We start from the raw sequence: 144,179 nt of genomic DNA on the forward strand, positions 1-144,179 counted from the left end.
AACACATGATAACAGGATGGAATATGTACGAAAAACAGGACAGCATGGCATGTTCACAACTGTTTGTGTAAACTAAGCAGAAACCATTCCAGCAAATAAGAAGCAATGCAAGCTAGACACCACATGAAAGATGCAACCAATATGACTCTACCAAGTTAAAAGCATCCCATCATAAATGGAATTTCAACAAATTAGAAGCAGCGCATGCTATAAATCATATGAAAGATGCAACTAATATCGCACTGCATATACTAAAGGTGTCTCGTCATGTTGATTGATGCGGGATACAAAAAAACAATAGTTTTATGTAAGGACATGCTTAATAGACAGATGTACTATGAACTAAATACAGGAAGGCATGTCACATTAACAGGTATAATGTATAAGCTAAGCAGACTAGCACATGCAGTTTAACCAGATTGGAAGAATTACAATCTAGACACCATATTCAACATGCAACCACATATCACGCTGCCAAGTTAGAGCAAGCACCTCGATGCTAGTGTAGGGGAAATGTTGTAATCAACTACAGAGCTACGTTCACTATCTTCATCTAGCATTTATGTTTCTTGAGAATCATGTCAGGAGGCTGACGCTGCATTCTTTAAATGAGGAGTAGTCCCCTTGCCTGCCTGCCTCGTCATAAGTGATTGATGAGGGATACACAAGAACATTAGTTTGATGTAAGAACATGGTTAATACACAGATGTACTAGTATGTACCAAAAACAGAAAGGCATGTCATATTCAAAGGTATAATGTGTAAGCTAAGAAGATGCAATTTAACCAAATTGGAAGCAATACAAGCTAGACATCCGGCTAGAGTGGTGAGCATGATCATCTAGGACCTGAGAGCCTGGTGGGAGGCGGGCTGCTTCGCCACCATCGCAGCTTTTTAGTTGGCTTCTAGGTGATGCCTATCTTTGCTGGGCTTGTCACTGGCTCGGCCAGTGCCCTGACTAGCTATTTGTCTTCTGGTGCTCACGGGATGGTGGTTCATGTAAAAATATATATTTCCTTATCTTACCGACTTCGGCCTTTCGAATACAAGCTAGACACCATATGGAACATGCAACCACATATGACACCACGAAGTTAAATCAAGCACCTGGGATGGTGGTTCATTGCGAGTGAGGTCATCAACTCCAGAGCTATGTTTACCGTCTCCATCTGTTGACACTGCACCCTTTATAGCGATGTAATGTGTCTTGCCTACCCGCATACGAAGCTGGAGCGACTTCTCTCTTTTCTTTTTGGCTTCTCTCATGGCAGTAGAGTCTAAAATACCCTTGCATAAAAACACAATAGTGAGAGTAAGGGTGAAGTGTGTGTAGAACTAGTGCACTGTAAAAGTAGCAGATAGCAGGTGGCTGAAAAATAAATGACAGGAGACATATGATAGCTCTACGACATTGCATGGCAAACAAAATTAGATTCTACTCCGTATGATTTTGTAATATATGAGCACAGGAAATGCAGGTACTCCTCTAGCACACCACCACATGTGGTCATATCTAAGATAACAGTCGACTGAAAATAAATAGGTCAGTCGATTTTTTTAATGAACCGTCCGATCTATAAGGAACGGGCAGATGGCCTTCGTCTACCTCCCGCCAGTCACTGTTGACGATCTTTCTCGAACCGCCAGCGACCACCGGCCCAGACCCCTACCTCCGCCACCCCGCCCTCCCATCGACCTCACACCACCGCCGTGCTTGGCAGCGCCCCCAGGCCATCCCTTTAATCCCGGCCGACCTCCAGATCGGGCGCCAATAGCTCTAGGCCGCACACGCCCCTAAGATAAACACCAAGGCGCTGCTTCCCCAGCGTAATAGGTGCACTAGCGCCTGTTACGCTGGGGAATGCTTCCGTCAATTGGGAATCAACTGGCCCGAAATTGAAATTCAGGGGGGCGACGGACCTCTAGCTAAGGTGAAATGGTATATGAGGAGAAACCTTGTGCATCGCGAGTACTAGGAACATCTAGTATCAAGAAGAAGTGGTCAACTAGTGTCTTCTGTGGGATGAATACCGTGCAAGCAGAGACATAAGATTTGCACAAATAAGGGAAGAGGAGTACCTTTTTAGGTTGCCGGTGTGGTCACCTCCACATGTCGCACCGATCTTCTTCTTTTTACTGGGGAAACCGATGTTCTGGAGGGTGCAGGCTTGGACAAACCCATGGCCAAATTGTTGACTGTGTTGCCGTGGTCGTATGTCGGTGGAGGGGAAGCAAATCCGAGGCGGCGAAGGACGGCGTAGGAGGAACAGCTCCGGTGCAGTGGAGGGTGGCGAAGTTAGAGCGGCAGCGGTGAGGCGCAGGACGGCGTGGTTGAACTGGCTCGGGTACGGATGGCTCGGCCTCGGCTTCAACTACTAGCCGTGGAGGGCGTTGCGGTTGAGGTTGCGGTGGACGACGACGTCGGGGTATCGGCTCTGGCGTGATGGAGGAGGGCGGCGGTTGATGGGTGGGATGGGGTGGCGGACGGAGGATGCCGGGGTTTCGTGGCTGGTGGAGAGGTAGTTTTGGCGCCCACGGAGTACGAATGGGGAATCAGACGGGTGGGGGGAACCATGTTTCGGTCTGGGACGCGCTTGTTTATGTCTTTTTTGAACAGAAGATGGACACGCTTGTTTGAAATTTGGGGAAAGTACAAACTTTGCCCCCTCTTAAATTTTGGACCTACTACGGATCGGGGGTAGGATGGTAATCCCAGGTGTCCCAAATAGTGGGCGGGAGTGATTTCGGCCGCGCGCATGTGTGCTTAGGCGGCCATTGTGTATGAATGTTTTTTGGATGCGGTTCCGTGGCGTCTAGATGAAGCTACAAACCTACCCCGGTTTAGACCTTTGGACGTCAGGCCGGTAGGTTTCACGGGTCGGAGTTATTAGAAAAGTAATTTCCTTGTACTACCAAACATTGGTCTCACGCGGTTTCGGGTGAGTAGAGGCTCTTTTGGCACTTCGTTCGAAATTTTGAAACACAAGCATTCACGTTTAGAGTACTCTTGAACTATTAGGATTGACCTAAATAGACAACGTTATATTTGACCTTGTATGTTTGAAAACCTCATTAAATTATCCGCTTCTTTTTGAAATTTTGACACTTGAAAATCCTATAACTACGATTATTTCGGAATGGAGGAGCTAAATTTGAATCTATTTTGTACACGACTACATATGCTATTATGTACAAAATCAGAGCAAAGATTGGTTCCCCCATAATTTAGGTATGGTTTACAAATGCCATGATATCAAATTCAAATAATTGAATGGACTTCATGTTGAATTCGATTCTTTTAAACCACCTTAAGTTGAATTCAAATGTATGTTAGTTCATAGGTAGCTATTTATAATGTCCATTGTGTAACTTTCGTATGTATAATGTGCTTTACACACACAACATGAACTATACTCACGTTTATATTCGATTGCTAAAGCGATACATTGTCTGGACTTCAAAATACTAACTATGTGGATCAATTGTGTCGAATAATAAGATAGACATGCTCAAATTCGATAAAATCTAGATGTCTGATGGATCAATGACCGCTCCTTACGCGAATTGCAAATATCATGATCCCATCCTAATATTTGGATACAATTTATATATTTAATCAATGTGTAGAGCAGTCTTTTACGTGTAGTTTCACTCCATCGGTAGTCTCTCACACATGCTCACACACTCTCTCCCGAGGTGTCTTTCTCGCACACATGCTCTAGATATAACCCTCCCTCCCTCTCGTAACCATTTACAACTGTTTACACTAACGTTTATCACAAGCACTCTTCCTCTCTCAAGCATACACACGCACAATCCTCATCGACCCTTTCTATATACATGGACCTGCCTACGTGTCTCATGTACGCACATTATCTTTACGCCTGTCTCTCACGCATTGTCTCACACCTCTCTTCCTAATCGACGAGTATGATTCTAGCAGAGCATTCTGTAGGATGCCCCTTAAAGTTAGGTTGGATGAATAGTAATATTAGAGATAAAGGGGTTACCTTAGTCCGAGAACCTAGGGTTACAAATCCTAGCCGGCTTTGTCAGTGGACACAGAGTCCTTCACAATTCTGCTATCTTTGTCTTGTACGACTAGTCATCCATGGGTCTTCCTAAATACGTCACGGGCCGACCAATGTGGTGCAGGACGGAACCGAACGAAGGGCCTCACCTCGACCCACCGGACCTCACGCGGTGACACACCCTCTGCCCACACGTCCCATTATCTTCTCACACCCATACATACCAATACAAACACCACACACACAGAAAATTTCTCCTGGTGCCTCTATTCACTCCCCCCTTGCATATACACACTCAAGGGAATGGAATCTCTTGTCGTGACATCATATTTGTCTCTCTCTCTCTAGACCACTCTCATTTCTCGTGCTATCTCTCCCACGCCCCCCCGTCGGCCCCTCTATCCATGCCTCTCTCGAATACGTAATACACACACATACCTCTCTAGGCCCCGCCAAATGCATCAACTACACATTCACACATGTTACATCACGTACCCCATTGATCTAAAAAGCCCTCTCTTCACGTTTATTTCGCATACAACATTCCTTTTGAATAAAGTGTGGCCAAAAAATTATTTTAGAGTTTCTACATATTTACAACATTACAAAGTTATATGGAGGAGTACGAACGCTAATTTGCATTGCATGGTGCCCACAATGATATTTATTTTGCACTGTGAATTTGTATATTTTTATACTATATACAAAGTTAGTCATAATAAAGATAAACAAAGAGCATATCTCTCTCCATCGCATACCCCCCTGTATGCCCCTTTCACGTATGCACACAAAACTATCTCCGGGTCCTCTAAAAGTAAGCCCCCAGAAAATTCACGCATGTTTCATCTTTCTCTCGCGATATATGCAATGACGATCATTGTATTTGAAGCGAAAGCACGATACGTACATTGGACTTCAAAATCCACTCATTACAGTCACCATTTACGTTTAGTGGTTATTATACAGTCACGGGATCACCGTACAACTCTGTATTTGCTCATGACATGACTAGTTGACTAGTTAAACGCTCCACGTGGCACCTCTAGTGTTGCATCACATTATATCACTACCATCGTGCCCACATGTCGACTTGTATCTACTCTACATCTACACTCTTATAAAATACATAAAATACATAAAATACACTCTTATAAAAAAACAGAGTTGGTGATGATGGTGTGCCTGCCATCCTGCAATATAGGTCGTCCGATTTATATCTGACGGATAGGAAATAAACTATGGCAATTTTGCAAAAAGGTACCCACACACCTCTCCACATTTGCAAATAAGGCCTTCCCTCGTTCATCCTTTTCTCTCACAAGATAAACAAGTCATACAAATGCATCTTGATGTTACATGCAACGCACAGGCATCTTGCTAGTAAGAATGAAAACAAACGACAAAAAAATATTTGGACGGTGGTTCGAAGTCATGACCGCGGGCACAACGGACAAGGTGGCCTTGTATTGGTATGCTGAGCCGTCTGTTTTAACACACATGAGCTGGTGTGGTGATTATACACACACGCACGCATGCACACGAACTGTATCCACGCAACACATGCACCCACACACGCACGCAACACTCACACATACACACGCAGCCACGCAGGCATGCACGCACGCATGCATGCACACACCAGTACACCACACGACCAACACACACTCTCACGCTCAAGTGCTCAACCTACACATGCATGCGCACACATCAGGCCCTAACAGACACATACACAACCAGGTGATTCCCGCGCACGGGTTGGAGTCCTTGTCGCGCTTGCGTAAATTTGTGTTTATCTGACCTTTTGCCTATGCGAACAGACATGTGGGACCCACAAGGAACATGGTCAATTTAACTAGTCAACATGGCGCCACGCAGACTATTTGGCCGGTCAACAGAGTGCAATCCGATGCTGAACTGTGAGCAAGTGACTGTATAATCACTGCAAAACGTATATAGTGACCATAATCAGCTTATTCTAAAGTTCGGTGACCGTATTACGCTTTTCACTCTGTAGGCCCTCCAAAACTACATCTCCACATGTTCTCGCATGTTACATCTAACAACTATGCAATACAACACTACTACTACTACACTCTAACACAATAAATCATATGTGTTTTTAGTTTTACTAGATATCATATTGTTACTTATAATTATTCAGTTTGCATACATTAAAATTGCCTTTGAAATGTATGGCCAGTATCATCTACCGCGAGGGAAAAATCCCGCCCTTTCCTATTTAATCGGGTTTGTATCGATGGATCATGCGAAACAGCAAAACTATAGTACTATACAATACAAGTGACAGTTCACTGGGCCATCGTGTCGTCTACTCCTCCGTCGTAAGAGTGGGGCGCCCGCTTTCATAAATCTTCTAGTCCCTTTCGCCGATATGTGGGACATCAAGCTACTGGTTCCACGTGCCATACCGGAATACAGTGCAGAGCAGCCGGGGTGAAGCACCCTAGTCATGGCGCCGGCGTAGTAATGAGCAATGAGGCATCAAATCACAAAGTTGCACCTTTCCCGCAGTTAAGTTGGAGGGACGAAGCAACCATCATTTCACTTGTTGTTGAATCCGCTTCTCCCTCATCTTCTTCAACTTAACCATGTGTTGCTTTTGTCGTTGTTCTGCCTCATGTGGGATGCAGATCGGCTTGGTAAAGCACTGACACGTGGGACCGCATGTTAGCAAACCGCGAGGACAACGTCCTCCGAAAATAAGAAGCCTAATCCTAGACTTACAGAGGGCTACGTAGCTGCTACGTATACTTTCCATCTAATCTATATATGCCCCCCTAATTTTCAGGTGGGGTGGGCCTAATCCTCTCCTTTAATCCAATCAAATAGTCCCACATCACATCAGTTCATAACTTTACGTAAACCATTACGTGGATGCAGCATTGCTCAAATAAGAAACCTCCCCCGCCATCCGCGCGGCAAAATCACCTCCTTTTTACTAATCTTGATTCTATAATTTTTTAGATCAATATAATTGAGATATGTATAGATAGCACACGGGAGCAAAACCAAGTGGTACGGTTAAGGGCATCCACAATGTGTAGCCAAATGTGAAAATAGCTTTTGGCATCGTGGGAACCATTGTGGACGGTGTTGCCAAAGCCAAAAATATGGAACCGAAGCTCCCTGATTGATTGATTGAAGGAATAGAAAAATGCAACGTCTCTCCTCTTTCTCCCATGCTTGTACGCATGTAGTACAGTATAGAGCACATAGTCTACTCCCCTGTCCCTTCTATCACAAATCACAAAGCAGTGAGGCGTCAAATCACAAAAGCACGGATGAAGCAACCATCATTTCACTCTTCGCTGACTCCGCTTCTCCATCGTCTTCTTCGAGAAACCATCTCACCGCACTAGTACTCCTAGTAGTACCCCCTCCGGTCCTTTTTTGTCTGCGTCTAAGAAAATTTCATTTTCCCCGCAATGCTCTGCGCATTTGCATTTTTTTCGCTGCTCTTTCCAACCGGGCCCTCCATCCCTTTCCACCGCATGCGTGCCTGCAGTAATCTCATCTCTCTTTCCCATGTGCTTCGCATCTTCCCAAGGCAGAGAGAGCTGCTTGCATGCAGAAACAGGACAGAGAGCGAGAGGCGCATGCGTACAGAGAGATGGACAGGGGAGAGAGAGAGAGACAACAAGCATGCATGCGGAACTGAGAAGGTTGGTTTGCATGGCGCTGCATTAATCAAGCGATGAGGAGTGATATGGTTAGCTCTTGGGTCTTTAGAGAAAAAATACGCATTAATTGACACGTGAAACGAGGATTTGTATCGATTAAATCCCGCGAAGGAAAACCCCGCCTTTCTTTTTTAACACAAGTACTACTAGTACGTACGTACTTATCCTGTTTGGGTCTAGGCCTTGCATTGCCAAACTTCGCCACACATTTTTGCCAAGCTTGCCTAAAGTTTTCAAAATGAGGAGGTACACTTGCCCACGGCTGTCGTAGTCACACCGCACCCTCACACAGTCGCTCCTACACGTCGTGGTTGCACCGCACCCTCACACAGTCGCTCCTGCACGCCGCAAACCCAACCAAGGGAACGCACCCTCACTGACACGTGTTGTCACATGCGAACAAACCAAACTCAGCCATCCTATCGCTGACACATAGTTTTCGTTAATAGAGTATGTTTGTCCAACCGCATGTTGGGGAGTATCCGTACGGCCCGTGCGTGGTCTGTTGGGGAAGAAGAAGAGGTGAGGAAGAAGGAAAGAAGGGTTAGGAGACGTAGGATATTCATCCAACCGCCTGAAATGGTAGACTGACCCAAGTCAGGCGACTTGCAAAACAAATATATGTTTTTACACAGCAAAAGATCCATAAAATCAACAACATAAAGAAAAACTATCACTGCTCGCGGAAAGAGACGGCCTCGTCGTCTTTGGCTGCCAGCGCGAACCATCCGTCGCTACCGATGTATGTCTCCGCACCATGGTTGTCCTCGGCCTCCAGCTACTCTTTCAAGAAGAGCGTGCGGGCGCTCTGCACGGACGAGGGCACAGCCCGGTTCAAGTCGACGATGTCCGGTTCCGCCTGCAGGAGGGCCTCGATGGCAGTGGCATCCGAGCGCTCTGCGTCGAGTCGAGCCTTCGCCGCCCAGTTCAAGTCCAGGACGTCCGGTTCTGCCTACAGGAGGGTGTCGATGAGAGCGGCATCCGCGCGCTCTGCGTCGAGTCAAGCCTCTGACGCCCGGTTCAAGTCCAGGATGTCCTGTTCCGCCTGCAGGAGGGCCTTGATGGCAGCGGCATCCGCGCGCTCCGCCTCAAGTTGAGCCTCCGCCACCCAGTTCACATCCACGACATCCGGTTCCGCCTGCAGGAGAGCCTCGATGGCAGAGGCATGCGCGTGCTCCGTGTCGAGTTGAGCCTCTGCCTCCCAGTCCTCCTTTAGTATCGCCATGTTGAACCGTTGGTCCGCTTGCACCATGGGGGACTCGGACGCCGGCACGAAGTCGACGTCCATCGTCTCATACCCATCGGGGGCCTTCTGCGCCGCGACCTCCGCCATGAACATTGTATTGGCTTCCTCCTCCTTGTAGCTTGGCTCCAGAGAACTCGGGGATTGGCCCGCCGCAAAGCGAGCTTGGGAATGGAGGTCTGTGGCACCGACCGCCGCCGTGATTTCTGCACGGCGCTCCAGCGTCAGCATCTTGTAGTAAGTGATCTTGCAGCGCACCATGGCTTTCCGGCGAACTAGGGGACACTTGATGCGGTCTAGGGGATCGAAAGGTAGGGGAATGGGCTGGAGATTTGGTGTGGTTTTAGGGCAGTGGCTGGTGTAGGCCAAGCAGCGAAGGTTCTGGTGTGAATAGTGGTTCCGGTGACGACCGGTCAATCGGTTTTGACTGTACATCGCTCTTGTCGCGTCCGCGTTGCAGCCCGGCACGCTGGACCCTCCACGTCGCTCACCGAATGGAACGTGCTTCGTCTTGCATTTTCGCTCGCTTGTGGGACCGCAGTTGAGAGCAAACCGACGTCCCTCCCCCTCCCCCGCCCGCGTCATTTATTATACCACCACTCCCTCCGTTTTATGCGGAGTAAATAAAAATAGAGGGAGTATACTACGGATGAGGATCCCCTGACGTGGCCGAACCCATTGAGTAACTGACATGCGGGGCCTAGCAAGCATGGGGTCCGCCAGTAAGTGACCGAAAGGGAGGGTAAGGCAGGGATACCTACATCAGAGGATCCACTTCCAGTATACTACTTTGACCAAATGTTAGAGTAATAATATATGACATGCAACTTACACAAATGTTAGAGTAATAATATATGACATGCAACTTACACAAAGCATACAGGGTCTAATGCGTTTTTCGAGGCTAACTTTGACCAAATGTTAGAGTAATAATATATGACATGCAACTTACACAAAGCATAGGGTCAAATTCGTATGTGAAAGGAGTTTCCAATGATATAATTTTCACATTACACATCTCATGTACTATTAATCTTGTCAATAGTCAAATTGGAAACCATCTCGAGTACAAATCTAGGAGTACGTATGAATATAACAATATTGATTGGGCGTTGTTGAATGTTGATACATTTTATCAAAGTAGAGATACTTTGACTACACATAAAACCTGTATGTAAACTAGAAAGGATAGGAGGGAGTATATTGTACGTTCAAAAACGAAACGAACATTGAATACCCTTTACATATGATTTGCAGATGCTATGATCACCGGTTCAAAATTTTGAATCCGCCTTAGGTATCACGTGTCCCCACTCGTTCCCTCTCAATTTCATCTCGGGGTCCGAAGATCTATTGAAAGAGGACTAGGGTGGGTACATGCGAATGATACTCGGCGAAATGTTCAAATGAGGCATGCGGGAGGATGGACTCGACTGGAGGGCGACATGATCGATGGAGAAGAGGGTTGGAGAGGAATGAGAAATAAGCAAACGCCACATGATTATACTTGAACGACTCAAATAAACAATAAGTTGTCTCGCTTGGCCTACATAGTGAAAGGCCTAATGCGCAACGCGGAGCACTGACGCTCGAATATGGCCGGGAAAACAGGGAACCCGACATGTGGGGCAGACTAGTCCAATGGAGGAGCTGGCCCACGACCTCCTCACCACCGACAACCGTTCATGTGGGTCATTGGGGCCAACAACGGGGCGCAGCCCCAGCACCGCCTCTGGACACGGCGACCGCGGTGAGCGACACGCTCATATCGTAGCTAGACACGGTCGGTTTCAGTGTGCCAAGGGTGGCGTTAGTGTTGTGGCACGACCAACGGTATGTTTGGTTGTGCCCAAGGTTGCCCCATCAAAGCATTGGGTAGCCAAAATTTTGGTCGAGGTATTGGTTGCCCATGATTTGGCCGACATTGGCAAGAAAAATGAACTAGAGTTGGCTAGAGTTCATTGGCATGCCAAAGAAATGGCAACCATCCAAACAGAGTTCATTGGCATGCCAAAGAAATGGCAACCATCCAAACAAAGACCAATCTTTGGGTCATGACCAAAATTTTGGTTGAGGTATTGGTTGCCCATGATTTGGCCGACATTTGCAAGAAAAATGAACTAGAGTTGGCTAGAGTTCATTAGCATGCCAAAAAAATGGCAACCATCCAAACAAAGACCAATCTTTGGGTCATGACCAAAATTTTGGTAAGGTGCACTTTGGCCACAATACAAACACACCCCAACACTCGACTCGTCGAGGATGCATGGGGCACCGCGACGCGTCTGCGGAGTGGTGTAGCACGGCCAACTGCATCCTCTAGACCTGAGACCATGCCGGGTCGTCTTGCTTTTTCAATGACATGAGGGGGTCGCATGTGAGCAAAGGGCATCTCCAACGTTGGCACGACCGCAGCTGACTACCCTGGCACACCAAAACCCTCGTCCCTCGCGCCGTCGCGCGGTGCATTCCTAGCCGGCGCCAGCTGCCCGCATTCATGCCATTCGTTCGTATGTCGTCGTTAAGAGGCTAGGTGCCCGAGGAACCAACTCCGGCGACTTAATGACGCACCCGGACGCTTGGCCTCACCGGAATGCGCTACTTAAAGCGGCAACGCCCAGCTAACCTCCACACCATAGCGCATCGTCCTCCTACCTGGCACCACATCCACCATGACCGCAAGTGCGAACGCTCTGCGGGAGATCTTGTCTTCGGGGATGAAGCTCGAGGTCGCCGCCCTCGCTCAAGTTGCCTCTCGCGATGCAATAGCGGCGTAGCCGGACGCGGACGCGACCGCACAAGCGGTGGCCACGCTGGCGGCCGACGACAGGAGCACCGTCAGCCACGCGTCCTACTTGTCGCCGTCCAACGTTCGGCACCGCCGAGGTCGGGAACTCCTCCGAGGATGAGTAGGGCATGGGAGGCGGCAGGGCATGGTGTGCCAACTGGCGGGTCCATATCCCGTGTTCTACTCTTCCTCACCGGAGACCGCACCTTCACTTCACGGGTCTTGAACCCCGCCCCCGTACATAGAGATCGCAGATGGAGGACGTTGGTCGCCGCCGTAGAATAGGTTTAGGATCGGGTTTCTTTTATTTTTCTGTCCTATAAAAGTTCGAAATGTAATGAAAATCTGCCGTGTTTGCATTAATCTCGGCTGGTGTATATGAACTTTCACAATAATATACGTATTGTAGGAGTGCTAGCAAGATGCCCGTGCATTGCACGGAAGATCAAGATCTTGTGGGAGAAAAGGATGAACGAGGGAAAGCCTTATCTGCAAATGTGGAGAGGAGTGCGGGTAAATTGTCATAGTTTCCTTCCTATCTGTTAGATATAGATCGGACGGCCTATATTGCAGGATGACAGGCACACCATCATCACCAACTCTGCTTTTTATTGAACCGAGACAAATCTAACATACGAAGTAAAATAAACACATATGGTCTATACATACACAAATTATCTTAGGCACTCCAATAGTACGTCCACTACACATTCACGCATTTCACATCTTTCTACATCTACGGGAACCTACGAAAGGGTTAACGTAAATTGCCTCTCTCTCTCCTCCCCTGATTTTCATGGTGGTGGGCCCCTCCCTCCCCCCAATCTACAATCAACAGCTCACATGTTTCACATTACGTTAATTACGTAACTGGGATTACGTATGTGTAGCATTACTCGTCCTAAAAAACCCAACTAAGCCAACCTCCCAGCATATCGCGTGGGAAAAGACCCGGCCGCGCCGTTTTAGTCGGGATTACCGGATTACTAGTAGTAGTATCGATGGATTGCGCGAAGCAACAAAATTTTTTTTGAGGGGGTGAAGCACCTAGTTTAAAAGGAAAAAAGGCGGTACACTCACATCACTCCTGTCGCGGTCGCATTGCATCCCACACACGTTCGGTCCTGCACACAGCTCACGCAAACGGAATGCGCTTCGGCTTGCCTCTTCACTGACACGTGGGACTGCACTTGGAGAAACCGACCACCCCTCCCCCTGTCCCCCTCCACTCCATTCGCTTCGCCAAAGCCGCCCTCCCCGCCGCGCCGATACGTCGGTGCCGCGGTTCGGCGATCCTCTCGCTCCCACAGTACACTCTCGTAGACTGCCGTCCTCTAGCTGCGCTGCCACCTCTGGCTACGTTCTTGTGGAGGTGCACGGCGGTCAGTGCCTCCACCGCTGGCGACGTTCGTGTGGAGACGCACGGTGGTCAGCTTCTCCCACGGTACGCGGATTCTAGACTGAGGCCCCGTTCATGTCGGTGTAGCGCTGAATGTTAGCTGATAGACGCTGTTAATCTCACTGTTTGCCGAAGTACTTTACTGTCAATATGCTCTGCTTAAGAAGGTTCCTTGCCCTGTTCTACACTCAATCTTCTTAGCTAAGATGGCATGCCAAGGCCGATTAGTTGCTAAAATATCCTGCCATATATTTATTGTGACGTATATTGCCATGGTCTAGTATCCAATCTGTTAGGTGAAATAGCTCTACACCGTTTTATACTCGATCTTCGTTGCTGTGATGGCCTTCGATAGTTCGATGGCTGTGTGCTCGGCCTAATTGACTGCTGAAACAGCCTGCCATAATTTGGCACTCAAATCTGTTTGCTGGATTAGCTTTACATATATTTCGTTACTTAGATCTGCTCATCCAAATATCTTGCCATAGCTTTAGATATCGACCTAGGTATTTTTTTTCTGGACTTCATAAAAAGCATATATGTTTTTCCTGTAATATCTAGTAGAAGAACTAATTTGTATGTCTAACAGATGGACAGGACTTGGATAACTTCTGCTCGATGATTCTCCGCTGCATATGTCAAGGGGGTTGAAAACTTCATGAACTTTATCAGAGCTGAGTACGGTGGTCCGAAATCAGATGTGCTCTTCCCGTGTAGCAGTTGTATGAATTCAGTTACAAGACCACAGTCAACTGTGCAAAATCATCTACACTTGTATGGGATGTCAGTCACATATACTAGGTGGGTTCATCATGGTGAAGCTGTGAACGTCAATGTTATTGACTACGTTGAAGCAACAGATCACCATCTTGATCTACCTGATGCTCAGGTGGAAGAGGAGGAGGAGGTGGTGGCAGCGGAGCCAGTGAGTTTGACCAACATTGAAACAATGCTACGAAATGCTCGTGCATTCCGTGAACTTTCACCTGCAGAAGAAAAACGATGGGCCTGCATGTTGGAACAATGCAACATTGCTGTCACCCCAGGAAATAAGCTGTTAGTATTCTCAGCTATGGTCACCTTTCTTCAGGTGAAGACATCTGAGCGGATGACCAACAAATCATTCGATGCGATGTTGGCTGCTTTCCGCAAATCTTTCCCAGATGCGTCTGAGCTACCACACACCTACAGTAAAATGAATAATTTCCTTCATGAAGTTGGAATTGGATATGATATGATCCATGTTTGTAAGAATAATTGTGTTCTGTTTCGGAAGGATTATGCCAACTTAAGTGAATGCTTGACATGCAAATCATCAAGATGGAAAGATGGCGATGCTGTGAAGAGGATTCCGCATAATGTTCTGAGACATTTTCCAATTACACCAAGATTGCAGAGGTTGTTTCATGATGCTGAAACAAGAGAGGATGTACTGTGGCATTCTAGGAACCAGGAGTACAGAGATTAGAATGTAATGAGCCATCCATCTCATGGTAGTGAGTGGAAAAGCTTCAATGATAAACACAAAGAGTTTGCTGCTGACCCGAGAAACATTAGACTTGGCTTAGCTTCAGATGGATTTAACCCATTTGGACACCAGAGCGCTACATATAGCATGTGGCCAGTGCTTGTTATCCCTTGCAACATGCCTCCAAATGTCTGCACCAAAGAATCAAACTACATGATGTACTTGCTCATCCCAGGTCCAAAAAGTCTTGGAAAGGATTTTGATTTGTTCATGGAGCCTCTTGTGGAGGAACTTCAACAGCTATGGAAGGGTATTCTCGCTCGAGACCTATATAGCAGCCCACCAGCTAATTTCTTTCTGTGTGCTGTTATAACTTGGTGCATCCATGATTATCCGGCTTTGGGCACTATGTCAGGGCGAACGACACATGGTTACAATGCATGTGTTCGTTGTGACAGGAATCCGCTGTCATACGCAATACTTAGCAAGATCTGTTACATTGGACACCGTTGTTTCCTTGCCAAGGACAAGCCGCATCCTAGAAAATACCGAAGACATGTGTTCAATGAGCATGAAAACCGTGATGCGCCAAAGAGGCTCACCATCGATGAGTTGCAAGTGGAATTAGAGAAGGTCAGACATATTACACCAGGAAACCATCCTGGTAATGGTAGCGGGAAAAGGAAGTGTGGCAGGGTACAAGAGAGATTATTGTTTACCCGCAGGTCCACTTTGTGGGACTTGGAGTATTGGAAAGATTTGGATCTGCGGCATAATTTTGATGTGATGCACATCGAGAAAAATATATGTGACAGCATTATCGGCACACTTCTTAATATTGAAGGCAAGATGAAAGATACCTTAAAATCTAGGATTGCTTTGACACACCTGGGTATCAAAAAGGATTTGCAAGTGCAAGATGAAGGTAAACCACGGGATATGGCACCAGCTGTGTATGTCTTGGACAAGGTAAAAAGAAAAGAATTCTGCGAGGTCCTGTCACGTGTGAGATTCCCACATGGATTTGCTTCCAACCCTGAAAGGAGAGTCAGTGCAGATGGAAACAAGGTACAAGGGTTGAAACTCATGACTGCAACATCCTACTTCAAAGGGCTATTATCCTTAGAGGATTGGGCCGCCCTAACTTATACAGAGCAGTTGCAGAGTTGGGACAATTCTTCAGGGAACTCTGTAGTAGGAATATCAGGATAGATGCTTTGGAGCATCTTAGAGACAAGATACCAACTATCCTATGCGACCTTGAGAAGATATATCCTCCGGCCTTCTTTGATGTGATGGTGCATTCGGCTGTTCATCTACCTGATGAGGCACTACTTAGAGGTCCAGTACAGTATGGCTGGATGTACCCTATTGAAACACGGCTAGGCACTTTCAAGGGCTATGTTAGTAATAGAGCTAGACCCGACGGTTCCATTGCAGAGGCCTGCATTGCTACAGAAGCGTTGACATTCTGCTCAAAATACATTGAAATAGCTGATCAGCTTAGCAAAGAGGTGGGTGAAGACAATCCCGGGCTTAATGTTTTCGATTATTCTGTTCGAGTTACAGGGAAGAGTCAACAAGAGGACAAACCTAAATATTTGGACAAAATGGTATGGTATGTGTTGAATAACTGTCCTGAGATACTACCTTATATCAAGTAAGTGCGGTACTGCAGCTTATACATCGTAATCTACTAAACTTGCAACACATTCTTATATATTTATATGTTTGATGCGATCACTATGTTGTGCAGCATCTACAAAGAGGAGTTACTGCCGCAAAATCCTAGAAACATTGACAAACTGGTTATGGCAGGATTTGCGAAATGGTTCAAGAACCATGTAAGCTTTTGAAGTGCACTATCAGTTTTTTTAATATATTGAGTACATAAGATGATCAGCTTGTCTATTTTCTAACCATAGGTTAAGAAGATGTGGGAGGATGGGCAGGCAGTTGATGATGGCCTTTACTCACTAGCAATGGGTCCTGATACTCGGGTAAGACATTATGAATCTTGCGTTGTTGGAGATGTGCGCTACAACACCCTTGCACGAGACGAAGGCAGGAAGACACAAAACAGTGCCATCATGAGCACAGATACGTATGACAAAGAGACAACTGAAATGTATGCTAACATAACAGACATTGTTCAGTTGCAGTATATCTCCAGTTTCGAGGATCATCGATGTGTGGTTCTGTTGTGCTGTCGTTGGTATAACCTGTTTTCCAGGATCGCAAAACCTAGAGCTGATGATTATTTCAAATCCATCAATGTCAAGGCGGCGTACCAGACCAACGAGCCTTTTATTTTGGCAAATCAAGCAACACAGATATTTCTCTTGGAAGACACATTTGCACGTAGCGATGAATGGAGAGTATTGCAAAGGTTTGAGCAGAGGAATTCGTTTAATGAAGTTGCACAACAAGATGATGCTTACACTGCTCCTGATGTAAAAGACAACACAGATGTTCCTAATATCTTTGAGAACCATCACGTCAATGACGCCGGCGAAAAGATTGTCTGTCGTGTTGTGGACATGCAAGAGTTGGTCAAGAAGAATCCAACGTTTGAGGACGTTGAGGACGAAGAAGAAGATGACACCGTGGGGAATTACGATTCAGACTGATACAGATGGCGAAGATGTTGACGCTGCTGCTGCGGATGATGATTACATTGCTTTTGTCGTATTTGCCTGTCAGAAGATGTTTTTTATCTACTATGTGAAATTGTGTTTGCTATGACAACTGAAACCTGATGAACATGTTGTTTAGTATTTTGCTGTGAGAACATCACTTGTTATGTATGCTGATTTGTGTTTGGTGATTGTATGACAACTAAAACATGATGACATTGTTGTTTAGTTGTACTCATATTTGGCTGTGAAACTTGAATTTGATGACATAGTTTGCTGTTGGACTGCAATTTGCTCGACGTCTTCGAATGAGAACAAAGCTGACCCGACAGGGCCTCTGCTATTTATTTATTTATATGAGCAAAAGGGGATACCCCCTGATTTTCGTTAATAGAAATCATTTGATGTTCACAACACTACACCCAGCCTGCTACACAGGTTTCATTCATTACTAGTTTCAGCAAAGTGCTCATGTCGTAGCCACTGAATACATCACGAGTGCTACATACACTGCAAATGAAGAGACAATCATCCTACAGAGCACATCGATTTTGCCCATTATCTTCACAAGCTCTTTCATCTCCTCATTGCTGTCAAGGCCGTTCAGCAGCTGTTGCTTGGCCATGATCAGAGGAACTGCATCTTTAACCTTCTGCTCTGCATCTTCCTCTTCTATCATTCCTTCAGTTACTTGTCCAACACCCCAACATGCTGGTATTGGGATTCCTCGGCTAACCAAATAATTAGCATTGTTGCATTCCCCCACATCAGCAACTTCCATCACACGAATCTTCCCTTTTCTGCACGAATTAAATTGGAAGATATCGACCAAACTATTAAATAAATCAGCAACTGAAAGCAGCAGAACAACACTTAAACATATTATTACCCCATGATTCGGGCATTTGTAGAAGACTCGGCCAGGGTTGCGGATTGTGGTTGAGACGCGACGGATGACTCTGCGTGATTTGCAGCAGTGGCACCACACCAACGGCAGTGGGTTGTGATGAGCAATCGGCTACGGTGCGCGTGCCGGCGGGGGTGTGATGAGACCCATAGGCGATGGTACGGGTGGCGACTTGGCGCATATCTAGTTGTTGCCTGCTGAAGAGCAGGTGGACGAGCAGCCAGCGGACATGGTTGCTGCGGCCAGAGCTTCTGATGCTAGGCAGAGTAAGTAGAGAAGAGGAGAAGCGAACGTTGGATATGTCAGTTTCATTACTTGCAAGTAGCATAGATAGTCATAGTCTAGGTTTGGATTCGAACCAGCTATAGGAGCACGTCTTTCTTTTTTCTAAAACTCGGCAACATCTCTTTACTGGTACACTAGCTTGTTCTGTACGCCTTCCCAAGTCTTTGATTTTCTTTCTATATATAAAAAAGTATGCTACTTGGTGTCTGCTTAGTCAACAAACGATTGTGCCAACCTTGACCATTGACATTCAACGTATGTTGCGTTTCTTCAGTCTCTTCTTCCTCGAGCCGCCAAAGCCAAACTAGCGCCGGCGGGACCGCCTGCTCCCGCCTGCCACGGCTGGCTGTGATCTTCCCCGGCTCCTGTTCGTTCTGGTCCGAGGCCTCACCATCATCCTCCGCCTTGGTTCGCTCACCACGGCGCCGCCCTCTGGTGTTGTCAACATGGTCAACAACCGAGAGGAATAAGGAGATGACTGTACATGGTGAGGATGATAGTAGGGGCCCAGTAGCGCGAGCAGTAATTTTGTTTTTTTGGGACAGAGAAGGGTATCAACTGGGTTGTGCGGGACCCGTGGCCCGTCTAGCCCAGGCTTTTATTTCATATGTTTAGCACGTGACCAGCCCAGTTTGATTTTTTCCTTTCTAAAAATGGCTAGCTAGCTATTTTGTTTTTTGCAGAATAACCAACGTAGGCCTACTTGCTTTTCTACGGCCTGTTGGGCCGGAAATCTTTCAAGACGAGGAGGGATGCATTTTGCCCAGAAAATGGGCTATATGTAATAAGAAATGGGCTATAAGTAATAATAAATGGGCTGTAAAATGAAAAAATACAGCAAACAGGCAATTAGTTCCAAAATAATGTTTTCTTTCGGATTTTGATATTTTAAATTTCATTGTTTTTGTGCGGGTAAAATTTCATTGAATGTAAATTAAGGTATATTTAGATTTAAAATTAATTTGAATCTGGCTAGAAATTTCGGGCTGTATACTGTTTGGGACAGATTTGGAGGCTGACTTGTGGGTCTACTAGGTTGACGTGTACTTTGGCTTTGTCAACTTAGTCCACAAACGATTCTAGCAGCAGTGACCGTTGGATGTTAATCCAACGGCCGTGCTGCTTCTTCAATATCTGATCTTCTTGCTCCAGCCGCCCAAACCAGCTCCGGTGGGACTGCCTGCTCTCGCCTCCCGTGGCTGGCTGTGCTGCCGCACAGGCCGCACCGCCCCACCCTACTTCATTGCTGGTCTGGCCATTCCTCTACTCACCCACACCTCATGTTATTTTCCGGCGACGGCAGCCGGACCAGTAAACCCTCGTACTCCCCACCGCGTGGGCAACCATTGTCGAGTCTTCCCCGGCTCTGTGTCTTTCCCTTCCTAGGCCTCGCCATCGTCCACCGCCATGGTGCTCTTGGCACGGCCTGGTCAACGTGGTCAACGAACGACATCCGTCGGCCGTGGACTGTACGCGCAAAATAATGATTCCTCCACCTGGCAGCTGGGACCCACCGGAAGTGCCTCTGTATTTCGTGAAAAAAATGTTCCCCCCCGCTGACATGTCGGACCCACCAGCTATATCTTCGCACGCAAGGAAGTGCCTCCTTATTACGCACAAAAAAATGAATACCCCCTGCTAGCTGGGACCCACCATTGTGGGACGCTAACTTGTGGGCCTACTAAGTTGACGGGGACGGAGGGATTTGTCAACTTAGTCAATATGAACGATTCTAGCTCCAGTGACCGTACGATGTCGATCCAACGGCCGTAGTGCTTCTTCAACCTCTGGTCTTTTTGCTCCAGCCGCCCAAAGCAGCACCGGTCGTGCCGCATGCTCCTGCCTCTCGTGGCCGGCTGTGCTGCCGTGTAGGCCTCACCACCCCTACTATTCCCACCGCTGGCCAGGCCCTGCGGCGACGACAGCCTCACACCGCAGCCGAACCAGTGAACCCTCGTACTCCTCTCCGCGTGGGCTTCCACTGCCGCGTCTTCCCCGGCTCCGCGTCGTCCCTTTCCTAGGCCTCGCCGTCGTCCACCGCCGTGGTGCTCTCTGCGCAGCGTGGTCAACGTGGTCAAGGAACGACTTCCATCGGAAGAGTACTGTACATGGAGAGGCTGATAGCTGGGTCCACGGCCACAGCCCAGTTTTTTTGTGATTTGCCAAGTAAGTCGCTTTGTGAGGCCTATTGGGCTGCAAATCTTTCAAGACGAGGAGAGCTTTATTCGGCTGGCCGAGAAAATGGCCCATCAGTAATGAGAAATGGGATGTACATTTTTAAAACACATCAAACCGGCAATTAGTTTCAAATATCTTTTTTTTCATTTCGAGATTTTAAATTAGATTAATTTTTATGCGTGGAGAATTTTTTGGATTTTATATTGATATACATTTATTTTTAAAATCAGTTTTAATGTGAGTCGAAATTTCAGGATTAAAAACAGTTTGGACCGCGCCGAAATATGCAAAATTTCGTATAATTTTTTAACCCTGGCCACAATATGGGCTGTAATGCTAACAAAAAGAATATGGGCTCCAAAAAAACCTTAAAAAATAGCAAATGCGTTGTATGCTGTTTTCCAAAGATTTGAGGCTTTCCTAAAAAAAAGGTTGACGCACAAGTAGTGACTCTTTGATATCCATCGAACAGCCGCCGTGCTTCTTCAATCTCTGCTCTTCCTGCTCCAGCCGCTCAAACAAGCGCCAGCGGGAGGACTGCCTGCTCTCTCCTCCCTGCGACCGGCTGTGCTACCGCGCAGGCCTCACCGCCCCACCGTACTCCCATCGCTGGCCTAGCCATCCCTCTGCTCACCCACACCTATTGTTATTCTCCGGTGACGGCAGACGAACCAGTAAACCCTCGTACAGTCGTACTCCCCTTTGCGTGGGAAACAACTGTCGAGTCTTCCCTGCCTCCGTGTTGTTCCCTTCCTAGGCCTCGCCGTCGTCCACCTCCCTGGTGCTCTCGGCGCGGCCTGGTCAACGTGGTCAACCACCGACATGCATCTGAAGTGGACTGTACGTGGAGAGGCCGACAGCTGGGTCCACGGCTGCACATAAGGAAATGCCTCGTTATTACGCGCAAAATAATGATTCCTCCACCTGACATCAGGGACCCACCGAAAGGGCCTCTCTATTTCGCGAAAAGAATGTTACCGCTGCTGACAGCTCGGGCCCACCATGTGACGCCCCAAGACCGGAGCTTCAGATGTCTTCCAGGGTTTCCGAGATTTCGTTGTGTGATTTGTTTCGTCTGTTGCATTCATATTTGCATCATGTGCATTGAATCATGTCATCATGCCATCATGTCATTTCTTTTCTTAACTCAACTAAATAAACCGTATGGATCTTCGATCCATCTAAACCGAGGGAATTCACATGGTGACTTCTCTTTATAACATACCCTCCCAATATTAGGGAGCTATATTAAATATTCCTTTATTTTGGAATTCACTTCAACACACTTGCAGAATAATTCCCCATGCCTTTGTCCCATGCATCATCTCCTTCTCCTTCCCTCCACTTCCTTCTTTTGGCAAGTGTCACGTTCCCTTCTCTTTTAATGTTCATCTTTGCCTCAATATTCTAACACCATGCACCTAGCCTCTCTGTCAAATTTCATCTCTTTTGAAATTGTTTTGGTTAGGGTTTAAAATGGTTCAAGTTTGAATTTAATTCAAACTTGAATTATTTTTACTTCCTTTAAAATCTCCAAACCAATTTTGTTAAATAGAGCACATTTTCACAATCATGAATATATTTTTATATTTCTCTAGCTCCTCTCCTTTTCCCCCTGCTTTTTCCTTTTTGTATTTCTATCTGAAGAAATAGAAAAGCAGCGGCATCAGCTACCTGGGCCTCGGCCAACTGGCCGGCCCATTAGCTCAGCCAGCACCGGCCCATCCCTCTCTTAAGGCCCAGCCGCCCCATTCCCACCTAAACCTAGCCCAAGTCCCTCACGCAACCCCCTCCTCTCGGTCTCCCTCGCGCCGCCAGGAGACAGCGAGCGCGCTGCCCGATCTATCTACCTCTCGATCCCTCCCTCTCTCGCTGTCTTCCCTTCCCCCTTCATCCTCCTCGTGCGCTGCACCTCCTACCCCGAGCGCCGCCCCATGGAGCCGCCTTCTCCACTCCGGTGAGGCTACCGCCGCGCCATCTCGCCTCCTCCCCGTCTCCAGAAAGGCCGCTGCGCCAAGTCCTTGAAGCCACGCCTGTCGCCCTTCTCCCCTCGTGCCGGTGACCCGGAGCGCCGCGTCTCCGACCGCTCTCCTACAGCTAGCGCCTCCACCATCGCTGCCTCGCCGTCACCATGCCAGGAGCCTTGCATGCCCGGAAGCCGCCGTCCGCACCTCGCCTGCGACTTCTCCGCGCCGGCGACCTCCATCGAGTCCCCCTGCTTCATCCGGCTGCCGCGCCACCATGCTCCAGTGCCGCCTCAAGCTCATCTTCCTCGACCTCCATGCCGTCCCGCAGCTCCCTCACCCCGCTCGATCTGGACGCGAGATTCCGAGCGCCTCGACCCGCTGCCTGCTTGCCGGAGCAGCAACAGCAGCCCCATGCACTGCCCGGGCCTCCCCTGCATCCTCCTCACCGCTGAACCGGCCTCCTCTCCATCTCCTCTGCGCCCATGGGCCTCGATGCCCTTGTTGCTGTGGCTGCTAGACCACCACGGCGCCATCAGGAAGACTCTGGCCACCACCGAGAACCTCCGGACCTGTCAAGACGTGTACACAAAGACCCAAGTCAGGAGACTACCGATGGCCCTCCAAGTTCAACAAATCGTCGACATCGGAGTACCACTACTTCAACAGGTGTACAACTACGCGGTTTCGCTGAGTACCCCTTCGGATTCGTCGAGTTCGACTACCCCGCAAGAACCGGAGCGCCAAGTACCTCTACCGCCATTTTTGGAACCGCTAAGAACGACAAGTACCTCAGCAAGTACCTTGACACCCGATGCATAGAACAACTACCGTCGCCTTCGGAAACATCGGACCCGTCAAGTACCTCTTCGAAAACGAATGTGTACCCCTACTTCCAGTACCGTCACGAGAACAACTACTTCCTCTACGAACTCGAACCGCTCGAGAATGCTCTCTTGGAAGGTATAACCACCGAGACGACGCCCGTGAACGAGTGTTGTGTGATGTATGAGATGCTTGTGTTTGCACCGTGTCCGAATTGTCACTCGTTTCCATGCCACTAACCCATGGGAACCCGGTAGTCGGGAGCACCCCACCATCTCTAGCATGTTTCGCACATCCGCACGCTTCCTTTTGCACCGGTATCTCCATGAGCTACCGGAACCGATATGTTGTCGTGGCATCATTTTCGGATTCGTTGCCGTGGCACCCCTTTCTTCCACCACGGTGACAAATTCTTCATAACATGCTCATGTCAACATTTTCATAAAATTGCTTATAACTTGCATATGATTTTCGCATCATAATAACAACATTTAAAATGTTTATAATTGTTGTTGCATTAAATTGCTAATGCATATGGGGATTTACCGGGTTTGTTGTTTGTTATATCCAGCCCCATTTAAATTGCTTAGTTAGATAGTTTCTTTTATGCTTCACCTCTTGCCATGCTTAATAACATTTAATATTGTTGGGTCCCTAAACGAGAGAGAACCAAATAATTGATGTGGTGTTCCGTCAATATGCAACCCGTTGCATATTGAGCTCCACTTAACTTGTAGTTTTGTTTATGCACTTTGCCATGCCATGCATATTTAAACCGGACATGCATCATACTTGTTTGCGCATCATGCCATGTTATGTGATGATTGTTCACTATGGTGTTTGCTTCTTTCCGGTGTTGCTTCTTTGGGTTGGTTCCGATAATGTCGTGTTTGTGAGGAACCGTTTGTCTTCGTCCGTTTGTCTTCTTCATGGACTCGTTCTTCTTCCTTGCGGGATCTCAGGCAAGATGACCATACCCTCGAAATCACTTCTATCTTTGCTTGCTTAGTTGCTCGCTCTTTTGCTATGCCCATGCTGCGATACCTACCACTTGCTTATCATGCCTCCCATATTGTTGAACCAAGCCTCTAACCCACCTTGCCCTAGCAAACCGTTGTTTGGCTATGTTACCGCTTTGCTCAGCCCCTCTTATAGCGTTGTTAGTTGCAGGTGAAGATTGAAGTTTGTTCCTTGTTGGAACATGGAGATGTTGTTCCTTGTTGGAACATGTTTACTTGTTGGGATATCACAATATATCATATTTAATTAATGCATCTATATACTTGGTAAAGGGTGGAAGGCTCGGCCTTATGCCTGGTGTTTTGTTCCACTCTTGCCGCCCTAGTTTCCGTCATATCGGTGTTATGTTCCCGGATTTTGCGTTCCTTACGCGGTTGGGTTATAATGGGAACCCCTTGACAGTTCGCTTTGAGTAAAACTCCTCCAGCAAGGCCCAACATTGGTTTTACCATTTTCCACCTAGCCTCTTTTTCCCTTGGGTTAGGCCAGCCCAAGGGTCATCTTTACTTTAACCCCCCCCCCCCCCGGGCCAGTGCTCCTCTGAGTGTTGGTCCAACTGAGCGATGTCCAGAGCTACCAGGGGCAACTCTGGGCTGGCCCACCCGACGTCTGGCTCATCCAGTGTGCCCTGAGAATGAGATATGTGCAGCTCCTCTCGAGATTTGTCGGCACATCTGGGTGGCTTTGCTGGTCTTGTTTTACCATTGCCGAAATGTCTTGTAACCGGGATTCCGAGTCTGATCGGGTCTTCCCGCTAGAAGGTCTATTCCTTCGTTGACCGTGAGAGCTTGTCATGGGCTAAGTTGGGACACCCCTGCAGGGTTTTGAACTTTCGAAAGCCGTGCCCGCGGTTATGGGCAGATGGGAATTTGTTAATGTCCGGTTGTAGAAAACCTGAACTTGACCTTAATTAAAATGCATCAACCACGTGTGTAACCATGATGGTCTCTTTCCGGCGGAGTCCGGGAAGTGAACACGGTGTTGGAGTTATGTTTGACGTAGGTTGTTCTAGGATCACTTCTTGATCATAGATTCTTGACTGTGCTTTGCCTTCTCTTCTCGCTCTCATTTGCGTATGTTAGCCACCATATATGCTAGTCGCTTGCTGCAGCTCCATCTCATATCTTTTACCTTACCCATAAGCTTAAATAGTCTTGATCGCGAGGGTGTGAGATTGCTGAGTCCCCGTGGCTCACAGATACTTCCAAAACCAGCTTGCAGGTGCCGATGAGTCCGTGCAGTCGACGCAACCAAGCTCAAGGAGGAGCTCGATGAAGATCTTGTCCTTTGTGTTGTTTCATTCTAGTTGATCTGTAGTGGAGCCCAGTTGGGGTCGATCGGGGACCGTGTCACATTTGGGGTTCTTCTTTTATTTTGGTTCTGTAGTCGGACCTTGTTTGTATCTGGTGGATGTAATGTTTTATTCATGTATTGTGTGAAGTGGCGATTGTAAGCCAACTATGTATCTCTTTTCCCTTATGTATTACATGGGTTTGTGTGAAGATTACCTCACTTGCAACATTGCTTTCAATGCGATTATGCCTCTAAGTCGTGCTTCGACACGTGGGAGATATAGCCGCATCGAGGGCGTGACAAGTTGGTATCAGAGCTTTCCCCGACCTTAGGAGCCCCGTTGCTTGATCGTTCTTAGCGGCCAAGTTGTGTCTAGGAAAAATGTTTTGAGTCATTTAGGAATTATATATCGGAGAGTTTAGGAATTCTTTTTTTCTTCCCAGTCTCCTCATCGCTCTGGTAAGGCATCCTGACGTAGAGTTTTGACTCTTCTCTTCTCAAATTTCACTAAAAAAATTTAGGATCACGCGGGTATCTTGGAATCGTTCCGACGGTTTTGTGACGAGAACATTGTCTTGGTGCCTCCTGTCAGGGGTTTTGTGGAAGTGTCCCGGGGAGTTGAGCTCCGAGGTGTTGTCATCATAATTTTATCATTGCAGTTCTGGAATACCTGAGTTTAGTACGCCGACATCGAAAATCTCTTTTATGCAGTTCGTTGGTGAGATAACCTCGACGCCACCCAGTACTGGGGCGGGAGTTCGGGAGTATCGCCATAACTTGTATAACGGATGCTTTTTGAAGGTTGAGGTAGACGATTTCATAAGGTTTCTTGGTTATGTGTTAAAGGATGGATACAGTTGGATGTAGGATTTGCTAGTTTTGGGTGAGATATTATGCTTCCCCTGTATCCCCAACACCTGATTGCATAACCGAAAATTTTCGGGAGTTCCATAAGTGGGAATTCAAGTAGCTCTTAGGATATCTTTCCGACAGAGGTATGATATGAAATTGGGGTTCGACGTCTAGTGGTCCGCCTATTCACGGTCAGTTTTACAGTGGTCTCGTTGTGTCTTAAAGAGTCCTTGGCTATGCCGACTCGGGGACGCTTCGTATGTCATGTGCACTGCCTTGTACATGATGGTGCTGTACGATCGAGCCCGTGTAGGCCCCACCACGAAAACTTCGGACGAAATCTCTATCATATGTTTGTTCCGGCTTATTCTGCAAGCCAACCTTTTGTTTTTGTTTTGAGTTGTGGTATTCAAGTTGCTTCAATGTCAAGTGTTGATTCCATACCTTCCCCAAATGGTGTTCTCATACTCCGATGTGAATACTAATCCTTCTCGATCATCGAGTTTGTCATTTCTATTTCTTTTCAACCGGCGTGTTTCTCTTCAAGTGGATCCGATCATTTCTACAACCGTAAGATCAATTATCAGTTCTTCTCAACGGTGTTTGCTTCATCCGATCCAAGTTGTCTTTGTTTTCCCACCCGCCCACCCTTGTTTTTCTTCAAGGACTCAGATTTCTTTATCAAGTATCCTTTTGTGAAGTCTCTCCATTCTTTTCCGTCAGTGTTCTTACCCGGTGGTTTCCATGAAGATGTTCTACTAGTTCGTCATTCTTCATTCTTTTCTTCTCCGGTGGATTCAATTCAAGCTTTCGGTGTTGATCATATTCTTTTCTGTATTTCAAATGCTTTTCTCGTGTCGGTGCACCTCATAATCATTCATTTCTCGCTATTCAATTGTTCCGGAGTGCTCAAGAAATCCCGAAGATTCGTGCTTACACTCTGCTTTCGTTCAAGCTCTTTCAAGGATGTTATCTCATTCAAGCCATTTAAATTCAACCGGTGCAATCTCTCTTTGAAATCGTTCCACGGTGTATCTTTTCAGTGGGCCCTAACCCACAGGTCTTTTCCCAGGATCTTACCCGACTCTTCTTACTCTCCCGGAGTTACTCTCAAAATTCTTTTCAAAGTTTGACTTAAGAATGAGTTATCATCAGTCAAATGTATTTCTCCAAGATCTTTCAAATTCTTTTCATCGTTGGCTCAACCTCTTCGTTTTTGATTCTTCCGGAGTGTCTAAATAATTCTTGATGGTGTTTCTCGTCGTAATTCTCAGATTTTGAAGACCGAAGAAGATTTTTCTCCCAATCTTGTTCTTGTCTCTTCAAGACTCATCATTCTAGCTTGTTGCCATCCTCTCATAGTTGTTTTTGGATTGTGAGAATTTTTTTTCACCTATCCAGAGCAATTCAAGATTCTTTTCAGTTTGATTCTCTGGAGCCCATCATCTCAGAATTTATTCATTCTCAGCTTTCAGCTATGGTTCTCCAAATCTTACTGGTGCTTCGTTCAAGTGATCTCTAATCAGTTCGTGATCCCTTCGTTCTCATGTATCTAGTTTCTCTCGAGCATCTTCGTTCATTTGCAAATTCTTCCCGGTGTTTCTTTATCTTTTCTTCATCCATTTTAAATTCTTACGGTGGTTCTTCCAAGATACTTCTTCCTTCGTTTATCATATCAATGCATTCGTGCTTTCCAAATTGTACCGGTGGATCGTTGAAGACCTTCTCAAGTTGAGCTATATCTATCTTCATCCTTGCTACGAGAATAAGTAGTATGCCAAATCCGTGGATTGTCATCAATTTAAATTGGTGAAGGATAAGCATAATATAATTCTTATTCTTGTTCATCCAAATGATTGATTCCTTATTCCGAAGGTTCATTGAAAAATTCTCGGTTTCTTTGTTTCATCTTCTATTTTTCCCGGAGTTCCAACCTTTTTCAATTACTTCACCACGGAGATTCATTTAAATCGGTACAAGGATTCACCTTGTGTTTTCAACTTCTCTTTCCTTCTGTTTGTTCATTCTTTCGTTTACCGGAGTTCTTCATGGAGGTTCTACATGATGGTTCATAAAGGATTTAATTCCTTCTCGAAGTGTTCATCAAGATTCTTTTCTTAGAAGCTCAAGTTTTCTTTATCTTGCTATCCGGAGTGCATTTCTATCTACCGTATCATTGGAGGTGGTATTATGTCATTCTTGATAATTTGAGTTCATGTTTTCATGATTCACATGTTATCAAGATTGGGATATTTTAAATCCATCAATCTCGTCATTGGAGCTATCTAGGGTTATATTTCACCTAAAACCGCCCCTAAGGATTGTTGCTATTTATGGTGCTCATATAAGACCCAAGTTCTTCATTTATCCTCCCGGTGAAATAAGCTTCTCGTCTCCTTGTTGATATCAATCCAATTCTGCTTCCCGTGAGTGGCAGGTTGTCACCTCATAATTTGAGATGTATTCCATAAGACCATATCAAGCTTACTCTTTTCGTTGTTGGTTTTCCAACAATTCCGTTCGAACCTTCTCCTAAGGATGCCTTTTCAAGCTCTTTTGTGACAGAAGTTGGCTTTTTCTTCCCCTTTCTCCTATTTCAATTATCTATCTTCTATTCTTTTGTTCCGGAGGCATTGTGATGTTGCTTTCTTCAACCATCATCTCGCTTCATCAAAGATTATGTTCTTTTCATGATTGTCTATTTAACCGGAGTGTTGTGCCCTTTTGCTCAAGTTCCTTTCGCCTTATCAAGTCTTGCATACCTTCTAAACCGGAGTGCTTCCCAAATTTGTTCTTACTTGTTCCTCTTTCTTAACGGGGTGCTTTCAACTTTATTCATCTTCGTTATATTCTTTCTTTCAAATTTGCTCAACCTCTCGAGGTTCTTTGGTTTCACTCGTTTGAAAGAAGCAACTTAGTTTTACCTCTTCTCTTCCTCTTCTTTTCCCTCCGGTGCCATCCTAGATCTCGGGACGAGATCCTCTCGTAGTGATGGAGTGTTGTGACGCCCCAAGACCGGAGCTTCAGATGTCTTCCAGGGTTTCCGAGATTTCGTTGTGTGATTTGTTTCGTCTGTTGCATTCATCTTTGCATCATGTGCATTGCATCATGTCATCATGCCATCATGTCATTTCTTTTCTTAACTCAACTAAATAAACCGTATGGATATTCGATCCATCTAAACCGAGGGAATTCACATGGTGACTTCTCTTTATAACATACCCTCCCAATATTAGGGAGCTATATTAAATATTCCTTTATTTTGGAATTCACCTCAACACACTTGCAAAATAATTCCCCATGCCTTTGTCCCATGCATCATCTCCTTCTCCTTCCCTCCAATTCCTTCTTTTGGCAAGTGTCACGTTCCCTTCTCTTTTAATGTTCATCTTTGCCTCAATATTCTAACACCATGCACCTAGCCTCTCTGTCAAATTTCATCTCTTTTGAAATTGTTTTGGTTAGGGTTTAAAATGGTTCAAGTTTGAATTTAATTCAAACTTGAATTATTTTTACTTCCTTTAAAATCTCCAAACCAATTTTGTTAAATAGAGCACATTTTCAGGATCATGGATATATTTTTATATTTCTCTAGCTCCTCTCCTTTTCCCCCTGCTTTTTCCTTTTTGTATTTATGTCTGAAGAAATAGAAAAGCAGCGGCATCAACTACCTAGGCCTCGGCCACCCGGCCGGCCCATTAGCTCAGCCAGCGCCGGCCCATCCCTCTCCTAAGGCCTGGCCGCCCCATTCCCACCTAAACCTAGCCCGAGTCCCTCGCGCAACCCCCTCCTCTCGGTCTCCCTCGCGCCGCCAGGAGACAGCGAGCGCGCTGCCCGATCCATCTACCTCTCGATCCCTCCCTCTCTCGCTGTCTTCCCTTCCCCCTTCGTCCTCCTCATGCGCCGCACCTCCTACCCCGAGTGCCGCCCCATGGAGCCGCCTTCTCCACTCCGTGAGGCCGCCGCTGCGCCATCTCGCCTCCTCCCCGTCTCCAGCAAGGCCGCCGCGCCAAGTCCTTGAAGCCACGCCTGTCGCCCTTTTCCCCTCGCGCCGGCGACCCGGAGCGCCGCATCTCCGACCGCTCTCCTGAAGCCAGCGGCTCCACCGTCGCTGCCTCGTCATCGCCATGCCAGGAGCCTTGCGCGCCCGGAAGCCACCGTCCGCACCTCGCCTGCGACTTCTCTACGCCGGCGACCTCCATCGAGTCCCCCTGCTTCGTCTAGCCGCCGCGCCACCATGCTCCAGCGCCGCCTCGAGCTCATCTTCCTCGACCTCCATGTCGTCCCGCAGCTCCCTCGCCCCGCTCGATCTGGACGCGGGATCCCGAGCGCCTCGACCTGCTGCCTGCTTGCCGGAGCAGCAACAGCAGCCCCATGCACTGCCCAGGCCTCCCCTGCATCCTCCTCACCGCTGAACCGGCCTCCTCTCCAACTCCTCTGCGCCCATGGGCCTCGACGCCCTTGTTGCTGCGGCTGCTAGACCACCACGGCGCCATCAGGAAGACTCTGGCCACCATCGACAACCCCCGGACCTGTCAAGATGTGTACACGGAGACCCAAGTCAGGAGACTACCGATGGCCCTCCAAGTTCAACAAATCGTCGACATCGGAGTACCACTACTTCAAAAGGTGTACAACTACGCGGTTTCGCTGAGTACCCCTTCGGATTCGTTGAGTTCGACTACCCCACAAGAACCGGAGCGCCAAGTACCTCTACCGCCGTTTTCGGAACCGCTAAGAACAGCAAGTACCTCAGCAAGTACCTTGACACCCGATGCATAGAACAACTACCGTCGCCTTCGGAAACTTCGGACCCGTCAAGTACCTCTTCGAAAACGAACGTGTACCCCTACTTCCAGTACCATCACGAGAACAACTACTTCCTCTACGAACTCGAACCGCTCGAGAATGCTCCCTTGGAAGGTATAACCACCGAGACGACGCCCGTGAACGAGTGTTGTGTGATGTATGAGATGCTTGTGTTTGCACCGTGTCCGAATTGTCACTTGTTTCCATGCCACTAACCCGTGGGAACCCGGTAGTCGGGAGCACCCCACCATCTCTAGCATGTTTCGCACATCCGCACGCTTCCTTTTGCACCGGTATCTCCATGAGCTACCGGAACCGATATGTTGCCGTGGCATCATTTTCGGATTCGTTTCCGTGGCACCCCTTTCTTCCACCACGGTGACAAATGCTTCATAACATGCTCATGTCAACATTTTCATAAAATTGCTTAAAAGTTGCATATGTTTTTCGCATCATAATAACAACATTTAAAATGTTTATAATTGTTGTTGCATTAAATTGCTAATGCATATGGGGGTTTACCGGATTTGTTGTTTGTTATATCCGGCCCCATTTAAATTGCTTAGTTAGATAGTTTCTTTTATGCTTCACCTCTTGCCATGCTTAATAACATTTAATATTGTTGGGTCCCTAAACGAGAGAGAACCAAATAATTGATGTGGTGTTCCGTCAATATGCAACCCGTTGCATATTGAGCTCCACTTAACTTGTAGTTTTGTTTGTGCACTTTGCCATGCCATGCATATTTAAACCGGACATGCATCATACTTGTTTGCGCATCATGCCATGTTATGTGATGATTGTTCACTATGTTGTTTGCTTCTTTCCGGTGTTGCTTCTTCGGGTTGGTTCCGATAACGTCGTGTTTGTGAGGAACTGTTCGTCTTCGTCCGTTTGTCTTCTTCATGGACTCGTTCTTCTTCCTTGCGGGATCTCAGGCAAGATGACCATACCCTCGAAATCACTTCTATCTTTGCTTCTTAGTTGCTCGCTCTTTTGCTATGCCCATGCTGCGATACCTACCACTTGCTTATCATGCCTCCCATATTGTTGAACCAAGCCTCTAACCCACCTTGCCCTAGCAAACCGTTGTTTGGCTATGTTACCGCTTTGCTCAGCCCCTCTGACAGCGTTGTTAGTTGCAGGTGAAGATTGAAGTTTGTTCCTTGTTGGAACATGGAGATGTTGTTCCTTGTTGGAACATGTTTACTTGTTGGGATATCACAATATATCATATTTAATTAATGCATCTATATACTTGGTAAAGGGTGGAAGGCTCGGCCTTATGCCTGGTGTTTTGTTCCACTCTTGCCGCCCTAGTTTCCATCATATCGGTGTTATGTTCCCGGATTTTGCGTTCCTTATGCGGTTGGGTTATAATGGGAACCCCTTGACAGTTTGCTTTGAATAAAACTCCTCCAGCAAGGCCCAACATTGGTTTTACCATTTGCCACCTAGCCTCTTTTTCCCTTGGGTTAGGCCAGCCCAAGGGTCATCTTTACTTTAAACCCCCCCCCCCCCGGGCCAGTGCTCCTCTGAGTGTAGGTCCAACTGAGCGATGTCCGGAGCTACCAGGGGTAACTCTGGGCTGGCCCACCCGACGTCTGGCTCATCCGGTGTGCCCTGAGAACGAGATATGTGCAGCTCCTCTCGGGATTTGTCGGCACATCTGGGTGGCTTTGCTGGTCTTGTTTTACCATTGCCGAAATGTCTTGTAACCGGGATTCCGAGTCTGATCGGGTCTTCGCGCTAGAAGGTCTATTCCTTCGTTGACCGTGAGAGCTTGTCATGGTCTAAGTTGGGACATCCCTGCAGGGTTATGAACTTTCGAAAGCCGTGCCCGCGGTTATGGGCAGATGGGAATTTGTTAATGTCCGGTTGTAGAAAACCTGAACTTGACCTTAATTAAAATGCATCAACCACGTGTGTAACCGTGATGGTCTCTTTCCGGCGGAGTCCGGGAAGTGAACACGGTGTTGGAGTTATGTTTGACGTAGGTTGTTCTAGGATCACTTCTTGATCATAGATTCTCGACTGTGCTTTGCCTTCTCTTCTCGCTCTCATTTGCGTATGTTAGCCACCATATATGCTAGTCGCTTGCTGCAGCTCCATCTCATATCTTTTACCTTACCCATAAGCTTAAATAGTCTTGATCGCGAGGGTTCGAGATTGCTGAGTCCCCGTGGCTCACAGATACTTCCAAAACCAGCTTGCAGGTGCCGATGAGTCTGTGTAGTCGACGCAACCAAGCTCAAGGAGGAGCTCGATGAAGATCTTGTCCTTTGTGTTGTTTCATTCTAGTTGATCAGTAGTGGAGCCCAGTTGGGGTCGATCGGGGACCGTGTCGCATTTGGGGTTCTTCTTTTATTTTGGTTCCGTAGTCGGACCTTGTTTGTATCTGGTTGATGTAATGTTTATTCATGTATTGTGTGAAGTGGCGATTGTAAGCCAACTATGTATCTCTTTTCCCTTATGTATTACATGGGTTTGTGTGAAGATTACCTCACTTGCGACATTGCTTTCAATGTGGTTATGCCTCTAAGTCGTGCTTCGACACGTGGGAGATATAGCCGCATCGAGGGCGTGACACACCAGCTATATCTTCGCACGCAAGGAAGTGCCTCCTTATTACTCACAAAAAAAATTAATACTCCCCCTGTTAGCTGGGACCCAGTATAGTGGCAGGCTGACTTGTGGTCCTACTAAGTTGACGGGGATGGAGGGCTTTGTCAACTTAGTCAATATATGCACGATTCTAGCTCCAGTGACCGTACGATGTCCATCCAACGGTCGTAGTGCTTCTTCAACCTCTGGTCTTCTTGCTCCAGCCGCCCAAACCAGCGCCGGTCGTGCCTCGTGCTCCTGCCTCCCATGGCCGGCTGCGATGCGGCGGAGGCCTCACAACCCCTACTACTCCCACCGCTGGCCAGGCCATCCCTTTACTCACCCACACCCCCTGTTATTCTGCAGCGACGACAGCCTCACACCGCAGCGAACCAGTGAACCCTCGTACTCCTCTACGCGTGGGCATCCACTGCCGCGTCTTCCCCGGCTCCGCGTCGTCCCCTTCCTAGGCCTCGCCGTTGTCCACCGCCCTGGTGCTCTCGGCACAGCATGGTCAACGTGGTCAAGGAACGGCTTCCATCAGACGTGGACTGTACATGGAGAGGCTGACAGCTGGGTCCACGGCCGCAGTAAGGAAGTGCCTCCTTATTACGTGCAAAATAATTATTCCTCCACCTGACAGTGGGGACCCACCGGTCGGGCCACCGTATTTTGCAAAAAAAATGTTTCCCCCCTGACTGCTGGGATCCACCAGCTACACCTTCGCATGCAAGGAAGTGCGTCCGGGAAAAAAAACAAAACGATTCGCCCCCTGACTGCTGGGACCCACCAGCTACATCTTCGCACGCAAGGAAGTGCCTGACAGTCGGGACCCACCTGGTCGAAGCGTACGTAGCATTGTCATTCTGGCCGTGAACATGTACGTACATATATACTGGTCGATGTAGAGGCGCGCACGTGTCGTAGTAGAGGTGCGCATGTGTCATAGTAGAGGCACGCACGTAGCATGTACACGTACGTACAGCGGCCAGGGTGCAAGAAAGAAAATACAGCCACGTATGTGTACATACGGCCAGGGCTCGTGTACATGGCTGGGTCGGAACGGAGAAACAGCGTCGTCGTCGTGTTCATGGGGAGGCAACGGAATGCGTCGTGTTCATCGGGAGGCAACGGAACGCGTGGGAGCCAACCAGCTGGGTCAGAACGGAATGCATGGTCGTGTTAATCGGGAGGGCTTGGACGGAACAAGCGATGGAAACGAGGCTTGGGGTACCGCACAACAGAAGAAACGGACCTCCTACGTTCAGAACGGGGTCCTGTTGATCGGGAGGGGTCTGGCGTACCGCAAAACGGAGGAAACGGGCCTCCTATGGTCAAAACGGGGGTCATGTTGATCGGGAGGGGTGTGGCGTACCGCAAAACGGACGAAACGGACCTCCTACGGTCGAAACGGGGGTCCTGTTCATCGGGAGGGGTCTGGCATACCGCAAAACGGGACTCCATGGGATACTGTTCATCTACACCGTCGACCTCCTCCAGCCTCCACGGGCTACCATCGACCTCCTCCATCCTCCATGGGCTCCTGTTCATCCAGCCCCCACCGCGCGCTACTCCACCGGCTACTATTCAACCACCCCTCCACTGTCTACTGTTCATCCAGCCCTCCATACCACGGGGTCCTGTTCAACCACCCCTCCACGGGCACCCATCCACCGTCTACTGTTCATCCAGCCCTCCACCACACCACGGGGTCCTGCTCATCCAGAGGCAACGCCACCGCTCACTGTTTATCCACCCCCCCCCCCGCAACACTCACTGTTCATCCCAGAGGCAGCATCGAGCGGCTTCAGTTAGCAGCAGTAGCGAAGGAATCGCTCGATCGGGTTCAGTTAACATCCATCGATCGATCGGGTTCAGTAACACGTAGCCTGCAGTGCAATCGCTCGGGTTCAGTTAGAGCCCAACGCCTCGCTCGGGTTCAGTTAGAGCCAATGCCTCGCACACACGCGCGTACGTGTACAAGAGAAACGCGCATCGCTCGGCCCCTGACCTCCCACCGTAACCGGGAACTCCCCGAAATTTTTCTCCCCCTCGCTTCTACCATGGTTTTTTCCGTCATGGACGGCCCAAAGAATGTCATGCAGCTGCGTCTCCGGCCCGCCCAGGACGAAAAGCCCATTTTTTGTCATGATTTTTTGTCATGGAAGTAGGAGCCCACCACATCTATGGTGATACCAGGTTTTATCACAATTATCGTCATAGAAGTGTCATATGTATGACAGAAAAAAAATTCGTTCGGCCCAAAATGTCACGGATGTGTCTTTTTTGTAGTGAAGAATCATGGTGATCTTCACCCTTCCTTTTTACATTTTATCCTTTGGCAAGCACGGTATGTTGGAAAGATCCTGGTATATATGGCTAATTGGATGTGAGTTTTCATGAACTATTATTGTTGGCATTACCCTTGAGGTAAAACGTTGGGAGGCAAAACTATAAGCCCCTATCTTTCTCTGTGTCCGATTAAAACTCCATACCCATAAGTATTGCGTGAGTGTCAGCAATTGTGAAAGACTATATGATAGTTGAGTATGTGGACTTGCTGAAAAGCTCTTATATATTGGCTCTTTCCTATGTTATGATAGATTGCAATTGCTCCTGTAACACCCACGATGCGGCTATATCTCCCACGTGTCGGAGCACGACTTAGAGGCATAACCGCATAGTAGGCATGTCGCAAGAGGGGTAATCTTTACACATCCCTTGTACTGAATAAGAAAGAGGTACAGAGTTGGCTTACAATCGCCACTTCACACAATACATGAATATAGCATTACATCATCCAGAGTACAAACAAGGTCCGACTATGGAACCAAAATAAAAGAAGACTACCCCTAATGCTACAGATCCCCAATCGCCCTGACTGGGCACCACTACTGATCAACTGGAACGAAACAACACAATGAATGAGATCTTCATCGAGATCCTCCTTGAGCTCGGTTGCATCACCTGCACGGTTTCATCGGCACCTGCAAACTGGTTTTGGAAGTAATCTGTGAGTCACGGGGACTCAGCAATCTCACATCCTCGCGATCAAGACTATTTAAGCTTATAGGTAGGGGAAAAGGTATGAGGTGAAGCTGCAGCAAGCACTAGCATATATTGTTGGGGAACGTAGTAATTTCAAAAAAAATCCTACGCACACGCAAGATCATGGTGATGCATAGCAACGAGAGGGGAGAGTGTTGTCTACGTACCCTCGTAAACCGGAAGCGGAAGCGTTAGCACAACGCGGTTGATGTAGTCATACGTCTTCACGGCCCGACCGATCAAGCACTGAAACTACGGCACCTCCGAGTTCTAGCACACGTTCAGCTCGATGACGATCCCCGGACTCCGATCCAGTAAAGTGTTGGGGAAGAGTTTCGTCAGCACGACGACATGGTGACGATCTTGATGTTCTACCGTCGCAGGGCTTCGCCTAAGCACCGCTACAATATTATCGAGGATTATGGTGGAGGGGGGCACCGCACACGGCTAAGAGAACGATCACGAAGATCAACTTGTGTGTCTAGAGGTGCCCCCCTGCCCCCGTATATAAAGGAGCAAGGGGGAGAGGCCGGCCGGCCCTTGGGGCGCGCCAAGGAGGGGGGAGTCCTCCTCCTAGTAGGAGTAGGACTCCCCTTTCCTAGTCCAACTAGGAAGAGAGAAGGGGAAAGGAAAGAGAGGGAGAGGGAGAGGGAAAGAGGGGCCGCGCCACCTCCCCTAGTCCAATTCGGACTCCCCATGGGAGGGGGCGCGCCACCTCCTGGGCTGCTGCCCTCTCTCTCCCCTCAGGCCCACTAAGGCCCAATACTTCCCCGGGGGGTTCCGGTAACCCTTCCGGCACTCCGGTTTTCTCAGAAATCACCAGAAACACTTCCGGTGTTCGAGTATAGCCGCCCAATATATCGATCTTTATGTCTCGACCATTTCGAGACTCCTCGTCATGTCCGTGATCATATCCGGGACTACGAAGAACCTTCGGTACATCAAAATATATAAACTCATAATGAAACTGTCATCGTAACGTTAAGCGTGCGGACCCTACGGGTTCGAGAACAATGTAGACATGACCGAGACCCGTCTCCGGTCAATAACCAATAGCGGAACCTGGATGCTCATATTGGCTCCCACATATTCTACGAAGATCTTTTATCGGTCAGACCGCATAACAACATACGCTGTTCCCTTTGTCATCGGTATATTACTTGCCCGAGATTTGATCGTCGGTATCTCAATACCTAGTTCAATCTCGTTATCGGCAAGTCTCTTTACTCATTCCGTAATACATCATCCTGCAACTAACTCATTAGTTGCAATGCTTGCAAGGCTTAAGTGATGTGCATTACCGAGAGGGCCCAGAGATACCTCTCCGACAATCGGAGTGACAAATCCTAATCTTGAAATACGCCAACCCAACAAGTACCTTCGGAGACACCTGTAGAGCACCTTTATAATCACCCAGTTACATTGTGAAGTTTGGTGGCACACAAAGTGTTCCTCCGATAAACGGGAGTTGCATAATCTCATAGTCATAGGAACATGTATAAGTCATGAAGAAAGCAATAGCAACAAACTAAACGATCAAGTACTATGCTAACGGAATGGGTCAAGTCAATCACATCATTCTCCTAATGATGTGATCCCGTTAATCAAATAACAACGCATGTCTATGGTTAGGAAACATAACCATCTTTGATCAACGAGCTAGTCAAGTAGAGGCATACTAGTGACACTCTGTTTGTCTATGTATTCACACATGTATTATGTTTCCGGTTAATACAATTCTAGCATGAATAATAAACATTTATCATGATATAAGGAAATAAATAATAGCTTTATTATTGCCTCTAGGGCATATTTACTTCAGTCTCCCACTTGCACTAGAGTCAATAATCTAGTTCACATCACCATGTGATTTAACATCAATAGTTCACATCACCATGTGATTAACACCCATAGTTATCATCGACATGTGACCAACACCCAAAGGGTTTACTAGAGTCAATAATCTAGTTCACATCTCTATGTGATTAACACCCAAAGAGTACTGAGGTGTGATCATGTTTTGCTTGTGAGAGAAGTTTAGTCAACGGGTCTGCCACATTCAGATCCGTAAGTATTTTGCAAATTTCTATGTCAACAATGCTCTGCACGGAGCTACTCTAGCTAATTGCTCCCACTTTCAATATGTATCCAGATTGAGACTTAGAGTCATCTGGATCAGTGTCAAAACTTGCATCGACGTAACCCTTTACGACGAACCTTTTTTCACCTCCATAATCGAGAAACATATCCTTATTCCACTAAGGATAATTTTGACTAATGTCCAGTGATCTACTCCTAGATCACTATTGTACTCCCTTGCCAAACTCAGGGCAAGGTATACAATAGGTCTGGTACATAGCATGGCATACTTTATAGAACCTATGGCTGAGGCATAGGGAATGACTTTCATTCTCTCTCTATCTTCTGTCGTGGTCGGGTTTTGAGTCTTACTCAACTTCACACCTTTGTAACACAGGCAAGAACTCCTTCTTTGACTGTTCCATTTTGAACTACTTCAAAATCTTGTCAAGGTATGTACTCATTGAAAAACTTATCAAGCGTCTTGATCTATCTCTATAGATCTTGATGCTCAATATGTAAGCAGCTTCACCGAGGTCTTTCTTTGAAAAACTCCTTTCAAATATTCATTTATGATTTGCAGAATAATTCTACATTATCTCCGATCAACAATATGTCTTTCACATATACTTATCAGAAATGTTGTAGTGCTCCCACTCACTTTCTTGTAAATACAGGCTTCACCGCAAGTCTGTATAAAACTATATGCTTTGATCAACTTATCAAATCGTATATTCCAACTCCGAGATGCTTGCACGAGTCCATAGATGGATCGCTGGAGCTTGCATATTTTGTTAGTACCTTTAGGATTGACAAAACCTTCTGGTTGCATCATATACAACTCTTCTTTAATAAATCAATTAAGGAATGCAGTTTTGTTTATCCATTTGCCAGATTACATAAAATTCGGCCATTGCTAACATGATTCGGACAGACTTAAGCATAGATACGAGTGAGAAACTCTCATCATAGTCAACACCTTGAACTTGTCGAAAACCTTTTTGCAACAATTCTAGCTTTGTAGATAGTAACAGTACTATCAGCGTCCGTCTTCCTCTTGAAGATCCATTTAATCTCAATGGCTCGCCGATCATTGGGCAAGTCAATCAAAGTCCATACTTTATTCTCATACATGGATCTCATCTCAGATTTCATGGCCTCAAGCCATTTCGCGGAATCTGGGCTCATCATCGCTTCCTCATAGTTTGTAGGCTCGTCATGGTCAAGTAACATGACCTCCAAAACAGGATTACCGTACCACTCTGGTGCGGATCTCACTCTGGTTTACCTACGAGGTTTGGTAGTAACTTGATCTGAAGTTACATGATCATCATCATTAGCTTCCTCACTAATCGGTGTAGTAGTCATAGGAACAGATTTCTGTGATGAACTACTTTCCAATAAGGGAGCAGGTACAGTTACCTCATCAAGTTCTACTTTCCTCCCACTCACTTCTTTTGAGGGACACTCCTTTTCTAGAAAGGATCCATTCAAAGCAACGAATATATTGCCTTCGGATCTGTGATAGAAGGTGTACCCAACATTTTCTTTTGGGTATCCTATGAAAACGCACTTCTCCGATTTGGGTTAGAGCTTATCAGGTTGAAACTTTTTCACATAAGCATTGCAACCTCAAACTTTAAGAAACGACAGCTTAGGTTTCTTGCCAAACCATAGTTCATACGGTGTCATCTCAACGGATTTAGATGGTGCCCTATTTAACGTGAATGCAGCTGTCTCTAATGCATAACCCCAAAACGATAGTGGTAGATCGGTAAGAGACATCATAGATCACACCATATCTAATAAAGTACGGTTATGATGTTCGTACACACCATTATGCTGTGGTGTTCCAGGTGGCGTGAGTAGTGAAACTATTTCACATTGTTTTTAACTGAAGGCCAAACTCGTAACTCAAATATTTTACTTCTGCGATCATATCGTAGAAACTTTCATTTTTGTTACGATGATTCTCTACTTCACTCTGAAATTCTTTGAACTTTTCAAATGTTTCAGACTTGTGTTTCATCAAGTAGATATACTCATATCTGCTCAAATCATCTGTGAAGATCAGAAAATAATGATACCTGCCACGAGCCTCAATATTCATCGGACCACATACATCATTATGTATGATTTCCAACAAATCTGTTGCTCGCTCCATTGTTCTAGAGAACGGAGTCTTAGTCATCTTGGCCATGAGGCATGGTTCGCAAGCATCAACTAATTCATAATCAAGTGATTCCAAAAGCCCATCAGCATGGATTTTCTTCATGCGCTTTACACCAATATGACCTAAATGGCAGTGCCACAAGTAAATTGCACCATCATTATTAACTTTGCATCTTTTGGTTTCAATATTATGAATATGTGTATCACTATGATCGAGATCCAACGAACCATTTTCATTGGGTGTGTAACCATATAAGGTTTTATTCATGTAAACAGAATAACAATTTATTCTCTTACTTAAATGAATAACCGTATTGCAATAAACATGATCAAATCATATTCATGCTCAACGCAAACACCAAATAACACTTATTTAGGTTCACATTAATCCCAAAAGTATAGGGAGTGTGCGATGATGATCATATCAATCTTGGAACCACTTCCAACACACATCGTCACTTCACCCTTAACTAGTCTATGTTCATTCTGCAACTCCCATTTCGAGTTACTACTCTCAGCAACTGAACCAGTATCAAATACCGAGGGGTTGCTACGAACACTAGTAAAATACACATCAATAATCTGTATATCAAATATACCTTTGTTCACTTTGCCATCCTTCTTATCCGCCAAATATTTGGGGCAGTTCCGCTTCCAGTGACCAGTCCCTTTGCAGTAGAAGCACTTAGTCTCAAGATTAGGACCAGACTTGGGCTTCTTCACTTGAGCAGCAACTTGCTTGCCGTTCTCCTTGAAGTTCCCCTTCTTCCCTTTTCCCTTTTCTTGAAACTAGTGGTCTTGTCTACCATCAACACTTGATATTTTTCTTGATTTCTACCTTCATCGATTTCAGCATTACGAAGAGCTTGGGAATCGTTTCCGTTATCCCTTGCATATCATAGTTCATCACGAAGTTCTACTAACTTGGTGATGGTGACTAGAGAATTCTGTCAATCACTATTTTATCTGGAAGATTAACTCCCACTTGATTCAAGCGATTGTAGTACCCAGACAATCTGAGCACATGCTCACTGCTTGAGCTATTCTCCTCCATCTTTTAGCTATAGTACTTGTTGGAGACTTCATATCTCTCAACTCGGGTATTTGCTTGAAATATTAGCTTCAACTCCTGGAACATCTCATATGGTCCATGACGTTCAAAACGTCTTTGAAGTCCCGATTCTAAGCCGTTTAAGCATGGTGCACTAAACTATCAAGTAGTCATCATATTGAGCTAGCCAAATGTTCATAACATCTGCATCTGCTCCTGCAATAGGTTTGTCACCTAGCGGTGCATCAAAGACATAATTATTCTGTGCAGCAATGAGGATAAACCTCAGATCACGGATCCAATCCGCATCATTGCTACTAACATCTTTCAACTTAGTTTTCTCTAGGAACATATCAAAAATAAAACAGTGGAGCTAAACGCGAGCTATTGATCTACAATATAGATATGCTAATACTACTAGGACTAAGTTCATGATAAATTAAAGTTCAATTAATCATATTACTTAAGAACTCCCACTTAGATAGACATCCCTCTAATCTTCTAAGTGATCACGTGATCCATATCAACTAAACCATGTCCGATCATCACGTGAGATGGAGTAGTTTCAATGGTGAACATCACTATGTTGATCATATCTACTATATGATTCACGCTCGACCTTTCGGTGTCCGTGTTCCGAGGCCATATCTATTATATGCTAGGCTCGTCAAGTTTAACCTGAGTATTCCGCATGTGCAACTGTTTTGCACCCGTTGTATTTGAACGTAGAGCCTATCACACCCGATCATCACGTGGTGTCTCAGCACGAAGAACTTTCGCAACGGTGCATACTCAGGGAGAACACTTATACCTTGATTATTTAGTGAGAGATTATCTTATAAAGCTACCGCCGAACTAAGAAAAATAAGATGTATGAAAGATAAAAATCACATGCAATCATAATATGTGACATGATATGACCGTCATCATCTTGAGACTTTGATCTCCATCTCCAAAGCATCGTCATGATCTCCATCGACACCGGCATGACACCATGATCTCCATCATCTTGATCTATATCAATGTGTCGTCACATGGTTGTCTCGCCAACAATTTCTCTTGCAACTATTGCTATCACATAGCGATAAAGTAAAGCAATTATTTGGTGCTTGCATCTTATGCAATAGAGAGATAACCATAAGGCTTTTGCCTGTTGCCGATAACTTCAACAAAACATGATCATCTCATACAACAACTTATATCTCACCACGTCTTGACCATATCACATCACAACATGCCCTGCAAAAACAAGTTAGACGTCCTCTACTTTGTTGTTGCAAGTTTTACGTGGCTGCTACGGGCTGAGCAAGAACCGTTCTAACCTACGCATCAAAACCACAATGATAGTTTGTTAAGTTGGTGTTGTTTTAACCTTCGCAAGGACTGGGCGTAGCCACACTTGGTTCAACTAAAGTTGGAGAAACTGACACCCGCCAGCCACCTGTGTGCAAAGCACGTCGGTAGAACCAGTCTCGCGTAAGCGTACGCGTAATGTCGGTCCGGGCAGCTTCATCCAACAATACCGCTGAACCAAAGTATGACATGCTGGTAAGCAGTATGACTTATATCGCCCACAACTCACTTGTGTTCTACTCGTGCATATGACATCTACGCATAAAACCTGGCTCGGATGCCACTGTTGGGGAACGTAGTAATTTCAAAAAAAATCCTACGCACACGCAAGATCATGGTGATGCATAGCAACGAGAGGGGAGAGTGTTGTCTACGTACCCTCGTAGACCAGAAGCGGAAGCGTTAGCACAACGCGGTTGATGTAGTCGTACGTCTTCACGGCCCGACCGATCAAGCATCGAAACTAAGACACCTCCGAGTTCTAGCACACGTTCAGCTCGATGACGATCCCCGGACTCTGATCCAGCAAAGTGTTGGGGAAGAGTTTCGTCAGCACGACGACATGGTGACGATCTTGATGTTCTACCGTCGTAGGGCTTCGCCTAAGCACCGCTACAATATTATCGAGGATTATGGTGGAGGGGGGCACCGCACACGGCTAAGAGAACGATCACGAAGATCAACTTGTGTGTCTAGAGGTGCCCCCCTGCCCCCGTATATAAAGGAGCAAGGGGGAGAGGCCGGCCGGCCCTTGGGGCGCGCCAAGGAGGGGGGAGTCCTCCTCCTAGTAGGAGTAGGACTCCCCTTTCCTAGTCCAACTAGGAAGAGAGAAGGGGAAAGGAAAGAGAGGGAGAGGGAGAGGGGAAGAGGGGCCGCGCCCGCCTCCCCTAGTCCAATTCGGACTCCCCATGGGAGGGGGCGCGCCACCTCCTGGGCTGCTTCCCTCTCTCTCCCCTCAGGCCCACTAAGGCCCAATACTTCCCCGGGGGGTTCCGGTAACCCTTCCGGCAATCCGGTTTTCTCCAAAATCACCCGAAACACTTCCGGTGTCCGAATATAGCCGTCCAACATATCGATCTTTACGTCTCGACCATTTCGAGACTCCTCGTCATGTCCGTGATCATATCCGGGACTCCGAAGAACCTTCGGTACATCAAAATATATAAACTCATAATGAAACTGTCATCGTAACGTTAAGCGTGCGGACCCTACGGGTTCGAGAACAATGTAGACATGACCGAGACACGTCTCCGGTCAATAACCAATAGAGGAACCTAGATGCTCATATTGGCTCCCACATATTCTATGAAGATCTTTTATTGGTCAGACCGCATAACAACATACGTTGTTTCCTTTGTCATTGGTATGTTACTTGCCCGAGATTTGATCGTCGGTATCTCAATACCTAGTTCAATCTCGTTACCGGCAAGTCCCTTTACTCGTTCTGTAATACATCATCCTGCAACTTACTCATTAGTTGCAATGCTTGCAAGGCTTAAGTGATGTGCATTACCGAGAGGGCCCAGAGATACCTCTCCGACAATCGGAGTGACAAATCCTAATCTCGAAATACGCCAACCCAACAAGTACCTTCGGAGACACCTGTAGAGCACCTTTATAATCACCCAGTTACGTTGTGACGTTTGGTGGCACACAAAGTGTTCCTTCGATAAACGGGAGTTGCATAATCTCATAGTCATAGGAACATGTATAAGTCATGAAGAAAGCAATAGCAACAAACTAAAAGATCAAGTGCTATGCTAACGGAATGGGTCAAGTCAATCACATCATTCTCCTAATGATGTGATCCCGTTAATCAAATGACAACTAATGTCTATGGTTAGGAAACATAACCATCTTTGATCAACGAGCTAGTCAAGTAGAGGCATACTAGTGACACTCTGTTTGTCTATGTATTCACACATGTATTATGTTTCCGGTTAATACAATTCTAGCATGAATAATAAACATTTATTCATGATATAAGGAAATAAATAATAGTTTTATTATTGCCTCTAGGGCATATTTCCTTCATATATGGTGGCTAACTTACGCAAAAGAGAGCGAGAAGAGAAGGCAAGGCACGTTCGAGAATCTATGATCAAGAAGTGATCCAAGACTACTTACGTTCAAGCATAACTCCAACACCGTGTTCACTTCCCGGACTCCGCCGGAAAGAGACCATCACGGCTACACACGCGGTTGATGCATTTTAATTAAGTTAAGTGTCAAGTTCTCTACAACCAAACATTAACAAATTCCCATATGCCCGTAACCGCGGGCACGGCTTTCGAAAGTTCAAAACCCTGCAGGGGTGTCCCAACTTAGCCCATCACAAGCTCTCACGGTCAACGAAGGATATTCCTTCTCCCAGGAAGACCCGATAAGGCTCGGAATCCCGGTTACAAGACATTTCGACAATGGTAAAACAAGACCAGCAAAGCCGCACGGATGTGCCGACAAATCCCGATAGGAGCTGCACATATCTCGTTCTCAGGGCACACCGGATGAGCGCTCCGTACAGCTAAAACCAAACCTCGAGTTTCCCCGAGGGGGCGCTGCAAAGGACTCTAGTTTGGACCAACACTCAAAGGAGCACTGGCCCGGGGGGGTTAAATAAAGATGACCCTCGGGCTTCGGAAACCCAAGGGAAAAAGGCTAGGTTGTTAGTGCAAATGTAAAACCAAGGTTGGGCCTTGCTGGAGGAGTTTTATTCAAGGCGAACTGTCAAGGGGTTCCCATTATAACCCAACCGTGTAAGGAACGCAAAATCAAGGAACATAACACCGGTATGACGGAAACTAGGGCGGCAAGAGTGGAACAAAACACCAGGCATAAGGCCGAGCCTTCCACCCTTTACCTAGTATATAGATGCATTAATTAAATAAGAGATATTGTGATATCCCAACATAACCATATTCCAACAATAACCATGTTCCAACAAGGAACAAACTCCAAACTTCTCCTACAACTAGCAACGCTATAAGAGGGGCTGAGCAAAGCGGTATCATAGCCAAACAACGGTTTGCTAGGACAAGGTGGGTTGAAGGTTTGACATGGAAATATGGGAGGCATGATAGAGCATGTGGTAGGTATCGAGGCATAGCAATAGAACGAACAACTAGCAAGCAAAGATAGAAGTGATTTTGAGGGTATGGTCATCTTGCCTGAGATCCCGCAAGGAAGAAGAACGGGTCCATGAAGAAGACAAACGGACGTAGTCGAACGAATCCTCACAAACGCGACGTTATCGGAACCAACCCGAAGAAGCAACACCGGAAAGAAGAAAACCACATAGTAAACAATCAACACATCAACATGGCATGATGCACAATCAAGTATGATGCATGTCCGGTTTAATGAAGCATGGCATGGCAAAGTGCACAAACAATACTACAAATTAAGTGGAGCTCAATATGCAACGAGTTGCATATTGACGGAACACCACATGACTTATTTAGTTCTCTCCCATTTATGTACCCAACAATATTAAATGTTGTTAAACATGGCAAGAGATGAAGCATATGAAAACTACCTATCTAGGCAAGTTTAAATGAGGCCGGAACAACAAACAACCATTCCGGTAAAACCCCATATGCATATTTTAGGTTTGGTACTGTTCTTCCCTAAATCATATTTTAGAGTTGTTAAACATGCAAAGTAAAGGTCACCATGTTAATCTAGGCATTTTTCTACCACATTTACATATAAAGTTTATTAAAAACCGAGCTACGGTTATTAAGTTAAGAATTAAAGCATTTTAGCATGACAATAGGCAAATTATATGCAAACAGCAATTTAAACATTTTAAACATGAATGAAAGTTGCAAATTATTAATCTACACAAAATTCTAAGCAAGTTTCATATATTAAGTTTTTACATGTGATGCATGGTTGGTGAGTTATTAAATGCAAGAAGAACAGGGGTTTTTCTGTAAAACAGTCGTCTCTGGAATAATAGACAAATCGCCAGTCAATAAAAAAAACACTACGGGGCCAAAACTGGGGCGGACTGGGCCTCACCAAAGGGGCTGAGCTCACGCGATGGAGAGGAAGGCCGACAGGGGGCGCTGGGCCGAAACCAGGCTGAGCCGGAGGCGTGGCTGCGGTCCACGTAGGCGAAGGAAGGGCGGTCAACGCAGGGAGGCAGGGGCGTCCTCCACCCTGTTCGAAAGAAGCATAGGCAGGGTAGGGACTTGGCGCGGATCCAGCACAGAGGTAGCCGGAGGCGGTCAACGCGGAGCATGGGATCGAGGGGATCCACCTCCTCGAGCTACTATGGGCGCGGAGGACGAGAAGAGGCGCGCATGGGAGGGGCGCCATGGGTCTTGGGAGCGTGCCCGAGCTCGAGCAGCGACGAAGCAGGGAAGGTTCGTGGTGCCGGGGAACCACGGCGCTGGGGCGGATCCTGCCGGAAAAGAGCTCGGGGACGGCGAGCCTGGACGAGGCCCACGCTCGAGGTGGTTGACGGGGAAGACGACGCGGGTCAAGGTGGTTGCAGCTAGGGCTCGGGACTGCTGCTGCTTGGGTGGCCAGCGACCACCAGCGCGAGGACGACGAGGAACGCCGGTGAGCTTGCTCCGGGACGAGGCGGATCAGCGAGAGGAGACAGACGCGCGAGGAAGGGGCTCGGCTGCAGGAGAGGCCCGGCTGGGCAGCTCGTGGAGGAGGGCACAGGCACGGCTGAAGTCCCGGTGGGCTTGGGCAGCAACGGGGCCGGTCTCCGGTGAAGCACAGGCGCGGCAGCTGTTTCCTGCTGTGGCAAGTCAGAGAGAGGCGTGTGAGGGAAGGAGGAACCGGAGCAGAGGAAGAAGGAAGACAGTGGCGCGGGGTCGTCCTCGTTAGCCGGCGGCTTCGGCGAGGTCCAGCTAGGGCGCCGGGGACGGTGAGGTCGAACAGGAGGAGCTCGGGGCGCAAGGATCCAAGAGACGGGGATGGTGGGCGAGGAGGTGGAGTTCAGGCTCCTGTGGGATTTGAGCGCCGGTGGTCGTTGACTCGAGATGGATCGATGGGATGGATGGATTGGATCTGGGTGTGGCTGATGGTTGGTGCAGGGGGAATGAGAGGATCCCGAGGTGGGAAATGAGTGCGGCGGTGGCGGCTGGGAGGATCCCTAAAAATTAGGGATTTGGTCTCGGGTTAGGCTAAAATATATAGAGAGTGGTAAGGTTAGGGGCTACTTGAGCCCTCCGATCGCAATCGGACGGACGAGAAATGAATAGGTAGGGGGTTCAAATAAGAAAACGGTGATGTTTTGTAGACGTTTGGGGATGATCCGGACACAACGGTGACAACTGCTCGGGCCAGGTTCGGGGAAGTTTCGGACACACACGCGAGGGGGTTTGTGCTTTGAGCAAAGAGGGGTTTTCGGACCGTGCGAACGCATCGGACGGCTCCGGCGTGAAGAGGGGTTGGCATGGGCCTAGGTGGACTGTGGAGAGAGGGTTGGTCTGAGAGAAGAGGGGAGAGAAGCAGCCCGACATGGTTTCTGGAGACCAAAAACGTCCGACGAAAAGACTGGCTAATATTGCCGCTATAGTTTAACGGTTGGGCTATCGAACGAACTCCGAATGTGATGAAACTTGGCAGGAGGCCTACCTACACTAAAACAACACCGCATGGCAACTTTCAACCCATTCCGAGAACAGTTCCCGGCCACTTATAAAATACTATTTCGGACGTGTCGCGGGCGCGTGCGAGTGTGTCTGGGATCAGAACGGACAACGGACGGAACTGGGGGAACCCAGACGGATGCAAGTTTTGAAAACATGATGATGCAATGCGGATGATGACATGGCAAGATGCGACACGCAAACAAATGACATGGCAACGACGGCGAATAACTGGAAGACACCTGGTGCATCGGTCTCGGGGCATCACAACACTCCACCACTACGAGAGGATCTCGTCACGAGATCTAGGATGGCACCAGAGGGAAAAGGAAGAGGAAAAGGAAGGGGTAAAACTAATTTGCTTCTTTGACAAACGAGTGAAACCAAAGAACCTTGAGAGGTTGAACAACTTTGAGAAAAGAATACAACGGAGATGAACAAAGTTGAAAACACTCCGTTAGAAAAGAGGAACAAGGAACATTACTAGAACCTTGTAGGTTGAAAGGCATAAGAAAAGTGTTTCCAAGGACAAGAAGTACATGCAAGCACTCCAGTAGAAACGAGATGCAGAAGGAATGATAAAGATCAATTACGACAACACTCCAGTTAAAACAAGATAGAGGAGGAAAAAGAATGATATAATTTGTACAGCACTCCGACTGCAAATGGAAGGAATTAACAAGAACTTGACAAGATGAGAGGATACCTGATGAAATCAACAACACGCTGCCTCTGAAACTATTGGAAGAATGGCACAAGGGGTAAGAAAGATTTCAGACAGCACTCCGGTTGAGAAAGGAAGTAAAACATGATAAGATGAGAGAATTGGAATGAAAACACGACACTCCGGTTGAATGGATAAGCAAAGGAAAGAGCATGATCTTCCCAATACGAGATGATGAGTGAAGAGAGCATCATCACATTGCCTCCGCAAGAAATGAAAGAATGCAATGAAAAGAACGGAGAAGAAAACAACATGTTCTACCTCAAATGAATTTGAGAGAGCACCCTTAAAAAGAAGGATTTAACAGAGTTGTTGGGAAATCAACAAAGAAAAGAACAGGCTTGTTGAGGGCTTATGGAAAACATCTCAAGAACTTGAGGTGAAAACCTGCCATAAATGGAAACAAGATTGGATTGATATGAACAAGGAGACAAGAAACTTATTTCACCAGGAGGATAAATGAAGAACTTGGGTCATTTATAAGCACCATAAATAGCAACAATCCTTAGGGAAAGCTTTAGGTGAAATATAACCCAAGATAACTCCAACAAAGCGATTGATGGATTGAGAAGAGCTCATGCTCGAAGAAATTGGTGGGTTTAGCTATCTCATTCTTGACAATTGTTGTATCATGAAACACGAACTCAAATTGTCACGAATGGCATAACACCACCTCAAATGATAAGGTTGAAAGAATTGCACTTTGAAATGCAAGATAAAGAATACTTGAGCTCCTCTGAAAAGAATCTCGATGAACACTTCGAGAAGGAATTAAATCCTTGATGAACCACCATGTTGAGCCTCCATGAAGAACTCTGGAAATAAAAGAATGATCAAAAGAAAGAGAAGTTGAGAACATAAGGTGAAGCCTTGTAATGATTTAGATGGATCTCCATGGTGATATAATTGCGAGAGCTTGGAACTCCGGGAAAGAAAAGATGAAACAATTGAAAACCAAGAACTTGATGAGCCTCCGGAATAAGGAATTGAATTTACTCGATGAAACAAGAATAAGAATTATATTATGCTTATCCTTCACCAATTAAATTGATGACAAGCAACGGATTTGGCATACTACTTATTCTTCTTGAAAAAGGATTGAGGAGAGATATAGCGCAAACTTGCGGAAGGTCTTCAACGAACCACTGGTAGAATTGAAACAACGAATGAATAAATAGAATAGCAACGGAAGAGAATTCTTGAACGAACCACCATAAGAATTGAACAAGAAAAGTAGCAAAAGCACAATTCACCGGGAAGAATTGGAAAATGAATGAAGATACTTAAGAGAATTTTTAGATACAAGCAAAACGAAGAGATCCCAAGCTGATTAGAGAATACTTGGATGATGCACCGGTAAGATTTGGAGAAACGAGAGCTAGAAGCTGAAATGATTAATTCTTCTAAAATGATGGGCTCCGTAGGAAAGAAAATAGAAAACAACTCATGGAATGCTCCGGATGGATGAAAATAATTCCCACAATCAAAACAATTATGAGAGGATGGCCTCAAACTAGAACCACGAATCTCTGAGAGAACGGATAAGATATGGAGGAAAAACTCTTCTATGGTCTTCAAGTGTTGAGAATGACAAAGAGAAACACCACCATTAACAGTTGAGATACTCCGGGATGACGAATAGAAAGGTTGAGCCAATGGTGAAAAGAATTTGACAGGTCTTGGAGAAAATACATAAGACTGATGATAATTCATTCTTACGTCAAACTTCGTAAAGAATTTGAGAAGCTCCGGGAAAATTAGAAGAGTCGGGTAAGATCCTGGGAAAAGACCTGTGGGTTAGGTCCCACTCAAGAGAAACACCGTTGATGATCTAAAATATGGATTACGCCGGTTGATTTAAATGGCTTGAATAAGATAACATCCTCGAAAGAGCTGGAACGAAAGCAGAGTGGAAACACGAATCTCCGAGATATCTTGAGCACTCCGGAATAATTGAATAGCGAGAAGTGGATGATTAAGAGGTGCACCGGCATGAGAAAACATTTTAAACAAGGAAAAGAATGTGATCAAACACCGAAAGCTTGAATTGAAACCACCGGAGAAGAAAGAGAACGAAGAATGATGAGCTAGTATAGCATCTTCATGAGAACCACCGGGTAAGAGCATTGACAGAAAAGAATGGAGAGACTTCCCATCAATAAAAGGATACTTGAATAAGAAATCTGAGTCCTTGAAGAAAAAGGGTGGGAGGGTGGGAAAACAAAGACAACTTGGGACGGATGAAACAAACACCGTTGAGAAAAACTTGATTTGATCCTGCGGATGTAGAAATGATCGGATCCACTTGAAGAGAAACACGCCGGTTGAAAAGGATTGACATGACAATCTCTATTATCATGAAGGATTAGTATTCACATAGGAGCATGAGAACACCGCTTAGGAAGGTATGGAATCAACATTTGACTTTGAAGCAACTCGAATACCACAATCAAAACAAAACAAGGATTGGCTTGCAGAATAAGCCGGAATAAACATATGATAGAGATTTCGTCCGAAGTTTTCGTGGTGGGTCCCACACGGGCTCGATCGTACAGCACCATCATGTACAAGGCAGTGCACATGACATATGAAGCATCCCCAAGTCAGCATAGCCAAGGACTCTTTAAGACACAACGAGACCACTGTAAAACCAATCGTGGATAGGCGGACCACTAGACGTCGAACCCCAATCTCATATCATGCACCTGTAGGAAAGATATCCTAAGAGCTACTTGAATTCCCACTTATAAACTCCCGAAACTTTCTGGTTATGCAATCAGGTGTTGGGGATACAGGGGAAGCATAATATCTCACCCAAATCTAGCAAATCCTACATCCAGTTGTATCCATCCTTCAACACATAACCAAGAAACCTTCGGAAATCATTTACCTCAACCTTCGAAAAGCATCCGTTATAGAAGTTATGGCAATACTCCCGAACTCCCGCCCTAGTACTGGGTGGCATCGAGGTTATCTCACCAACAACTACATAAAAGAGATTTTTGATGTCGGCGAAACTCAGGTATTCCAGAACTGCAACGATAAAATTGTGACGACAACACCACGGAGCTCAACTCCCCGGGACACTGCCACAACCCCTAAATGGCAGGAGGCACCAAGAACAATGTTCTCGTCACAAAACCATCGGAACGATTCCAAGATACCCGCATGATCCTAAAAAAAATTCGTGAAATTTGAGAAGAGAAGAGTCAAAATTCTATGTCAGGAGGCCTCACCAGAGCGACGAAGGGACTGGGGAGTAAAAAGAATCCTACTCTCCAATATATATAATCCTATAAGACTCAAAACATTTTTCTAGACTCAACAATGCCAACGATTCGATCAAGCAGGGGGGCTCCTAACTCGGGGAAGGCTCTGATAACAACTTGTAACACCCACGGTGCGGCTATATCTCCAACGTGTCGGAGCATGACTTAGAGGCATAACCGCATCGTAGGCATGTCGCAAGAGGGGTAATCTTTACACATCCCATGTACTAAATAAGAAAGAGGTACAGAGTTGGCTTACAATCGCCACTTCACACAATACATGAATATAGCATTACATCATCCAGAGTACAAACAAGGTCCGACTACGGAACCAAAATAAAAGAAGACTACCCCTAATGCTACAGATCCCCGATCGCCCCGACTGGCGCCACTACTGATCAAATGGAACGAAATAACACAATGAACGAGATCTTCATCGAGCTCCTCCTTGAGCTCGGTTGCGTCACCTGCATGGTTTCATCGGCACCTGCAAACTGGTTTTGGAAGTAATCTGTGAGTCACCAGGACTCAGCAATCTCACACCCTCGCAATCAAGACTATTTAAGCTTATAGGTAGGGGAAAAGGTATGATGTGGAGCTACAGCAAGCACTAGCATATATGGTGGCTAACTTACGCAAAAGAGAGCGAGAAGAGAAGGCAAGGCACGTTCGAGAATATATGATCAAGAAGTGATCCAAGACTACTTACGTTCAAGCATAACTCCAATAGCGTGTTCACTTCCCGGACTCCGCCGTAAAGAGACCATCACGGCTACACACGCGGTTGATGCATTTTAATTAAGTTAAGTGTCAAGTTCTCTACAACCAGACATTAACAAATTCCCATCTGCCCATAACCGCGGGCACGGCTTTCGAAAGTTCAAAACCCTGCAGGGGTGTCCCAACTTAGCCCATCACAAGCTCTCACGGTCAACGAAGGATATTCCTTCTCCCAGGAAGACCCGATCAGGCTCGGAATCCCGGTTACAAGACATTTCGACAATGGTAAAACAAGACCAGCAAAGCCGCACGGATGTGCCGACAAATCCCGATAGGAGCTGCACATATCTCGTTCTCAGGGCACACCGGATGAGCGCTCCGTACAGCTAAAACCAAACCTCGAGTTTCCCTGAGGGGGCGCTGCAAAGGACTCTAGTTTGGACCAACACTCAGAGGAGCACTGGCCCGGGGGGTTAAATAAAGATGACCCTCGGGCTCCGGAAACCCAAGGGAAAAAGGCTAGGTTGTTAGTGCAAATGTAAAACCAAGGTTAGGCCTTGCTGGAGGAGTTTTATTCAAGGCGAAATGTCAATGGGTTCCCATTATAACCCAACTGCATAAGGAACACAAAATCAAGGAACATAACACCGGTATGACGGAAACTAGGGCGGCAAGAGTGGAACAAAACACCAGGCATAAGGCCGAGCCTTCCACCCTTTACCTAGTATATAGATGCATTAATTAAATAAGAGATATTGTGATAGACCAACATAACCATATTCCAACAATGACCATGTTCCAACAAGGAACAAACTCCAAACTTCACCTGCAACTAGCAACGCTATAAGAGGGGCTGAGCAAAGCTGTATCATAGCCAAACAACGGTTTGCTAGGACAAGGTGGCTTAAAGGTTTGACATGGCAATATGGGAGTCATGATAGAGCATGTGCTAGGTATCGAGGCATAGCAATAGAACGAACAATTAGCAAGCAAAGATAGAAGTGATTTCGAGGGTATGGTCATCTTGCCTGAGATCCTGCAAGGAAGAAGAATGGGTCCATGAAGAAGACAAACGGACGTAGTCGAACGAATCCTCACAAACGCGACGTTATCGGAACCAACCCGAAGAAGCAACACCGGAAAGAAGAAAACCACATAGTAAACAATCAACACATCAACATGGCATGATGCACAATCAAGTACGATGCATGTCCGGTTTAATGAAGCATGGCATGGCAAAGTGCACAAACAATACTACAAATTAAGTGGAGCTCAATATGCAACGAGTTGCATATTGACGGAACACCACATGACTTATTTAGTTCTCTCTTGTTTATGTACCCAACAATATTAAATGTTGTTAAACATGGCAAGAGATGAAGCATATGAAAACTACCTATCTAGGCAAGTTTAAATGAGGCCGGAACAACAAACAACCATTCCGGTAAAACCCCATATGCATATTTTAGGTTTGGTACTGTCCTGCCCTAAAGCATATTTTTAGAGTTGTTAAACATGCAAAGTAAAGGTCACCATGTTAATCTAGGCATTTTTCTACCCCATTTACATATAAAATTTATTAAAAACCGAGCTACGATTATTAAGTTAAGAATTAAAGCATTTTAGCATGACAATAGGCAAATTATATGCAAAGAGCAATTTAAACATTTTAAACATGGATGAAAGTTGCAAATTATTAATATACACAAAATTCTAAGCAAGTTTCATATATTAAGTTTTTACATGTGATGCATGGTTGGTGAGTTATTAAATGCAAGAAGAACAGGGGCTTTTTTGTAAAACAGTCGTCTCTGGAATAATAGACAAATCGCCAGTCAATAAAAAAACACTACGGGGCCAAACCTGGGGCAGACTGGGCCTCACCAGAGGGGATGAGCCCACGCGATGGAGAGGAAGGCCGACAGGGGGCGCTGGGCCGAAACCAGGCTGAGCCGGAGGCGTGGCTGCGGTCCACGTAGGCGAAGGAAGGGCGGTCAACGCAGGGAGGCAGGGGCGTCCTCCACCCTGTTCGAAAGAAGCATAGGCAGGGCAGGGACTTGGTGCGGATCCAGCGCAGAGGTAGCCGGAGGCGGTCAATGCGGAGCACGGGATCGAGGGGATCCACCTCCTCGAGCTACTATGGGCGCGGAGGACGAGAAGAGGCGCGCACGGGAGGGGCGCCATGGGTCTTGGGAGCGTGCCCGAGCTCGAGCAGCGATGAAGCAGGGGAGGTTCGAGGCGCCGGGGAACCACGGCGCTGGGGCGGATCCTGCCGAAAAAGAGCTCGGGGACGGCGACGCTGGACGAGGCCCACGCTCGAGGTGGTTAACGGGGAAGACGGCGCGGGTCGAGGTGGTTGCAGCTGGGGCTCGGGACCGCTGCTTCTTGGGTGGCCGGCGACCACCAGCGCGAGGACGACGAGGAACGCCGGTGAGCTTGCTCCGGGACGAGGCGGTTCAGCAAGAGGAGACGGACGTGCGCGGAAGGGGCTCGGCTGCAGGAGAGGCCCGGCTGGGCAGCTCGTGGAGGAGGGCACAGGCACGGCTGAAGTCCCGGTGGGCTTGGGCGGCGACGGGGCCGGTCTCCGATGAAGCACAGGCGCGGCGGCTGTTCCCTGCTATGGCAAGTCAGAGAGAGAGGCGTGTGAGGGAAGGAGGAACCGGAGCAGAGGAAGAAGGAAGACAGTGGCGCGGGATCGTCCTCGTTAGCCGGCAGCTCCGGCGAGGTCCAGCTAGGGCGCCGGGGACGGCGAGGTCGAGCAGGAGGAGCTCAGGGCGCAAGGATCCAGGAGACGGGGATGGTGGGCGAGGAGGTGGAGCTCGGGCTCCTGCGGGATTTGAGCGTCGGCGGTCGTTGACTCGAGATGGATCGATGGGATGGATGGATTGGATCTGGGTGTGGCTGATGGTTGGTGCAGGGGGAATGAGAGGATCCCGAGGTGGGAAATGAGTGTGGCGGCGGCGGCTGCGAGGATCCCTAAAAATTAGGGATTTGGTCTCAGGTTAGGCTAAAATATATAGCGAGTGGTAATGTTAGGGGCTACTCGAGCCCTCCGATCGCAATCGGACGGACGGGAAATGAATAGGTAGGGGTTTCAAATAAGAAAACAGTGATGTTTTATAGACATTTGGGGATGATCCGGACCCAACGGTGACAACTGCCCAGGTCGGGTTCGGGGAAGTTTCGGACACGCATGCGAGGGGCTTTGTGCTCTGAGAAAAGAGGGGTTTTCGGACCGTGCGAACGCATCGGACGGCTCCGGGTGCGAAGAGGGGTAGGCATGGGCCTAGGTGGACTGTGGAGAGAGGGTTGGTCTGAGGGAAGAGGGGAGAGAAGCAGCCCGGCACGGTTTCTGGAGACCGAAAATGTTCAACGAAAAGACCGGCTAATATTGCCGCTATAGTTTAACGGTTGGGCTATCGAACGAACTCCGAATGCGATGAAACTTGGCAGGCGGCCTACCTACACTAAAACAACACTGCATGTCAACTTTCAACCCATTCCGAGAACAGTTCCCGGCCACTTATAAAATACTATTTCGGACCTGCCGCGGGCGCGTGCGAGTGTGTCTGGGCTCAGAACGGACAATGGACGGAACTGGGGGAACCCGGACGGATGCAAGTTTTGAAAACATGATGATGCAATGCGGATGATGACATGGCAAGATGTGACACGCAAACAAATGACATGGCAACGATGGCGAATAACTGGAAGACACCTGGCGCATCGGTCTCGGGGCATCACAGCTCCAATGACCGAGATTATAGTTTGTTAGTTTTCAATGAAGTTTATGATTCAAACTTGAAATTGTGATTGAATTATTACCCTAGCATAAGACATCATATGACAAGAATTATATAAGTTGTTGTTCTAAGAATGATCATGATGCCCTCATGTTCTTATTTTATTTTTTTCGACACCTCTATCTCTAAACATGTGGACATATTTTTTGATTTCGGCTTTCGCTTGAGGATAAGCGAGGTCTAAGATTGGGGGAGTTGATACGTCCATTTTGCATCATGCTTTTATATCAATATTTATTGCATTATGGTTTGTTATTATACATTATGTCACAATACTTATGTCTATTCTCTCTTATTTTACAAGGTTTACATAAAGAGGGAGAATGCCGACAGCTGGGATTCTGGACTGGAAAAGGAGCAAATATTAGAGACCTATTCTGCACAGCTCCAAAAGTCCTGAAACTTCACGGAAGCCAATTTCAGAATATATAAAAAATACTGAGCGCAAGAAGTTCACCAGGGGGGCCACACCCTGCCCACGAGGGTGGGGGGCGCACCCTACCCCCTAGGCGCGCCCCCCTACCTCATGGGCCCCCTGGTGGCCCTCCAATGACCATCTTCTGCTATATGAAGTCTTTCGATGAGGAAAAAATCATAAGCCATCTTCTCGGACAAAACTCCGCCGCCACAAGGCGGAACCTTGGCGGAACCAATCTAGGGCTCTAGGGAGCTGTTCTGCCGGGGAAACTTCCCTCCGGGAGGGGGTAATCATCGCCATCGCCATCACCAACGCTCCTCTCATCGGGAGAGGGCAATCTCCATCAACATCTTCACCAGCACCATCTCCTCTCAAAACCCTAGTTCATCTCTTGTATCCAATTCTTGTCTCCAAGTCCGGGATTGGTACCTGTGGGTTGCTAGTAGTGTTAATTACTCCTTGTAGTTGATGCTAGTTGATTTATTTGGTGGAAGATCATATGTTCAGATCCTATATGCATATTAATACCCCTCTTATTATGAACATGAATATGCTTTGTGAGTAGTTACGTTTGTTCCTGAGGACATGGGAGAAGTCTTGCTATTAGTAGTCATGTGAATTTGGTATTCGTTTGATATTTTGATGAGATGTATGTTGTCTCTCCTCTAGTGGTGTTATGTGAACGTCGACTACATAACACTTCACCATAATTTGGGCCTATAGGAAGGCATTGGGAAGTAATAAGTAGATGATGGGTTGCAAGAGTGACAGCAGCCTAAACCCTAGTTTATGCGTTGCTTCGTAAGGGGCTGATTTGGATCCATATGTTTCATGCTATGGTTAGGTTTACCTTAATACTTTTGTTGTAGTTGCGGATGCTTGCAATAGAGGTTTATCATAAGTGGGATGCTTGTCCAAGTAAGGACAGTACCCAAGCACCGGTCCACCCACATACCAAATTATCAAAGTACCGAATGCGAATCATATGATCGTGATGAAACCTAGCTTGACGATATTCCCATGTGTCCTCGAGAGCGCTTTTCTCTATATAAGAGTTTGTCCAGGCTTGTCCTTTGCTACAAAAAGTATTGGGCCATCTTGCTGCACTTTATTTACTTTTGTTACTTGTTGCTCGTTACAATCCTATCACAAAACTATCTGTTACCACTTATTTCAGTACTTGCAGAGAATACCTTGCTGGAAACCGCTTATCATTTCCTTCTGCTCCTCGTTGGGTTCGACACTCTTACTTATCAAAAGGACTACGATAGATCCCCTATACTTGTGGGTCATCAGTAAATAACCATCACATAAACATGCATGTCCGGTTTAATGAGTCATGGCATGGCAAAGGGCAACAAGCAACTCTACAAATTAAGTGGAGCTCAGTATGCAACGAGTTGCATATTGCTGGAACACCACATTTGATTATTTAGTTCGATCTCGGTTATGTACCCAACAATATTAAATGTTGTTAAACAAGGCAAGAGGTGAAACCTATATAAACTAACTATTTAGGCAAGTTTCAATGAGGCCGGAAATAACAAACAACAATTCCGGAAAATCCCCATATGCATATTATGAATTTGGTACTGTTCTGCCCTAAACCATATTTTAGAGTTGTTAAACATGCAAGATGAGTGCAACATGTTAAACTAGGCATTTTTCTACCCCATTTACATATCAATTTTGTTAAGTTTGGAGCTACGGCTATTTAGTTATGAATTAAATCATTTTAACATGGCATTTAAGCAAATTAATGCAAACAGCAATTTAAACATTTTAAACATGCATGAAAGTTGGAAATTATTAAACTACACAAAATTATAAGCACTTTACATATTAAATTTGTTTAATTCTGATGCATGGTTGTGGAGTAATTAAATGCATGAACTAGAAGGGTTTTTCTGCAAAACTGTTGTCTCTGGAATAAAGTCTAAATTCGCGGGAACAAAAAAAACGACATGGGCCGAATCAACAGGCTGGCCCAACAGGTGGACAAAAAAACAAGAGGAGGGCGCTGGGGTGTGCTCACACTGGGCCTGGCCCGGTCAGTGGAGAGGTAGGCCGGTGGGGCTGCAGCCCACGCGGTTGGCGAGGCGCGGTCACCGCGCAACGAGCGGGACGAGGGGTCCATCGACCCCGAGCATGGGTGCATCGAGGAGGTCCTGTGGCGGTCGGGCTCACCGGACTTGGCGGCGGACGGCACCGGCGGCACAGCGGACGGGCAAATCCGGGCGAGGGCGACCGCGAGGCGACGGGGAAGGATGGATCTGTTCACTGGGGGCTGGATCCGACCAACAGCGACGGTGATGTGGAGCTCTGGGCAACATTTGACCATGGCGGCGGCTGACGAGCTCCTGCAGTAGGTGAGAGAGATCTGAGAGACCGGAGGAAGCTCGTGAGAAGGAGAGGGAAGGCGGGGTACTGGCCTGGAGGTGGTCGCCGCTGGCGACTCCGGCGAGTCGGCGTGGAAGGAGCAGACGCAGGGGGGGTCGGGGCTGGCATGTGGAGCGGCGACAAGTAGCAGAGAGGGGTTTGGCCGGTGCAGAAAACGCGGGCGGTGGCGCTGATTTTGAGGAGGGAGTTGTGTGCTGCCAAAAATGCCAGGGAGGGGGGTGTTATATAGGGTAGGTTTAGGGTTAGGGGGAATTTTGCACCGCTTTGAAGCCTCCGATCGCGATCCGACAGTTCCGGTCGGAGGGTGGGTTTAGTGGGCTGCAGGTGGGCTGATTGTGACTGTGTAGAAGGCCGAGGGCTGCGGGAGAGAAGAGAGAGATGCCCCGCAGCAGATTCCGGAGACCAAAAACGTCCGACAATAGACCGGCTATACGGCCGCTATAGTTATCCGTTGGGGCGTCTATCGGACTCCGAATGTGATGAAACTTGGCAGGCGACCTACTAACAACATAACAACACCACACGCCAACTTTCATCCCATTCCGGGAACATCTTCTGACCACTTATAAAATAATATTTCAGACGTGTAGCGGGCGCGTGCATGTATCTGGGCTCAGAACGGACAACGGAAAGAACTGGGAGGTCCGGACGGATGCAAGTTTTGAAAACATGATGATGCAATGCACATGATGACGTGGCAAGATGCAACACGCAAGCGAAAGACATGGTAACGACGGCGAATAACTGGAAGACAGCTGGCGCAACGGTCTTGGGGAGTTACAACTCTCTTCTCCCGATCCGTGAAACCTCGGCCCCTCCTCCATGGCGCCCCCACCGGACCAAATTCACAGCCTCCCTCCTCTCTAATCCCGGAGACGCTGTCCATTTGCCTTCATGCACTGGGCCGTGTGCCTCTTACTCCATGCTGTCGGAGCTGCCTCGACAACGGCCGCGTGAACCGTACCGGAGCCGACTCACCCCCGCCGTTGTTCATGGCGTCGGAGCGGCTCCAAATTTGGACCCGTCCAGAGCCCCGGCGCTGCTCCCCCGTAGCCGTCGACCATCGCAGCATCTCTACTTCCCTATCGCCGGTAGCCACCGCAACCGCGCCGACCTCACCGACTAGGCAGCTAGAGCAGCTGTCCGTGTCAAAACCGGCGGATCTCGGGTAGGGGGTCCCGAACTGTGCGCCTAAGGCGGATGGTAACAAGAAGCAGGGGACACGATGTTTACCCAGGTTCGGGCCCTCTTGATGGAGGTAATACCCTTTGTCCTGCTTTATTGTTCTTGATGATATGAGTATTACAAGAGTTGATCTACCACGAGATCGTAGAGGCTAAACCCTAGAAGCTAGCCTATGATTATGATTGTTGTCTCTCTATCGACTAGCCCGGCCTCGGTTTATATAATGCACTAGAGGCCTAGGATAACAAGAGTCCTAGCCGAATGCGCCGGTGGGGAGAAGTCCTTGTCTTGACCGCCAAGTCTTGTGGAATCTTCCTTGTATGCGGCAGCTGTCCGAACTGGCCCATGAGTATACGGCCATGGGGATCCTCAGCCCAATCTAACAGATCGGGAGATGATGTGGTGAGTACCCCCTAGTCCAGGACACCGTCAGTAGCCCCCTGAACCGGTCTTCAAGTTAGGGACGCTCCTCGATTCTTCCGAACTATTCTTCATCTTCGGTCGCCGGTCTTGAAAACTGGTTCAACAAATCTTCTGATCTTCGATCTTGAGGATCGCCGAAGTGCATCCTAAGAGTTTACACGTTGGGTATCCGAGGAGCCCCTTTAAGTTTCCGGCCTTTATCAATGCCTTGTTATTTTTATGCCACACCTCGGGTTTTGAAGTTGTTCCTGGGAGGCAGTGTCCTCTTGCGTCCGAGCTCCAATGCCGGTATGCATTCGAGGTATCTTTTGCAGTCGAGCACCAATGTCGGACTGCTTCCGAGCTCCAACGCCGAAATGTATCCGAGCTCCAACGCCGGACTGTGTCCAAGCTCCAACGCCGGACTATATCCAAGATGTCATAGATCATCTTGGTCCAAAAAAGTTGAAGGAGTTTATCCGAGCTTAATGCCGGAAATGCCCACTATGGAGCTAGCCGCTAGCGCCCGAGCTTTATGCCGGACTGCTTCCAAGGTGGTGCACCACCCTGACCGTGGGTAGATTTTTTGTGAATATTTTTAACTGGTGCAGTTTATTCTCTGCCGATGTATATCCAGTAGCCCTCAAGGTGTGTATCGGTGTAAAACCCGAGATGCACCTGAAGGCAAGCATAAAACCGCTGTTCCTAGTAGCCCCTGAGACTCAGGTCGATGCGCGAAATCGGCCTGAGGATCAACTCCTAGCTCGGCAGCATACATAGGAATAAAAACGCAGTGTAATATATTTAGAAATAATAATGATCAGCGGACGGGCGCCTGAGAGAGGGTCGTGAGAAGTCGCCGTGATATATTAGCTTGATGCTAGATAGGTCCGGATGGTACTTATTGTTTGTCCGAAGACACGCTTTCCCATAGTTCGATCAAGCCGAATACTGAGCCCTTTGAATTTTCTGCATTGAATAGGCAATGCAGTAGCCCCCGAGACACTGGTCGGGTGGCAACACCAGATCAGGGGATCGATGTGCCCCTTTAATATTTGTAAATAATGAGCGCAAAGCCCAGTAGCCCCCGAGCCTTAATGTGGGCACGGGTGGCCGAATTAAGGATCGATATCCAGAGTAAAATCATAGATTATGTGTAATGATTCTATGTATCCAAGTACTTTACATCATTATTTTGACTCCATTGCGACCGTTTATCAATTGAAAGTGGCCCATCGTTGACCTCTACCCCTTGGTAGATACTACACAGGGTGTTTCCGCAATAACAAAACAACCCATAGCCGACGTCTCGGTTCCCGAAGGCGGTTGTGTTAGCGGAAACGAGGCAATCAGATATGCGGGGTTTATAACTTTCGCTTAGTCATAAGAGCTTTTAAACTGGGGAAGCTAGCTATGAGCCCCCGGTTAGTGTTCGGCAACATCCGAGGTCAAGCCGTAAACACTTCGGCCAATGTTATGAACGGCCCGTCATTTAACATAGTCATCGGATCGCTGACTAGTTTACGCCTATTGTGACAGTAAGTTTTCGGCTTTCTCCACTGAGGTGCTTAACCATGCGAGCTGGAAGCACAATCGCAGTGGTTCTCCCTTTGCACACCTAGCCTAACAAAGTGGAACGTAGGAGGCAAGCACAGGAGCCGGGCAACCCAACTATTGACCGAAGACACAATTCAAAACCGATGCATATATGGCAATATCCGAGAGTGTTTTTGCCGAATCTATAAAGGTGTCCAGTGTTGCACTGCGAGACTTGTGCTGAAAACACACAAATAGTTTGAAAGTGCCACAAGCTTGGAAAACCAAAAAACGTCAGTAAAAACTTAACGTCTGAACAAGATCAAGTGTCCGGTGCCAATCCGAAAATTGGACTGTAGAAAAAAAAGTGCTTCTGTCGTGCTTTAACATGACACATCCTATCTCAAGACTTCAAGCAGGTCAGCCTACGGCTTCAACCTCCTATCCTGAAGGCAGAGTACTTCTCATTAGGCCAGTTTAGCAAACTAAACTCTAGCGGCTTTGAGAGAGAAATTAGGCTCCCCGGCTAGTGACCACACACTCGTGTCAAAAAAAGGAGTGATAAATAATAATAAAAAAACTTTGCAACGATTAAGAAGAAGAACACTTATTATAAAACGGCTCATATAAATTTAAGAGCCCCCAAGTGACTTGGGTAAAAGAATTTTATGTATAATGATTCTATGTACCGAAGTACTTATATCATATTTGTGTTCACCCGAACTTTAAACGCGTCTTGACCGACCGTCGGCTTCTCCCTCTTCGGTCAAGGGCCAAAGAGTGTTATGTACTCCACCTGTCGAGAATACCAATGGTGTTTCCGATAACCAGGCAATTAGGCCATAAGGCTGTAACAGACAAAGCGCACTCATGGAACTTATGCTATATTACTGACAAAGTGTAAGAAGCATCTTCGAAGAAAATAGTACCCCCACCGATACCTTTCTTCGGTTGCTCATTGCTACTATGATACTTGTGCAATAGATTTTTTGTACTCATGAGTTCCGTTGTGTGCCGACCATAATTGAAAACAATAAGAGCGCTAGCTTTCAGCTTCACCTAGTCTGAGGTCCGGCTCGGATGACCCGATCGTGACAATCGCAAGGTGCTCCCTTTACTCCCTAGCCGAACAATCGAGAACGTAGGGGTAAACATAGGAGCGAGGCAACCCAGCTTGCAAATCGCTTAAGTCAACATGGTGCATATTGTAGCGTAATACATGAACAAGGAACGAAGCCGTACAAGTGTAATCATTTGCAAGAGGAAAGGCTTCATAAAGGAAGCCCCAAGTAAACGGGGTATTTGAATTTGTGTGTCACAAACAAAGTTTTGACAAGGAAATTTTTTACAAGCAACTTTTTTCCAAAAAAGTATAATGCTTGGTCGAACCGAACACATGTTAAAAATTTAAAACTTTGAGCATGAAGGCAACTTAGCTGGTTAATGTGTTTGGTATTGATGACGCGGTCCGAGCTTGATGCGGGACAAGGTTCCATCCCCCAAGCCGGTCCCGAGGTGGTGGAGCAAAGAGCTCGGCACTCCAAAGTGGTGACATAGCACGGTCAATGCAGGCCGGCAGAGTGATGCCGAAGTCCCCGGCATGGGGTAATGAAGTGTTGACGAAGCCCCCCGTCCAGCCGAGGTGACGTGGTATGTAAGTATGCCGAGTTGACGATATTGCCCAACCCGGATCATTTTCTATGCACAAAAAATAGTGCAAACCGGAGATAATAGTAATAATAATAATTTTAAAAAAATCGTTGCATAATGAATAATTTATGCAAAGTGAGTAATAAAAGAAATATTGCCTGGCGCCGAAGTCAACGTCGATGCAGGGCGTCGGCGTGATACGGTAAAGGCATGGCAAAGCCTGAATTCACAGGTCGGTCCGAGTTCCGGATGCGGCGTTCGCCGGACTATGTACGGAAACTGACCGAACCACCATGCGACCGGCGTTAATGTGGCCACCATTTTATAGACCTGTGTACATATGATGGACAAACGAAAGTAATAATTCCTTGGGAAAAATAAACTCAAACAAGCAAAAAATACTAGGATTAATAGCACCTGGTTTATTTGTTGTAGCAATCTGAAGAAAGGTGATTCCCAAAATTGGGACTCGATCCGCACACCCATTGCCTAATGGGCGATAAAGCGACGGCATGGCGATGCAGGAAAAGGTTGGCTCGCCGAGGCAAAGCCCTCGGTCGAGCTAACGTGACGGAGCTGGTCGGCTAGTGACGCCAAAGTCTCTGGAGTAGGTTGATGAAGAGATGGCGAAGCCCCCGGTCCAGCCGAGATGTCGAAGCCTCGATGTCAACCGATAAGTCGAAGTAGGTCGGCGTGATGGACACCAGCTTGAAGAAGCAACAGTGCAGCCCTGCCGATGCAGGTCGTGACGTGGTCAATGCCGGCTTGATGAAGTGACCGTGCGATGATGCCGGAGTGCCCGCTCCGTGTAATCCGTGGGGCGATGATGTTGGTGATGATTTATCCTTCACGATGTCGAAGTCTTGTTCAGCTTGCCGAGATGATGATCCGAAGAAGTTGAGCTCGGCTCAACAAAGCGACGACGTGTCTAGCGCAGGTCGGCAGCCTTAGAGCAATATTGCCGGACTGGTTTGACACCAGCATGATGATGAAGATGACCTCAGGGGAGGCTTAAAATTTTACGGACACGTGTTTAAAAACTACGCACAATACCCTAGAAGATAATTCCTCTAAAAAGGTTGTCCAATATCACGCTCATAAAGAAACATGAATTCGGGTCGGATCCGTATTCGCGCAGAAAACAGATCCAAAAATTGGTCCGCTCATTGGAAGGTTCCCGTAGTTTGAACTGTCGGATCGAGCTGAAATTTGGAGGGGTGGTAGATATGGGAATTCCACAGTAGATGAATGGTTGGATCTTCCAAAGGACCTCCGAGCTGGGCTCTGTAGACCACGCCCTAAACTCGTCCAGATTCCCGTCCAGATTTGACAGGGCTCCGGTATATCGTAAATTGTTGGAGATTCCTCCATCGGAACTCAATGAAATTTTGCATGGATGTTGTAAACGTAATTCTGCACTATTCCACCAAAGCAATCGTCAAACGACGCTCGAGGAGGCGGTGATGGCGGATACAAGTTCGATGTCCATAAAAACAGCACGGTCGTCCGAGGGCAATGTTGACGTTGAGCCCTCGAGCTCAATGGATCATTCCCCTATGATCATGATAGAGATCGGAGTTGATGTTGAAGAAGGCCCCCGTCCGAACAAGACGATCGGAGATGGAGCACGGTCCTCGGTCGAGCCAAGGTGACCAGTCGAGCCGGCGACGAAGATGCCGGCGTCGCAGTTGACCTGCGGGCGAGCCATTGATCCTTTTGCCGATCACACAACGGAATTCTCAATGAAAGCACCAATGTCGGTGTCAAAACCGGCAGATCTCGGGTAGGGGATCCCGAACTGTGCGTCTAAGGCGGATGGTAACAGGAAGCAGGGGACACGATGTTTACCCAGGTTCGGGCCCTCTTGATGGAGGTAATACCCTACGTCCTGCTTGATTGTTCTTGATGATATGAGTATTACAAGAGTTGATCTACCACGAGATCGTAGAGGCTAAACCCTAGAAGTTAGCCTATGATTATGATTGTTGTCTCTCTATCGATTAGCCCGGCCTCGGTTTATATAATGCACCAGAGGCCTAGGATAACAAGAGTCCTAGCCGAATACGCCGGTGGGGAGAAGTCCTTGTCTTGATCGCCAAGTCTTGTGGAATCTTCCTTGTATGCGGCAGCTATCCGAACTGGCCCATGAGTATATGGCCATGGGGGTCCTCGGCCCAATCTAACAGATCGGGAGATGACGTGATGAGTACCCCCTAGTCCAGGACACTGTCAGCTGCCTACTTCACTGGGCGTCAGTTCTCTGAATTTTTATTCTGGGCCAATCGATTCCCAATGGGAAGCAGCACCCCTCGAGCCGGCGGAGCTCCTAGGCTGTCGGTTGGCTGGTGTCTAACGTAAGGGTGCGGGGGCACAAGTTTGCTGCGGAAGTAGCGCTTAGATGGCTATCTTAGAGTTGTGTGGGTTGAAGGTACTGCCGCCGCTGGATGTGGATGACGGCGAGTCTTTGTGGATTGGCCCGGGGCGGTGCAACCATGGCAGTGCGGTGGGGCGGGGAGCGGGGTTTTGGTCGGGGCCACAGACGGCGGAGGCAGCTGCTCTGCCGGTGGTCGCTGGCTCTTCGGGGAAGATTCCAGACAGTGTCAGCCGGGAGACACAAGACAGCCATCAAGCCATCCGACGTAGATCGGACAGTACCAAAATAAAATAAAATAGTGTGACCCCAATTTAGTCTTCAGTCAACACACGTGTGACCACTCTCGTACCTTGATGTTGATCTCTTAGGGTATTTCTTCAGATCAAAGAGATGTGTCATTCTTAACATTATGTGTTTTCTGCATCTTCAGCCACACCGTCTTCCGACTCACCGCAGCTCTCCAACAAGGGAAGCATGCACCAGAAGGGAGCTATAGTCCCCACTCAACAGTTCCCTGCATCAAATGCACGTGCCCACATGGACAGCCACAACAACTGCAGGGCCATCGACAAGTCAGCACATGATGCTCACTCCTATGGATGGCGGCTAGCTAGGTTGTACCCTCATCTTACTTGTGTGCAACATTCATGGCTTTGTTATTCATCTTAGCATTGAAAATAGATTATCACATTTCACTGTATATTCATGTTGATCTCTTACGAGTCTTGTTCAGGAGTTAACGTTGTTCCATAGTTCAGCTAAGAGACTTGTTCTTTAGGTAACATTGTTCCATAGTTATCATCCATCAGCCAATGCTATCCCACAAGCCGGTGATTATAGTAGTATACCACTTCTAGTATAACCTATGTTGTTCCTTAATACTTCTGTGTGCCATCTAGTTAATCTCGAGTACAGATGATACATATTTTGTAGCTTTCATCTGTGTTCTCCCTTTAGTTTTTGAGACATGTTGCTTAGTTAACCCTAGTCCTACTATTTATATGGTCTCCTACAGGCACTCATTACATAAATATAACTACTAGTTGTCTTCCATGCATGTTAGATATAATTGCACACATTGATTTATCCACAAGAACCTCACGGAGCAATGTAACGGCCAACAAACTTGACGTCAATGATACCCAATATGATGGAACATGTAAAGCCAGTTCTTCACAAGACTTGCAGAAAGATGATGAATCCTATTCACCCCATAAGGTCCTTGCTATAACTTGGCCCTTGATATGGGTAAAGCATGCATATAATGTCCTAGAGTGCATCTACTCTGTTGCAATGCCTTGTGCTTCGCCTGCTGATCATGCATGTAAATATGGCATGCTTTCCTGTTTTTCAGTACCTATTCCATTAATGATAACATGTTTTCAAATTCAAGTATTGTCATTCTACTCTATCGCAATGTCATATGCTTAGTTTGGACATCATGCTTCTCAATATCTTATGCATTGTTATTCATCAGTATGTACTTCATCTGTCTACCATACCATGTTGTTTTTTTACATTGAAGTGTTGTTCTAGTGGTCTCTTGCAATGCCATCTTAGTTTCCCAATCATACATGCATATGTTGCCTTAGTGTTTTTCTATAATGTATTCCGCTAGCATACAGTTTTACATTCAAGTAGTGTCTTTTTACATTGTTCTCCTGTCGTATCCCTAGCTCTTACATCATACTCCCTCCATCTAGATTACAGGTCACAGAAATGGATAAAACCGGATGTATCTAGAAATGAAATACGCCTAGACCCATCCATTTATTTCCGGATGGAGGGAATACATGTCAATATGTCATGCCTTTCTATTCTTCAGTACCTATTCCATCTCTGTTGTAGCATGTTTTATAATTGAAGCACCATTCTTCTATATAAGGCATGCAAGGGGAAGACGGCTATTTAGAATCTGAAGGGTTACAAACCAGGTCTTTGCAAAAGATCCAAACGCTAGGAGATAATAAACCAACTCCAGTTTTCATAGATACTGCTCTAGCACAGAGAAACCCAACTCTCACTGATAATAAGCAGATTCCAGTGGCCAAAGAACTAGTCCGCTCCAGTCCAGCAAAAATATGTCAACTCCATTCTAAGAAGCATGTGCGTATCCTTGCATCATGAAATTTTATAGCATTCTAATCATATTTTCTATATGTTTCTTACCCATCTCTCTTTTAGAAAATAAGGTTAAATGATAGAAGATTCCCTCCATTGGGATCGTATTCGAGGAAAGTATCTTGCGAGAATTCTCTATTCTCTAATGCTGATGTAAGTACCTGCTGTATATCACTATATTTTTACATCAGCATGTATTTTGTTAATCGGTGTGAATCCAACCTTTATCTGATCTAAATTCAGTTATAGCAAAATGTTGAAGGCGACAATGTTGATTTTTGTAAGGAAAACTGCCTGGTAGTTTTGCATACTGAGCTGCATGAGTGTACTATCTCATATCATGCACATTACTGAATTGTAGTGCTGCTCTGGTTTCCCATTCATTCATTGTGTCAATGTTGCTTTCGTATTACCTTACTTGGCTTGGCTGATGATAGATGTGCCATATTGTCTTAATTCGGTGTAGGCTGGTGTGGTCTGGTTGCCCAAACGTTCGTTGTGTCAATGTTGCTTTCCTATTATCTGACCTGGCCAATTATATCAATGCTGGTGTGTTAATTTGGTGCAGGCTACTGAAGATAAGAAGACAAACTCTAAAAACAGCAAGGCAACCCCATTGTTTCTTTTCAATAAATCTAGGCCAGGTAATATGACAATAACTCATGATTAATCTGCTCGGTTCCCCTCCTAATTTATGTTATGATGCAGTTGTCGAGACACTCTCCACTATCAATAATACAAGCCTGCCAAAATTGCCATCTGAAACCTCTGTCTCGAATGCAACAAAAAAAATGTATGTTTGTGAACCAATTAGTGGCTGAAGCAATGATGGAAATGGTGGAGGAATCAGAGTTGTACATCCGTGCGCAACAACAACTGATCAATGTTTTCAGAGACAGTGTAGCAAAGCAGCAAGAACTTGCCCACATGCTTATGGGCGTCATCCGTGCTGAGGTTGCAGATTGTGACGTTGTAGATCGTTAGGTTCTGTTCATTTATTTGCACTGGCATCAATCTTTGACTGTCCTGTGGATGTAATTTCCTGTAATATATGCTGGATGTGCAACGTTTTTCCCTATATGTCGTACATTTGCTTGATCGGTTTTGGTCCTGTTCATAATTGCTCGTCGTAATGGGCTCAAATGATCTAATTGGTCCTAAAGACATGTACAAACTTTAGTCGCCCCATTAAGTTAATGGGCCGTTACCAGGACGAAAGTTAATGGTCGGCCCTCTTGCCTCCCGGGTCGTTAACAAGCCGACATCGAAGCGGGCAACAGGTGGGCCCATTTGATTTCACGGGCCATTAACAGGCCATTACTAAGGTCGGGCTACATATGGCCCAACTATACTGTGGGCCTTTAGCAGGCCGAAAGAGACAGTGGGCTCGTACTGGACCATGAAGAGCATGGGCCGCTAAGAGGCCAAAAGTTAGGTCATACTATAAATGGCCCAACTGTGTTGTGGGCCTTTAGCAGGCCGAAAGAGAAACTGGGCTGGTATTGGACCATGAAGAGCATGGGCCGTTAAAAGGCCAAAACTCAGGTCCGACTACAAATGGCCCAAATCATTTATGGGTCATCAATAGGCTGAAAGACACACCGGGCCGGGAATTGGCCCAGCACTTAAATGGGTCGCTAAAAGGCCAAAACTAAGGTCCGACTACAAATGGCCCAACTCATTTATGGGCCGTCAACAGGCTGAAAGACACACCGGGCCGGAAATTGGCCCAACACTTAAATGGGTCGCTAAAAGGCCGAAAGATGTACATCTTGAAAATCGGCCCATCCCTTGAATGGGCCGTTAACAGGCCGAAATCACATGGGGCCGATATTGAGTCCAAATATATAGCGGGCTGTTAACGGGCTCAAACTGACGATGGGCTGCAATGGTGTCAAATCTTTAACGAACCGTTAACGAGCCGAATTGGCACATCTCGTATGCGCCGTGGGCTTAAATGGACCTGACACAAGTAGGCCTTATATGGGCCGGCCTGCTAATTTTTACTAGGCCGGCCTTTTTCACCGGAATGGGCCACTATTGGGCCGTGCCATGTGTCGACCTATCATAGGCGCCTCTTGTCCAATGAATGGATGACATCTGTCCCAACGTTTAGCCAACACGTGTTTCCTCCGGCCAATGAGAATTTTACACGTGAAAAATCCTCATTGGTCCGGGCTATTAGCGGGTTATCGGATCCAAAACCGGACCCGATAGCTTAACGGAGTTCCGTTACGGTGAATGCCATGTGTCGGTCACCCTTGACGAAAGCACTTCCATGACGCGCGATTTATCATCATGGAAATGGACACTTCCATGATGATAATTTTGGTAATATCATGGAACACTTCTACGACAGCACAGGTATGACTATCTTGATTCTGTCATAAATTTGTCATGGATGTACATGCATGACAGAAAACGTGACCTACTGTGACAAACACGTATCATCACGGAAGTGTATTTTTTGTGGTGAGAGGAAACTTTAATTCTAGGCCTTTCCCTAGTAATTCCTCTAATAATTATGGTAATTCCTACAACAACTCTTATGGAAATTTTAATAAGATGCCCTCTGATTTTGAGACTAGTGTTAAAGAATTTATGGTTTCTCAAAAGAATTTCAATGCTTTGCTTGAAGAAAAATTGCCTAAGATTGATGAGTTGGCTAGGAACATGGATAGAATTTCTCTTGATGTTGATTCTTTCAAACTTAGATCTATTCCACCTAAGCATGATATCAATGAGTCACTCAAAGCCATGAGAATTTCCGTTGATGAGTGCAAAGAAAGAACCGCTAGGATGCGTGCTAAGAAAGATTGCTTTGTGAAGGCGTGTTCTTCTAGTTTTCATGATAATAATGATGAAGATCTAAAAGTGATTGATGTGTCCCCTATTAAATCTTTGTTTTCCAATATGAATCTTGATAAATATGGGACTGGAGATGAGTCAACTTTAGTTAAAAGGCGTCCCAATGATTCGGAGTTTTTAGATCTTGATGCAAAAATTAATAAAAGTGGGATTGAAGAGGTCAAAACTTTACATAGCAATGAACCAACTATTTGGATTTCAGGGAATTTAATTATGATTATTGCTCTTTGATAGATTGTATTTCCTTGTCGCAATCCATGCTAAATTCTCCTCATGCTTATGATCAAAACAAAGCTTTTACCAAACATATCGTTGATGCTTTAAGGCAATCTTATGAAGAAAAACTTGAATTAGAAGTTTCTATCCCTGGAAAACTTAATGATGAGTGGGAGACTACTATTAAAATTAATATTAAAGATCATGAATGCTATGCTTTATGTGATTTGGGTGCTAGTATTTCCACGATTCCAAAAACTTTGTGTGATGTGCTAGGTTTCCGTGAATTTGATGATTGTTCTTTAAAGTTGCATCTTGCGGATTCCACCATTAAGAAACCTATGGGAAGAATAAATGATGTTCTTATTGTTGCAAAGAGGAATTATATTCCCGTAGATTTCATTGTTCTTGACATAGATTGCAACCCTACTTGTCCTATTATTCTTGATAGACCTTTCCTTAGAACAATTGGTGCAATTATTGATATGAAAGAAGGAAACATTAGATTCCAATTTCCATTAAGGAAGGGCATGGAACACTTTCCTAGGAAGAAAATTAAATTACCTTATGAATATATTATTAGAGCCACTTATGGATTGCATACCAAAGATGACAATACCTAGATCTATTCTTGTTTTTATGCCTAGCTAGGGGCGTTAAACGATAGCGCTTGTTGGGAGGCAACCCAATTTTGTTTTTGTTTCTTGCTTTTTGCTTCTATTTAGTAATAAATAAATCATCTATCCTCTATTATTATTATGTTTTTTTATGTTTTAATTAGTGTTTGTGCCAAGTAAAGCCTTTAGGATCTTCTTGGATGATTGTTGTTTGATCTTGCTCAAAAAAACAGAAAGTTTTCGCTCATGAGAATAATTTTCATTTTTAACCAGAGAGCGATAAAATACTGATTCCAACTGAAGTAGATCAATATACAAATTATTTAGGTCTTCCTAATTTGGTAGAGTTTTTGGAGTTACAGAAGTATTCTAAACCTACAGATTACTACAGACTGTTCTGTTTTTGACAGATTCTGTTTTTTGTGTGTTGTTTGCTTATTTTGATGAATCTATGGCTAGTATCGGGGGGTATGAACCATAGAGAAGTTGGAATACAGTAGGTTTAAGACTAATATAAATAAGGAATGAGTTCATTACAGTACCTTGAAGTGGTGGTTTGTTTTCTTATACTAACGGAGCTCATGAGATTTTCTGTTGTGAAGTTTTCAAATTTTTGGGTAAAGATTTGATGGATTTTGGAATAAGGAGTGGCAAGAGCCTAAGCTTGGGGATTCCCATGGCACCCCAAGGTAAAATTCAAGGACAACCAAAAGCCTAATCTTGGGGATGCCCCGGAAGGCATCCCCTCTTTTGTCTTCATCCATCGGTAACTTTACTTGAGGCTATATTTTTATTCACCACATGATATGTGTTTTGCTTGGAGTGTCTTGTATGATTTGAGTCTTCTTCTTTTAGTTTACCACAATCATCCTTTCTGTACACACCTTTTGGAGAGACACACATGAATCGGAATTTATTAGAATACTATATGTGCTTCACTTATATCTTTTGAGCTAGATAATTTTGCTCTAGTGCTTCACTCATATCTTTTTAAGAGCACGGTGGTGGTTTTATTTTATAGAAATTATTGATATCTCATGCTTCACTTATATCATTTTGAGAGTCTTTTATAACACCATGGTAATTTTCTTTGGCTATAAAATTAGTCTTAATATGATAGGCATCCAATATGGGTATAATAAAAACTTTCATATAAAGTGCATTGAATACTATGAGAAGTTTGATACTTGATGATTGTTTTGAGATTTGAAGATGGTAATATTAGAGTCATGCTAGTTGAGTAGTTGTGAATTTGAGAGATACTTGTGTTAAATTTTGTGATTCCCGTAGCATGCACGTATGGTGAACCATTATGTGATGAAGTCGGGGCATGATTTATTTATTGACTGCCTTCCTTATGAGTGGCGGTCGGGGACGAGTGATGGTCTTTTCCTACCAATCTATCCCCCTAGGACCATGCGCGTAGTACTTTGTTTTGATAACTAATAGATTTTTGCAATAAGTATGTGAGTTCTTTATGACTAATATTGAGTCCATGGATTATACGCACTCTCACCCTTCCACCATTGCTAGCCTCTCTAGTACCGCGCAACTTTCGCCAGTACCATAAACCCACCATATATCTTCCTCAAAATAGCCACCATACCTACCTATTATGGCATTTTCATGGCCATTTTGAGATATATTGCCATGCAACTTTCCACCGTTCCTTTTATTATGACACGCTTCATCATTGTCATATTGCTTTGCATGATCATGTAGTTGACATCATATTTTTGGCAAAGCCGCCGTTCATAATTCTTTCATACATGTCACTCTTGATTCATCGCATATCCTGGTACACCGTCAGAGGAATTCACATAGAGTCATATTTTTGTTCTAGTATCGAGTTTTAATTCTTGAGTTGTAAGTAAATAAAGGTGTGATGATCATCATTATTAGAGCATTGTCCCAGTGAGAAAAGGATGATGGAGACTATAATTCCCCCATAAGTCTGGATGAGACTCCGGACGAAAAAAGAGGCCATAAAAAGAGAGAGAAGAAAAGGCACAAATAAAAAAAGAGAGAGAAAAAGAGAGAGAAGGGGCAATGCTACTATCCTTTTACCACACTTGTGCTTCAAAGTAGCACCATGATCTTCATGATAGAGAGTCTCCTATGTTGTCACTTTAATATGCTAGTAGGAATTTTTCATTATAGAACTTGGCTTGTATATTCCAATGATGGGCTTCCTCAAAATGCCCTAGGTCTTCGTGAGCAAGCAAGTTGGATGCACACCCACTTAGTTTCTTTTTTGAGCTTTCATACACTTATAGCTCTAGTGCATCCGTTGCATGGCAATCCCTACTCACTCACATTGATATCTATTGATGGGCATCTCCAGAGCCCGTTGATACGCCTAGTTGATGTGAGACTATCTTCTCCTTTTTGTCTTCTCCACAACCACCATTCTATTCCACCTATAGTGTTATATCCATGGCTCACGCTCATGTATTGTGTGAAGATTGAAAAGTTTGAGAACGTCAAAAGTATGAAACAATTGCTTGGCTTGTCATCGGGGTTGTGCATGATTTAAATATTTTGTGTGGTGAAGATAGAGCATAGCCAGACTATATGATTTTGTAGGGATAACTTTCTTTGGCCATGTAATTTTGAGAAGACATAATTGCTTAGTTAGTATGCTTGAAGTATTATTATTATGTCAATATTAAACTTTTACCTTGAATCTTTTGGATCTGTACATTCATGCTACAATAAAGAGAATTACTTTGAAAATTATGTTAGGAAGCATTCCACATCAAAAATTCTGTTTTTATCATTTACCTGCTCGAGGACGAGCAGGAATTAACCTTGGGGATGCTTGATACGTCTCCAACGTATCTATAATTTTTGATTGTTCCATGCTATTATATTATCTGTTTTGGATGTTTAATGGGCTTTATTATGCACTTTTATATTATTTTTGGGACTTACCTATTAACCGAAGGCCCAGTGCAAATTGTTGTTTTTTTCCTATTTCAGTGTTTCGCAGAAAAGGAATATCAAACGGAATCCAAACGTAATGAAACCTTTGCGAGGATCACTTTTGAACAAACGTGATCCGGGAGAATTGGAGTGGACGTCAAGGAAGCAGCGAGGCGGCCACGAGGTAGGAGGGCGTGCCCAGGGGCCAGGCGCGCCCCCTACCCACATGGGCCCCTCGCATCTCCACCGACCTACTTCTAAAAACATCCAGGAGCACCACGAAACCCTAATTCCACAGCCGCAACCTTCTGTACCCATGAGATCCCATCTTGGGGCCTTTTCCAGCGCTCCGCCGGACAGGCAATCGATCACGGAGGGCTTCTACATCAACACCATAGCCTCTCCGATGATGTGTGAGTAGTTTACCTCAGACCTTCGGGTCCATAGTTATTAGCTAGATGGTTTCTTCTCTCTCTTTGGATCTCAATACAAAGTTCTCCTCAATTCTCTTGGAGATCTATTCGATGTAATTCTTTTTGCGGTGTGTTTGTTGTGATCCGATGAATTGTGGGTTTATGATCAAGATTATCCATGAACAATATTTGGTTCTTCTCTGAATTGTTTTATGCATGATTTAAATATCTTTACAAGTCTCTTCGAATTATTAGTTTGGTTTGGCCTACTATATTGCTCTTTCTTGTAATGGGAGAAGTGCTTAGCTTTGGGTTCAATCTTGCGGTGTCCTTTCCCAGTGACAGCAGGGGCAGCAAGGCACGTATTGTATTTTTTTCCATCGAGGATAAAAAGATGGGGTTTATATTATATTGCCTGAGTTTATCCCTCTACATCATGTCATCTTGCCTAATGTGTTACTTTGTTCTTATAAACTTAATACTCTAGATGCATGCTGGATAGCGGTCGATGTGTGGAGTAATAGTAGTAGATGCAGAATCGTTTTCGTCTACTTGTCACAGACATGATGCCTATATACATGATCATGCCTAGATATTCTCATAACTATTCGCTTTTCTATCAGTTGCTCGACAGTAATTTGTTCACCCACCGAAGATTATGCTATCTTGAGAGAAGCCACTAGTGAAACATATGGCCCCCGGGTCTATTCTCCATTATATTAATCTCCCGTCAACTAGCTATTTCTGTCGTCGTTTATTTTGCAATCTTTACTTTTCAATCCATACAACAAAAATACCAAAAATATTTATCTAATTATCTTTATCAGATCTCACTTTTGCAAGTGGCCATGAAGGGACTGACAACCCTTTTATCGTGTTGGTTGCAAGGTTTTTGGTTGTTTGTGCAGGTACGAGGGACTTGTGTGTAGTCTCCTACTGGATTGATATCTTGGTTCTCAAAAACTGAGGGAAATACTTACGCTACTTTGTTGTATCACCCTTTCCTCTTCAAGGGAAAACCAACGCGTGCTCAAGAGGTAGCACCGCCCGCGCCCGGCCAGCTCCATCTCTAGCCGGCTCCGCCTCTGCCCGCGGCCGGGTGCTCCACGCCCACCGGCGTCCGTGCCGACTCGGCCGGTGGCCCCGCAGTCGGTCCCGTGCTCGGCCTCCTCCCTCCGCAAGCTCCTCCGCCCAACCTCCGGGTCACTAGCGTTGACCCGGCCCTGCTCCAAGCCGTCTCCACCGGGTTCCTGGTCGCTCTACACCTGGCCCAGCCGCGTGCACCCAAGCTGCGCCCCCGCACCCGGCCGCATCGCGCCCGGGCCGGCTCCATCTGTGACCTCTGCCGGCTCACCGCACAGCCGGTCGCTGCCGCGCGCCTCGCCTCTGGCTCCCGCACTCGGCCCGAGCCGGTTCCATCCGCGCCCGTCCACGCTGCCCGAGTCCTCTGCGCTCGCGCGCCGACCCGCCTCAGCGCCCGCGCTGGCTCCGGCTCCCTCCCGCCGGCTCTCGCCCCCGACTCGGCACCGTCGCCCCACCGGCTCGCGACCGAGCTCCACATCGCCCGCCCCTGCCTGTGCGCCCGCGCACATCCACCCGCGTTGCGCCGGCCGGGCTCCGCCTCCGCCCCGTCCGGCTCCAACCCCATCCTCTGGCCGGCTCCCCTGCTCCCTCGCCTGCACGGCTCCGCCGCCCCCCGCTCCCTCCGAGTCCCTGTCGCCGGCTCGCCCGGATCCCCGGCAGTCCCCGCGCCTGGCCGGGTTCAGCTCCGCCCGCCCCTTGCCGCCTCCGGGTCGCCGCCCGCGCCTCACATTGTGGCTGCCCAGCTGCTCGGGGCCTCGGGCTAAGAAAAGAAAGTGGTCGGGTGACCTTGTAAAAAAACAAGGCGCCAATTGTGCCTCTGCATCACCGCCATGTCGGTTGTTCGGCCTGCCCGCGTCACCGTCTAGCCGTCCAGTCCGCCTACCGACTTCGACACCGGGCTGGCTGGAGGGCCCGCCTGACGGTTCCGCCTGCCTCGATGCCTGGCCGGCTGTGCCAAGCCGGCTCAGCCGCGTCCCACCCCGTCGCCTAGCCGATCAGGCCCGACCGGCTGGCCCCCCTTCGAGCACACGGAGGCTCGAAGGCTACCCCCAGTGGGTTTGCCGGCGCGCTTCGCAAGCGTCAAGCCGTGCCAGCTATCATCGACGACCTCTGCCTCGTCCATGAAAGAGCAATGTGAGCTCCTCACCCGCATACTTTCGCACCATGTGCAAACACGGATAACTCCGAGCGACACTCGGGGACCACCTCCGCCTTCATTACAGTTGCACTACTGTTCTCCCCGACGCCAGCCAGTCTTGGCCCGGAGGCTGGCCGCTCGGTCCGATATGATCGTTCCTGCAGACGGCTTAGTAGCACATATGGTACCGAAGGCCCACTCTCAGCCACAGACCGCCACGCGGCTGTCCGACTAAGCGAGAGCAAAAGCTGGAGGTCACCCAACGCGAAAAACGTCCGGGAGAAGACGGCTTGGGCAACCCGGTCATTTCCTTTATATGTATCTACTCAGTCGAATCTGCTCCTGTAGTCCGAGTACTGTATGCTCCACTCCGCGGCCACTCTTCGTAACAGCTACAGACCGGCTCCCGGCTGTCTAGCTATCAAGAGGCAAAGCCAAAGAGCGGAGGGGACATGAAGAAGATTGAAGGGGGCTCGGACGAAACCGAGTCGACACCCTCTGCATAAAACTTGCACCACAAAAAGCAAATATTTAATATATTTGCACAGACTAACCTTGTCTTTTGCACGATCACCTCTGTGGGGAACCCCCTCCTCGCCCAGAGGCTCAGAGGCTACACGCCGGTTGCAGCGTGCAGCCGACCGCCGTCATCAACAACATCGAAGACCCTCCACCCAACTTTTCCAAGTTGCCCGAAGGCTACACCCAGTGGGTGCGCTCGCGCACCCCCACTCAGCCGGCGGACTCCGCATCCGGCAGGGCCCCGTGCCCTCTAGCCGGCGGACTCCATGTCCGCGCCCGGCACCCTCGACGTCACCGTCGGCTTCATCAACAACAGCGAAGACCCTCCGCCCAACTTTTCCAAATTGCCCGGAGGCTCAGTGGCTACACCCAGTGGGTGCACTTGCGCGCCCCCACTCAGCGGGTGGACTCCGCGTGCGCGTCTGGCGGGTCCCCGCGCCCTCCAACCGGCAGACTCCGTATCCGCGCCCAGCACCCTCGACGTCATCGTCGGCTTCATAAACAACAACGAAGACCCTCCGCCCAACTTTTCCAAGTTGCCCGGAGGCTACACACAGTGGGTGCACTCGCGCGTCCCCACTCAGCCGGTGGACTCCGCGTTCGCGTTCGGCAGGGCCCCGCGCCCTCCAGCCGGCGGACTCCGTGTCCGCGCCCGGCACCCTCGACGTCACCATCGGCTTCATCAACAAAAGCGAAGACCCTCCGCCCAACTTTTCCAAGTTACCCAGAGGCTCGGAGGCTACACCCAATGGGTGCGTCGCGCGCCCCCACTCAGCCGGCGGACTCCGCGTCCGCGTCCGGCAAGGCCCCGCGCCCTCCAGCCGGCGGACTCCGTGTCTGCGCCCGACACCCTCGACGTCATCGTCGGATTCATCATCAACAGCAAGACCCTCCGCCCAACTTTTTCAAGTTGCCCGGAGGCTCAGAGGCTTCACCCAGTGGGTGCGCTCGCGCGCCCCCACTTGATACATGCCGCGCCCGTTGCACGCCCGCCGCCGGCTACAATAGGCATCCTCGACGCCATCTACTACATCGACACCCGCTAAAACCCTCCGCGCAACTTTTCCAAGTTGCCCGGTGGCTCGGAGCCTACTGTCGGGGGGATGACCCCCGGGTATGCCCAAGACGGTGAAACGACGCTTCAAAACATTGCCAGGGGAGTGCCCCCTGGCTGGCTGGAATCTAGCTGGGTTGACTTTGGCCGGGTTGACCTGTCCGGGTTGACCCTGGTCGGGTTGACCTTGGCCGGGTTGACCTTTCCGGGTTGAGCTGTCCGGGTGGAGCCCATCCGGGTTGACCCTGGTCGGGTTCTGCCTGTCTGGGTTGAGCTTTCCGATTTGAGCCCCGTCCGGGTTGAGCCCATCCGGCTGGAATCTGGCCAAGTCAACTAAGATGTCCCGTCGGACCTACGCAGACGTGACGACCATACTCTATAGTGGAGCACTGTAGATGAGCAGCCATCACTGTTTATGTATCATGTGACACTTCACTACACTCCAATAGTGATGCACTATAGCCTGCATCATCATATGACATCTCAATAATGTAGTGGGTATGTGGGCCACCCCTTGTCCATGGGCACTAGTGTATAAAGTGACCCAGGGGAGGCCTCACACACACAGCCTCATTTTGGCCACGCTCACACATCCATCCATCCATGCACACTCACTTGGCCACAATCAGGCACACTCCCTCTCACTCTCTCGTTCATACACTCACACATGAGGCAGAGAAGAGGAGCGCTCCGAGCCTCCTTCTTCCTCCTCTAGATACAGCTTCAGGAGCAACTCTGTACTGCTACGTACACACTGCATACATTATCAGACATGCAGGAGTAGGGGTATTATCTCTCCGGAGAGCCCCGAACCTGGGTAAACAACAGCGTGCTGCTTGCCCAATCCCGTCCCCTGATCTCCGTAACAGTCTTGCCCTCACCTCAAGCCACCCAACCCGCCCGCGAGATAACCACAACACATACCATGGGATCACTTGATCCCTCTCGGTACATCTTGTATGCTTTGTGTGTTGATCAACTTGATTCACTCTTTGACTTAGTCTTGACCAACCTCTCACATGACCAATCTTTTGATAATTCCTTGAATAACACCTTGGTCATCACATACTATCCTTGAAACCAACAAATGGACTTCAAGAAAAACCTATGGACAAACCCATCAAATATAACTCAAGGCAACCATTAGTCCATAGAGATTGTCATCAATTACCAAAACCAAACATGGGAGCATCACATGTTCTTTCAATTGTCCCAGTAAGGAAAGGATGATGGAGACTATGATTCCCCCACAAGTCGGGATGAGACTCCAAACGAAATAGAAAAAAGAGAGGCTAAAAAGAGCCCAACAAAAAATGAAATGAGAGAAAAAGAGAGAAGGGGCAATGTTACTATCCTTTTACCACACTTGTGCTTCAGAGTGGCACCATGTTCTTCATATAGAGAGTCTCCTGAGTTATCACATTCATATACTACTGGGAATTTTCATTATAGAACTTGGCTTGTATATTCCGATGATGGGCTTCCTTGAATGCCCGAGGTCTTCTTTAGCAAGCAAGTTGGATGCACATCCACTTAGTTTCCAATTGAGCTTTCATAAACTTATAGTTCTTAGTGCATCCGTTGCATGGCAATCCCCACTCCTTGCATTGACATCGATTGATCAGCCTCTCCATTTCCCATTGATCCGCCGAGTTGATGCGAGACTTTCTTCCCTTTTGACTTCTACTATTGATCTCTACCACCGCATTCTATTCCACCTATAGTGTTACATCCATGGCTCACACTCATGTAATGCGTGGGGTTGAAAATGTTGAAGCACGTCATAATATGATCCAATTGACCGGTTTGACACCGGGGTGCTCATGATTTATATTTATGCGGTGAAGGCGGAGTCATGCCATGCTAACACGATAAAATGACTAGGGATAACATTCGTTAAGGGTCGTATATTTTGAAAAAGTAATGATTGTTATGTTGATGTTATTATGTTATAATATTCATGGATATTATTGTGTTGATGTTATTACTTCATCGTTTCTCATCATTTATACCGTAAAGAGATTACATGATAAACATGCTAGGTAGCATTCACATCAAAAAATTTGTTTTTATCATTTACCTACTCGAGGATAAGAAGGAATTAAGCTTGGGGATGTTGATAATTTTTTATTGTTTCATGTTATTATATTGTCAATATTGGATAGTTTATATGCTTTAATATGCGATTTTATATCATTTTTGGGAACTAACCTATTAATCCAGTGACTAGTGCTAGTTGTTGTTTTCTGATTGTTTTTGGTTTTCCAGAAAATTGGTACCAAACGGTACAAAACTTTTTGATGATTTTTTCTAGACAAAAGAGACCCTAGAAGCTTCGGGAGGAAACCAGACGACAAGGCAATAGGGCGTGCCCTGTTACCTTGTGGGCCCCACATGGCTCCGTCTAACCTAATTCCACTTCTATAAATTCTCAAATATTGGGAAACCCCAGAGAGCCACCCGAAACAATTTTTCCACCGCCGCAAGTCTCTGCTCTTTCGTGGTCCCATCTGGAGGCCTTTTCCGGTACTCTGCTGGAGGGGGGGTCGATCATGGAGGGCTTCTACATCAACCTTGCTGCCCTATCGATGATGTGTGAGTAGTTCATCACAGACCTACGGGTTCATAGCTAGTAGCTAGATGGATTCTTCTCTATCTTTGATCTTCAATACCATGTCCTCCTCGATCTTCTTGAAGTTCTATCCAATGTAATCCTCTTTTGCAACGTGTTTGTTGGGATCTAATGAATTGTGGGTTTACGACAGATTATTCATTGAAAGTAACTGGGTCTTTTCTGAACTTTATTAGTAGTTCCCTTCGGTTCAACGCAGTGAAGGCAGTTTCAATCGGGTCGATGGACCCTTGGTTGTTTTTGTGATAAGTCGTTATTATCAAATAAATAGTCATTTCATGATTATGCATGATTATGATAGCTTTGTATTTCTCTCCGATCTATCCGTTAGGTTTGACCAACTAGATTGATTTATCTTTAGTGGGAGAGGTGCTTTGTAATGGGTTCAATCATGCGGTGTCCTCACCTCGTGACAGAAGGGGTAGCGAGACACATATTTGTAATGTTGTCATTAAGGATAAAATGACAGGGTTTAATCATATTGCTTGAGTTTACTTTGTCTACAACTCTACATCATGTCATCTTGCTTAAAACGTTACTCTGTTTATCATGAACTTAGTATCATAGATGCATGTTGGATAGCGGTAGATTGGTCGAGTAATAGTGGTAGATGCAGACAGGAGTCGGTCTACTTGTCACGGACGTGATGCCTATATATGTGATCATTGTCACGGACACGAAGGGTGCAGATGAAAGCAAAGGGGGAGCATGGGTGGAGTGGAAGAAAAGTGGAGGGGGGGGGGGGGGGGGGGTTAAGTAGGCCGGGGTGTCGGAATCCTACATGTCGACTATCCGGACTGCCGCATACCCCCCCCCCCCCCCCCCCCCCCGCATGCGAATTTCCTTCCAGTTTGCGAGTAAACAGACTAGCTGACACATCGACAGACCGATGTGGGACTGCGTTGGATGGCAAACTGCATGCGGACAACTCAGTCCGGACGGTTTGAGGTCAGCGTTGGAGTTTTTTTTTTTTTTTTTGAGGTGAAGTATGCGTTGGAGATGCTGCCCTTAGGCTGCAAATTAAGGAGAACTAATAGGCCAACCCTATTGGGCCTTTCCAATGGTCCCTCCTTTCCTATTTCACCGAGAATATTTTGAATTTTAGCTAGGCGAAGGTATGTCAAGTCAAGTGACCAAAATAGACATAATATATGCAGAAAAAAAATCAAACAATAATAATTGACTCCCAGTACCATAGATTCAGAGTACATCGTCGTACACATGCAGCAGGCGTGCATGATTTGTCAAATTTTCTGTTCCTTTTGTGCAAGAATGTTGCTGTTACCGCCAAAATCCCTCGAGTGTGGTGCTATCGGGCTGTTATTCATCATCTCAAGAACCAAAGTGCAGTGTGGGATTACTACCGAAGAACGCTGTTTGAACTGAGAGAAAAGTTCTCTTCCCCGGCTATCGTCGAAGTGAGCCTTCCTGCTGCCCACCCGTTGTTCACTACTCTGCTCCCCTCAATGACCTTGTCGAATGCCGGGAGGCCTTTCTCCTTCCGTTCCTTTCTCTTCCTCCTGTCTTCGTCCCTCTCTTTCCTCAGCCAGCGCTCTACTGTTCTCTGAAATGCAAATGGACCAAAATCTGATGAACATTCTTGATGTGCTTATTAAAGCATATTTTTGTTCACATTGATGCCACTTACCATGAGCGATAACTGGCTCATTTCTTTCACCTTTTCTAATGGCAGCGCTAGTTGCAACTTCCCATGAGCAACATAGACCTGAAATCGAATGGCGCCAATAAGTGTTAATAGTTTGCATGAATTCCATGATCTTGTAAAGTATGAGTGAGGGAACCCACAATGTGAGTTGGCCAGTCATCCAGGCCATCGAAGATATGTGTGGCATAGATAATTGTTGCACCTTGTTCCGCACATTCCTTCTTTAGATATGTCAACAGATTTGCTCTTGCCAACACATCAAGATCAACTGTTATCTCATCAAGAAGAAGAACCTGCATTGCATTTTTACTTTCTTATGAAAATCTTGTTGTGTGCACACAAAGTTGAGAACTTGATTGATCCTTTTGGCGACAAAGCAAGGCAAAACAAACCTTGAATGGCTTGAGAAGTCCCATGCAAATCTGGACTCTTCTCCTCTGACCATCTGATGCCTTGTGCATCCGCCAGGTAAGGTCAACATCCAAAATCTGCAACATGAAAAGTTTAATAATGTAGGACATGAGAGTAAGTGTAATGGTTTATGATTAGGACAAACAAACGAAATGTTATGCCCTAGTTGCTTACATAATTTAAGTGTAAGAGCATCTCCAAGGGCAAACCTAAAATTTGGCACCCCATTTGTCCGCAGAAACGTCCGGACTTTGTCTTCCCCTCCAGCGGTGTTCCCCAACCCCAATTTATCCCCAAGTTGTTTGGACATATGCGTCTGGGGTAGGCCGGGCATGGCGGACATGTCCGGACAGCCCCATTTCCTCCACATATATGGGCTTGGTCTGGCGAGGTCCGGGCAGTCCGTACATACGGGGCAGGTTCGGGGAGGCCCTTTGGGAGGGTGCTTCTGTGTCCGGACTGTTCGCCTGGACATATGGGGGAGGTTTGAGGAGTGCCCTTGGTGTTGCTCTAAGAATATTATGTCCTAGCTCCTAATTTATAGATCATACGACCAGCATTCAAAATGCTATGTCCTAGTTCCTAATTTATAGATCAATGATTTACATGGGTAGAGTAACACAAGTACTTTCCCCGAGAAACATAACACGCATACTTGATTTTTTTAATCTCTTCTTGTTGTTCTATCTGCAAATTCGAAGTTGCAGACCTGTTCTTTTACATCTCGAAAGGCTCTTCCAAACAATTGGTGTTCCTCCTCAAAGGTATTCTTATACCAGCATACCATTACACAAGGTTCAGGGGCGCCACATAGTCCCAACCGGGTGGATTGGATTTATTTTTTGAGTGGAAGTCCTGGTTATCTTATTATTTTTACAGGCATGGTGTATGGATATGTACGACACCGGCGAGCCATTCGCTAGAAGCTAGTACACCTACAGGTTTCACATCTTGAATTTTAATCTTTTCTGAACACCCTTTCAATCACAGAGACAGAGTCTAGCTTACTGAGCCTGGTGAACTGGTGATGATTAGCTCTATTGCACACTACAATCTTTGTAGGATAACAGTCATATAGTACCTCAAGGCACATGCTTTAACTGAATTGTCAGGCACTTGGAATGTTCTTTAATATACAGCTAGCTAAATACTCCATATGCCATTGCCTGTAAGTGGCTAGAGTATTGTTGCGGAAGCACTAGTTCAGGCAACAGATAATTCAAGTCCTCATGTATGGAACATACCCATTTCCACATAATCCACAAATAAGTAACCAGTATAGAATATTGATGCATGAAAGCAAACAAGCTCAAATAGCAAACTTCAGTTCTGTGGACATGGTGTCATTAAATTTGACAAGTTCCCCAGGGAAAATGTGATTTGCAGATAAATTTGTATTGGTAATTTTGGGGTGAACTTGCCTTGATAAGCTCATCTCTTCTCTGAGGATCAACGCCAGTGACACCAAATAGCATCTTCTCTGCCGAAATGTCCATCTGTATATTCACCTGGTAGCCCGCAAAGGCAACATCGCGCCTCCACTGCGTCAATTCGAGGAAATTTACAAAATTAAATTCATCGGAAGAAGGGTTATTGGCAAAGTTCGCGCACGCCTTGGCCAATGTCTAGCCTCACAATTGCACAACACAGTCTCGAAAAAGCAAAACAATTGCACAACGGACGAGGAATGAAATTCTTAAATTGTATGCTCACCTCGCCGCCAAGGTAGCAGAGGTCTCCGGAGGAGGTAAGCGCCGTGTCGTGGAAGGCCGACCTCCCCAGGACCCGAACCATGCTCGGATCCACCATGTGCTTCCCGCCTAGTATCTTCAGTATCGTTGTCTTACCTGCCCCCCACACCCACCCAAATCAAAGCCCGCAAACAGGACGGCAGAAACGAGACGAACCGACGCGGGAGAGAGGGGCGGTTTCAGAGGGACCAAGAGCTACCTGCGCCGTTGGAGCCGACGAGAAGGCAGCGCTGACCGGCTTCGAGGGAGAAGCAGACGTCCTCGATGAGGGGCGGTGCTCCGGGCGGCGGCTTGCCGTCGATTCCCGGGTAGGTGAAGGTGAGATTCCTGATCTCCACCGTTGGCGCCATGGTGCGTGGCTGCCCGCCGTGGCCGGAGGTGGAGTCAGGCGGAGCTCGGAGCTCTGAGTTTCGGCTGGTGGACAGGACAGGAGAAGCGTAGCGGGCCAACGTGTTGAAAGTTTGCTAGGCTCCGGTTGGTGAGATTGTTGGGCCGCGGTAGGTGGCTGGCCCGGTAGAGACAGCTTTTAATTCGGGAACCCAAGGACAGCACAGGGCCACGTCTCTGTTTTAGAGCCCCAGAACTGGCCACCGACGGACAGCAAATCTGTTTTCATGTCTCAAAACAAACGCAAACCTGTTTTCAGAACGAAACGGTGTAGCTATCTGGCGAACGTTCGCTGGGGGATGAGATTCCAGCGAACGGCCCAAAGCTATCCGATCTGGATCACAATTTTCGAAAAAAAACGTAAATTAAATAAGTTATCATGGCAGTTTTGTAAAATGCCACTACAAGCGTCCTGTTAGCCATCGTTCGCCAGGTATTTGCGTCCTTTCAAAAAGGGTACCCTCTCCTCAAAAATCAATAATAAAAAAGGATACCCCTGGCAAAAGGTTATCCTAAACTAGCTGGAGATAGGCGCGGCTTGTAAATGCCTGTGTGAGCATGCGTCATTGGCTTGGTTTATGATATAAATCAAAAAATAAAATGTTGGAACGCTTCTATGTTTCGTTTTCTCATTAGCAGAATCAACAATATAACAAAGCAAACCTCAGAAGTTGATCATCTAGTGGCATGAGAGAAATAATATGATGCTAAATAGAATTGCATGTCTTGTCCATATTGGAATTCCTGTCAATGTCAACACCCATGAAAGTAGAACAAAACATAAAACTATAATGTCTAATTAACCATAGGTTTGCCTTGTATTGGTGGATCTTTTACTTGTGCTTCCAAAGGCATAAAACCATTATACATGACTGCTTTAGTAACAAAATTTACATTGTGCCTAAGAAATGGTGGTGAAATTTTACGTCAATCCCCTATGTCATCAACATATAGTATAAGAAATGCAGTCGCGCTTGAGGGGTCAAGAATATAGATCTAGAGGAAAGTGAATAGACACTAACGACGTAAAAGGTGCATTTTTTAATTTTCTTGAATCTTAGGCAAATTTTAGCAAAGTTAAGTGGCAACCAATACAATCTACGGATGCATATCTAGAGTGTGGGCAACAGGTAGTAAACAACATGCAAGTGCAAGAAAGTAAAGGGATAGAGTTCTGAAAATCAAACACAATGAAAACACGGTGATTTTTGGCGTGGTTTCGGTACGTGGTGCTATCGTACGTCCACATTGATGGAGACTTCAATCCATGGAGGATAAAGACTGCGCGAATCCACAAAGGGCTCCACCTACGAAGGGTCCACGAAGAGTAACCTTGTATATGTCATCATGGCTTCCGCCACGAAGGACTAGCCTCACTCGAGGTAGATCTTCACGAAGTAGGTGATCTTCTTGCCCGTACAAACTCCTTGACTCAAATCCACAAGATTTGAAGACTCTCAAATGACACCTAACCAACCTAGGAGACATCACTCTCCAAAAGGTAATAAATGTTGTTGTTGATGAGGAACTCCTTGCGCTTGTGCTTCAAAAGATAGTCTCCTCAATACTGAATCACTCTCTCACAGTTTTTTCATGGTAGTAGGAGAAGGATTGGAGTGGAAAGCAACTTGAGGGGGCTAGAAATCAAGATCAAAGGTTGGAGTGGAATCCCCTTGATTTCAACACAAGTGTAGGTGGTTCTCTCTTAGAAAATGGATATGGGAAGTGGTAGTTTCATCCTGGTTGCTCTCTCTAAGAGTTGATGGAATGGGTGGGGTATATATAGACAGCATAAAAAATCTAACCATTACACACCTTTTATGCACAACTCGGTGGGACCGGCTGAAATCACTCGGTGAGACCGATTAATGCAAAAGGTTTGAACATTAGGCTTTTCGGTGAGACCAGATGACACAGCTCAGAGGGACCGATGGGTGATTACCTAAGCACTTTCCACACTTCGGTGACACCGATTAAAACCACTCAGAAATTCCGAAATGAAACCAATAGGTTACAAAAGGTTGGCAAGCGCACTTCGGTAGGACCAAATGTCATCTGGGTGAGACCGAGTTGCTAGGGTTTAGGCAGTGGCTTAATCAAGTGTATCTCGGTGAGTCCGGGTAGATGTGTATCGGTGGGACTGAGTTTGACTTTAAGGTTTAGGACAGATAGGGATGTGAGGGTGTGACTGAGTGTTTTGAAGCAATATCTCTAAGCACTTTGAGCAAATGATTCGTGATCAAACCTAATTCCCTTTAATATTATTGGCTTTCCTATGGACTCAATGTGATTTTTGATCACTTAACCCCAAAATGTAGAATGTTGAAGCTTTGCCAACATGTGTCCTTAGTAGCTTGAGGGTCCACATCTCCAACCATCTATTTGCCTAGGTTGAACTTTTCCTGAAATATACTTAATCGATAGATAGTCCAACAACATGTATGTTGACATGAATTATCAAAACCACCAACAGAGCAAATGTGCTTTCAGCGCTCCCACTTACTTTCTTGTAAACACAAACCTCTTCATTGTTGTTGATGAAGCCAAACCCTTTCACCTCTTCATCAGAACTATAAGATTCCAACTCATTGATGCTTGCTTGAGTCCATAGATATATTTTGAAGTTTGCATACCTTTCAACATCCTTGGATTGAAAAAAACTCTCGCGTTGTATCATATACACGCCCTCAATAAATCTTCATTAAGGAAAACCATCCATCTGTCATATATCGTAATCAAGATATGAAGCAAATGCTAGCAAAATCTGTACAAACTTATGCACCACTACTGGCGAGAATGTCTCATCCTAGTCAACTCTTTGAACCTGTCGAAAACCATTTTATGACAAGTCGAGCTTTATAGACGGAAATATTTCAACCTACGTTTGTTTTCTTCTTATGATATATTTATATTCAATTGGCCTCACACACTCTAGAGGGTCAAGCAAGTTCCAAACTTTATTTTTGTACATGGCATGTAAATCAGATTTCATGGCTTCGAGCCATTATGAAGTCAGGGCCTGCCATTGCCTCTTTGTAATTTGCAGGATCATCATTTTCTAACAAAAGATTTCATTTCAAACAAGAAAAATCCATCCTCATACCTTAAAGGTTAAGAACGATTTATTCATGTCTCATGTCATTCAGCTATAGTCTTACAAAAGTTTCTACATCACATGTAGTTGCTTTCTGTTTAATCGCATGAGTGACCTCCGGAATGTCTTCCGGTGTCCCAGTCCTTTGGTCTGACATCAAATATTCAATAATCTTGTCAAATTATACTGTCCTCCTGCTCACCTCTTTCGCGAGAAATTATTTCTCGAGAAATACTCTGTTTTCGCAACGAACACTTTGCCTTCGGTTTGGTGGTAGAAGTAATACCCCATTGTTTCCTTGAACACTAAATGAAGCACGTAATGGAAATTGGAAAAAGGAAATAAAATTGGACTCTTTTTCATCTTAGATCAATCAAATAACTACATGTACCGAGCTAATCTAGAATCTCTTTTATGTTAGTAATCCATTCTTATTCTATATATTTTAAATGATTTTACCTAATTGGTAGAGGATGATCCATGAATTAATCTATAACCATCAACTAAAAAGATCCTAGATGAAAACATAACTTCCTTGGGATAACCTAGAAGTTAACATTTGGGATCGAGCTTAATTGGTTGTAAATGTTCTATAAAAGCATTGCATCCCCAGATTTTAAGAAAAGATAAGTTGGGTTTTTTCCCATTCCATATCTCATATGGTGCCATTTCAACAGGCTTGGACGGTGCTCTATTCACTGTTAAAGCAAAATATTTCTATAGTTACCCCAAAAAGATAGTGACAATTCGGTTAATGACATCATAGATCGAACCATGTCCAATAGGGTTTCATTACTTCTCTTAGGCACACCATTTATCTATGGTGTTTCAAGTGGTGTAAGTTACGAAATAATTCCAGGATCTCTAAGATGCTCACTAAACACGTAAATCTAATATTCTCATCTGGCCGGAGGAATTTTATGTTCTTGTATGATGATTTTCTAGTTCTCTATAAAATTCTTCAAACTTCTCAAAACTTTGAGACTTCTTTCTCATTAAGAAAATATATCCATATTCACTTAATCATCGGTAAAAGTTACAAAGTGGAGAAATCCATCGTGCGTCGATACACTCATTAGACCGCACAAATCAGCAGTATGATTTCCAATAAGTCACTTGTCTTCTATATGACCGGTGAACGACGTCTTAGTCATTTACCTCATCAGACAAGATAAAATTGTCAAATGACTCAAAATCAAAAGACTAAAAAAATTCACCACTACGTAGTTTCTTCACGCATTTTTTCCAATGTGACCAAGACGTCAGTGCCATAATATGCGGCATTTGTCTTATCACTCAATTTAAGACATTTAACATCAGTGTTAAAGTTAAGATTACTACATTCAAGATCCATAAGAAAAAACCCATGCCGGACAGGACGTCTGACTGGTGTTTGGTCAAATGTCATTGAGATGCTTTTACCTTCTTGTTATTTTTAGAGTAAGCACAATGGTGGGATACTCGGTGATGGAGAATGAATTGTTGTGCAATGCGTGGATGGTCATATCTACTGACATTGTATGCATAAGGCAAGGGGGGCTTGACCTTTTGGCAAAATGTGCAACATGCTTTGTTTCATGAGAAAACTCACTGCGCCCTATTACTTGCAGGAGCAAAAACGCTTTATGCCCTACGACTTGCACATGATCCATGTACACAATATGAACTCATTGCCAATGGGTGTTACACCATCTCCAACTCCGTTATGATGTTTTACGGTATGATTGCACAAGTGGAGAGGAGATGATCATCGGGCTCGCAAACCATTGAGATTGTAAGTTTTGCTTCTTGTTGCTCTATACGTTAATCAATTCATTGATTCATTCAATGTTATATAGTCCGGGCGTGCTGTCGTATTGTACCAAATGATGAAGGGCGGTTATTTATGTTCATACATTGTTGGATGAATCTAAAGAGGCACAGTGCGATGGACGATATGTGTGTATTCTGACTCGAATATCATTTCTCTTGGAATTGATGAATTTAAAAAACTTGTAAAACATTTGGTTATCTCGGATGTAATATTTACATTTAAATTATTACTAGTAAAAGGGCCCGTGCGTTGCAACGGGGAAAATATCACAAATGGTTCAAGATTTTAGCAATCCAATCACCGACTTGCATATGTCTAGTTCATTCAATCACTGGCTCTTCTGCCATGACCTCTAAGCTCATCCTCGCTTCACTGTGAAGTTGAGAGAGTATCCATATCAACACATATGCCAGATTATTGTTATACCTCACCCTTAGTCTTTTTAATTTTGAAGAGGCTTGTTGATTGTCTATTTAGGGACATATATAAATTGATGAGATCATATGTGAATTTGTGAAGTGGTACTTTTTTTTGGAGTAGACGAACTTCTAATTAATAAAGAATTTTTTTATGGTAACAAAAGCTGGCCAATGACCCAATAAAGAGAATAGTAAAATGGATGTGGCAGTGAAATAAAAGGTCGCTTTCCCCTAAAAATGAAATAAAAAACATTCTTTCTAAAAAAGGAAGCTTGTAATGCGCCCAAGCGAGGAGAGGCCGAGCTCTTCCCTGGGATGCCATCTCCGCCGCCTTCCTCTCGGCTCCAGCCGGCGAGCCCAACTGTCCGCTATAACCTCGCGTCGCCGCCCTTCTCTATGACTTCTCCCTTCCCTTCCTCCCTCTCCATGGTCACATTCTTCTCCCGTCTCTCTCCTCCCTCATCTCTCTCCTCCTTGTTGTTCCTTCTCCCTACTGCTCCTGTACAATGAAGCAATTTGATGGGTAAAGAAGCGTGTCTATCGATTGGAGAATAATTTTATTTGATCCCTCTCCATGGTCACATTCTTCTCCCGTCTCTCTCCTCCCTCATCTCTCTCCTCCTTGTTGTTCCTTCTCCCTACTGCTCCTGTACAATGAAGCAATTTGATGGGTAAAGAAGCGTGTCTATCGATTGGAGAATAATTTTATTTGATCGGTGATTGATGTAAAAAAATTCCTATTCGGGGAGTGCTCTCCCGGTCCATCCCGCTCGGGTGCCCATTGCATTTGCATCTAGCTGTAGACAACGATTCCACGAGCCCTCTCGCGCGGACGACGAGTGTCGTCTGACCCCCACACGCATCGCTGTCTGTCCTCTGATATTATGTTTCTTCTTAGCCGCCCTCATCCTCGTCTCTCCCCCATGCCTTTTCTCCCCACACTCTTGATTCTCTCTCCCCTTTTCCCTGTCCAGCGAGGAACTACCACCGGGCGCAGCACTCCCAGTCCCCCCCTCAACGGTCGCCACTGCTTCAAGGCCTTCCCGTAGGCTCTCATTCCAGATCGGATCGGATCGAGGCCACCACCGAGCCTCCCGAGCGCCTCCTTTCTCCTTCTTCCTCCACCATATTTCTTTTTCGGTTGGCCATGAGCCAGCCAGCAGGGGAGCCTAGCCGCTGCCTTCCAGGTCGCTGGAAGCCGGCGCCCGTCCCGTCGTCCCCCCTGCGACCGACACTGATAGAGCTGCTATCGACCGTCCCGAGCCGTCCCTCACGCGCGGGGGGGGGGGGGGGGGGGCGCTGTGTCTCTACTTTGCTTGTGTCTCTGCCTGCCATCGACCGTCCCGGGCCATCCCTCGAGGGTGGGGCGGGTGGGCCGGCTGTGTCTCTGCTTTCCCTGTGTCTCTGCCAATTATTTGGTATTCCCAAGGTTTTCCATCCGAGTCGATGGATTTGTAACCTCCCCCTGCGTTGGAACAAAAGAAAATAAAAACACATACTTCTAGTACAATATAAGCACAACTTAAGATCCATCCACATGTTCATCTTATATATTTCAACATTGGCCACATCCGTGTTGTCGCTTATCCTTTTTCCTGCCAACCATGGTCGTGGTGTCCACCTAATCGCAATGTGTCTGAACGTGGCCAATCCCAAGGTGATGGTCTCGGCCACTACCTAAACCCTAAACCCATACACACTTGCCATTGAACAACATCGTCGCAAGTGAATGTCTAACAGTTCTAAACTAATATCATCGAGCTGGACATGCCCTTCCCGAGCTACGGCGTGCACCTAGTACATACACCATCTCTCATACGCCCATTCACTTTTAAATTGTATATTTGTTTTTGAAAATGCATCGACATTCTTTTTGAAATACATAAATACTTTTTAAATCACATGAACGATTTTAAAGATGATGCATTTCTTTAATTACAAAATATTAGTAAGCATGTGAACACTTCTTAGAATTACATGACCAAACTTTTCTTGAGAAAAAAGGTGAACACATTTCAATTGGTGTGAGCATATTTTGATATATGAACACTATTCTTAAAACTACATAACATTCTAACATTCATGAACGATTTTTAAAAACTACATGGCATTTTTTTAAAGGCACGACCACATAAAATTAGAACATGCGTAAATTGGATTTTAGATGTGTGGCAAGTGATCAGATTACATGTCTACACGTCTATTTTTTTCTTGCTATAGTGAACGGGAGGAAAGCTATTCTCAATGATTTTCTCGTTCGTGACTACGTGGATCAGTAAGGAAAAAAAAAGGCACTACGTGGAGTGCTATATGAAGAATATTTTGCTTTGACTGATCAAAGTGCCCATCGGCAAGCGAAGCAAACCGTACAACGCCGGAGCATTGCCCGACTGCCAGCGTCCTCGCCGCGCATGATAGTTGGGCTTGATTTGCTGTGCCAGCTCATGGGCTTCGTTCGCTAGGCCTATTGTGGGTATCAAAGGAAACTGAAACTTTGACAATAAAATTGGACGGACGAAATTTAGTACCACTTCATGTATATGTTTTAAATTCGAACTGAAAACGTAAATTCATGGAAAAAAACGTATTGTAACGGTGAACCCGACAAACTTAATTCGTGCTTTATTATTAGAGAAAGATTGTACTAGCAACATTTGCATGTTATTTATGTATGAATTGTGCTATCTTGTATAATTATTTTGAGTGTTGCAGACTTAAAAAAACTAGAGACAGCAGTGTTGACGCTCAAAAGTGGCACGTTTATAAAGAGTGGCTTGAAGCTATGTCAAGAGTAATTCAAACTTACTATTGAAATTCACTATGAGATGGCTCTCTTCGAGAAGATCAAGATGAATATGAAGATGGTTTAAAATGAAGTTCGGATGCAAAAGTTATGACAACTTCAGAGATGTTTATGCTGACACCAGATTAAAGAATGGCTTGAAACCCAATTAAGATGTCCTCATATGGAAAAATGATCAACACGAATTGTCTTCGTCTCGTCGAAACGGTCGATTTTGATATAAAAATCGTCCCAATCTGAGTCCGTATGCAAAAGTTAGAGCTATCGGCGTGCAGCCCTGTCACGAGGCGAGATGTGGCGCACCCCACCACACATAAGTCTGATGGGTAGCGTGAGCGAACAGGTGTTCTGCGTGACCGTTTTGACCTAAAAGATGGCCCCAAATCGAAAAACATTCAACATGAAAGTTGTTTGTCTCGTCGAAATGGTCAAGATTGCTTTTGGTCTCGTTTCCATCCGAGATCGTTTACGACCACAAAAAGGACCCGCAAGGTACAGCCAGTTTAAACCGAACAATTTTGGAAAGTTCGGACATAACCAATCCGGATTCGATTAGGGTTTTGGACGTGAATCCAAGCCTTTTCCTTGCACGGGAAGTCCAGCCGCCTCTTATATATCTAAGGGATGACGGCCGATTAAACAACACATAATCGAACAAATCAATCTACTACTTTTTCGTGTTCATCTACTTTTTATCTCCCCCTTGTATCTTTCTTCTCGTTCTTCGCTAGTTCTTCATGCTGGAGGGCTGCGGATCCACGAGGCTCTAGGGGTGAGCGAATCGACCTGGAGTAGCCCATAGCCGCCGCGAGCTCTGACGGGGTCCCTCCCGGGTAAGCAGGGCTTCAGGTCTACAAAAGCGTCTGCCGGCTGTCCTGCGTATCGCGCTGCCGGTCGGATCTCCTTCGACATGAGCTGCGGTGCATCACCCTCGGTGTTGGAGGTACACGGTGATGTGTTCGTGTGCGAACACACTTTTTAGCGACTCCGCTGGGGACGAAGCTTTGAACGGTCTCCAACCCATTCTTGCTACGAAGAGGTCGTCATCAAGTTGCTGCAATCTACAAAGGTAATATGAATACCCAATTCCCATTTGTAGATGCAAATAATCCATATGTTGTTGCTGGATCACCTAATGAGCATAATGTATCGGCTAGCCCTAGTTTTATCAATCATGCATCTAATTGTGCGCAAGGGCCGATGCAAAGCAATCTTCATGCTTCAAATTCTTATGATTTTAGCAACGTACAACATATGTATCCAAACTCTCATGCATCAGTAACCCCACAAATACATATGCCAACGAAAAACATGATGGGTTTGGTTAATAAATTTGAAACACCTCATGTTAAAATTTCCAATAGCATACAAGAAAGTGTTTCACCTTTTTATTCATCGGCAACTAATTTACAATATGTGAATCCAACCTTGCCGATGAATGGGAGAATTGTCCATGCTACTACTAGCTATTCGGCCAGTTACTCTCAACCATCATATGCTCACCTCATGTTAGTAATTTTTCAGCACCGTATGCAACTGTAGATGTTCGTAATTCGGCCCCGCATCTTCATGGTCATAGCCGAATAAGTGAAATTTTTACAGGAACACATGTGTGGTCATCAAATACTGTAGCATATAATGCATACTCTACGCAATTCAAGAATTTTGGCAACACTCACAAATCATTGCCGAAAGAATCTGGAAGTATTATGGAGCGATCCCTTCCAGAAGCGGTTGTGCCTGCATTAAAAAAGAGCTTGGCACAAAACAAGAGAATTAGTGCTCTTTGCCTTGAACAATATGAAAAGGGGTTGTTTCCTGATTATGCTGCAATAAAGGCTAGAGTTTTGCAGAAAGATGAAACTTCATCAATTGATAGTATTGGTGAGAGAGCATATGGTTATACAGCAGTGCATACACCTCCACCTAGTACCGCAGCATATTATACACCCCCTACACAATTGCAAATTCGGCAACACTAACACTTCATTGCCGAAAGATCCTAAAAGCATTGGGCGGCAAACTAATCTAGAGCGGACTGAAATTGAGAGGTGAGTTAAAGCTTTGCGTGATAGGGTGCAAGTACTTCGCCAAGAGAAAATTGATAGGGAATTAGCTCAAAGAAAAGAATCCTTGCCAATTGATATAACCGGTGAAAAGAATGATGATTCGGAAACTAAAAGTGCTTCGGTTGAAAAAGCCGAATCAAGTAGTATATATTCCGAATCCATCAAATCCAAAGAGGCAAACATTGTTGAGAAAGGGTATGAAAAGTATAACAAGACAACCATACTTGATTTTTCTAAAGTTAATGGAACCTACTTCCTGCCCTATGAGTTTCGTGCCATAGAAATTGATGAGCTTCAAGAACAAGAACAAGTGGCCGAAGAAAGTTTGGTGGACGAAGTTCTTCAAACTAATGATGCACGAAATCAAGAGAAAGATGATGACAAGGCGCTGGGGAGCTATCCGAAGGCGAAGCAAGATATTCTTCAAGTCACACCACCATCATGCTCTCCCAACATATTTGAAAAGGTATGTCTAGCAATTAATTTACCTGTTTTCAGATTTGGTCATGACTTAGTTGTTGAGGCATATATTAGAAAAATCTTCATAAGAAATATTGAGAGACCAATGAAGAAGGGTAATTTATCTGTTAGCAATCAGATTGTCACAAAGGATATCGGTCAACATATTGCACCATTCAGAAAGACCGATTGCGAAAAATTATTGCAGCCAAGGCTTTCCCCATTGCTTTATCTAAAGCTCATATCTAATTGGGTAGCTCTGCTTATTTCTTACTTGACTTACACTTGGTCTCAATTGAGACATGTATGTTCTAGCTATTTTCGTTTCAGAAATTTAAAGCCAAGGTTAAAATCTTCTGAGAAAACCGATGCCAGTATAGTTTCTTATCCGAAGACATCGGAGATAGAGTGCAAAACACAATGCATAGCCGAATGGGGTGATGCAAAATCTGAACCATTCGTTTGCCTAACTCCAAAGCCGTTCTCACAACACGATGGGCTAGAAAACAAGAAGTATACCTTCAATTCAAGCATGTGTGATCAAATATTTGATTTGTTGCTGAAAAATAATTACATTACAATTATTGATCACCATGTTAAGCCATCAATCCAAGGACGAATGTATTGTAAGTTGCATGATTCGTCCAAGCATAATTTTGAGGATTGCAACATGTTTCGTCAAATAGTTAAATCATTCATTGAAAAAGGACGATTGAAGTTTGTTGAAATACCAAGAGATGACCAGTCTATTTTGATTGGTCCCGATGGCAAAAAGTTTTTGCATCGGCTACTTCAAGCCGATCCATTTAAAGAGAAGGTAAAAATTGCAGGTGATGGGATCAAGCTTTCAAGTAAAGAAGTTGTTGAAGAGCATAATGAACACAATCTTAAGGGCGAGAATTCCATTGAAGCTACAATGGAGACGCCAAGGACTGGGGGCAGCAAGAAAATCCAATGATCGATGAAAGCAAACCAAAAAAACAAAGGCCGAAATAAGCACAAGTGTAAGAGATCAAAAATCACCTTCGCTGAACTATTGGATAAATATCAAAAGAATATTGAAGAGAAGAATGCTTATCGGCCAAATCATGCAAAGAAACCAAGATCACCCCAAGGCGCAAATATGAGGATCGGTATTGACAAAGTGAGAATTTTAATGCAACATATTCATATCCTTATTTTGGGCCGCCAATGCCAATGCCGTGGATGCCTCCCTATGCTCATATAGATCCATATTTCTCATGGGACAGGTATGATACAAGGGCACATTCTCCATCTTATTTTAGACCATCTCACCAATATTATGCAGCTCCAAGAAGATCAACATTTGAACAATCACATATTAAAGACCGTTTCAATCATAAGGAATCGGTGCAGAGCTCAAGGAAGAAGAAAGAGGTGGTCAAGCAAGTTTACCGTGTTAAAAGAGATGGTCGTAAGAGTGCAACTTCAGATTTGATCTCAAATGAAAAAGAACCAATTAATGTGTTGACATTGGCTACTAAAGACAATGAGACAAAGCAACCAATTATTGAGAGTCGAAGTGCCAAATCTGAAGAAAATAAGTTGAGAGTGCACAAGGCCAAAAAGGAATTGCCATTGGTCAAAACAGAATCACAGCCGAGATGCCTACTCAGCTTATCATATTGACAAAAGAAGAAATTACAAAAACTTAGTGCACAAGAACTTGAAAAAAGGAACATAGCATGGGTTCCCAAAGGAAGTGCTCAAAATAAGAATTATGTGCAAGCTTCCATTACAAGAAGTGCGGCAAAGGTGAAGGAAGAAAAGAGTGAAAACTATGAAGGACCAAGCCGAAGGTTTCAACATCTTTGGTCTACACATTATCCATATTCTTCAACTATGCCATTAACACCTATGCCATGGAATTCGTCATCAGGTATGATTGGTAACCCTCAATCGGCTTATTTTAATACATGGATGCAATATAATTTCTTACGTCATGAAAGGGTATTACCAAGTCACTATACATTTGATTAGCTACAAATTTGTTGCTGATCCAAAGGGCCGAAATACTTGATTTATCGTTTTATTTGTTTATTTCGGTTGTATGTGTTTTGAATGAAGTTTACATGGTAATGGCCGATATTTATCTATCGTCCTAAGAGTATGTCAATACATGGCCGGTGTAGTATTCTAACATCGTCCTTAGTTCGATTAGAGAGCGAGACAAGGTACGTGCTCATGGAAATTTATATGTATGCCTATATTATGATTGAATGGAGTTGGGACATAGTGACCGATGTCATTGAATATATGCTGCATAGGCCAATTCATAGTTGCAGAATTGGCTAGTGGGCTTATACTTTGTTTGGATATGATTTGGCTTATGCATCTCTGAGATCTATAAGAGGCCAAATCATAGCTGATTTTATTACTAAACATTAGATTAATGACATGCATAATGTTGATATTAACCTTGTCTTTCTAGTACTATGGAGATTATGTTTTGATGGTTCAATTCGTAGCAATGGCCAAAATGTTGGTGTTGTTTATATATTTCTTTATGGTACTATTTTTTAAGCCCCATGCCTCTTAGAATATTTTTATGCACGATTAATGAAAGCCGAATATGCATTGTTATTCGTATTGAGTCTTTTATTTGCTATAGGTGCTATACATACTGAGGCTTCCAGTGATTCGTTATGAGTAGTGCAACAAATATTCAGGGTTTATCAATGTTTTGACGAATCAATCATAGTTTATCTTGGGGTATGTCTAGATGCAAAATTTACTTTGTTTGCTTTAAAATTGTTCATATATTTAGACATGACAATTCGAAAGAATTGGCACAGCAAACATCCAGCTACTATGTTAATCATGTTGTATTGCATTTCTCTCAATAGCCGATGCTTAGTCTCGTCAATATAGGTAAGGCCGAACCGAAGTCCATAGCTTCGGCCACTAATGAATTTTTTATGCAGGTGAGAGTAAGGATTGGAGAAAGTATTGTTGATTATCTACAAAATCCTAGCAAAAGGGTGAACAATATGGTTCGGAGGATGACCTTGAGATACATATCTATGGTACTTTATCACCGGATTGTTAATGAAGTTGAGAAGGTTTCACCCAAGTTTGCATCAGAAAGTTCACACAAGACATGATCGATATATACTTATCGTTCTAAGGACATATAAATGACCGATGGAGTGTTGACATCGTTCTTAGAACAAACTTGGTACAAGTTATTTTTCGGCACGCTAGCTTTGCCGAAAAACAAGGGGGCATGTGTTGATGCTCAAAAGTGGCACGTTTATAAAGAGTGGCTTGAAGCTATGTCAAGACTAATTTAAACTTACTATTGAAAGTCACTATGAGATGGCTCTCTTCGAGAAGATCAAGATGAATATGAAGATGGTCTAAAATGGAGTTCGGATGCAAAAGTTATGACAACTTCAGAGATGCTCATGTTGACACCAGATTAAAGAATGGCTTGAAACCCAATTAAAATGTCATCATATGGAAAAATGATCAACACGAATTGTCTTCGTCTCGTCGAAACGATCGATTTTGATATAACAATCGTCCCAATCCGAGTCCGTATGCAAAAGTTAGAGTTATCGGAGTGCAGCCCTGTCACGAGGCGAGATGTGGCGCGCCCCATCAAACATAGGTCTGATGGGTAGCGTGAGCGAACAGGTGTTCTGCGTGACCGTTTTGACCCAGAAGATGGCCTTAAATCGAAAAACGTTCAACATGAAAGTTGTTCGTCTCGTCGAAACGGTCAAGATTGCTTTTAGGCTCGTTTCCATCCGAGATCGTTTACCACCACAAAAAGGACCCGCAAGATGCAGCCAGTTTAAACCGAACAGTTTTGAAAAGTTCGGACAAAACCAATCCGGATTCGATTAGGGTTTTGGACGTGAATCCAAGCCTTTTCCTTGCATGGGAAGTCCAGCCGCCTCTTATATATCTAAGGGGTGACGGCCGATTAAACAACATATAATCGAACAAATCAATCTACTACTTTTTCGTGTTCATCTACTTTTTATCTCCCCCTTGTATCTTTCTTCTCGTTCTTCGCTAGTTCTTCATGCTGGAGGGCTGCAGATCCACGAGGCTCTAGGGGCGAGCGAATCGACCTGGAGTAGCCCATAGCCGCCGCGAGCTCTGACGGGGTCCCTCCCGGGCAAGCGGGGCTTCGGATCTACAAAAGCGTCTGCCGACTGTCCTGCGTATCGCGCTGCCGGTCGGATCTCTTTCGACGTGAGCTGCGGTGCATCACCCTCGGCGTTGGAGGTACACGGTGACGTGGCAGTTATAGAATAGGATTGGACGACCGGCTTTCATATCCGTGTCCGCATGCTAAACATGTATGGACAAAGAGTGTATCCTTCTTAGAGGTCCACATTGGAGATGGACCTGTTGATCATCGTTAGAAGATGTCCCGACGGACTTTTTATTATAAAGACATTCAAACGGCATCTTGAATCTGATTAAAATTCTGAAAAACAAAGACCAACACAATGGATGGACAACTGAAAGTAAAACTAGTACAAAATAAAAATACATTAAAAACATACTAATCTTCTTCTTTTTATGATTGTACGTTGTTCGTCAAAGATTGAAAATTGTATTAAACCAACAGTAAGAAAGACGACACCGGCAAATGCCTTTGTCATATCAGACTTTAAAGACTGCAATAACCACTCGTCGTTAAGACGAGATCTAAAAGTCGTTGAAACAGCATTGGTTGAAGTATCACCCCACGCAAAACATGTTTGCAATCCATCGCCACTAGCGCAAGAGTGTTGGAGAAACCGGATCAAACCACAAAGCAACACAAAAAAAGAAATAAAAATCGCCACATCAATAACCAGCCATAAGCTCTCCTTGAAAGACTCTTTGAAATGTGCTAGACCCGAAACGATATCCTTTCCTCAGCAAGTCTGCATCCTGTCGCGCACTCCCAAATGTCGCTAGCTATCCTTTCCTCAGCAAGTCTGCATGGTCCTTTTCGAAAACGTTGGTCTGCACCGATCATGTTTTTACCTGATCATCAGTTCGTCAAAACCGCCTCACGAGGACACGTATCCAGCTGTCGCTAGCTACCAGCGCTACTGCCTACGGCGGCCCCGCTAGAGTGGATAAGGTGATAAGGAAGATACCGGCAGATTCAGGTTGGCTGCAGCTACACGAAGCAGAGGCGCTAAATATAGTTTTCCGCACCTGCCGCGACCGATCGGGCGTGCATGGCGCACGCGTGGCTATAGCGCCTCCAGCCGCATGGGGGCGACTGGGCGAGGGTAAGCGCCCCAGGTTCCAGCCGGCAGGGCGACGCGGACGGAGCGAGAGCACGCGGGCATCTGCCACGCCGCCCCGACGCCCAGGTGGCGACGGGCAAGCGCCAGAGCTCGCATGTCGCCCGACGTACATGGCCACCCCGCGAGTCTAGCAATCCGCATCGATCACGTTCCATGGAGCAGAGCCCACACGCATGCGTCCCGGACCTGTCGTCACGCTTGTCTGAATCTTTTGTTTTTTCGCTTCCAATGGAAATTGTGCTTCTATTGTGCTATGGAACGTGATCGATGCAGATTTCCGCGGTTGTGGCATGTGGTGTATGTCCGTACGTACAGCCGGCCAGGCGATGATCTGTTGAGGCGTTGTCTGATATGAGTTGCCAATTTGGATGCTGGGTGCGTTATAGTATTTTGTTTCCAAGAGTATGCTAACCGCGTACTATAGGGTCATAGAACGCGATCAAATTTGGACCGGTCACCGTGCAGCTACCCGATTCTCCTGTATACAGCTGTTAGATTTGGCCCTTCTCTCGCGTCGTCTTCCTCCCTCCATCGCTTCCGAGAGGAGTAAATTGCAAGAAACCATCAGTTTGAAGGCTTGGTTTGCAGAAAACACTATGTTACATTTTTTTGACAGAAAGCGCCGCATCTTGTGTAATCTTGTTGCAAATAACATCGATTAGCGGATTAGAGCGCTTTAAGTATGTTTACGACATGTGGGTCCAGATTTTGCCGACGTGGCATAACGACTCGGCTGAGACGGCGTTAGATGGTGCATTTGTCTAGATTTACAAACAAGTCCCTGTAATTTGAAAAGAACCCTTAGATGAAAACCAAAAAAGCAATCAGCTCTCTGGAGCCTACCCAAGCACGCGAGCAGAACCCCAGAGCCGCCAGATCCAGCGAGAAGCCAAGCCAAAGCAGAGCTCCGACGGCGTGGCCATGGATCCCCTGGCCGTGCTCCGGGACTACGCCGCCCGCGGCGACCTGGACAAGATCATCTTCAACGGCGACGACTACACTTTCCCGGCCAACCTCCCCACCGCCTTCGCCTCCAAGCAGTCCGGCCGCCCCTACCCGCTCTCCGCCGCCATCTTCCTCGCCCAGCACAACGACCTCAAGCACACCGAGTTCCTCCAGGCCGCCCGCCTCCGCCGGATCCCGCCCGTCTCCCTCCCGGACCGCAAGACCATCCTCGAGGTGAGGGACAAGCCGGCCTCGCTCAAGGCGGACGACTGGGCGCGGGTGGTGGCCGTGTTTGTGCTCGGAAAGGAGAGGCAGTTCAAGGCGGCCAACAATTTTTCTTTCGAACCTGATGTGGTAGCGTGGCCGCGACGGCAAGGCGGCGGCGTCCTTGGCGCTCGTCCATTGCGGCGGCGTCCACGACGCTGGTCCATGGCAGCGGCGTACACGGTCGATCTAGGAAACAGGGAGGAGTAGAGGGAGGGCTGGGCTCGTCGTCGACGCCGGCGGTCACGGCGCAGTCCGGCCGTGTGGTGGCGGTTAGGATCGGCCGTGGGTGGCGGCACACCTGCGTCCACCATGAGAAAGGGGATCGAGGAGGAATTTCCGGTGAGAAACAAGGATGAATCGAAGAATCCAGCTGGCGGGTGGGCCCCTGTCGACTATGATGCCGTCTCGGCCGAGTCGTTATGCCACGCCGGCAAAATCTGGACCCACCTGTCATAAACATACTTAAAGCGCTCTAATCCGCCAATCAGTGTTATTTGCAACAAGATTACACAAGATGCGGTACTTTCTGTCAAAAAATGTAACGTAGTGCTTTCTGCAAATCAAGCCTTCAAACTGGTGGTTTCCTGCAATTTACTCCTCCCGGGAGAGAAAGAAAGTAAGAAATTCCAACGCTCCCCGCATGCAAAACACCACCCCCGACCGCCATGGCTGTAGCCTACGAGCTCTGATGAGGTCTCTTTATTGGCAAGCCGGACGGTGCTATAGTTGCTAGCAGCAAAAAAAAATATCATCACCATGATAGGGTTGCAGCAAACAACACTCCAATCTTCTCCCCCGGCGAATCTCGCGACCCTTCCTGCACCTCGGCTGAATAAACACCACAGCACCGCCGCTGCAGCTCGGCGTCGTTTTTGGTTGCAGCTCTTATTCGCACGGACATGAAAGCAACAAAACGTCGACACTGGTGGTAGCAAAAATTGACAACGGTGTCAGCAAAAGACATACGGTCGCTAATCTCAGTAACCTCATGAAGAAATGGATGTAACAATCGACAATGCACTAGTAGCAAAAAACAAAACGGTTGTAGAAAAAGTGGTACAATTGTTCCAACAAACGAAGAGATGGCAAAAAAATTTGGTCAATTACAGCAAAAACAAAGACGATGGTAGCAAATTTGTACACTGGTTCCAGCAAGTAAACAAACGTGACAGCAAAAGTTTTTGTTGGTTTCAATAAAAACCGAAGACTGTCATAGCAAAATTTGAAGCTGGTTCAGCAAAAAAAACTTGGTTCCAACAAAAGAAAACATCGTCGGGATCTCCAGCACTTTATCACCATAGCATCAACTTCCGGAAAAAGAGTTATTGAGCGGATAACGGAGGATGGATATTACACATATGAATCTTTTCTTGGAGCGCGCTTTGGATTTTCATCAAACATCTTGTAGGCATAGATAAAAAAGAACCTACACAAACAAAGATAGGAGAATCTGAGGATTATAAAATCAAAATAAAGGAGTGGGACAGAGAGAGGAACCATTAGCAAAGAACAGTACAACACCTTAGTCCTAGTGAAATTACAGACCCGACTAAGGCATGGAGCTCGCCATAGTGGCTTGATGACCTCCGATCTCCTTCTTTGCCAAAACCGGTGCAACTGGCATTTTTCGACCACTTGTAGGTCCTGGATTAGCTGAGGAGGAAAAGTGCAGCCACTTGCGCTGCCTCACACTATACTGTTGTGCCACTTGAAGCTGTGACCGATGTGGGAGGAGGAGCTGGATATAACAAGGTGAAAGGAAGCAAGGATGTGATGATGAGAGAATGGAGCAACTTGGCGCGAGCAGGGTGTTCCTGGTGGCGAGAGAATGTCGGCAACCATCAGGCTGGAGGGAGATCACGAGAGACAAAGAGAAATCACGATGAGAAATGTGTGTGGCAGCCATATAGGTGAAATCCGCAAGGTCATGCATCTAGGATTTTTATCTCCTAACGATGCGGAAGAGAGGAGCGGAGGAAGATGAGGAGGAGCAGTGAGCTCACCACACAAACGATCCTTTTGGTGACCAACCCGTGATGTTGCCATCAGTGACACCCGTGCCACCACTGATGTCTACTACACAACCTTTCTTCTTGTAGACTCGTGTTGGGCCTCCAAGCGCAGAGTTTTGTAGGACAGTAGCAATTTTCCCTCAACTGGATGACCTAAGGTTTATCATTTCGTTGGAGGCGTAGGATGAAGATGGTCTCTCTCAAACAACCCTGCAACCAAATAACAAAGAGTCTCTTGTGTCCCCAACACACCCACTACAATGTTAAATTGTATAGGTGCACTAGTTTGACAAAGAGATGGTGATACAAGTGTAATATGAATGGTAGATATAGGTTTTTGTAATCTGAAAATATAAAACGCCAAGGTAACTAGTAACAAAAGTGGGCAGAAACGGTATTGCAATGCTTGGAAACAAGACCTAGGGTTCATACTTTCACTAGTGCAAATTCTCTCAACAATGATAACATAATTAGATCATATAACAATCCCTCAATGTGCGACAAAGAATCACTCCAAAGTTTTTATGGGAGAACGTAGGACGAAAATGTGCATCAACCCATATGCATAGATTACCCCAATGTCACCTTGGAAATCCACGAGTTGAGTGCAAAAACATACATCAAGTGAATCAATAGAACATCCCATTGTCACCACAGATATCCCATCACAAGACATACATCAAATGTTCTCAAATCCAATACTCAATCCAACATAATGAAACCTCAAAGAGCAAGACACAATTCATCACAAGAAGGTAGAGAGGGAGACACACCATATGATCCAACTATAATAACAAAGCTCGCGATACATCAAGATCGTGCCAAATCAAGAACACGAGAGAGAGAGAGATCAAACACATGGCTACTGATACATACTCTTAGCCCCGAGGGTGACCTACTCCCTCCTCATCATGGAGACCGCCAGAATGATGAATATGGCCTACAATGATGGTTTCCCCCCTCCGGCAGGGTGCCGGAACAGGCTCTCGATTGGTATTTCGTGGCTACAGAGGCTTATGGCAGCGCAACTTCCGATCTAGGGTTCTTTTCGGAGGTTTCTGTATATATAAGAGTATATGGCGTTGGAAACAAGTCAGGGGGACACCCGAGGGGCCCACAAGCCCTAGGGGCGTGAAGGAAATATGCCCTAGAGGAAATAATAAAGTTGTTATTTATATTTCCTTATATCATGATAAATGTTTATTATTCATGCTAGAATTGTATTAACCGGAAACTTAGTACATGCGTGATACATAGACAGAAAGAGTGTCACTAGTTTGCATCTACTTGACTAGCTCGTTGAATCAATGATGGTTATGTTTCCTAACCAAAGACATGCGTTGTCATTTGATTAACGAGATCACATCATTAGAGAATGATGTGATTTACTTGACCCATCTGTTAGCTTAGCACGATGATCGTTTAATTTGTTGCTATTGCTTTCTCCATAACTTATACATGTTCCTATGACTATGAGAACATGCAACTCCCGAATACCAGAGGAACACTTTGTGTGCAACCAAACGTCACAACGTAACTGGGTGATTATAAAGGTGCTCTACATGTGTCTCCGATGGTGTTTGTTGAGTTGGCATAGATCGAGATTAGGATTTGTCACTCTGATTGTCGGAGAGGTATCTCTAGGCCCTCTCAGTAATGCACATCAATATAAGCCTTGCAAGCAATGTAGCTAATGAGTTAGTTACGGGATGTAGGATTACGAAATGAGTAAAGAGACATTCCCGTAAAGAGATTGAACTAGGTATTGAGATACCGACGATCGAATCTCGGGCAAGTAACATACCGATGACAAAGGGAACAACGTATATCGTTATGCGGTTTGACCGATAAAGATCTTCGTAGAATAAGCCAATATGAACATCCAGGTTCTGCTATTGGTTATTGACTGGAGACGTGTCTCGGTCATGTCTACATAGTTCTCTAACCCGTAGGGTCCGCACGCTTAACCTTCGGTGACGATCGGTATTATGAGTTTATGTGTTTTGATGAACCGAAGGTAGTTTGAATTCCCGGATTTGATCACGGACATGACGAGGAGTCTTGAAATGGTTGAGACGTAAAGATCGATATATTGGAAGCCTATGTTTGGACATCGGAATGGTTCCGGATGAGTTCGGGCATTTTCCGGAGTACCGGGAGGTTACCGGAACCCCCCGGGGAGTATATGGGCCTTATTGGGCTTTAGGGGAAAGAGAGAGGGGTTGCCTAGGGCAGGCCACACGCCCCCAAGGCCTAGTACGAATTGGACTAGGGGGGAGGGGCGACGCCCCCTCCTTCCTTCTCTTCTCTCCTTCCCTTCCTTCTCTCCTATTCCTACTTGGAAAGGGGGGAATCCTACTCCCGATGGGAGTAGGACTCCCTAGGGCGCTCCATAGTAGAGGGCCGGCCCTCCCCCTCCTCCACTCCTTTATATACGGGGGAAGGGGGAACCCCATAGACACACAAGTTGATCATTGATCTCTTAGCCGTGTGCGGTGCCCCCCTCCACCATAATCCACCTCGGTTATATCGTAGCGGTGCTTAGGCGAAGCCCTGTTCCGGTAGCATCATCATCACCGTCATCACACCGTCGTGCTAATGAAGCTCTCCCTCGACACTCTGCTGGATCGTGAGTTCGTGGGACGTCACCGAGCCAAACGTGTGAAGATCACGAAGGTGTCATACCTTCGGTGCTAGGATCAGTCGATTGCGAAGACGTACGACTACATCAACCGCGTTGTCATAACGCTTCCGCTTATGGTCTATGAGGGTACGTGGACAGCACTCTTCCCTCTCATTGCTATGCATCACCATGATCTTGCGTGTGCGTAGGAATTTTTTGAAATTACTATGTTCCCAACAGTGGCATCCGAGCCAGGTTTATGCGTAGATGTTATATGCACGAGTAGAACACAAAGGAGTTGTGGGCGTGGGTATATACATATTGCTTGCCGTCACCAGTTGATTCTTGATTCAGCGGTATTGTTGGATGAAGCGGTCCAGACCGACATTACGCGTACGCTTACGCGAGACTGGTTCTACCAACGTGCTTCGCACACAGGTGGCTAGTGGGTGTCTGTTTCTCCAGCTTTAGTTGAATCGGATTCAATGAACATGGTTCTTTCTGAAGATCCAAAAGCAATCACTATACCGTGTTGTGGTTTGTGATGCGTAGGTAAGAATGGTTCTTGCTCAGCCCGTAGCAGCCACATAAAACTTGCAACAACAAAGTAGAGGACGTCTAACTTGTTTTTGCAAGGCATGTTGTGATGTGATATGGTCAAGACATGATGCTAAATTTTATTGTATGAGATGTTCATGTTTTGTAACACAATTATCGGCAACTGGCAGGAGCCATATGGTTGTCGCTTTATTGTATGAAATGCCATCGCCATGTAATTGCTTTACTTTATCACTAAGCGGTAGCGATAGTCGTAGAAGCAATAGTTGGCGAGACGACAACGATGCTTCGATGGAGATCAAGGTGTCAAGCCGGTGACGATGGTCATCATGATGGTGCTTTGGAGATGGAGATCAAAGGCACAAGATGATGATGGCCATATCATATCACTTATATTGATTGCATGTGATGTTTGTCCTTTATGCATCTTATTTTGCTTAGTTCGACGGTAGCATTATAAGATGATCTCTCACTAAGTTTCAAGGTATAAGCGTTCTCCCTGAGTATGCACCATTGCTACAGTTCGTCGTGCCAAGACACCACGTGATGATCGGGTGTGATAAGCTCTACGTTCACATACAACGGGTGCAAGCCATTTTTGCACACGCAAAATACTCGGGTTAAACTTGACGAGCCTAGCATATGCAGATATGGCCTCGGAATACTGAGACCGAAAGGTCGAGCGTGAATCATATAGTAGATATGAACAACATAGTGATGTTCACCATTGAAAACTACTCCATCTCGCGTGATGATCGGACATGGTTTAGTTGATATGGATCACATGATCACTTAGATGATTAGAGAGATGTCTATCTAAGTGGGAGTTCTTAAGTAATTTGATTAGTTGAACTTTAATTTATCATGAACTTAGTACCTGATAGTACTTTGCATGTCTATGTTGTTGTAGATAGATGGCCCGTGTTGTTGTTCCGTTGAATTTTAATGCGTTCCTAGAGAAAGCTAAGTTCAAAGATGATGGTAGCAACTACACGGACTGGGTCCGTAACTTGAGGATTATCCTCATTGTTGCACAGAAGAGTTACGTCCTGGAAGCACCGCTAGGTGACAAACCCACTGCAGGAGCAACGCCAAATGTTGTGAACACCTGGCAGAGCAAAGCTGATGACTACTTGATAGTTTAGTGTGCCATGCTTTACGGCTTAGAACCGGGACTTCAACGATGTTTTGAATGTCATGGAGCATATGAGATGTTCCAGGAGTTGAAGTTAATATTTCAAGCAAATGCCCGGATTAAGTGATATGAAGTCTCCAATAAGTTCTACAGCTGCAAGCTGGAGGAGAATAGTTCTGTCAGTGAACATATACTCAGCATGTCTGGGTACCACAACCACTTGACTCAACTGGGAGTTAATCTTCCTGATGATAGTGTCATTGACAGAGTTCTTCAATCACTGCCACCAAGCTATAAGAGCTTTGTGATGAACTATAATATGGAAGGGATAGATGAGACGATTCCTAAGCTCTTCGCAATGCTAAAGGCTGCGGAGGTAGAAACCAAGAAGGAGCATCAAGTGTTGGTGGTCAACAAGACCACCAGTTTCAAGAAAAAAGGGTAAAGGCAAGAAGGGGAACTTCAAGAAGAACAACAAGCCAGTTGCTGCTCAAGTGAAGAAACCCAAGTCTAGACCTAAGCCTGAGACTTAGTGCTTCTACTGCAAAGGAACTGGTCACTGGAAGCGGAACTACCCCAAGTATTTGGCGAAGAAGAAGGATGGCAAAGTGAAAGGTATATTTGATATAAATGTTATTGATGTGTACCTTACTAATGCTCGCAGTAGTGCCTGGGTATTTGATACTGGTTCAGTTGCTAACATTTGCAACTCGAAACAGGGGCTACAGATTAAGTGAAGATTGGCTAAGGACGAGGTGACGATGCGTGTGGCAAATGGTTCCAAAGTCGATGTGATCGCTGTCGGCACGCTACCTCTACATCTACCTTCGAGATTAGTTTTATACCTAAATAATTGTTATTTGGTGCCAGCGTTGAGCATGAACATTATATCTGGATCTTGTTTGATGCGAGACGGTTATTCATTTAAATCAGAGAATAATGGTTGTTCTATTTATATGAGTAATATCTTTTATGGTCATGCACCCTTGATGAGTGGTCTATTTTTACTGAATCTTGATAGTAGTGATACACATGTTCATAGTATTGAAGCCAAAAGATGCAGAGTTGATAATGATAGTGCAACTTGTTTGTGGCACTACCATTTAGGTCATATTGGTGTAAAGCGCATGAAGAAACTCCATTCTGATGGACTTCTGGAATCACTTGATTATGAATCACTTGGTACTTGCGAACCATGCCTCATGGGCAAGATGACTAAAACTCCGTTCTCCGGAACAATGGAGCAAGCAACAGAGTTATTGGAAATCATACATACTGATGTATGTGGTCCAATGAACATTGAAGGTCGCAGCGGATATCGTTATTTTCTCACCGTCACAGATGATTTGAGAAGATATGGGTATATCTACTTAATGAAACATAAGTCTGAAACATTTGAAAAGTTCAAAGAATTTCAGAGTGAAGTGGAAAATCATCGTAACAAGAAAATCAAATTTCTGTGATCTGATCGTGGAGGTGAATGTTTGAGTTATGAGTTTGGACTTTATTTGAAACAATGCGGAATAGTTTCGCAACTCACGCCACCTGGAACACCACAACGTAATGGTGTGTCCGAAAGTCGTAACCACACTTTGTTAGATATGGTTCGATCTATGATGTCTCTCACTGATTTACCGATATCGTTTTGGGGTTATGCTTTAGAGACAATTGCATTCACATTAAATAGGGCACCATCTAAATCCATTGAGACAATACCTTATGAACTGTGGTTTGGCAAGAAGCCCAAGTTGTCGTTTCTTAAAGTTTGGGGATGCGATGCTTATGTGAAAAAACTTTAACCTGATAAGCTTGAACCCAAATGGGAGAAATGTGTCTTCATAGGATACCAAAAGGAGACTGTTGGTTACACCTTCTGATGACCCACAAGTGTAGGGGGTCTATCGTAGCCTTTTCGATAAGTAAGAGTGTCAAACCCAACGAGGAGCAGAAGGAAATGATAAGAAGTTTTCAGTAAGGTATTCTCTACAAGCACTGAAATTATCGGTAACAGATAGTTTTGTGATAAGGTAATTTGTAACGAGTAACAAGTAATGAAAGTAAATAAGGTGAAACAAGATGGCCCGGTCCTTTTTGTAGCAAAGGACAAGCCTGGACAAACTCTTATATGAAGGAAAGCGCTCCCGAGGACACATGGGAATTATCGTCAAGCTAGTTTTCATCACGTTCATATGATTCGTGTTCGGTACTTTGATAATTTGATATGTGGGTGGACCGGTGATTGGGTACTTACCTTACTTGGACAAGCATCCCACTTATGATTAACCCATATTGCAAGCATCCGCAACTACAACAGAAGTATTAAGGTAAACCTAACCATAGCATGAAACATATGGATCCAAATCAGCCCCTTACGAAGCAACACATAAACTAGGGTTTAAGCTTCTGTCACTCTAGCAACCCATCATCTACTTATTACTTCCCAATGCCTCCCTCTAGGCCCAAACAATGGTGAAGTGTCATGTAGTCTACGTTCACATGACACCACTAGAGGGATGACAACATACATCTCATCAAAATATCGAACGAATACCAAATTCACATGACTACTTATAGCAAGACTTCTCCCATGTCCTCAGGAACAAACGTAACTACTCACAAAACATATTCATGTTCATAATCAGAGGGGGTATTAATATGCATAATGGATCTGAACATATGATCTTCCACCAAGTAAACCAACTAGCATCAACTACAAGGAGTAATCGACACTACTAGCAACCCACATGTACCAATCTGAGGTTTGGATACAAAGACTGGATACAAGAGATGAACTAGGGTTTGAGATGAGATGGTGCTGGTGAAGATGTTGATGAAGATTGACCCCCTTCCGATGATAGGGTCGGTGGTGATGATGATGGTGATGATTTCACACTCCCGAAGGGAAGTTTCCCCGGCAGAACAACTCCGCCGGAGCCCTAGATTGGTTCCACCAAGGTTCCGCCTCGTGGCGGCGGAGTTTCGTCTCGTGAGCTTGCTTATGATTTTTTCCTCAACGAAGGACTCCATATAGCCAAATATGGGCATCAGAGGGCCACCAGGGGGTCCACGAGGCAGCGGGCGTGCCCAGGGGGTAGGGCGCGCCCCCCACCTTCATGGACGGTGGGTGGCCCCCCTTTGGTACTTCTTTCGCCCAATATTTTTTATATATTCTGAAACGTTTTCCCGTGAAGTTTCAGGATTTTTGGAGATGTTCAGAATAGGTCTCTAATATTTGCTCCTTTTCCAGCCCAGAATTCCAGCTGCCGGCATTCCCCCTCCTCATGTAAACCTTGTAAAATAAGAGAGAATAGGCATAAGTATTGTGACATAATGTGTAATAACAGCCCATAATGCAATAAATATCGATATAAAAGCATGATGCAAAATGGACGTATCAACTCCCCCAAGCTTAGACCTCGCTTGTCCTCAAGCGAAAGCCGAAATCGAAAAATATGTCCACATGTTTAGAGATAGAGGTGTCGATAAAATAAAATACGGACATGAGGGCATCATGATCATTCTTAGAACAACAACATATATACATATATTGTCATATGATCTCTTATGCTAAAGTAACAATTCATTCACATATTCAAGTATGAATCAGAAACTTCATTGAAGACTAACAAACTATAATCTCAGTCACTGAAGCAATTGCAATTTATTATAACATAGGAAAGAGTCAATATAAGAGCTTCTCAGCAAGTCCACATACTCAACCATCTTTTAGTCTTTCATAATTGCTAACACTCACGCGATATTTATGGTTATGAAGTTTTAATCGGACACAGAGAAAGATAGGGGCGTATAGTTTTGCCTCCCACCTTTTTACCTCAAGGGTAATGTCAACATAATAGTTCATGAAAACCCACATCCAATTAGCCATATATATCAGGATCTTTCCAACACATTGTGCTTGCCAAAGGATAAAATGTAAAAAGGAAAGGTGAAGATCACCATGACTCTTATATGAAGTAATAGACAAGAATAAAAGATAGGCCCTTCGCAGAGGGAAGCAGAGGTTGTCATGTGCTTTTATGGTTGGATGCATGAAATCTTAATGCAAAAGAACGTCACTTTATATTGCCGCTTGTGATATGGACCTTTATTATGCAGTCGGTCGCTTTTATTTCTTCCACATCACAAGATCGTATAAAGCTTATTTTCTCCACACTAATAAGTCATACATATTTAGAGAGCAATTCTTATTGCTTGCAACGATGACAACTTACTTGAAGGATCTTACTCAATCCATAGGTAGATATGGTGGACTCTCATGGCAAGACTAGTTTAAGGATATTTGGAAGCACAAGTAGTATCTCTACTTGGTGTAAAGAAATTGGCTAGCAAGAGAGGGAAAGGCAAGCTCAACATGTTGGATGATCCATGACAATATAATTTATCTCAGATGTAAGAAAGCATAACCCATTACGTTGTCTTCCTTGTCCAACGTCAACTCTTTAGCATATCATACTTTAATGAGTGCTCACAATTATAAAAGACGTCCAATATAGTATATTTATATGTGAAAACCTCTCTTTCTTTATTACTTCCTATTAATTGCAATGATGAGCAAAACTATGTTTGTCAACTCTCAACAACTTTTATTCATCATACTCTTTATATGTGAGCTCATTACTCTCCATAAGATCCATATGATCTCTTTATTTCTTTTCATTTCTTCTCTTTTATTTTGTTCCCTCAAGATCATAGCAAAATAATCAAGCCCTTGACTCAACACTAATCTTTATTATATATAGCTCACAGACTCGATTACATAGAAGGATCATAAAGCAAAACTCACAACTAGATCATACTAAAACTCTATTCTATTAGATCAAGATATTATCAAAAGGATCGAACTAAGAAAAACGGTAAAGATAAAAGTGATGGTGATACGATACCGGGGCACTCCCCCAAGCTTGGCAGTTGCCAAGGGGAGTGCCCATACCCATGTGTTTATGTTTCCTTGCTCGGAGGTGGTGATGAAGGAGTTGTTGATGATGTAGGCTTGTCGTCCATCTTCCAAGACATAGGCTCACCATCATAGAAGGATATCGAGTCTCCGAGATCCTCAAATCTACAGCCAAACTCATCCTCTTGAATCTATATTCATACTCACGGTTTTGGTTTTGCAGGTCATAGATCTGGGCTTGGAGGCGCTCAATTTTCTCGTGAATCTTGAAGATGGCCTCCCCAATGTTCTTGTCATCCAGCTTGTGGTTGTTGGTGAACTCCATGATCATTATATGATTGGAGTCGAGTCCACATTCCACCATCTCATGGCACTTGAAAACTTGTTGCTCCAATGCCTCGAGCCTTGCCTCCATGCTCCCGGTCCTCCTTGGTCCCTAAACATCGCGGATATGCAGCAACCCCTCACGCATCTCAATGGGTTGAGGGTGTTGCAGCACCTCCGTGGGGTAGGGGTTGATGACCTTCTCGAAGAACTTGTCCTTGGGGGCACTTGAAGATGCCATGGCGATCTAGATCTGTTAGAAAAACAGCTCCAAACAAAGACAGAGGTTTGCGTGATACGGTGGTCAAAACCTTCGGGAGATTTATAATGAATTTTTACTGACCAAAATAAGTATTGTGCAAGAAAACGGAGTCCGGAGAGCACATGAGGTGCCCATGAGGCAAGGGGTGCACCCAGGGGGGTAGGGCGCGCCTCCACCCTCGTGGACGCCTCATGTCCTCCCCGGACTACTTCTTATTTTCCTATTTTCTTAAATATTTCAAAACGGAGAAAAATTGCCATTAGAACTGTTTTGGAGTCGGTTTACTTACCGTACCACATACCTATTCCTTTTCGGAGTCTCAAACATTCTGGAAAGTGTCCCTTACGTATTCCTCCGGGGTTACGGTTTCAATAACATTAGTTTCAACATTTATAGGATTACCTGAGATATAATGTTTGATTCTCTGGCCATTTACCACCCTCAGATTTGTGCCTTCGAAGTTGTTGATTTTTATGGCACCAAAACAATAGACCTCCGCAATGACGTAAGGACCTTCCCATTTAGAGAGGAGTTTGCCTGCAAAAAATCTTAAACGGGAGTTGTATAACAATACATAATCACCTACATTAAACTCACGTTTTGTATCCTTTTATCATGCCATCTTTTAACTTTTTCTTTAAACAGTTTGGCATTCTCGTAGGCCTGGGTTCTCCATTCATCAAGTGAGCTAAATGTCAAAAAGCCTCTTCTCACCGGCAAGTTTGAAGTCATAGTTGAGCTCTTTAATAGCCCAATATGCCTTATGTTCTAGTTCAAAAGATAAGTGACATGCTTTACCATAAACCATTTTATACGGAGACATACCCATAGGATTTTTATATGCAGTTCTATAGGCCCATAATGCATCACCGAGTTTCTTGGACCAATTCTTTCTAGATCTATTGACAGTCTTCTGCAAAATTAATTTAAGCTCTCTATTGCTAAGTTCTACTTGACCACTAGACCGTGGATGATATGGAGATGCAATTCTATGATTAACATCATACTTAGCAAGCATTTTACAAAAAGCACCATGAATAAAATGTGAACCACCATCAGTCATTAGATATATAGGGACTCCAAACCTAGGAAAAATAACTTCTTTAAGCATCTTAACAGAGGTGTTATGATGAGCACTACTTGTTGGAATAGCCTCTACCCACTTAGTAACGTAATCAACAACAACTAAAATATGTGTATACCCATTAGAGGAAGGAAGGGTCCCATATAATCAAAGCCCAGACATCAAATGGTTCAATAACAAGTGAATAATTCATAGGCATTTCTTGACATCTGCTAATATTACCAATTCTTTGACATTCATCACAAGACAGGACAAACTTACGGGCATCCTTGAAGAGAGTAGGCCAATAAAAACTGGATTGCTATACCTTATGTGTAGTTCTGTCTCTAGCATGGTGTCCCCCATAAGCCTCGGAGTGACACTTGCGTATGATCTATTCCTGTTCATGCTCAGGTACACAACGTCTAATAACATCATCTACTCCTTCTTTATAAAGAAGTGGGTCATCCCAGAAGTAATGTCTTAAATCATAGAAGAACTTTTTCTTTTGCTAGTATGTGAAACTAGGTGGTATAAATTTAGAAACAATATAATTAGCATAATCAGCATACCATGGAGCAGTACGAGAAGCATTTATGACAGCTAGTTGTTCATTAGGAAAGCTATCATCAATAGGTAGTGGGTCATCAAGAACATTCTCTAACCTAGACAAGTTGTCTGCAACGGGGTTCTCAGCTCTCTTTCTATCAATAATATGCAAATCAAATTCTTGTAGCAAGAGAACCCATCTAATAAGTCTAGGTTTAGAATCTTTCTTTTCCATAAGATATTTAATAGTTGCATAATCAGTGTGAACAATTACTTTAGAATCAACAATATAAGGTCTGAACTTATCACAAGCAAATACAACTGCTAAAAATTCTTTTTCATTAGTAGCATAATTTCTTTGGGCACTGTCTAGAGTTTTACTAGCATATTGGATTAACATTTAATTTCTTATTAACTCTTTGTCCTAGAACAACCCCTACATCATAATCACTAGCATCGCACATAATTTCAAATGGTAAATTACAATCAGGAGGTTGAACAATAGGTGCAGAAACCAAAGCTTTCTTAAATATTTCAAATGCTTCTACAGAATCATCATCAAAAACAAAAGGAACATCTTTTTGTAAGAGATTAGTCAGAGGCCGAGAAGTTTTAGAAAAGTCCTTAATGAACCTCGTATAAAAACCGGCATGACCAAGGAAACTTCTTATACCTTTAATGTCCTTGGGACACGACATCTTTTCAATAGCATCAACCTTAGCTTTATCAACTTCAATACCTCTTTCAGAAATTTTATGCCCCAAGACAATACCTTCATTAACCATAAAGTGGCACTTCTCCAAATTCAAGACAAGATTAGTTTCTTCACATCTCTGCAAAACTCGATCTAGGTTGCTTAAGCAATCATCAAAAGAAGTCCCATAAACAGAGAAATCATCCATGAATACCTCAACAATCTATTCACAAAAGTCAGAGAATATAGCAGTCATACATCTTTGAAAGGTAGCAGGTGCATTACATAAACCAAAAGGCATATGTCTATAAGCAAAGGTACCAAAAGGGCAAGTAAAAGTTGTCTTTTCTTGATCCTCTTTTGACACAGGTATTTGAGAGAAACCAGAATAACCATCTACAAAGCAAAAATGTGTATGCTTGGATAATCTTTCTAGCATTTGATCAATAAAAGGTAACGGGTAATGATCCTTTTTAGTAGCTTTATTTAATTTGTGCAAATCAATTACCATTCTATAACCTGTAACAATTCTTTGTGGGATCAATTCATCTTTATCATTAGGAACAACAGTAATACCTCCCTTCTTAGGGACACAATGGACAGGACTTACCCACTGACTATCAGCAACGGGATAAATTATACATGCCTCCAGAAGCTTTAGTATTTCTTTTCTAACCACTTCTTTCATCTTAGGATTTAACTGTCGTTGGTGATCAACAACCGGTTTAGCATCCTTCTCCAATTTTATTTTGTGCTGGCATAAAGTGGGACTAATGCCCTTAAGATCATCAAGAGTATATCCAATAGCAGTATGGTGCTTCTTCAAAGTCTTCAATAATTTCTTTTCTTCATGCTCTGAAAGGTTAGCACTAATAATAATAGGATATATATCTTTCTCATCAAGATAAGCATATTTGAGAGTATTAGGTAAAGGTTTAAGCTCAAACACGGGATCACCCTTAGGTGGAGGAGGATCCCCTAGGATTTCAACAGGAAAGTTGTGTTTCAAAATAGTTCCCTGTTTAAAGAATACTTCATCTATTTCCCTTCTTTCATTCATAAACATATCATTTTCATGGTGTAGCAAATATTGTTCTAAAGGATCAGTAGGAGGCACGACAATAGAAGCAAGACCAATAATTTCATCTTTACTAGGCAATTCTTTATCATGGGGTTGTCTATGAAATTTAGGAAAATTAAACTCATGAGACATATCCCCTAAACCAACAGAAACAATATCCTTGTTGCAGTCTATCTTAGCATTAATAGTATTCAAGAAGGGTCTACCAAATATAATGGGACAAAAGTCATCTTGTGGGGAACCAAGAACAATAAAATCAGCATGATTTATCTTTCCCACACAAGCCTTCAACATCTCTAACAATCCCAACTGGTGAAATAGTATCTCTATTGGCAAGCTTAATTGTAACATCTATCTCTTCTATCTCAGCAGGTGCAATATCATGCACAATTTCTTTGTATAAGGAATGAGGTGTTGCACTTGCACTAGCACCCATATCACATAAGCCATGATAGCAATGATCTCCTATTTTAACAGAAATAACAGGCATGCCTACAACAGGTCTATGTTTATTTTTAGTATCAGGTCTAGCAATTCTAGCAGATTCATTGCAGAAGTAAATAACATGCCCATCAATATTATCGACCAAGAGATCTTTAACCATAGCAACACTAGGTTCAACTTTAATTCGCTCAGGGGGTTTAGGTGTTTTAATTTTACTTTTGTTAACTACGGTTGAAGCTTTAGCATGATCCATAGTAACAAGTGACACTAAATTTCAGCACACTATATAAAGTTTTACTTACCAAATTCCACCTACCAAAGGCGCTTCACTCCCCGACAACGGCTCCAGAAAAGAGTCTTGATGACCCACAAGTGTAGGGGATCTATCATAGCCTTTTCGATAAGTAAGAGTGTCGAACCCAACGAGGAGTAGAAGGAAATGATAAGCAGTTTTCAGTAAGGTATTCTCTGCAAGCATTGAAATTATCGGTAACATATAGTTTTGTGATAAGGTAATTTGTAACGAGTAACAAGTAATGAAAGTAAATAAGGTGCAGCAAGATGGCCCAATCCTTTTTGTAGCAAACGACAAGCCTGGACACACTCTTATATGAAGGAAAGCGCTCCCGAGGACACATGAGAATTATTGTCAAGCTAGTTTTCATCACGTTCATATGATTCGCGTTAGGTACTTTGATAATTTGATATGTGGGTGGACTGGTTCTTGGGTACTGCCCTTACTTGGATAAGCATCCCACTTATGATTAACCCCTATTGCAAGCATCCGCAACTAAAACAGAAGTATTAAGGTAAACAAGTGCCGAGAGGAGCAAGACCGAGCCACCCCGCAACAAGCTAGACGGACAACACTCAGGAACGCCAACATCCGACAATGACTCCTCTAGTTGACCCACACTCAGCAAGCATCGATGACAAGCTACCGTGCGCCCCCACACGTGACGCGTCTGCTCTGCGCACACTGAGCTTTCGTGCCACCTGGCAGGGGTGAAGGCGTGCTAATGGAGGGACAAGACACAAGGGATGAATCACCATGTTAGTTCACTGCATGGTGTACACCTGTAGAGAGGCGTGTCACGCCCAGCTCAAGTGGCACCATGGGCGGTGGTGACAAGACAACCATTTGTTCCCAGGAGTCAGAAGACTATGACACCTCATCACCCATTCAATGCACTTACCTATCTAGTTTGGCAAGGTAGTTTCCTTGGTAGTGAAGCCATTGTGGTACCCCTTGAGCTATAAAAGGAGGAACAAGCTAGTGAGCTACTAAGGAAAGAGGACAAATTTTTGGACAAACCAACTGGATCTACTCCAGGGGTTGGATACTTGGTAGAACACTATTAGGAGCCACACTACCCCTCTGTTCCAAGAAAGGATCTATAGCTCTCTGTCCACCAAATAAACAACACACAAAGCAGGAGTAGTATATTACGCAACCATGCGGCCCGAATCTAGGTAAATCCTGGTGTCTCATTGTGCATTTTTTTGTTGAGATAGATCCTCACCTTGTGCCCCATTTACTAATCGACAAGGAGCGCTTTCGGGGCAATTCCAACACACGACCCCAATTGAACGTCCATTTTGTCCGGATTTCATCCGTTTGGGATGACAATGATGCAGTGTTCACCCGGATATGTGGATGCGCCAGCCGTGCGCCCAATGCGCGGCTGCATTTTGGCTGCGTCTCGTCCATCGGAGGCCATTTATGCTAAAATAAAACATAGAAAATAGTTCAAATCAAGCATAGCAAATAAGTTGCACATTCAAAATAGTCTTACAACCCAATCAAAATAAAAACAATATCAAATAGTCTTACAACCCAATCGAAATTTGTTTGCAAGAAAACAGATAAAACTGATAGATCTACTGGTTGCCAATGTGAGTCCACATGTGCTCAGCCAAGTCATCCTGTAGCTGCACATGAGTATGCCAATCATGCATTTCATGATAGAATTGGACAAATTATTGAAAGTTTGCAGGAGGTGGCTGCTCAGGCTCAACATTTTCACTCTGCAAATCAAACCCTTGGTCATAGATGCTATCACCACGCTGAAAGGATCGATATAGTTGACTAGAGGGGGGGTGAATAGGCAACTAACATTTTTTAGCTTTTCTTTAAAATTTAAACTTTGCATCAAAGTAGGTCGTCTAGATATGCAACTAGGTGAGCAACCTATATGATGTAGCAACAACAACAAGCACACAAGCAAGCAAAGGATACAACACAATATATGCTTGCACAAGTAAAGGTACGAGATAACCAAGAGTGGAGCCGGTGAAGACAAGGATGTGTTACCGAAGTTCATTCCTTTTGAGGGGAAGTACGTCTCCGTTGGAGCGGTGTGGAGGCACAATGCTCCCCAAGAAGCCACTAGGGCCACCGTATTCTCCGCACGCCCTCACACAATGCGAGATGCCGTGATTCCACTATTGGTGCCCTTGGAGGCGGCGACCGGACCTTTACAAACAAGGTTGGGGCTCTCTCCACAACTGAATTGGAGGCTCCCAATGAAACCACGGAGCATCACCACAATGGAATGTGGCTCCGAGGTGACCTCAACCGTCTAGGGTGCTCAAACACCCAAGAGTAACAAAATCCACATAAGAAAGTATGGGGGAAGCAAATATCCTTTGGTGAAAGTGTAGATCTAGGTCTCCTCCTTCAATCCCTAGCAAATCTATAAGTTTGAGTGGCTAGAGAGAGAGATCGGGCATGAGAGCTTGAGTGGCGTTAATGGTGGAGTGAGATAGGTAAGAGGTGAATGTGGTAGGTGGAAGAACCACCCTTATATAGCAAACCCTAAAATCCAACCGTTACTACGAAATCAGCACTACAGTGGTACAATCGCTCCTCATCCCGGTACAACCGGAACTCACGGTTTACCTGTAGAACCCTACCAGGAGGTACAACCGGGCGCGCGGGCGGTAGTACCGGTCGGTGTGAACAACCGCCCAGCCACCGCTCAACCACCGCTTTGAAACAGTAGGGTGTCACCCCTGTGTGCGGTGATTGAGCGTTATAGCACTGGTGCAACCGCCTGGCCTTGGATGCTTGGGCGGCTAAGTCCCAAGCGCTAGAACCGCTCAGGGCACTGGTGGTACCGGTGTGCGGAGCACAATCGGAGCAACTGGGCCACTGCCGCCCAAGTACCGCATCAAAACAGAAGTTCGTCTGGTTGTTGAGCGGTACTTGGCCGGAACAACCGTCGCAGTCATTGTTGAGCTTGGTGGCGGTACCACCGCCCAGGAGCAGCGGTACAACCTCTCGTTCATGGCTGGGTTGTTCAACCCCAGGGTATTACCCCTGGGGTGGAGGTTGGGTAAGCGCCAAGAGACAGCGGTACAACCACTCGCACGGGCGGTACAACCGTTGGGGGAACACAACAAGCAGTAAAGAAGGGAGGGAAGCTCTCTCTCTCTCAAAAGACAAAGAAGGTAAAGGAGGGTGTGGCAGATGTGTACGTGCAATGATCCCCCAAACTCCTTCCAATGTGGATTCCCTCTTAATAGTATGGGTTCCCTACGACCAAAGAGATAAACACGTGGAAAAACCCCGTCCTCGATCTTTTCCTTCCAGAGAGAATAGCTAACCGATGTAAGCCAAATCACCGAGAACCTGAAGCACTAAGCCACGATTAGACCAACAAAGGGTTGTCATCATCATCCAAAACATAAAGTAGGGAAATGCCCTTACAATCTCCCCCTTTTTGGTGGATGATGACAACAACACGATTTGCAAGAGAGAGGTCTAAAAAATATAGACGGGACTCCCCCTGGATGTGTGCCCTAATTTGATATTGCTATAGGAATGCAAGTGCACACATTAGGGGCAAGAGTCCCCCTAGATTTTATAGACCCACCACTCCTACAAGAGAAGCAATAAGCATATAATAAGAGATATATAACGACATTAACAACAATAGTGACAAAATAGAGGAGCGCATGTCTCACACCATGCAAGTCGAGATAAACAAGGTCCACAAGCTAAAGTTCAGCACAAACACGATGCACAACAGAACAAAACACAAACCCAAACAAAGCAAATCCCATGCAAATCCCAAGACCTAATAGAACTCTCTCCCCCTTTGGCATCAAGACACCAAAAAGGAAAAGAGCGAAGCTAGCACCCCAGAGCTCAGTCGTCCTCCTCTGACTCCTCGACTGCATCTGAATCCTCATCATCATTAGACTCCTCATCATCGTCTCGATCTGTGTCCTCCATGGTATCATCATCAGCAGCAAAGGAGGTGGAGGGCTGGCGGGGAGCCTCATCATCAGACCAAGTGCCGTGCGCAGAGATCCACCGCTCCTCTGGGGTGATGCTCTTCTCAGAGCCACTCTGAACAGGCATGTTGAGGTGCTTCATCATAGCAACCTGACGACGCCTGGCAAGCTTCTCATTCGCATGGGCCTCATACATCTTCTTCTGAATGTCAGTCTGGAGGCAAAAAGTCCTATTCACCTTGGCAGTGAGCTTGGTCACCCAAGAGGGCTTGGCCCCGGGACCCAGCTCAAGATCCTCATCATCTGAAGTAGCAAAGACATCCTTGGGATCATTGGAAGGAAAGCGAGGCTCGGCGTGCTTCTTCTTCTTGAGCTGCTTGACCTCATGCACGATGAGGTTATCCGGAGAGGTGAGAAGCTCTCCAAGACGGCGAACAGCCCAAACTGAGTTCAGAAGGCACATGACAAACAGAGCATAGATAGGGACCTTCCTGTAGATGACCATGTTGTACATCTCGTGCCACATCCAGTTGGACACATCAAACGTTGCACCAGAGCCCACCTTGGTCTTCATAGCAACCATCAAGTCAACAAGGTAGCCATGGACTTCATCTTGACTTCCCACCTTGGGAAAAAGCACGTTGTGATACGTCCATTTTGCATCATGCTTTTATATCAATATTTATTGCATTATGGGTTGTTATTACACATTATGCCACAATATTTATGCCTATTCTCTCTTATTTTAGAAGGTTTACATGAAGAGGGGGAATGCCGGCAGCTGGAATTCTAGGCCGGAAAAGGAGCAAATATTAGAGACATATTCTGCACATCTCCAAAAGTCCTGAAACTTCACGGGAGCACATTTCAGAATATATAAAAAAATTGGGTGAAAGAAGTACCAGAGGGGGCCACCCACCGTCCACAAGGGTGGGGGGCGCGCCCCCTGCCTCGTGGGCCCCCTGGCAGCCCTCTGATGCCCATGTTTGGCTATATGAAGTCTTTCGTGGAGGAAACAATCATAAGCTAGCTCACGGGATGAAACTCCGCCGCCATGAGGCGGAACCTTGGCGGAACCAATCCAGGGCTCCGGCGGAGCTGTTCTGCCGGGGAAACTTCCCTCCAGGAGGGGGAAATCATCACCATCGTCATCACCAACGATCCTCTCATCGGGAGGGGGTCAATCTCCATCAACATCTTCACCACCACCATCTCATCTCAAACCCTAGTTCATCTCTTGTATCCAATCTTTGTATCCAAACCTCAGATTGGTACCTGTGGGTTGCTAGTAGTGTTGTTTACTCCTTGTAGTTGATGGTAGTTAGTTTACTTGGTGGAAGATCATATGTTCAGATCCATTATGCATATTAATACCCCTCTGATTATGAACATGAATATTCTTTGTGAGTAGTTACGTTTGTTCTCGAGGACATGGGAGAAGTCTTGCTATAAGTAGTCATGTGAATTTGGTATTCGTTCGATATTTTGATGAGACGTATGTTGTCTTTCCTCTAGTGGTGTCATGTGAATGTTGACTACATGACACTTCACCATTGTTTGGGCCTATAGGAAGGCATTGGGAAGTAATAAGTAGATGATGGGTTGCTAGAATGACAGAAGCTTAAACCCTAGTTTATGCGTTGCTTCGTAAGGGGCTGATTTGGATCCATATGTTTCTTGCTATGGTTAGTGTCGGTGTCAAAACCGGCAGATCTCGGGTAGGGGGTCCCGAACTGTGCGTCTAGGATCCATGGTAACAGGAGACGGGGGACACGATGTTTACCCAGGTTTGGGCCCTCTCTACGGAGGTAATACCCTACTTCCTGCTTGATTGATCTTGATGAATATGAGTATTACAAGAGTTGATCTACCACGAGATCGTAATGGCTAAAACCTAGAAGCCTAGCCTATGAATATGGTAATGAGTACATGTGTTGATCTACCAAGGGGATCTAGGGTTTACATGGAGTCGGTTACATAAGAAGGAATCTTCGGTCGCCAAGCTTGCCTTCCACGCCAAGTAGAGTCCAATCCAGAAATAGTGCAGTCTTCGGCCTTCATGTCTTCACAGCCCATCAGTCCGGCCCATGGATAACAAGCCGGACGCCCGAGGACCCCTTAGTCCCGGACTCCCTCAGTAGCCCTTGAACCTGGCTTTCAATGACGAGGAGTCCGGCGCGCTGATTGTCTTCGGCATTGCAAGGCGGGTTCCCCTTTCTCCGAACTCCAAGATAGTCTTCGGATGCGACGATAGTATCCGGACCTGTCACATACCACACACAACCGCAAAGAGAATATATTTTTTCACGCGAGTTCTATCCGCTGATAGCTTTTTACAACACGACATTACGTTTGTTCGGTCATAATTTCGAACCGCTTTTCGTCTGCCGCTCCACGTCTTGAGACGCGGTTACCATTGGCACGTCTTGTCAAAGCAGAGATCGTGTCCCCTTATCGCGGGATTCTCATCAATGCGGGCATGGGTAACCCAACTGTGCCATTTATACAGCCCTCGGGAATAGGCGAGTTTTTAGGACGAGTGGGGAGGCGCTTGATATTCGCGGCCTTTATAAGGGGATAAGGACACTCTCCCTTTACCCACACCCTTCTTCATCTTCAGTCCTTCTGTACTCGAGCTCTAGTGCCCAAGCTTTTAGCTTTTCCTCGTTCGAGAAGGCACTCCAATCATGTCCGGATCCGGAGCTGGAGGAAAGTGGATGGCCTCCTCCATTAAGAAGGACATCACGGAGCTCCGGGAGGCCGACTATCTAGCCAAGGAGATTGCTCACTGACTCCCGGCAAAAGGGCAAATCGTCCCTACCCCTGAGCCCCATGAGAGGGTTGTGTTTCTCACACACTTCGTCCGTGGGTTGGGATTCCCTCTTCATCCATTTGTTCGTGGATTGATGTTTTACTATGGGTTGGACTTCCACGATCTGGCCCCCAACTTTATCCTCAATATCTCCGCATTCATAGTTGTGTGCGAAGCCTTTCTCCGCATCCCACCTCACTGTGTCCTATGGCTGAATACTTTTAATGTAAAGCCAAAGGTGGTGCGCGGCCAACAGGCCGACTGCGGAGGTGCCATGGTGGGTAAGATGCCCAATACCACCTGTCTCAAAGGCTCCTTTGTAGAGACGGTGAAGGGATGGCAATCGGGGTGGTTCTATATCACCGAGCCGCACGACGCCAACTGGGCGGCGACTCCCAAATTCCGATTCGGAGTCCCGATGTGGCGTACCTCCTGGCAAGAGAAGGGCCTGACCTGGGGATCTTTGGAAGAGATCATGGGGCTCCAAACGTGCCTCCAGAATATGATAACCCGAAAGATCAAGCTCGTTGATGTGATCCAGGTCATGCTTGTACGCCGGATCCTTCCATGTCAGCGCCGGACCTGTTATTTGTGGGAGTTCGATTTGGCTGAGCACCAGACGCTGCTAAGGCTTTTCGGCACGATGCACGAAGATATCTGGAAGGTGCTCTTCAAGGGCAGCGAGACGCCGCCACCCTTGACCAAAGATCGTGGGCTCAACTTTAAGCGTCAGGCCAGTTCGGTAAGCCATCAAGGTATAGTCGTTAAGGACACACTTCGAGGAAGGATACTAAGCCTTCTTGTCAATTTCTTTTTCAGGCCTGGGTCGACCTAGCGGGACGGATTAATAGTCCGGCTCCACTGCCCGAAGACGAAGAAACCCCACTCCTTACGAAGATGCTATTTCCGGCGCCTTACAACGTGCCGGAGAAGAAGGTCAAAACCAAGGCCAAGGGGGCCAGGAGTGGGCTTCGCTGAAGGAGCACCTTGGTCATCTCGTCTGGCGATGAGACAGATCCCTCAGCCGCCGACAATGACGACGAGGAGGGAGGCGACTCCCCTCCTGCAGGAGGAAGGGAGAAAAGGGAGGCCTCCACGAGTTTGGAGGCAGAGGCGCCCAAGAGGGGAGAGGCTCCCTCGCGGACTCTGCGTGGGATGTTGATAGCAGTCCGGAGCGACCTCGTCAGACCAAGCCTCGGGCCGCCTCGTGAGTACCAGAATCAAAAACATCTAGCCTTCTCGGTTTGTAGTATTGACACATCTTAAACCCTGTCATTGCAGTCCGGCACGCGATGGCTCCCCGCGATCCTCGACAGAGGATTCGCTGGACTCGAAGGAGATGGCTAGCATGTCTCCGCCAGCTGCTCATTCCATCTCACCCAAGGGTGATGACGAGGTGGTGTCCAAAAAGACTTTCCTAGGCCGGGGGGAGATTCCGGAGACCATCGGGGCGACGTCCCAGGACGACTCCTCGGCGGCCGGACATATGGGGAAAAAAGTCCCCACGGGGACTGGTGACGGGGCCCCAGTTCCCTTCGGGCCTCAGCCGGATGCCATTCCGGAGATCTACATGGCTCCAGGATCCAGCGAACGGCATCCCCCCAAGGGGGGAATGTGCCTGTTCCACTGGTGACCTCTATCCAACTAGAGGCATCAGATAATCTGTTGGGGGCTCTACGAGGCGCCTCTATCGTGGATGAGCATCGTGTCCTTGTGGACACGGTAATAGAGAATGTTCAGTTTATCAAAAGTGGACTAGCCGAAGCCTGCACCAGCCTTCTAACGGGCTTTGAGGTGAGTAATGTGATTGTAGGAAAAATATCACCATATAGACAGTAGCCCCTGATGCTCTGTTTGGTGTTCGGGAGGAAAAGCCAAATAGAGGGTCGAGAATAAATATCACAGGAGTCTTACACGAGTTGTCTATGTGAATAAGCAGGTATCGCTGCAGGCTGCCACTGCTCATGCTGTGGAAGTTTCCGGACTGAAGCGGAAACTGGAGCGGGCCAAGGAGGAGCTCGGCCTCGTGAAGAAGCAGCTGGAAGATAGCCAAGGTATGCAGTAACCTGTGGGTACATTTCAAAAAAATGAGTAGTCCAGTCGGACTAAAGTGTCATAAACTTTATTAGTGGCCACGACCGAGGTGGCAGCCCTTAAGAAGGCACTAGCCGAGGCCGAGGACAAAGCGGTCAAGGAACGCGCCTCGCGCGAGGAGCACGAGGCCCGGGTTGGCGAGGCGCAACAATAGCTCCAGGGCGCGATAGAGAGGTTTGAGTCCTTGGAGCGCGATTGTAAGGTGCAAGAGTCCGAATTAGCGAAGGCCCGCTAGAGCATGCAGGATGCACGGGCAGAAGCCCAGAGCGCCCTCCAAAAAATTCAGGCGGCCAAGAAGATTACGGCGGGTAAATCTTTCACCATGCATAGCAAGTGTGTAGAAGAAACGTTCCTTGTACTTATCCTGAATTTGGATTTTCCAGGGGCGTTTAAAGATCTGCCGCACAGTGTGTCAAATGCTGCCGAGTATTATAGAGCCGAAGAAGGGATGTCTACGGAGAAGATATTCTGGTCCCAATATCTGGGATCCAAACATCTGGTGCCCTTCAGCAACCAGCTAAAGCAGTTGGTCGAGCTGCATAGGTTGGCAGAGCTAGCCATGAAGGACCTGATAGCCCGGCTGTGGCCTTTCGATCCTATACCCAGCAGCTACTTCGGGCTTGTGCATCGGCTTGTGAGTGCCTGTCCGCGGCTTGAAGCTGTGAAGCGGTCAGTCTGTATTGAAGGTGCGCGTATGGCCTTTGCCCGTGTTAAGACGCATTGGGCGAAGCTGGATGCCAAGAAGCTAATGACTGAGGGGCCGTGATACGTCTCCGTCGTATCTATAATTTTTTATTGTTCCATCCCAACATTCTACAACTTTCATATACTTTTGGCAACTTTTTATACTATTTTTGGGACTAACATATTGATCCAGTGCCCAGTGTCAGTTCCTGTTTGTTGCATGTTTTTTGTTTTGCAGAATATCCATATCAAATGGAGTCCAAACGGAATAAAAACCGATGGAGAATTTTTCTGGAATATATATCATTTTTGGGAAGAAAAATCCACGCGGGACGATGCTCGAGGGGCCCACGAGGCAGGGGGCGCGCCCTAGGGGGGCAGGCGCGCCCCTGACCCTTGTGGCCACCCCGTAAGGCGGTTGATGCCCTTATTTTGCCGCAAGAAAGCTAGTATCCAGATAGAGATCGTGTTAAAATTTCAGTCCAATCGGAGTTACGGATCTCCGAGAATATAAGAAACGGTGAAAGTGTAGAATCTGAGAACGCAGAAACAGAGAGAGACAGAGAGACAGATCCAATATCAGAGGGGCTCTCGCCCCTCCCACGCCATGGAGGCCATGGACCAGAGGGGAAACCCTTCTCCCATCTAGGGAGGAGGTCAAGGAAGAAGAAGAAGAAGAAGAAGAAGAAGGAGGAGGAGGAGGAGGAGGGGGGCTCTCTCCCCCTCGCTTCCGGTGGCACCGGAGTGCCACCGAGGGCTATCATCATCACCACAATCTTCACCAACAACTTCACCGCCATCATCACCAACTCTTCCCCCTGTATGCAGCGGTGTAACCTCTCTCTTACCCGCTGTAATTGCTACTTAAACATGGTGCTCAACGCTATATATTATTTCCCAATGATGTATGGCTATCCTATGATGTTTGAGTAGATCCGTTTTATCCTACGGGCTATTTGATGATCAAGATTGGTTTGAGTTGCATGTTCTATTGTTGGTGCTGTCCTATGGTGCTCTCCGTGTCGCGCAAGCGTGAGGGATCCCCGTTGTAGGGTGTTGCAATACGTTCATGATTCGCTTATAGTGTGTTGCGTGAGTGACTGAAACACAAACCCGAGTAAGGAGGTTGTTGCGTATGGGATAAAGAGGACTTGATACTTTAATGATATGGTTGGGTTTTACCTTAATGGTCTTTAGTAGTTGCGGATGCTTGCTAGAGTTCCAATCATAAGTGCATATGATCCAAGTAGAGAAAGTATGTTAGCTTATGCCTCTCCCTCATATAAAATTGCAATAATGATTACCGGCCTAGTTATCGATTGCCTAGGGACAAATAACTTTCTTGTAACAAAAAGTTCTCTACTAAAACTAACTTAGTTGTGTCTTTATCTAAACAACCCCTACTTTTTATTTACTTGCTCTTTATTATCTTGCAAACCTACCAAAAACACCTACAAAGTACTTCTAGTTTCATACTTGTTCTAGGTAAAGCGAACGCCAAGCGTGCGTAGAGTTGTATCAGTGGTCGATAGAACTTGAGGGAATATTTGTTCTGCCTTTAGCTCCTCGTTGGGTTCGACACTCTTACTTATAAAAAACTGTTGCGACCCCCGATACTTGTGGGTTATCAAGACCTTTTTCTGGTGCTGTTGCCGGGGAGCAATAGCGTGGGGTGAATATTCTCGTGTGTGCTTGTTTGCTTTATCACTAAGTAATTTTTATTTGTTGTTCTTAGTTGTTTTCTATCTTTAGTTATGGGTAGGAAACGCAAACTACCAAAAAAATTAGTTGTACCTACTAAACCAATGGTTCAAGAAGCACTCAAAATCTATCACACTGCTGAAGCCTATTACTTGGATCATCTTCGATCCCTATGTGCTCGTGCTGAAACCCAAACTAGCTTAGTTGAGGGCAAATCTTTAGATGATCATGCTTGTTATGTGCGACACCGAATATCTGAAAAAGGGAAAATTTTACTGGGTCAAATTCATCATTTGCAATGCTATGCTTGGAATTTATGCGAAATATATGATATTACTTATTGTTTTGAAAATCCTAAGAAACACCTTCCCTATCAATGTGAGTTTAGTGATAATGGAATCGTATATTCATATGCCAAAGGTGTTTATAGTTACTATGATGTTCAACAAATTGAAGAATTTGTTGCTTTTAAGGGTGCTTATGAAATTGCTTCTTTGATTGAAACGTATGATGCTATTCTTTACAAATTTGAAAATTTTGACATACTTAGATATTGCTATGATAATTATGCTTCTAATGCCTATGTTGAACCATACATTGAGGACTACCCCGCTGTCCAAGAAGAGACTAATATTTTGCAGGAGTCTATGGAAGAAGAAATTGATGAAACTGTGAGCTCATTGGATGAAAAAGATGAGGAGGAGAGCGAAGAACAAAAGGAGGAAGAGCGGATTAGCTACCCGTGCCCACCTTCTAATGAGAGTAATTCTTCAACTCATACATTGTTTAATTTCCCTTCGTCCTTACCGAAGGATGATTGTTATGATGATTGTTATGATCCTGTAGATTCTCTGGAAATATCACTTTTTCGTGATGCTTGCTATGCTTGTGGCCAAGATGCCAATATGAATTATGCTTATGGAGATGAACTTGCTATAGTTCTTTATGTTAAACATGAAATTGTTGCTATTGCACCCACACATGATAGTCCTATTATCTTTTTGAATTCTCCTGACTACACTATATCGGAGAAGTTTGCCCTTATTAAGGATTATATTGATGGGTTGCCTTTTACCATTGCACATGATGATTTTGATGAATATAATATGCATGTGCTTGCTGCTCCTACTTGCAATTATTATGATAGAGGAACTATATCTCCACCTCTCTATGTTTCCAATATGATAAAATTGCAAGAAACTGCTTATGCTATGCATTGGCATTTACTTTGTGTGCATGAATTGTTCTTTTATGACATGCCGATGCATAGGAAGAGAGTTAGAATTTGTTGTTGCATGATATATGTTACTTTGTGCTCACTACTAAATTATAAATCATTGTTAATTAAAATTGGCTTTGATATACCTTGGGATCCGGGTGGATTCACTACTTGAGCACTATATGCCTAGCTTAATGGCTTTAAAGAAAGCGCTACCAGGGAGACAACCCGGAAGTTTTAGGGAGTCATTTATTTCTGTTGAGTGCTTTCATATAGTTTTAAAACAACAAAAATAAAGAGGGAAATCCAAAACTTTTTCAAAAAGGAAAGTGAAAGTGAGAAAGACAAGCATTGTTGAAGTAGGAGAGCTCCTTGAACTTTGTTCATGCTCACTGAAACTTTGTGAATCTCGATTACAAACACTTTTCAACAAAAATAATTATCCCCTTGTACAATTCCATTGTATTATAAAAATAATGTGCCAAGGTTTGCCTTTAGGATGTTTACTTTTGCTTGATGGTTTGTACGGTGCAGGACAGAAACTTTGGCTGTAGTGCGCGATTTTAAATTTTTATCTGGAACGTCAGATGGTTCTGATTCTTTTTGCACTGTCTTCATATACAAATTTTTAATTTTTCCTAATTTTGGTAGAATTTTTCAAGTATCATAAGTATGGTGAATGTTCAGATTATTACAGACTGTTCTGTTTTAGACATATTCTGTTTTTGATGCATAGTTTGCTTGTTTTGATGAATTCATATCAGTGGATTAAGCCATGAAAAGGTTATATTACAGTAGATACAATGCAAAAACAAAATATGAATTGGTTTGAAACATTACTTAGAGTAGTGATTTGCTTTATTGTACTAACGGATCTTACCGAGTTTTCTGTTGAAGTTTTGTGTGGATGAAGTGTTCGATGATCGAGAAGGTCTCGATATGAGAAGAAGGAAGAGAGGAAAGAGCTCAAGCTTGGGGATGCCCGAGGCACCCCAAGTAAATATTCAAGGAGACTCAAGCATCTAAGCTTGGGGATGCCCCGGAAGGCATCCCCTCTTTCTTCATCAAGTATCGGTATGTTTTCGGATTCGTTTCGTTCATGCGATATGTGCAATCTTGGAGCGTCTTTTGCATTTAGTTTTCACTTTTATTTTATGCACCATGCTGGTATGAGATAGTCCTTGGTTGATTTATAGAATGCTCTTTGCACTTCACTTATATCTTTTGAGTATGGCTTTATAGAATGCTTCATGTGCTTCACTTATATCATTTGAAGTTTGGATTGCCTGTTTCTCTTTACATAGAAAACCGCCATTTGTAGAATGCTCTTTTGCTTCACTTATATTTGCTAGAGCGTGGGAATATCTTTTGTAGAAAGATTTAAACTCTCTTGCTTCACTTATATCTATTTAGAGAGATGATAGGAACTGGTCATTCACATGGTTAGTCATAAAATCCTACATAAAACTTGTAGATCACTGAATATGATATGTTTGATTCCTTGGAATAGTTTTGCGATATAAAGATGGTGATATTAGAGTCTTGCTAGTGGGTAGTTGTGGATTAGTAGAAATACTTGTGTTGAGGTTTGTGATTCCCGTAGCATGCATGTATGGTGAACCGTTATGTAACGAAGTCGGAGCATGAGGTATTTATTGATTGTCTTCCTTATGAGTGGCGGTCGGGGACGAGCGATGGTCTTTTCCTACCAATCTATCCCCCTAGGGGCATGCGTAGTAGTACTTTGCTTCGAGGGCTAATAAACTTTTGCAATAAGTATGTGAGTTCTTTATGACTAATGTTGAGTCCATGGATTATACGCACTCTCACCCTTCCATCATTGCTAGCCTCTCTAGTATCACGTAACTTTCGTCGGTAGCATAAACCCACCATATACCTTCCTCAAAACAGCCACCATACCTACCTATTATGGCATTTCCATAGCCATTCTGAGATATATTGCCATGCAACCTCCATCATCATCATATACATGACTTGAGCATTCATTGTCATATTGCTTTGCATGATCGTAAGGTAGCTAGCATGATGTTTTTATGGCTTGTCCATTTTTTGATGTCATTGCTATGCTAGATCATTGCACATTCCGGTACACCGCCGGAGGCATTCAAATAGAGTCATATCTTTGTTCTAGATATCGAGTTGTAATATTGAGTTGTAAGTAAATAAAATTTTGATGATCATCATTCATAGAGTATTGTCCCAAATAAAAAAAAGAAAGGCCAAATAAAAAAAGGGAAGGCCCAAATAAAAAAAGGAGAAAGGCCAAATAAAAAAAGGAAGGCCCCAAAAAATAATATAAATAAAAAGGGACAATGCTACTATCCTTTTTCCACACTTGTGCTTCAAAGTAGCACCATGTTCTTCATATAGAGAGTCTCTTGAGTTATCACTTTCATATACTAGTGGGAATTTTCATTATAGAAATTGGCTTGTATATTCCAACGATGGGCTTCCTCAAATGCCCTAGGTCTTCATGAGCAAGCAAGTTGGATGCACACCCACTTAGTTTCAGTTTGAGCTTTCATATACTTATAGCTCTAGTGCATCCGTTGCATGGAAATCCCTACTCACTCACATTGATATCTATTGATGGGCATCTCCATAGCCCGTTGATACGCCTAGTTGATGTGAGACTATCTTCTCCTTTTTGTCTTCTCCACAACCACCATTCTATTCCACCTATAGTGCTATATCCATGGCTCACGCTCATGTATTGCGTGAGGGTTGAAAATGTTGAAGCGCGTTAAAAAGTATGAACCAATTGCTCGGCTTGTCATCGGGGTTGTGCATGATGTGAATATTTTGTGTGGTGAAGATGGAGCATAGCCAGACTATATGATTTTGTAGGGATAACTTTCTTTGGCCTTGTTATTTTGAAAAGACATGATTGCTTTATTAGTAGGCTTGAATTATTATTGTTTTTATGTCAAATGATAGGCTATTGCTTTGAATCATTCGTGTCTTAATATTCATGCCATGATTAGATATGTGATCAAGATTATGCTAGGTAGCATTCCACATCAAAAATTATCTTTTTTATCATTTACCTACTCGAGGACGAGCAGGAATTAAGCTTGGGGATGCTGATACGTCTCCGTCGTATCTATAATTTTTGATTGTTCCATCCCAATATTCTACAACTTTCATATATTTTTGGCAACTTTTATACTATTTTTGGGACTAACATATTGATCCAGTGCCCAGTGCCAGTTCCTGTTTGTTGCATGTTTTTTGTTTCGCAGAATATCCATATCAAACGGAGTCCAAACGGAATAAAAACTGACGGAGATTTTTTTGGAATATATATGATTTTTGGGAATAAAAATCCACGCGAGACGATGCTCGAGGGGCCCACGAGGCAGGGGGCGCGCCCCTGACCCTCGTGGCCACCCCGTAAGGCGGTTGATGCCCTTCTTTCGCCGCAAGAAATCTAATATCTGGATAGAGATTTTGTTAAAATTTCAGCCCAATCGGAGTTAAGGATCTCCGGGAATATAAGAAATGGTGAAAGGGTAGAATCTGAGAACACAGAAACAGAGAGAGACAGAGAGACAGATCCAATCTCGCGGGGCTCCCGCCCCTCCCATGCCATGGAGGCCATGGACCAGAGGGGAAACCCTTCTCCCATCTAGGGAGGAGGTCAAGGAAGAAGAAGGAGGGGGGCTCTCTCCCCCTCGCTTCCGGTGGCACCGGAGTGCCACCGGGGGCCATATCATCACCGCAATCTTCACCAACAACTTCACCGCCATCATGACCAACTCTTCCCCCCTCTATGCAGCGGTGTAACCTCTCTCTTACCCGCTCTAATCTATACTTAAACATGGTACTCAACGCTATATATTATTTCCCAATGATGTATGGCTATCCTATGATGTTTGAGTAGATCCGTTTGTCCTACAGGCTATTTGATGATCAAGATTAGTTTGAGTTGCATGATTTATTATCGGTGCTGTCCTATGGTGCTCTCCGTGTCGCGCAAGCGTGAGGGATCCCTGCTGTAGGGTGTTGCAATACGTTCATGATTCGCTTATAGTGGGTTGCGTGAGTGACTGAAACACAAACCCGAGTAAGGGGGTTGTTGCGTATGGGATAAAGAGGACTTGATACTTTAATGCTATGGTTGGGTTTTACCTTAATGATCTTTAGTAGTTGCGGATGCTTTCTAGAGTTCCAATCATAAGTGCATATGATCCAAGTAGAGAAAGTATGTTAGCTTATGCCTCTCCCTCATATAAAATTGCAATAATGATTACCGGTCTAGTTATAGGTTGCCTAGGGACAAATAACTTTATCGTAACAAAAAGCTCTCTACTAAAACTAACTTAGTTGTGTCTTTATCTAAACAGCCCCTACTTTTTATTTACTTGCTCTTTATTATCTTGCAAACCTATCCAAAAACACCTACAAAGTACTTCTAGTTTCATACTTGTTCTAGGTAAAGCGAACGTCAAGCGTGCGTAGAGTTGTATCGGTGGTCGATAGAATTTGAGGGAATATTTGTTCTACCTTTAGCTCCTTGTTGGGTTCGACACTCTTACTTATCGAAAACTGTTGTGATCCCCTATACTTGTGGGTTATCAAGAGGCCGCCGGAGGGCAAGGAGCATCGTCGGCCCGAGCACTATTTTGATGGTGTCCTGGAGGGGTCACGCCTTGTGGCGGAGCAATGTTCGAAGGATATCGTATTCCCATGAGGACATGTGTATTACCTTGCCCTGTAATATGGAACAATGGTGTTATGTAGTATAATGCTTATGATTTAAATTTACCTCCTGTGTGGCCGTTTATTAACTCTGAGGGTTGACCAGTCGTCGGCTTCTGCCCCCACGTAGATAGTACGGGGGTGTTCAGGATAAATCCAAACACTCTTTACTCCACATTCTGGTCCTTTAAGGAGGTGTTTAGCGCAATGAACAAGGCAATCAGACTATGCGGCCTTTACTGCCCTCACTTAGCCATAGGAGTTTGACAATTAAGAAAATTGGCGAAGCCCCTGGTATTCGGAAGACCGAACTAGGGGCGCTATGCACGCCTAATCGGGGGAACCGATTCTTCGCAAGAAGCGGAAAAGAATCTCTAACGATTTGGAACCTCTTGAACAGATGACCGGCTCTCGCCGCATCATGGCAGTCAGTTTTCGGCTTTCTCTACTGAGGTGCTCGTCCGGAAGAACCGGGACACAATCGTAGTAGTTCTCCCTTTGCTACCCTAGCCGATATAGAGGAACGTAAGGTAGAAAGCACAGGAGCCGGGCAGCCCAACTATTGACCAAAGACATGATTCGGAGCCGATGCATATAATGCTATAAGTTCGGGGTGCCGAACTATACTATAAAAGTGTTCGGACTTTTTATTGTCGTAGTGTTGGGTGTAATGAAGCCCCTGGCATAGTAATACGTACCATTGTGTACGTGTGCAGTGAGTAATTAATACCGAGGTGAGTAAACGGACAAATGAAATAATAAGTTGACGCTACCGTGTATTCACCATTGTGATGTAACTAGTACGTCAAGGCGTACTTTGTACAAGTAATGCGATAAGCAAGTAGGGCTATTTAACATGCCGCAACCAAGGGCGAGCTACGTGCGAGTATGAAAAGCAAGCATCGCAATCGATTTAGTAGAGACCACCTGGGGATTCCCTTGTAAGCCAGAGCTCCTTGCCTCCTTGGTGTGTTCTGCAAGCGGGTTGTCCGCATAGACCTCCAAAAGAGAAGAAAACCCGTAAAAAAAGTAAAAGCATGCGAATCCCAGGGTCGGTCGAGCCGTACAGTGGATCGTGAACGAGTTATGCCTCCATCAATTCCCATGGGGTTTTGAGTGCGTAGTTTATGTACGCGCAGTATTAGTGCCATTGCCTCATCGGGGCTAGGATGGAGGTCAAATTGCTAATTCGGCTCTTGACGAGCTGAGCTGTCGTACTTCAGTGTGGTCCGGACCCTCTTGATGATGTCCAGGGGCTCGACAGCCGGATTATAATGCTGCTTGAGAAGGCCGCTCTGTACTTCTGCTGCTAGGGCGGCAGTGTGCTTCTCTATACGGAGGGAGCGTTCCGTGTTTCCATTTACTGTAATGATGCCATGTGGGCCGGGCATCTTGAGCTTGAGATAAGCGTAATGTGGCACCGCGTTGAATCTAGCGAATGCGGTTCGTCCGAGCAGGGCGTGATAGCCGCTGCGAAATGGGACGGTATCAAAGATTAGTTCTTCGCTTCAGAAGTTATCTGGGGAACCAAATACTACCTCCAGCCTTATTGAGCCCATACAACGGGCCTCTACGCCTGGTATGACTCCTTTAAAGGTAGTCTTCGTGGGCTTGACCCGTGAGGGGTCGATGCTCATTTTACGTACTGTATCTTGATAGAGCAGGTTGAGGCTGCTACCACCGTCCATTAGGACCCATGTCAGGTGAAATCCGTCGATGATTGGGTCGAGGACCAGTGCGGCTGAACCGCTGTGGCGGATACTGGTTGGATGATCTCGGCGGTCAAAGGTGATCGGAAATGACAACCACAGATTGAATTTCGGGGCGACTGGCTCTAACGCATAGACGTCCCTAAGTGCGCGCTTGCGCTCCCTTTTGGGGATGTGTGTAGCCTATATCATGTTCACTGTTTTGACTTGAGGGGGAAATTTCTTTTGCTCCCTAGTGTTCGGCTGCCGGGGCTCCTCGTCATCGTCCTCGCTCTGTGATTCTCCTTCCTTGTTTCTGTTGTTGACCTTGCTGGCTTGTTTAAAGACCCGGCAATCTCGGTTAGTATGGTTGGCCGGTTTGTCTGGGGTGCCATGTATCTGGTAAGGACGATCGAGTATGCGGTCCAAGCTGGATGGTCCTTCGCTGCTCCTTTTATAGGGCTTCTTTTTCTGGCCAGACTTGGAGCCACTGAATCCGGCGTGAGCTGTAGTGTCATCGGCGTTATCGACATTGCTTCGGCGTTTGTGTCTATTGCAGCGGAGCTTGTCGATGCTGTTTTTGGCCTCGGAGGGGCCTGTTTCGTTGGCTGTGTTTGTACTGTGAGCCAGCCAACTATCCTCTCCCACGCAAAAGCGGGTCATGAGTGTCGTGAGGGCTGCCATGGATCTCGGCTTTTCCTGTCCGAGGTGGCAGACAAGCCATTCATCACGGATGCTATGCTTAAAGGCCGCTAGGGCTTCAGCGTCCGGACAATTGACGATTTGGTTCTTTTTGGTTAGGAACCTAGTCCAGAATTTTCTGGCTGATTCTCCGGATTGTTGAACTATGTGGCTTAAGTCATCGGCATCGGGTGGCCGGACATATGTACCCTGGAAGTTGTCGAGGAAGGCCTCTTCCAAGTCCTCCCAGCTGCCGATGGAGTTCTCAGGCAGACTATTTATCCAGTGTCGAGCTGGTCCTTTGAGCTTTAATGGGAGGTATTTGATGGCATGGAGGTCATCTCCTCGGGCCATGTGTATGTGAAGAATAAAATCTTCGATCCATACTGCGGGGTCGGTTGTTCTGTTGTATGATTCAATATTGATAGGCTTGAACCCCTCGGGGAATTCATGATCCAGCACCTTGTCTGTGAAGCAGAGAGGGTGCGTGACACCTCTATAGCGGGCCGCGTCACGGCGTATCTCCGACGATGTCCGTCTATGGTTATCGGCCCGGTTGTGATTAAGTTTGTCACGTTCGAATAGGTAGCTGTCGTCCCGAGTATGGAAACATCCTCGTGATCCGTATATAGATCTGTTGTGTCCTGCTCTATTGTCCAATTCCTGCCGAAGATCGTATGTATGGTCCCGAGCTAGCCTGCCCCTGTTTTTGCGAGGTAGTGGGGCGGGCTGCTGTTTGGCCTGAGTTGTCGCTTTATCCCGACCACAGGGTGGCCGTTCAGCCACCCTGTCCCGACCACGTGGTGGTCGGTCCACATTACGCGAGGGAGATATGTTCTCCGGCGCCTCCTCATCGAATTGAGGTAGCAGTCTGCGTTTCGGGTAGCTCTTGGCTGGGCGGTTAAGGACGTATTCCTCGGCTGTCAGGACATCAGCCCATCTGTCGACGAGCAGGTCTTGTTCAGCTTGAAGTTGTTGTTGTTTCTTTTTCAGGCTCCTTGTAGTGGCTATGAGCTGAAACTTAAAGCGCTCTTGCTCAAGAGGATCCTCAGGCATGATGAAGTATTCGTTGCCAAGGCTTGTCTCCTCCTCTGAGGGTGGACGGTACCTATCATCCTCCGAGTCATCTTCTATGGCCTGTTCGTGAGGGTTGTCTTGCCTGCTGTCGTGTTCCTGTTCGGATGTAGCCCCGACAGGGTCTTCATTGTTTTTGGCGCCTGGAGTACTACTTTCTCCGGTGCCAGTGTTGTCGTCCTTTCAGCGGCGGGGCTTGGGGCGGCGTTTGGGCCGCTGGCGCTTGGACTGTGTCTCGGAGGTTTTATTCGCATCTGGCTCTTCTTTGTCGTCGCCAGATCCTTTAGGTGTATCAACCATGTACACGTCGTATGAAGAGGTAGCCGTCCAACGTCAAGTGAATGGCGGGTCTTGGCCTTGCTCCTTGTCGGCATCGTCGTCCATACCGTCGATGTCTTCAGAGCCATAGTCAAGCACGTTGGTTAAGTCATCGACGGTGGCTATGAAGTGGGTGGCGGGTGGGAAGAAAAATTCCTCATCATTCGTCTCTAGCTCGAACCGGACATAGTTCGGCTGTGAGTCCTTCTCCAAGGACAGATTCTTTATAGATTTTAGCACGACACCCAAAGGCGAGTGCTGGAAAATGTCAGCGGCGTTGAACTCAAAGATCGATAACTGATCTAGCTCGGTGTCCGCGGGGGTACACAGTCCGGAACTTATAGCCGGAGACGAGTCCTGACGGTGTCAAAACTGGCGGATCTCAGGTAGGGGGTCCCGAACTGTGCGTCTAGGCCGGATGGTAACAGGAGGCAGGGGACACAATGTTTCACCCAGGTTCGGGCCCTCTTGATGGAGGTAAAACCCTACGTCCTGCTTGATTGATATTGATGATATGGGTAGTACAAGAGTAGATCTACCACGAGATCAGAGAGGCTAAACCCTAGAAGCTAGCATATGGTATGATTGTATGTTATGGTTGTTGTCCTACGGACTAAAACCCTTCGGTTTATATAGACACTGGAGAGGGTTAGGGTTACACAAGGTCGGTTACAAAGGAGGAGATATCCATATTCGTATTGCCCAGCTTGCCTTCCACGCCAAGTAGAGTCCCATCCGGACATGAGACGAAGTCTTCAATCTTGTATCTTCATAGTCTGATAGTCCGGCCAATGGAGATAGTCCGGCTATCCGGAGACCCCCTAATCCAGGACTCCCTCAGTAGCCCCTAAACCAGGCTTCAATGATGATGAGTCCGGCGCGCAGTATTGTCTTCGGCATTGCAAGGCGGGTTCCTTCTCCGAATACATCACAGAAGAATTTGAATACGAGGATAGTGTCCGACCCTGCAAAATAAGTTCCACATTCCATCATAGAGAGAATAATATTTTCGCAGATCTAATTTGCTGGCTTGTTTTGGAAGCGCGACGTTATGTCATGGCCCGGTGATTATTCGAACCGTTTCCTTCAACCAGCCCCGCACATAACGCGAGGCAGTTTTTCGACACGTCTTGTCAAAGTAGAGATCGTGTCCCCTTATTACGGGATTCTCATCAATACGGGCATGGGTAACCCAACCGCGCCATCAATTGCGGCGCTTGGGGGATAAGCGAGTTTTACCAGGCAAGTGGGGACGCTTAGCTTCGTCCGCCCATATAAAGGGATAAGGATTCACCTTTCTATCCACGCCTTCTTCCTCCTTTGCTCATCCGTCTTCGCACACTTGAGCTCTAGCGCCCAAGTCCACACTTCCCACCTCAACCTTCTCCAACCATGTCCGGAGCGGGAGGTAGGTGGATGGTCTCCTCCGTCACGGAGGGAGACATCAAGAAACTGAAGAGAGCCGGATAGCTGCCTGACGACATCGCACACCGGCTCCCAGATGAGGGGCAGCTCATCCCCACCCCCAGGCCCCATGAGAGGGTAGGATTCCTCACCCATTTCCTCCGCGGACTGGGATTCCCTCTCCATCCATTCGTCTGGGGGCTCATGTTCTATTACGGCCTAGATTTCCATGATCTGGCTCCGAAATTCATCCTCAACATCTCGGCGTTTATCGTCGTGTGCGAGGCCTTCCTCCGCATCAAGCCCCACTTTGGCTTATGGCTGAAGACCTTCAATGTCAAGCCGAAGGTGGTGGGCGGCCGCCAGGCGGAGTGCGGAGGCGCCATGGTGGGCAAGATGCCCAACGTAACATGGCTCGAGGGCTCCTTTGTGGAAACCATAAAGGGGTGGCAATCGGGGTGGTTCTACATCACCGAGCCACGCGACCCTGTATGGGCAGCGGCCCCTGAGTTCCGATCTGGCATCCCCACGCGGCTCACCTCCTGGAAAGAGAAGGGCCTGTCCCGGGGTAGTTCGGACGAGCTGACCGGACTCCAAACATGTATTCAAAACATGGTGAACAAGAAGCTCAAGCTTGTCAACATAGTCCAAGTTATGCTCATCCGACGGATCCTCCCGTGCCAACAACGGGAGTTCAACTTGTGGGAGTTCGACCCGGCGCAGCACCGAACTCTGAACAGGCTCTTCGACACGACTCATGAAGATGCCTGGAGGGTGCTGTTCAAAAGTGCCGAGGTCCCCCCTCCTATTACTGAGGATCGCGGATTCAGCGCGAAGCACCAAGCCAGTGCGGTAAGCTACTTTACCTTTCACAGGATACTTATTTTTTTAAAGATTGACTCTATGCGGGATCTAAACTCCCGTACCTTTGACAGGACTGGCAGAAGATGGCCGGACAGATCGACTATCTGGCCCCTTTGCCCGAAGGCCCCGCAGACGCTCTTTTGGCGAAGATGTTGACTCCGGCACCTTATATGGTGCCGGAGAAGACCAAGAAGGCCAAGGGAACCCGAAAGAGTTCCCGACGCTAGGCGTCGTCGGACTCACCGTCCGATGACTCTGC

At 45.7% G+C, this 144,179-nt stretch overlaps 1 protein-coding gene across 1 annotated transcript; it reads right to left on the reverse strand.

The window, feature by feature from the left end:
* Window positions 1-84,540: 84,540 nt before the first annotated feature.
* ABCI20 (non-intrinsic ABC protein 9) lies at window positions 84,541-87,720 on the reverse strand. Its single transcript, XM_087518505.1, has 7 exons — window positions 87,416-87,720; window positions 87,179-87,312; window positions 86,887-87,006; window positions 85,447-85,542; window positions 85,195-85,347; window positions 85,037-85,114; window positions 84,541-84,952 (listed from the first exon to the last, which is right to left on the reverse strand). Exons 1-7 carry the CDS (start codon window positions 87,564-87,566, stop codon window positions 84,749-84,751), a joined length of 936 nt encoding a protein of 311 aa, XP_087374631.1. The 5' UTR covers window positions 87,567-87,720; the 3' UTR covers window positions 84,541-84,748.
* Between the last annotated feature and the right edge of the window lie 56,459 nt (window positions 87,721-144,179).

The sequence above is a fragment of the Triticum urartu genome, chromosome 4A (genome assembly GCF_056163025.1).
Source record: "Triticum urartu cultivar PI428250 chromosome 4A, HENAU_Tu73, whole genome shotgun sequence".
Lineage (NCBI taxonomy): Eukaryota > Viridiplantae > Streptophyta > Magnoliopsida > Poales > Poaceae > Triticum > Triticum urartu.

Coding starts and splice junctions, on each gene's coding strand:
- ABCI20 (XM_087518505.1), bottom strand. CDS start 87,566: ATGGCGCCAACGGTGGAGATCAGGAATCTCACCTTCACCTACCCGGGA. Junction 87,313..87,415: donor CGTCGGCTCCAACGGCGCAG/GTAGCTCTTGGT, acceptor TGTGGGGGGCAG/GTAAGACAACGATACTGAAG. Junction 87,007..87,178: donor TCTGCTACCTTGGCGGCGAG/GTGAGCATACAA, acceptor GAATTGACGCAG/TGGAGGCGCGATGTTGCCTT.